Genomic DNA, 131,809 nt, shown 5'->3' with positions numbered 1-131,809 from the left:
TTTTTTATGGTGTCTTTGAGATATAGACCTAGTAGTAGTATTGCTGGGTTAAAGGGTGTGCAGTTTTCTAGCCCTTTGGGAATAGTCGCAAATTGCTCTCTAGAATGGTTAGATCAGTTCACAACTCCACCAACAGTGCAACAAGTAAGATTCTTGAAGTCCATGTAGATAAAATCATGCAATGTGGACAGAGAATTACATTTGCTGGAGAAGCAAACCACAAGTGGAACCAAAAGACATTGTTCTTCTGCTACAAGAGGAGTATGAAATATTCCAGAGATATGGAAACAATTTATATATGACACATGAGAAAGAACTTATTTAAGCACTGTGTGGATCTCTGCTCACATTTAAGCACCTGTCAGATTATGGTGAAATATCCACCTGACAAAGTAATTGAAACAGGCTGAGTCTGTGGAGTTTGAGGAGAAGGAATGCTGAAGAATCGTGATCCCTTTGAAAAAGTTTATCTTTACATTGTTTGATGAAGTTTCCTAAAAACTGAATTTGCCCAGAGAAACTTTCTGAACTTGCAGACCTTCTTCCAGCTGGAACAGAAGTTCCTAGTGGGACTTGTGACACAGAAGAGCTAGATAGATCTTCAGAAGTCTGATAGCAACCAAGGCTGTTCAGGTGGTCAGAGGAGGGAGGCTTATCATGACGGGTCAGATGAGGAAAGTAGCTATCATGAACCTGGAGTACAATGTGCCCACCAGTAAATGTTGCTTAAAAAAAAAGAGAAAAGAAAAGAAAAAGAAAAGTTGCATAAGAGGAAATACTTTCCAGTTTTGCCTGATTTGCTCTCAGCTATCCAGCTGGGTTGTCTAAGCAATCCAGATGAACTGATGATGGACATCTATTTTTATATGTGCAACTTTTAAATTGGTTATAGTGTCTACGTAGAGTGTATAATTTATACTAACCACAAAGCTTTACATCTTCATTTTGACTGTTATGTAGCAGAATAAAGCACTTCAAAGGAAAACAAGATTCTCTTTCACATGGATTTCTCTTTCAGATGGATTTTATTACTGTTATTCGTGTTTGATTTATATAGTTGCTAAATTTTTTTTCCTATTTTAAATTAAAATCCTACATTATAAAGTTTGTGTACAATTTGTCCTAAGGGTTTGTATTTAGCTGCACTTGCATAAACCACTACAAATAAAATAAAGAATTTCATAGCCTGTATCTACCATTTAGATGCCTGGTCAGTGGACTTTACACACCAAGGAGTTGGAACTGAGTAGGAACAATAGAAAACTACATTGGAGGTGGTTGTAAAGTTTGGGGGAGTTTTTGTTTTGTTTTGGTTTTTACCATCTTGTATAAGTTTCTGAATTAAGTAATAAAAGCAGTTGGTGGAAATTATTCCCATGTGTCACATATTTTAGACGGATACACACACATTGAGAGAAAATATGTTCTTGTTCAGCTTCTTAAGCAGCCCTTTAAAAACCCCATTGGTCTAAAGTTTTTTGTGCTCTGAGCACCTGCCCATTTCATAGTTATAAACGACAAAAGTTGTATGTTGGTAGAAACAGGCTTTATTGATATAAAAATGAGATTTTGTAGTGTTTCAGCCAAGGATATCTCAGTTATATAACCACTAAGTCTTGATCCTCCCAGAAATGCTGGCCAGGCTAATGCCTTTTTTTACTCCCTTTTTATAGGGCTTAACTAAGGTTACAGCAAATCAGTGGTAGACCCATGTCTACATAGAACTTGTCACGGTGCTATATTCGTAAATGTTAAGTAAGTGAATAATGTTCTGTCTTCCACTTTCAGTTGAGTATTTGAAACTGGGGGAGCAATGATTGTTACTGGTATTTTAGAAAAGTAAGAAGATTAAATTAATGTAAAAGAAATTGTAAAACTATATAACACGAAGGTGTAAAAAAAGTTTTAAAGTTTTTACACTTCTGTTCTTTCTGCCCTGTGATCTTTCCTCTATTCTCAAGTAGATGTTTACTGAAAACACTGATTTGAATGGGGGAAGGTAGAAGTCAAATTACCTATTACATCATTTAATAGTTTCTATAAATGGAACTTATAGGAAAGGGAGTGAAATAAAGCCAAATTATTGAATTATGTGTTATGTATTAGCCTGACTAACCAAGACTTTGGATTCATTAATTCTATGGTCTAATAAAATCCGAAGGAGTGAAAATTTCAGTGAAAAATTCCTGACAATAATCAGGGCCTGTGAGACTTAAGTTATTACCCAACAACCTCCACTGTACCAAAAAAAAAAAGTAACACCAGCCTTGGCTGGAAATCAACAAAATAGTTTTTGTATCCAAGGTTACTTCCCCACAAGTGCTGAACAAAAGAAATACAGTGACTTAATACTAAAGTTTGTGGCCTTTCCAATAAAGGTTTTAAAACAGGGGCAGAGGGGGTAGGGAAAGTAAGCGAAATTTAATTTGGAAGAACATTCACTTTACTACTGTATTTTCCTTTGTGAATGATGTAACAGAACTTAATTGTTTAGGCAAACTAGAAGTAACTCCATAAAAAGGTATTGCAACAGACCATGCCTCTATAAGTTTTTAAAACCCCAAAGGCAACAATATTGCAATTAATTGGTGTTGTGTAATAAAAATTAGTACTAAATTGTAACAAAATATTCGGTGTGGTGAATATTAGTTCTATAAGTATTCTGGGACATAATTGGGAAAGAGAAAGACTAGAAGAATTAAGGAAATAGAAGAAAATGGGAGAAGTCAGATCAGTATATAAAAGAAACAAAATAAGTATAGTTTTGAAGTGCTTTAATCAAAGTCCATTGGAAGAATATATAAAGAAAGGAAGAGAAAAAGTTTAAGCAAGTAGGGTTTGAAATTGTTCAATATTAAATTATAGCTTTTGTATCTGCCTGTCTCCTACAACCAATAAACAGATCAGAGAAATTATAATATCTTATAATATGTCCTACCAAAAAAATAAAAACAGATCAGAGACATGTCTCCTACAGAACAAAACCAGATCAGAGACAGACAGAAAAAAACACCATAATATCAATTTAATATTTTGTCCCAAGAAGAAAGACATAACAAATGATCAGGTGGAGACTTCCCTCCTAAGAGAGAAGCTCAAAGCTCCCCTTCTTTCTAAGGGTTTTTAAGGTTTCTTGCTCACTGGTTACAGGGTGATATCAGTTTTATTAACATGATATAAATTAACCTAAAGCAAATACTATAACAGGCAGCTTAAAAACACAGGAAGGCTTTGCCAAGGAGAAGGATGTCTAGATATTTGCTCTATTTACTCTTTGGGGGAAAGAAGGAGTGAATGGGGGACTCATTAGATGATGTTTAGTCAAAAGGGGCATTTTGATTTGTTTACTCTCTTAGGGAGAAAAGTTAGTAAATAAGGACTTATCTGCTAGCTATCTGGGTTCAGCCTGAAGTTTCAGCCAAAGGGCATTTTCCAGGGTCTCATAAAATGCATTTGGATAATAAGGCACCTCCATCAAATCCAGGTGATCCATATATTCATATTAACAAAAGTTAAGGGTTTTAGAGTTTGGGAGTGAGAAGTTTAAGGGTGGTTTTTATCTCATTTAGATAAGAAGGATAGGAGAAACTTTGTTAGGTTGTTCTTTATGATATGGAAAAGACAGGAATATATTTACAGCATTGAATTATGTGGGGATAAAATACCAAAACTCTATATTTTAGTTTTTATATAGTAAGTGCATATTCATAATTTCATTACAACACAATAGTTTATGTTTGCAATTTTCATGGTTTCAGAAAATCTTCATGGATCCTAAAAGAGGGATGACTGTCACTTTGGAGAAACTCATCTTTGGTAGTAGACTAAGCATCCTATAACTTCAAGTGCTAGGAGTAAAAAGCCCTTGAGAAATTGAGGTTTTAACATATTACCATTTGAGATTGTAAAACCCAAACTTGACTTGATTGAAGTTTTATCCTAAAACTAAATTATGTAACTTCTTTACAGTCTAAGAAAATAAAGGGCTTTGCCAACTCCCAAAGGCCCCAGCTGGGATTGATTTGGACTGATTAGATTAACTGAGAATTGTCTGACTTTGATGATTAAGGTATTTGAAGTTGACTTGATTGAAACCACACCTGCCTGACTCTGAAGACAATGTGTAGGGGCAGCTAGGTGGCGAAGTGGATAGAGCACCGGCCCTGGAGTCATGAGTACCTGAGTTCAAATCTGGCCTCAGACACTTAACACACACTTACTAGTTGTGTGACCCTGGGCAAGTCACTTTACCCCAATTGCCTCACTAAAAAAAAAAAAGATAATGTGTACACAGAGACTGTGGACTTTGACCTCAACACAGGACCACCCTCAAGTCCAGTGAATCAATGGACTTGAATGCTACCAGCCAATTAGCTTGGAGTGGTGTGTGGGCACCACCTCTGGACCTCAGGTAGCTTCCACTCTGACAGGCACAGGAAATTCCTCTTTTTGGCCTGAGACTTGTAGGTAAAGACAATTCTTTTTCTCTTTTCTTAGTTAATATTTATGGAGTACTGGAAGCAGCTGGGTGGTGCAGTGAATAAAGCACTGGCCCTGGATTCAGGAGGACCTCAGACACTTGACACTTACTAGCTGTGTGACCTTGGGCAAGTCACTTAACCCTCATTGCCCCACAAATATATATATATATGGAGTACTTGAATGTTTGTAATTATTAAAAATCTGCCTATTAAATTTTATTTTCCAGGGAAACACAATGCAAATCTTGTGGCCAGTTAAGATAGTCTCTTTGCTATTCTTCATACATGTTATGTTCATCTTCTCTACCTCCTACATTCTACCTTCTATTCACATGAAATCAGAATTTAAGAGGTAGAAGGAATTTTGAAAGTCATTTTGTCAAGCCCGTCAGAATACAGAATAATCAATGAAAACCAGAATTTATTAAAGCCTTACTATGTACTGTGTTAAGCTCTGGGCATACAAAAGCACAATAGTCTCAGTGCTCAAAGATCTTACACGGGACACATGGGAGTGGGGGGTCAGGGAGAGCCACTTTGGCCCAGAAAGTTACAGAGATGGTGAGTGGAACCATAAAGGAGAAGATTGACACATCAATTCAGGAAAAATTGCAGACTTCATTTGATCTTAGTTCATTATTTCAGAACTGGGGCATTTGGGGGAAGGCAGTAGTAAAAGAGCTGGCCACAAATTTGTAGAGGAAGCAGTCAGAGAGGAGGAAGCAAAGTGAAGCATGGTTGGGGTTTTCCTGTAAAAGTGTTTCCAGAAAGTCATCAATCAGGAGAGAAAGCTCCAGAGAAGTTTCTCCAGGATGTAGTCTCTGGTCTAAGTAACCAGGAGATTAACTAGGAAGTTGCAGAGTATGGAGGGGGTGGCCAATCAAGAAGCACTTATTAAGTACTTACTATGTTCCAGGGACAGTAACAAGTGGTGATGGTACAAAGAAAAAGCAAAAACATTCCTGTCCTCAAGGAGCTTACATTCTAATGAAGGAGACAAAATATAAATAATTAGGTACATGTAAAATATGTACAAAGGGGCAGTTAGGTGGCACAGCGGATAGAGCACCAGCCCTGGATTCAGGAGGACCTGAGTTCAAAACTGGCCTCAGACACTTAACACTTACTAGCTGTGTGACCCTGAGCAAGTCACTTAACCCCAATTGCTTCACACACACACACACACACACACACACACACACACACACACACAAAACATGTACAGAGAGGGTGGAAGAAAGGTCACCTTAAAAAAAGAATGTACAAGGGGCGGCTAGGTGGCGAAGTGGATAAGCACCGGCCCTGGATTCAGGAGTACCTGAGTTCAAATCCAACCTCAGACACTTGACACTTACTAGCTGTGTGACCCTGGGCAAGTCACTTAACCCCCATTGCCCTGCAAAAAAAAAATAAAAATTTAAAAATTTTTTTTTAAATTAAAAAAAAAGAATGTACAAGCAGCTGAGGGGACCAAGAAAGGCTTCCTAAAAACATGGTTTTTGAAGGAAATCAAGAATTCTAAGAGTCAGAACTGAAGAAGGAGGATAGTTAGTGGAAAGGCATGGTAAGAGGATTTAAAGAAGTGGGTGTGAAGGATGTCAAGAAAGCCAGTGTGGCTAGGGTATAGAGGGGAGTAAGGTTTAAGGAGACTAGAAAGATGGAAAGGACCTAGATTGTGAAAGACTTTAAATGCCAAAGAGAGGATAATTATCCTATAACATGTCATAAAACAGGCAGCTAGAATCAGGAAGACATGACTTTGTGATGATTGAAAAGTCTAAGAGACACAATTTCTGGGTAGTTAATCATTTTATTAATTATGACTAGTGAATAATTAATAAGAGGATGGTCATTTGACTTTCTCTCATAAACCTAAGACAAATAATGAAGGACTCTCAACACTCATATGCCCTTGGAAGAGTAGGTGTTCCCAACAGGCAGAAATCAACTCTGACTGGATAACAATTAATGAGAGAATGAATATCATAATGAGAGGTGGACCTATTCTAATGAGAGGCTGGAAGATGTGTCTTTGATTATGTCACTCTTATTCCTCTCTACCTAGAGCACCCCCAGCCTGGTCGATTCTAGACAAAGGGATCTACCCCTTACCCAAGCCTGTCTGAATAGAACATAATGGGTTGGAATTCACCAAATTAGATTTTCTTTGTAAGGTTTTCTAGTTAGGTTCGGTAAAAATCCTACCTAGATAAGATGGTCTAGGTGGGGTAAATTTTGAGGGCAAGGTCAGAAATCTCCTTGAGCGACTGGATTTTGAATGAAGAAATAGGAAGGGGAAAAACCTTAATCCCCCCCCATATTAATTGGTTATTAATATGAGAGAAATAATCATTTCAGGGGTAGCTAGGTGGCACCATCCCTGGATTCAGGAGGACCTGAGTTCACATCCTACCTCAGACTTGACACTTACTATCTGTGTGTCCCTGGGCAAGTCACCTAAACCTCATTTCGGAGAGGGGGCAGGGAAGTCTAGTCTATATCACTTAGAGGAGAAATAAAATTTTTCTCAAGTTCAAATCCAGCATCATACATGCTAATAGTGTGGCCCTGGGCAAATCATTTAACCTCTGCCTGCCTCAGTTTCCTCATCTGTAAAATAAAGATAATAATGGCAACTACCTCCCAAGGTTGTTGCAAGAATTAAATGAGATAATATTTGTAAAGTACTTTTAAACCATAAATCTCTATATAAACAATAGCTATCATTATTATTCTAAAATAATACAGTTCAATAAACTATAATATAAAATATTAAGAGTCCTGTCCTCCACTAGATTATATCTAGCCAAAAATATCCCTACTCTTTGACCACAGATTCCACTGCCAGGCATATGCCCCAAGCGGGTCGTTGACAAAAATACACCAAAATATTAATAGCAGTATTTTTTTTTTTGCAGTATCAAAGAACTAAAAACAAAGTAGTACCAAGACCCAAAGCAATGTCCTAGGGGACTAGCTGCTATTCCACTTTTAGAGATGAATTTGGTGGGAAGAACAAAATGGAGAACCTTTTTAAAATTTTCATCTTCTCTCTCTAGGGAGTGAGTGTGTCCTAGGTATTGGAGAGAAATGTTTGTAACATTTGTTTTTTCCTATCTTCACAGCAAATATCCCTTTAATTGATATTAATTGATTAAGTGAAACTAGAGCATTAATCACTGGTGGTTAACAGTGGGGAGAACACACAAAAATGGGGGTTCAAGCTAATGGCATTAGAGAAGAATCACCCCCAGGATATCAAATGTACTGTAGAATCTAAGAGGGAGATGTAGTTGGCCTCACTCTAGAAAAGGAAGGCCTAAGTGTTGGCATATTTTTATTGTTGCATCCCCAACAGTATATTGGTGTCTTGCATGATAGACTTAAATATGACTGATCAAAATGGTTCTTTAGTCTACAATCCTGAAAATGAATTGAATATAGTTTCTAATAATTTATGAGTCCTATTTAAAAGACACAAGATTGTATACTGAAAAACTCTCAGGTTTTCTGTGCATTATGAATAGGTTTTAAAATGCAAAAAAAAAAAGGTAAAGGGGAGAAAAAAGATTAATCAAAACCCCCTCAAAAATAATAATCTTTAGGTAAAGAAAAGAAAAAAAGAAATGAACAAACAGCAACCACAATAGAATGAATAAACACAGGTAAAAAAAAATCTCCAGAAAAAAGTCACCAGCTTACAAGAATTGATGCCGAGTAAAGTGAGCAGAATAAGGAGAATATTGTACACAGCAGCAGCAACATTGTGTGATCATCGAATGTGAAAGACTTAGCTCTTCTCAGCAATACAATGATTCTAGACAATTCCAGGGGGCAGCTAGGTGGCGCAGTGGATAGAGCCCTGGATTCAGGAGGACCTGAGTTCAAATACGGCCACAGACACTTAACACTTACTAGCTGTGTGACCCTGGGCAAGTCACTTAACTCCAATTGCCTCACCAAAAAAAAAGACAATTCCAAAAGACTCACAGTGGAAAATATTATCCACCTCCAGAGAAAGAACTGTGTGGTCTGAATGAAGATTGAAGCATACTATTTTTACTTTGTTGTTTTTTGGGGTTTTCTTCCTTGTGGTTTTTCCCTTTTGTTCTGATTCTTCTTTCACAACATGACTAATTTGGAAATATGTTAAACAGGATGGTACATATATAACCTATATCATATTGCTTGCAATGTTGGGGAAGGAAGAGGAATGGAGGGAGGATGAAAATTTTGGAACTCAAAATATTACCAAAATGTATGTTGAAAACTATCTTCATATGTAATTGGAAAAAAAATTCTATTAAGACCTCAAAAAAAAAAAGTCACCAGGGGTCAGATAGGTGGTGCAGTGGATAGAGCACTGGCCGTGGATTCAGGAGGACCTGAGTTCAAATCCAACCTCAGACACTTAACACTTACTAGCTGTGTGACCCTGGACAAGTCACTTAACCCCAATTGCCTCACCAAAAAAAAAAAAAGACACAAGAAAGGAAAAAACAAAACAAAACACAAGATTACCTTCAACAGTAATTCCACAAATTAAATTGGCTCTAGAATGAGAACTGAATTGGAAAATAATCTTATTAAAAGAATTGAAAGAAACTGATATTGATTAAAAAAAAAGTTCTGGTCATACTAATACACTGTTGGCAAAGCTGTGAATTGATCCAACCGTTATGGAAAATGATTTGTAACTATGCTTTTTTTAAAAAAGGGACTCAGGGGCAGCTAAGTGGTACAGTGGATAGAGCACTGGCCCTGGATTCAGGAGGACCTGAGTTCAAATCCGGTCTCAGACACTAGACACTTACTAGCTGTGTGACCCTGGGCAAGTCACTTAACCCCAATTGCCTCACCAAAAAAACAAAAAACAACAACAAAAAAGGGACTCAAATATCATTATCTTTTGACCCAGCAATCCTACTCTTGGGCATATAGGCAGGGAATATCAAAAGCAGAAAAATATTTGTATCAGGCTTTGTAGCAACAAAGAACTGAAAACAAAGCATATTTGATATCCTTTGATTGATAAATGGTTAAAACAAATGGTGATACACCAAAATAGTGAAATATTACTATGTTGTAAGAAATGATAAAATAGAAAGGATTCATAGAAGTAGGAGAAAACTGATGTGAACTGGTGTGAAATGAAGTAGAATGAGTATACATTATAAAAATCACCATACTGGAAATGGAAAGAAAAAAAATTGAAGGCTAGATGATTATGATCAATGCTTACCCTTGAAAAGTACATTTTGCTCCCTTTCTTTGCAGAGGAAAGGGACTATAGCTGTGGGATCTTTTATATACTGTCAGACTCTGTTGAGTCTGTTTTGCTTTTTTTTGCCTTTTTTCTTTTTCTTTTTTTTTGTGGGGCAATGAGGGTTAAGTGACTTGCCCAGGGTCACACAGCTAGTAAGTGTTAAGTGTCTGAGGTTGGATTTGAACTCAGGTCCTCCTGAATCCAGGGGCAGTGCTTTATCCACTGTGTCACCTAACTCCCCCCTTTTTTTGCCTTTTAAAAAATTTTTGGTTATGAGGGATGACTTGATAAATGAGGAAGAATAAATTTTAAAATGAAGGTGATATTTAAAATAAATTAACATTTAAACATTAAAAAAAGAAAGATCACCTATAGAAGGGGGTATGTTGTAATAGCAAAAGCAGGAGTTAGAGGCATGGATTCAGATGGCTTTGATGACTTACTAGCTGTATGACCTTTGAGAGGAAAGTCTGAGAGACAGTTTCTTGGTAGTTAATAATCAATTTATTAATTATGGTTAGTGAATAATCAATAAATTGAGGTCAGTGATTCAGCAACCAAAGATGAACCTTAGAGACAATCTAATGGTTAAATACCTTTGGAAAGGGGTTATCCTTGATAGAAATCAACTCTGATTGGTTAATAATTGATGAGAGAATGAATATTATAATGAGAGATGGGTTTATTTTAATGAGGCACTGGGGGAATGGACACTGTGTCACTCATATGACAAAGAGATTCATCTCCACTCAAACCACCCCTCCTTGGGCAATCCAGACAAAAGGACCTATTCTCTACCCAGTCCGCTTAGACAGAACACAATGAGCCAGAATTCACCTAGATTAGATTCTCTTTACCCTTTAATCAAATAAATTCTCCCATTTGGGTGTGATACTACCCAAGATTGAGGAGAATGTCTCATTGTCAACCCTGTCCTTCACAAGGAATGAAGAAATAGAAAGGGGGAAAACCCTGGATTTCTCCCCACCACACACATATTAATTGGTGTTTTTTTTTTTCAGGACAATGGGGGTTAAGTGATTTTCCCAGGGTCACACAGCTAGTAAGTATCAAATGTCTGAGCCCGGATTTGAACTCAGGTCCTCCTGAATCCAGGGCTGGTGCTTTATCTACCTACCTGCCCCCTTAATTGGTTATTAGCAATCATTTCTCTCATCTTGGACAAATCACTTAATTGATCAGTGCCTCAGTACCCTCATCTGTAAAATGAGGGGTTGTATTGGATATCCCTTGAAGATACTTCCCACATAAATTGCCAAAAGTGGTTTTTTTGGGACAACATAAAACTATTTTCCCTTGTATTTGCTATTGTTTTTTATTTGTCCTTTTTGCTTGATTTCTCTTCCCCCAAGCACCTTACAATTTCAAAATGATGTTTAAAAATCTGTGATGTCCAAAAATCTAATGTGTGGCTGCCTTAAATTAGAAACTTTAGCACCAGTCTTTGAGGATTAAGCATTTATTAAAGCATACTAGGTATTAGTAAAAAGGAAAACACACGGAGTTCAGAAAGTTAAGAAAAGGCTTATCTAGACTAGAGTTCCATCCTGGTCTGGTTCTTCCTCAAGTCCTCCACCATGAGCCTGCTTCAACCAGGAATTGATCAGCAAACAGAGTGTGGAAGCTTTTTATAGGTCCAGAGCAAAGGTGGTCCATTCACACTGCTTCAAGCTGATTGGTTAGCGTCACCCAAAACCATTGGTTCACTGGACTTGAAGGTGGTCTCATGTTGAGTTCAAAGTCCTTAGCTTCTGAGAACAATACCTTCCTAAGGGCTAGCCAGGTGTAGTTACAATCTAATTAACTTTAAGTAGGCTAATCAGCAAAGTAAATCACTCTTATTTAATTCAATCAGTTTAGATTAATCTCCAGGTGGGGCCTTTGAGTATCTGCCAAATCCCATTATTTTCTTTCTTTCTTTTTTTTGCAGGGCAATGAAGGTTAAGTGACTTGCCCAGGGTCACAAAGCTAGTGTCAAGTGTCTGAAGCCAGATTTGAACTCAGGTCTTCCTAAATTCAGGGCTGGTGCTTTATCCACTGTGACACCTATAGCTTCCCCCACCATTATTTTCTCACAATAAACAAAAAAGTTCATAGGACTTTGAATAGTTCCAGGAATTTACTCCCCTTCTCTTTTTTTCTTTTCCTTTTCTTTTTTTCATTCAATAAGGTAGATAGTAGGAGCTTAACAAATGTTGATTAACTAATTGATGAAAATTTATGGTTTCCAGGGGTGGCTAGGTGGTAAAGTAGATAAAGCACCCGCCCTGGATTCAGCAGTACCTGAGTTCAAATCCGGCCTCAGAGACTTGAAACTTACTGGCTGTGTGACCCTGGGCAAGTCACTTAACCCCCATTGCCCCTCAAAAAAAACCAAAACAAAACCAAAAAGATATGGTTTCCTTTGGTATAAGGTAAGTGGCTATGCTAAAGAATATGTTATTTCTTTACTAATAATTTAAATATCCTCTTTCTTAAAAAAATGTTTTTTCTAAGGAGGCCTCAGGAATCTGGGCCATTTTATGTGCCAAAAATTAAGTGAACATCAATAACACTAGTTTTAAAACTCTGAATCACAAAATTAGTAGAAGATTCCATGAAAATTAGATTTGATGGGATTTGAATCAGTTTATTAGAGAATTTACTATTTATTCAAATGTTCATGAGCTTAAAGAACATTAATTTCAAGATTGAGAACACTACTTTTAAAGAACATGAAATTAGAATAATAATCAATAAACGATGGGATCAAAAGATAGTGGCCTAAATGGAGACTAAAGATAATTAAATTAAGAATAATTTGGTCAAGAAACAATTAAAATTATATTAAATATCATTGAAATAATAAACAACATACCAGCATTTATAGCTTGCAACCTCAAGCATCTCTCAGAGACAAATTTATTTCCCTGAATGTTTATATTAACAAGAGCTGAATTTGCAATTTTTTTAAAAAAAGGAAAAATCAACAAATGGATATACCTAAAATAAGCATAAGAGGAAAAAGCATTAAGATTAAAGAAGTTAGCAGAATTAAGAAGAAAAAAATCAACTGGATAAACAAAACAAGGAGCTAGGCTTTTAAAAACTACTAGTTTAGGGGGCAGCTAGGTGTCGTAATAGATAAAGCACCGGCCCTGGATTCAGGAGTACCTGAGTTCAAATCTGGCCTCAGACACTTGACACTTACTAGCTGTGTGACCCTGGGCAAGTCACTTAACCCCCATTGCCCTGCAAAAATAAACAAAAAACAAACAAACAAAAAAAACCTATTAGTTTATGTTAACCAAAAAGAAGAGGAAAATTTTTTAAATGAATGAAGAGAAGTCACAATGAAGAATGACAAAGTAAGGATAATTATTGTTTGTTTTTTTTTTTAGTGAGGCAATTGGGGTTAAGTGACTTGCCCAGGGTCACACAGCTAGTAAGTGTTAAGTGTCTGAGGCCGGATTTGAACTCAGGTCCTCCTGACTCCAAGGTCGGTGCTCTATCCACTGCGCCATCTAGCTGCCCCAGTAAGGATAATTATTAAATAATTTTTTTATAAATAATAATAAACCAAAAAACAGAATTTTAAAATGCATGAATACTTAAGAAAAATATAAAATACTCAAATACAAAAAATAAAAAAGATACTCCAAATAAGCCAAAACCTGAAAAAAGAAATTGAACAAGCCATGAACAAATTGTCACTTAAGTAACCTGCCTTGATCAGATAGATTCACAAGTGAAGGAAGGTATAGTAAAGAGTGATGCTAGATTCAGAATCAGGAAAACATGAATTCAAATGCTGCCAGAAAGCTATTAACTGGATGACCTTTGATAGGTCACTTAATAAAGGGGTTGTCATCCAGAGAAAGAGATGTAGAGGGAATTGCTAGGTGGTGAAGTGGATAAAGCACCTGGCCTGGATTCAGGAGGACTTAAGTTCAAATCCAGCCTCAGACACTGGACACTTACTTAGCTATGTGACCCTGAGCAAGTCACTTAATTCTCATTGCCCCACAAAAAATAACATTTAAAAAAAACTGTTACTGTATAAAAAAACAAACAGACAAATAAATCAGTGTGTAACCAGGTGGTTAGATTTCCCCACCAGAGAAGGGCAAGGTCAGAATTGGATTTTGTACAATGAATAGAAAAGAACTCATGTCTTAAAGGGTCAGGTTGTTTTTTCTGTGTCCTTCAAGAGGCTGGAAAAAGTTATGAAAGCAAACTATGAATTCTGGGATTTGTAGTCCCAAAGAGACAATTTATATTTTTTCTGCCCTGGGGGAAAAACTAGCTTTCAAAGATAGAGCACTTGGGAAGGCAGTGAGCCAGAGCAGTTTAGGGGTTTCTGATTTCAGTTTGGAGAGAAACAGGAGAGGGTAGAATGTATGGTGAAGGAACAAGCCAACAAGTGAACTGTGAAAAATGCTTGTGTTTTGGATGGAGATTAAGATTATTATGTCTGCATGGGCATCCAAACTGCTTCCACCTAGTCACATCGCTACCTGGTAACTGAATTGTTCTTCAAAAGAAAAAAAGGGGGGACAGCTAGGTGGCACAGTGGATAGAGCACCACCGACCCTGGATTCAGGAGGACCTGAGTTCAGACACTTGACATTTACTAGCTGTGTGACCCTGGGCAAGTCACTTAACCCCAATTGCCTCACCAAAAAAACAAACAAATAAACAAAAGTCTATTACAACCACTGAAGTTCAATTCCAGCTGCCCTTATACTTCTTTACCTGACCTAGTAGGCAGCCAGGTAGAGCAATGGATAGAGGACCTGGAATCAGGAAGACCTGAGTTTAAAATGCCCCACTTAGAACTGATGCTGAGTGAAGTGAGAAGAACCAGAACATTGTACACAGTAACAGCAACATTGTGCTATGATCAATTGTGATAGACTTAGCTCTTCTCAGCAATACAATGATCTAAGACAATTCCATCGGACTCATGATAGAAAATGCTCTCTACATCCAGAAAAAAGAACTGTGCAATCTGAATGCAGATTGAACCATACTATTTACTTGGGGGGCGGGGAGTGTTGTTTTTTTGTTTGGTTTTGGTTTTCTCTTTTGTTCTGATTCTTCTTTCACAAGAAGACTAATGTGGAAATATGCTTAATGTGATTATTCATATATAACCTATATCAGATTGCTTTCTGTCTTGGGGAGGAGGGAGGGAAGGGAGGAAGGGGAAAAATTGGAATTCAAAATCTTATAAAAACAACTGTTGAAAACTACCTTTACATGTAAGTAGAAAAAAATACTATCAAGACTGGTGAAAAAAGGAGAGGAGAGGAGAGGAAATGCCTCATTTAGCAGAACCAGGAGAACTTGTCCACAGTAACAGCAAAATTGTGATGATCAATTGTGAAAGACAATTCCAAAGGACTCATGATGAAAAATGTTAGCACCCTCAGAGAAAAAACTGATGAACTCAGTGCAAGTTAAAGCATACTTTTAAAAAACTTTATTTTTCTTGGGAGGGGGGGGTTGTATGTGTGTATTTTCTTTCACATTATAGCCAATAGGGAAATATGCTTTGCATGACTTCACATGTATAATCAACATCATATTGTTTGCCTTCTCAAGGGGAAGTAGGGATGGGAAGGAGAAAATTTGAAACTAAAAATTTTTTAAATTGAATGTTAATGTATAACCTATATCAAATTGCTTGCTGTCTTGGGGAGGGGGAAGGGGACAGAGGGAGAGAGAAAAAGTTGGAACTCAAAATCTTTCAAAAAATGAATGTTGAAAATTTTCTTCACCTGTAATTGGGGAAAAATACTATTTTAAAAAATAAAAACAGGGGGCAGCTAGGTGGCACAGTGGATAGAGCACTGGCTCTGGAGTCAGGAGTACCTGAGTTCAAATCCGGCCTCAAACACTTAACACTTACTAGCTGTATGACCTTGGGCAAGTCACTTAACCCCAATTGCCTCACTAAAAAAATAAATAAATAAAAATAAAAACAAAAATGAATGCCAATTTTTTACATATAATTGGAAAATATTTAATGAAATAAGTAAAATTATATATCAAAAAATGCCTCACTTACTAGCTATGTGACCCCCAGGCAAGTCACTTGATCTCTGCCTTACTTTCCTCAAATGTAAAATGGGAGAAATGATAGCACCTATTTCATAGGGTTGTTATGGGGATCAAATGAGATAATATTTTCAAAGCTCTTAGGACAACGCCTAGAACCTAGTAGGTATTTAATAAAATCTTGTTCCCTTCCCCTTCCCAACTGTAGCCTATGAGCATTTACTGGTGATTTTCTGGATTTTATAATCTGTTTAATTTTTTACTGATCTAATTTTTCTTTGAAAATGTTTTCCTTGGACTTAAAACATATCATCAGTCATAACTGCTTTGTGATACGTGTCTATTTCTTACTCATATTTTAGCCTATTTCATGACATTTAAAGTTGAACTCTGTTCCTGGGGCACAAGGGGCACTATCCCAAGCTTCTTGTGCTGGGGCCAGGAGCCTGATCACTGGCTTTCTGCTCCAAGGGCTCAGGGGCTCTTGGTTTGCTCACTGAGCCATGGCCTAGTTGTGCCTGTTGTATAGGGAACACTCCAGCTGGCAAATTGCCTTCTGCATTGTGGCTGGAGGCATCACAGCTGGCCTGTTGTGCCACTAGCCTGCTGAGCCAGGACTAAGGAGCCTTAACTGCTGATCTGTGTGTGCTGTGGCTAAGAGCCTCACACTGGCTTGCCCAGACACCCTCTGCACTGAGCTCCCCTTTTACGCAAGTGAGAGAGACCTTTCCTGAAGACCTTCTAGGTTATCTTAAGCTGGAAGAGTGTTTCATTCTGTCGTTTTGTAGCTTCTGTAGCCTCAGAATCCATGTAGAGGCTTGATTTAATGTTGTTTCCTAGGGAGAGCTGAGGCAACTTCCTGGCTTTTCTCTGCCATCTTTCTGCCCCTGTGATGCAAGTCTAGGTGTTATTTACATGTAGGGGATGGGCACATGGAGGATGCCAATGACAAGCCTGGTTTAGACAGAATAAAATTAACTCAGAAAATTATACTTCTGTTCAGATTTATTAGGATCCCATCTTGGGGGGGTATACTAATGTTAAGAAACTCACATGAATTGGGGTTTTTATTACTCATCACCCTCCTAAAACAAGCTATCATTGCAATGTGAAGTGTGTCTCAGGGAAAAATTCAAGCCTTAAATGGAAAGGTATAAATCAAAGAACACAGTGGTAGGGCATAGACCAGAAGAAGGTGATGCCTCCAAGGCTGTCTAGTTGAAAGAGAAATGTGTGATATGGAAGAATTTCTCCTACCGCCAAATTTCTGCAGTGCCAGGGCAAAGCAGAAGAGCAAATGCCTGTTTTATTTTTTATTTCTTCCAAACTATTTCTGAGATCTTCAAATAATACAACATTTAATACCCCCCAAGAAATCAGCAATAGGACAAGCCTGGCCTGCTGAAGTGTTGCAGAGGTCAACCCTAACATCAAGTCAACAATCATTAGGGTAAGAACTTCTAGGTTATCTGAGCAACAAGATGGAGGACCAGACATTTTTTTCTGATCCCCGAAACCTCTGAAACATCTCCAAAACATAAATTATGCAGCAAAGATAAGGCAACTTCAGCTGTCTCCATGATCTGGGACACCCAGAATTCCAGATAAGTTAAAAAAAGCAACTTCCAAGAACTCATAAAATAAAGCTCATGGACCCTGAAATCATCATTCCTCCCCCACCAGCAAGAATGTACTAACCAAAATACAACACTTGATAAGACAGAGGACCCTGTTGAATTTGAGGAGATCATGCAATCATAACACACTGTCCTTGAGTGATTCAAAAAAGAAATGAGAATTATGAGAGCAGGATTTATAGCCTGAACAGCAAAAATAATGGGCAGAAGAGAAAAACCAGAATCTGCAATGGCAATCCTCAACAAAGACACAAAAGAGAGAATAATAGTTTGTAATACAAATACACAAAAGTGAAAAAAAAAGTCTAGAATAAGAGAAGCAAAAAACAATAACATTAAAGGAAAACATGATCAATATGCAAGCAATAGAGAAGAAAATAAAAGAGAATTACTTAGAACTTCTGAATAAAGAAAATAAAATTCCAACTGAAAGAATTCCAGAAAAAAAAAACAAGATTGCAAACTCTAAGAAATATACTGGTTAAATTTAACAATTTAATTCAGAAACAAGTTCTGTGAGCCATCAGGAGAAAGATCTTCTAGTACAAAGGAAAGGACATTTGAATAAAGCAAGACTATTATGTACCCACTCAAAAACATAGGGGGGAATGGAATAATGTGTGTTGAAGAGCAATGGAGCTCAGAATGTAGTTCAAGGTGACCTACCCTGCAAATATGAGCTTGACCATAAATGAAAAAAAGATAAATGTTCAATAACAAAAGAGTTTAAAACAGTTGTAAAGAGAAAGCCGGAATTGAAGAGATTATTTTCCTCAAGAAACGGTACGTTTCCTTGATGAAACAGTCAAAAATAACAGAATATAATAACCTATGCTAACTAACAATATGTTAATAACATTATAGAAAAGGAAGAGAGGACAGTTTTGTCCAGAGGGGCAATTCTTTGTCCTCATGAACCGATGCTTTGACATTAGTCTTGCAAAGGGAGGGCCTCTGCAGAGGGTACATGTTACAGATGGTGTATATCATAACAGAAAGAGATAGTAAAAACTAACAAAACAAAACAGTTCAGATAGAGTCTCTGATTTCTCTTGTCTTCTTGAAGTGGTAAGATGTCATCAGGAGGAAGCTGGATTCTGGTCTGGAAAACTGGATTCTGGACTCTGGTCTGGAAAGCTGGATTCTCTTTAACTGTTTGAATGGCTGGATTTTTACTAAACCTTAGCATAGCATTGTCAATGATTAAATTAATAAATTCCATTACATTCCCTCCTTTATATCCTTAGACTTCTAATAGAGGGTTGAGGTAGTTATGCAATCTGTAACACTTTTTACCACCATGTGTCTGGATCAAAGTCAAATTTAGTATGTGTTCATGACACCTGAAAAATGTTATGGAAAGGTTATCATACCATATCTTATGGTTCTGAGACAGCCAGTGATTATGCTAGGCCACAGGTGAGTTCGACTGAGTGAGATAAAAAGAAAAATAAGTTCAGTTAAGTTAGGTTAAATTAGGAGGGAGAGAGGATGAATACTGGACTGTGCCTAGTAATTGTGCTCTACATAGTCACCATCATAAGCAAACCATGGACTTACGTATACCTGTCTCTCCTTTTGTTGCACATATATTCTCTCCAGGGCCTGCATCAGAGTTCACAGCAAGTTAGTCTCTGAAATGATAAGTTTCCATACTTCCGAAATCTCATATCAATTTCACCAAAGACAGTATGATGGTAAAAATGCGTGCTATGCTGCATAACTGAGAATATATTAGTGATACATACAATAATTCCAAACCATACCCAGAGTATAATGGCATAAAATAATAAATGAATGTAAATAGTTGATTATATTAGACATTATTACATAATCTTCTTTTAGCAAGTAAACCACATCATCTTATACATGAATTCTCTAGTATAACAGTAGCAGATACTTAAAGTGGTGATCAATTTATCAAAAAGAAACAAGGCTTCAATTAGCAAGATTCAATATTCGATGTTTTCAGTGAGGTATCAAGCAATAGGGTTCAATAACCCTTTCTGGTCTTTTTTTTTAGTAGAACACCATAAAAGAGAAAAGAGAAGAAAAAATATAAACTCATTAGAACTCATGGTTCTCTCAAAAAGAAAGAGTAAAAAAAAGAATTCTGGTAGCTTCTGAGGCTCAACAGCCTCACCCACAGCATATACTTAAAATGTCTTTGAAAAGTCACTTAGTTTACAAAATTGAGTTTTAAAGAAAAGCAAAAGAAACAAAAGTCAAAAAACAAAGCAAAACCAAAAACCAAAAATAAAAAGCAAAAGATTCGCTAAGCACCCTTTTGTGCTCTTAAAGAACTTAAAGGTGTGGTGAATTCCAGGTCTTTTTAGTGCCTTTCAAAAGTCAAAACAAAGAAAACAAAAAGGATTTAAAAAAAATAGGTATAGGGTAGGGAAAAAGTGGGGGAAATTGAGGTGGGCCAGAAAACCAGGCCATGTGCTTCAGTGCTTTGCCTGTAGAAGGAAATACTTGTTAAATTTTAAGGTATTTAAGCTGCTAGAATTTGGGGTATGCCACATTGTTTTAACTGGTTCCCCAATTCTCTGCATGCCAAAGTGGCAGGGGTTTCTGAATTGTCATTGATTTTTCTAATGCTGTCATAATGTTCTTTATGGTAGTGGTAATGTGGAGTTCTCTAGCATCAGTTTTGTCTGTGCCACTGATTTTCAATAAGGGGCTGATTTAACTGATGAACTACCACATTCAGCTGATGCTGCTTAGCAAATGCTACAATTGTATCATTTCCTCCCCACTTTCCAAATTTCTTTAATTCGTCAACATATTCTTCAAAAGGGGAGTCATTTATTCTAAAAGACTCAAACTCTTGTCTATGGTTAATCATATAAGAAATAGCTTCTTGTCTGTGTCTGAGATGATTCCTACAGTGACCTTCTAGCTGGTCTGCTAAGGCCCTAAAAAGGCAATTTCCATCTCCTGATACTTTGCGAAGACTGAGTCCCAAAGCATTTAACTGATCAGTGGGACTATCAAATGGGAACTGCCAATTTCCTCTGGGCTCCCTTTGCTCTTTAACAGTTGCTATCGTTAGGGTTTTTTGCTCTTTAGTGTCTACTTCAGTTTTATCTGAAATCTCTTTACCTATGAATGGTGCAGGCTTTACATGAGAGCAATGAATCCATGAGTCTTTTTCACCAATTTTAATGGCAGTAGGAGTTGTCAATAACACCTGAAAAGGTCCCTCCCAGGCAGGCTGGGTTCCACTGGTTCTCTGAAAATTCTTTACATATATTTTATCTCCTGGGTTGAAATTATGCAATGAAAAGTCTAATGGTCCTGCCTGGACCACAGCTTCTGCCTCATGGAGTTCACGTAGCCTGGTTTGTAATTCCTATATATAGGAGGCAACAGAAGTATCACCTCCCACCAGTGATGTATAAACTGGGGAAAAAGTTTTAGCTTGGATAGGAGGGTGACCAAAAAGCATTTCATAAGGAGATATATGAAGTTCTCCTCTTGGTCTACTGCGTAGATAGAATAATGCCAATGGTAGAACATCAGGCCATTTCAGATGGGTTTCAGTACATAATTTGCCAATCATACTCTTAAGCTCATTATGCATACGTTCAACTTGGCCTGAACTTTGTGGATGGTAGGCCGTGTGGAATTTTGGAGTCACTCCCAAGAAAGAGTAGATTTGGGATAAAATCGAGTCAGTAAAGTGTGCGCCTTTGTCAGAATCAATACGGGCTGGTGGACCAAAACAAGGTACTATCTCTTTAAGAAGAATTTTGGCAACAAAGGCAGCTGTGGCTCGGGGGCTGGGAAATGCCTCCACTCACTGAGTGAGCTGATCAACTATAACAAGGCAAAATTTATAATGTCCTGCTTTTGGCATAGTAATATAATCAATTTGTAAGTGTTCAAAAGGTGTATATGCAGGTGCTGATAACAAGGCCCGTTTTAATTCTTTTATGGCTAGGAGATGCTGGGGATCCAACTGTAAAATGTCTGGGACAGAATTTTTTGTTAGAGCTATGAGAGGTTTGGCAATTTCACCAAAAGAGGGTATCCATTGCCTGCAGTACCCAGCTGCTCCCAGAATGGCTCTTAATTGCTTCTTAGTAGAGGGGGCAGAAAGTTGTTGAATGGCCTGGACTCGCTTAGAAGAGACAGAGCGAGTTCCAGCAGCCAGAATAAATCCTAAATATTACACCTGGGGCAAACACCATTGTACCTTTGACTTGGACAACTTGTGGCCTCTCTTGTGCAGCTCTAGTAGTAAGTGACAGCTATCTTCCTGACAAATTTCAGCATTAGGGGAGGCTAAAAGTAAGTCATCAACATATTGTACTAGTGTGGAGCCTTTAAAGGTAATGGAGGCCAGATCCTGCTGTAAAATTTGGGAAAATAATGTGGGACTGTCTACAAATCCCTGTGGGAGTCTAGTCCAGGTCCACTGTCTATTTTTCCAGGTAAAAGCAAATAAATATTGAAAGTCCTCATGTACTAGTATGGAGAAAAAGGCAGAGCAGAGGTCTACCACTGTGAAGCATGTAGATTCACAGGGAATGGAAGAAATTATGGTAGAAGGGGAAGCCACTATAGCATGTCTAGGGATAACATAATTATTAATTGCTCTAAGATCTTGCACAAAATGATAAATCTGGCCCAGGCTTGGGTTTTTTAACTGGCAAAATGGGAGTATTGCATGGAGAGTGATGACACGGAATAATAATACCCTGGCTTTTCAAAGCCTCAATTATAGGGGTGATCCCTTCTATGGCTTCTTTAGACAATGGATATTGTGGAATGGATGGTGCTGGGCCACCTTTGGTCTTAATGATAACAGGTACAGCAGATTTAAGGAAGCCTACGTCAGTAGAGGAGGAAGCCCATAGGGATTCAGGAATATCAGAAGGGATTTCAAATGTGTTCTCCACTGTTCTCTGACTGTCTGAAATCAAAACTGGCAGTAAGTAGACCGTGTCCTCTGGCACCTCCAGGGAAATGCTACCATCTGGAGAACAAGATATGGTTGCTCTGAGTTTACAAAGGAGGTCACGGCCTAATAGGTTTGCAGGAGAGTCAGGCATAAGTAAGAATGAATGTTCTACTGTTAATGGACCCAGATTCACCTTGCGAGGGGTTAATTTCGCAACCAACTGGGCTTTTCCTGAAACACCCACTACCATTTAGAGATCCAATAGGTGTACATTCAGGGTCTGGTTTTCACACTAGGACTGATCTTGAGGCTCCTGTATCTAATAAGCAATCATAATAAGTATTTCCAACCCTAAGGGTTATGTGGGGTTCATTATTTTGGGGAGGTGAATGGACTGGCACAAGAGGGCTAAAAAGTTCAGGGTCTGGGAACATAAAATCTTCTGTCCTTTCCCCTCCATACACCATCAATCTTCTATATCTCTCTGTTCTGCACCCCTTTGAGAGTGCCTGTAACTGTTTTCGTTCTGCCTACCTGTGTCTCTCTGAAAAGGTCTGTTTTGTCTTCGTCCTGCACCCCCATGAAAAGATCTATATCTGTTTTGGTTCTGCCCATCTGTATTACTCTGATAGGAATTATATCTATTTTTGTTCATGTCTCGTTTCAAAATTCTACAGAATCGTATAAAATGTCCTTGTTTATGGCAGTACTGACAAAATTTAGGGGTTTGATATTGATTCTGGGGTTGGTAATGATTCTGGGGTTGGCAGTGATTTGGGGGTTGGTAGTGGTTCTCAACTGCCCAGCTTCGCTGCTTCATTATTTCCTGTACTGGAGCTAAAAAGCCTTGTCTGTTCTTTTCCTCCCTCTCATTTCCTTCATAAATATATGTTGCTATTTCTTTAAGTCTGTCAGGACTCAACTTATTCCAATCTGGACACTGCCTTTTAAAGTATTTTCAAATTTCTGGTAAGGACTGGTATACAAAATAAGAGCAGATAATATGGGAATCTCTAGGATTCAATGGGTCTAGCCCAGCATGTTGCTTAGCATGCTTATACAACCTATCATAGAATCTATTAGGTCTCTCATCAGGACTCTGAACTGTATCTATAAATTTTTCCCAATTATCAGTCCTTCTAGCACAGGATTCCATTGCCTTCAGCAATGTGTCTCTCGCCTCTTTTTTGTTGTTGTTGTTTTGTTTTGTTTTTGCGGGGCAATGGGGGTTAAGTGACTTGCCCAGGGTCACACAGCTAGGAAGTGTGAAATGTCTAAGGCCAGATTTGAACTCAGGTACTCCTGAATCCAGGGCTGGTGCTTTATCCACTGCGCCATCTAGCTGCCCCTCTCTCGCCTCTTTTAACAGATCAAAATGCCTAGGGTCATTGGGGTTCCATTCAGGGTCTTCAATAGGCCACCCAATGTCAACCTTTCCTGTGGCTTCCAGGCCATTGGCTGCAGCTATTATGTCTGCTCTTTTCCCTGGGGATAATATTGCTTCCATAAGCTCATTAACATCATTCCAAGTGGGCTGATATCCTCTGAAGATTGTCCTAAAATGGCCAATAACCCCTGTGGGGTCCTCATCAAATTTAGGAATTTCTCATTTCCATATACCTAAATCTTTGGGGCTGAATGATATATATCTTCTAAGACTTACTACAACATCATCCTTACCATGGGAGGGGATCTCGTGAAGGGGGAGGATCTTTATTCTTTCTGTTTCCTCTAAACATGAATTTTCTCTTTTTTTCTTTTTTGTTTCCTTTGTTGATGTGTCAGCCTGAGAGGCAGATTTACATTCACGTTCAGGCCCAAAGCCGTCCTCCTTTTCTCCCTTTTCAGTCAATTCCTCACTTGCTACATTCCAGAGGTTCCAATAAGTTACATCTTTGGGGGACTCAAAATGAAGGATTATTTGTAGAGTTTTCAGTGTTAAGTGATCAAAAGATCCATTCTCTAATCATTTGTTTCCCAATAAGCTAGAATATTTCTTATGCCACATAAAACACAGTTTGATAAGCCTTGCTTTTGTCATGCCTGGCTGAATTGGTAGTTTGTAAGTGTCCCAAGCTGCAATTATTTTCCCAAGGGGGGAGTCATGAATGATATAAAATGTATTATCTTCCACCCCCTTTTTTTTTGTTTTTTTTTGTTTTGTTTTTGGGTTTTTTGTGGGGCAATGAGGGTTAAGTGACTTGCCCAGGGTCACACAGCTAGTAAGTGTCACGTGTCTGAGGCTGGATTTGAACTCAGGTACTCCTGAATCCAGGGCCAGTGCTTTATCCACTATGCTACCTAGCTGCCTCCTCTTCCACCCCCTTTTTGTAATTCAAAAATTTCCACACTATGACACAAAGAAAAGTAAAAATTAAAATTAAAATAGGAATAGAACATTCGAATTCATAAGGAACAAACTTAAACAGAAGGTCAATCCTGGTGAAAAGCCAGGGGAAGAGGCTTAGTCCTCTGTGGTTCCGCAATTCCCGGTCCATTTTGCAAACAGGAGCAAGGCTTGAAAATAGGAGGCTAAGAGTACTTAAGGGTTAAAATATATACTCAACCTAGGTACTTAGCCATTAAGGAGAAACCCAATTTAAAGAGACAGGCACATGTGCAAATAAGGAAGGAAAAGAAAAAAAAAATTCTTACCAAACTTGATCAGAAGATCAAGGATCTGCTTTTCCTCTTCGTGGTCAGACAAACTGTGTAATTTAAGATTCTAAATGTGGATTCTAATCTGTTCCCCCAGTTTTGGGGGAAACTGACTAAAATCACTGATAAAACAAGTTTAGGTTTTTAAGGATTTATTGAAAAATAGAAAGAAAAAGATTGAGAACAGAATTCCAACAGCCTGGCATTCCTATCTTTCCTCAAATTTCCTGTGAAGTCCTCTGCCGCCACCACCACCATCAAGTCAGGAACCCAAAAGAGTGAGAGCTCTCCTCGCAGGCTATCTTTCCTCCTTCCTGTCTCCTCCCAGAAAATAGGAGGCTCCTCAAGTTGATTGGCTGGTAGCCTTGATAGACAGCACCCATGAGCAAACGTCATTTCCTGACGCCAAGGAAAAGCCACATGGCCTTGCCCTCTGAGGCATTTTCCTTATGGTGGAGCTTTCCCACAGCAAGTCTCCAGTAGGTGGCGTCATTCCAATCATTACACTAAGGGTATACAAAAATAGCTATCCCTCTTTTCGAGGTAGCAAAAAAATAAGAATCTGAAGGTGTGCCCATTAACTGGAGAATGGCTGAACAAATTATGGCATTTAAATGTGATAGAATATTATTGTGTTGTAAGAAATGATGAAGGGAATGATTTCAGAAACCTGGGAAAACTTGTATGAACTGATACAGAGTGAAGTGAAAAAACCAGGAGAATAATTTATACAATTACACAAGAACAATAACATGGTAAAGACAAAAAAATTTGAAAGAATTAAGAACTTGGATCAGCATAATGACCATCTGGGATTCCAAAGGACCAATGAGGAAATATGTTACCCACCTTCTAACAGTGAAAGATTCAAAGAGTACCAAATGTGACATATATTTTTTGGACATTGTCAATGTGCCATTTCTTTTGTATAACTATACATGTTTATAACAGGGGTTTTGTTTTTCTTTCTATCTCAATGGTGGGGCAGCTACATGACACAATGGATAGAGCACTGGCCCTGAAGTCAAGAGGGCCTGAGTTCAAATCTCACCTCAGAACTTACTAGCTAAGTGACCCTGGGCAAGTCACTTAACCCCAATTGCCTTAAACATCTGGGGCCATTTCCAGTTGTCCTGATATATATCTTGCCACTGGGCCCAAATGCCCTGGAGGAGAGAGTGAGGTTGGTGACTTTGCACAGCCCTCCCTCATTTCAATCCAATTCACTGCAAGTGGGGCGGCTAGGTGGTGCAGTGGATAAGCACTGGCCCTGGATTCAGGAGGACCTGAGTTCAAATCCGGCCTCAGACACTTGACACTTACTAGCTGTGTGACCATAGACAAGTCACTTAACCCTCATTGCCCTGCCAAAAACAAAAAAACAACAAAAACCAAAACCAATTCACTGCAAGTCATGACATCACCTCCCAATGTCACGATCCTTTTCAAGAACAAAGGACAAACAACAACAACAATCTCAATGGTGGGGGGATTGGATGGGAGAGAGAGAAGGAAGATTTCTGCTGATTAAAATATATATAATTCTTTTTTTTTTTTTTTAGGCAATGGGGGTTAAGTGACTTGCCCACGGTCACACAGCTAGTAAGTGTCAAGTGTCTGAGGCCAGATTTGAACTCAGGTACTCCTGAATCCAAGGCTGGTGGTTTAACCACTGCGCCATCTAGCTGCCCTAAAATATATATAATTAAAAATATTTTTTTGTTAAAATAAAGGCACAGATGGCATACTTGTCAAATTTGCAGATGATACAAAATTAGTAGGTATAACTAACACATTGGATTTCAGTTGGGAAGCACAAAAGGTTCTGACAAGTTAAAATGGTAGGCTGAATTTAATAAGATGAAATTTAATTTAGATAAATGTAAAGTTTATTCTTGAATATTAGGAAAAAAACAACTCCACAGCTATAATGATAGGGAAATGGTGCCAAATTATAGTTCATCCAAAAAAACAAGCACCAAACCTTGATGTATTTCAATGAACTACAAATTCAGTATGAGTTAACATTGGAATAAGGCAGTATGATATGGTATCATGGTTCCTAAACTTGTCTGAGACCTAGGGTACAAACTCATGGGAACACCTTGGGATATCTTAAGTATTTGAGGGAAACACAGTGATAGGATATTCTCAGGTGTTTTCGATGTGGTTTTTTTTTTCAAACTTGCACTTTTGTCTACTCCAATAACTTCTCTAACCTTCTTATTGCAATGCCATGATTTCACATCTGGGTTTTTGCAGTTAATGTGATTTAAAAAAAAAATACATGAAAAATCATTGTAGAACAGGAAATATGGGTGGTAGCCTCCAATCTGATTCCAAGGTTTGAGAAGTTGTACAAGGCCTATTTGCATGCATGACCTATTAGTAAGTAATTGTGATTATCTAAAAATGAAATTAAAATATTACTTTCTCTTTCAATTTTTGTGCATTTTTTTACAAGTAGCTACTCAGTTATTAGGATATATATATTAAGTTGTTTGGACCTAACTACTGATAAATGGAACAGTTAGGTATTTCTTTTGGCCTAGGGGTGTCATAAAAAAATTTACTGAGACACTAAGGATACCATGAACCAAGAAAGTTTGGGAACCTCTAGTGTAGTAGAATGAGCACTGAATATGTGGTCAAAGGACTTTGGTTTAGGGGCAGCTAGGTGGCGCAGTGGATAAAGCACCAGCTCTGGATTCAGGAGGACCTGAGTTCAAATCTAACCTCAGATACTTGACACTTACTATGTGACCCTGGGCAAGTCACTTAACCCTCATTGCCCCCTCCAAAAAAGAAAAAAAAAGGACTTTGGTTTGACTTCAGACTCGGACTTATATTACATGAGTGACCTTGGGCAAATCACTTAAACTCTATAGGCCTCATTTATACAATGATTTACTTATGAGAGGGTGATCTTTTAAACTCTAAATATACTCCATGTTACTAATAAACTAATAGGATTTCTGGCTACATTAAAAGGGACATAGTGCAAAGTGAAGTGAGTGAAACCAGGAGAATATTGGATGAAGTAATAGCAATATTGTATAATGATCAACCGTGAATGATTTAACTGTTCTGAGCAACACAATTACAAAAGACTCATGATGAAAAATGCTATCCAACTCCAGAGAAATAACTAAGTTTGAATATACATCAAAGCAAACTTTTTAAAACCTATTTTTCTTGAGTTTTTTTTTGTTCTGTTGTGGGTGTTGTTTTTTTTACAACAAGACTAATATGGAAATATATTTTGCATGACTGCATATGTATAACATATCAAATTGCTTGCCTTCTTAATGAGGGGGAGGGGATGAAGGGAGGGAGAGGATTTGGGACTCAATATTTTTTTAAATGAATATAAAATCTTTTTACATGTAATTGGAAAAAAATTAAAATATTTAGGGGAAAAAAGAGGAGCATAGTGTCCCCAAAAAGGGAAGTGACAATGTTCCTGTACTTCATCCTATTCAGACCACATATGAGGTACTCTGTTGTGAGAATTGATTATTTCTCTCTTCTATTTAGTAATTATTGTATTAGAACCAAGATTTCTCTCCTTTTATACTTCCTCATCCAGAAATTAACCAGTGTGAGAAATCTCTTTCAAAGATATACCCAGGCCAAGATCTAATCAGAAACAGTAAAAGAAATTCCAAGTTTGAGCTAATGGATTCATTCCTGCTCGTTGTGTTTGCTCAAAAAGGTCTGGAAAGTGTTGCTTCTTCCTTTTGTCAGACAGGTATTATGGAAATTGATAAGTCTCTTTGACCAAGATTCAGGTAACAAATATATTAGAAACCCCAGCTAATTTTCCCCAAACTTGGGACAGAAATAAGGCAACCATACATTTAGTTTTACTCATCACAACCTTATATAAGGTCATTAATTCAAAGAACGTAGAACCCACCCAAGCTGAGCAAAGCACAATAGCTTCCACCTGAATGTGTTAGTCCAACCCAGAAGGATTTAGAAAGAAGGGAGGGAGGAGCTCTGAATCTCCCCAAGATATCAGTTATTAACAAGTATTTCTCACATTACACTGAGATTTTATGATTCTATGAAGGGACAAAGAAGAACCAAAGGGATAAATAAGGCAGAACCCAAAGAACAACATGCACAACAGTTAACAGTTAGGGGCAGCTAGGTGGCGCAGTGGATAAAGCACCAGCTCTGGATTCAGGAGGACCTGACAATGACAATAATAATCTGCTTACATATGTAGCACCCTTTCTGGGGTCACTCACTCAGCTCATATGACACTGGCAGGTTAGGTTCTCAGAGAAGGAAATATTTCTTCTCCTTTAGGGGTTAACCCTGAGGGATCACAGCCAGAAGTGTAAGGTCAAAAAGGATAAGGAAAACAAGAAAGATTTGGGTTCTAGTATGTAAATAGCAGTATATAATCAAAAAAGCAAACAAGCATTTATGTGTAATTTAAGATTCTAAATGTGGATTCTAATGTGTTCCCCCAGTTTGGGGGAAACTGACTAAAAATCACTGATAAAACGAGTTTAGGTTTTTAAGGGTTTATTGGAAAATAGAAAGAAAAAGATTGAGAACAGAATTCTAACAGCCTGGCATTCCTATCTTTCCTCAAATCTCCTGTGAAGTCCTCTGCCGCCACCACCATCAAGTCCGGAAGCCAAAAAGGGCCCGCGCTCCCTGCGCAGGCTCCCTTTCCTCCTTCCTGTCTCCTCCCAGACCATAGGAGGCTCCTCCAGTTGATTGGCTGGTAGACTTGATAGACAGCACCCATGAGCAAGCGTCATTTCCTGACGCCAAGGAAAAGCCACAATGCCTCTGAGGCATTTTCCTCATGGTGGAGCTCTCCACAGCAAGTCTCCAGTAGGTGGCGTCATTCCAATCATTACAGTTATTAAGCACCTACTAGTTCCTAAGCATATTACTAGGCTATAGGGATACCAAGACAAAAACAAAACAATGTCTACCCTCAAGGAGTGTGCATTCTACCCAGGGAGACCACATGTACTTATGTAGTTTTATATATATAGCATACAAGGCAACCTCACAGTCACTTTGGAGGGGGAGGCACTAGCCACCGAAGGGACCTGAAAAAGCTCCTTACAAAAGGTGGCACTTGAACCAAGTCTTAAAGGAAGCCAGGGAATCCAAGAGCCAGAGTTAAGGAGAGAACGTATTCCTGACTTCTATAACAGCCAATATAAAGACATGCAATGACTAAAATCTAATGTGTGGTCACTTTACCTGCCCCCCCCCCCCAGTGTGGAGTTGGGGGGGCACTAGCTAAGATTTACTGATAAATTCATCAACAGTTTAAGCTTTAAGTATTTATTAAAGTATATTAGGGGCAGCTAGGTGGCACAGTAGATAGAGCACTGGCCCTGGATTCAGGAGGAACTGAGTTCAAATCCAGCCTCAGACACTTGACACATACTAGCTGTGTGACTCTGGGCAAGTCACTTAACCCCAATTGCCTCACCAAAAAAAATAAAAGAAAAAGAAGAAGCTTTACTACAGTATATTAGAAATTAGTGAAGAGAGAGAGTGAGCACAGGTCTCTGAAAGAATAGAAAAACCTAGCTCAGATCTATGTGGGATAGATAGAGAGAAAAACTGGCCTTCACCTAGTAGCCCATGCTTCCAAAGAGACAGAGTCCCAGCCAGTTCTCTTGGAAGTCCTCTGTGGAACCAGAAGCAGGGCAGTCCACACACATACATATACACACACACACACACACATACACACACACACACACAGCTCCAAGCTAATTGGATGGTCCATTGATTGACATGACTTATAGGAAGTTCTATGAATAAAGGCAACTTCCGGGACGCTAGTCTGAGCTTAGAAACCGAAGGAACATCACATGCTTTCTCATCAGGGGGCAGCACCCTGGTTCTCACAATGTCTTTCTCAGCAGGGGGTGGTACCCTGGTTCTCACAGGCCCCCCTCCAACCTCCCCAACCCCCATGCTTCATGAAGAAACATTGTTTCCTTACATGAAGCAATAACATTACAGATACATATGACTAACAAAGTAAAGGGAATGAAAAGAGAGAAAAGAAATTGAGCAACGAATTGACAGAAGCTAAAGGGGGCACTCCCCTTTAGCAGGTGGACATTACAAACAAAGAAAAACTAAAGGTGGCACTCCCCTTTAGTAAGTGGACATTATAAATAGTGTATGCAATGGGGGAAAAGAAAAACAGGAAAAAGTCCATTTAAGTCTTTTGAAAGTCTTATCTCAGATGATTCTTGGGATGTCCTCTGGGTGTAGTTGTGGAATGAAAGTCTTTCAGGCGTGGATGCTGATGATAAACTAACAAGTCTCAGCTGTAGAGTTTTGGGTGTGATTGTAAAGTCTCTCAGGTGTTTCAGTTACTGATAATCAGCTGGAAAGTTTCCTACAAAATTGATCTTAAAAGAACTTTAAATAGCTTTGCCAATAACCAAATCAAACAATGAGACTTCTCAAAAACATGTCTAAGGAAATCCAGAATCTTTTAGAGATTTTACAATTATTGTCCAGTTGTTACACATGAAACATATAATAAAAACAAAAATGGAAACATTCTCTAAAATTTAATATTACTATACTCGCCCCTGTGGAGGATAAATTGAGAAGACAATTGTGATATTAATTTAGAAAATAATTTTTATATTTGTTTCATCACTTTTTGCATCATGTGCCTAATTATCCTTATGCCATTATGAGAAATTAAAGGAACATAAAGGAACAGAGAAATGACTGAGTCAGGCTTAATCGGATGCATAGGATTGAGATGTTCATGATATCAGGCATATAGAAGGAGGAATTGAAGTCAGGTGTCAAATGAGATGGCATAGCCCAGCCACCCAGTGCCATGTGGAAGAAAATTAAACAAAGAAAATCCAACCTCAACACTTGTCAATAACCGTTTTCTCAGCCTTTCCCAAAATAGTGCAGTACCTGGACTTCATGCATGTCTCCCCTCATGTTCAATGTCTGCTCTTGTATGTATTCCTCTTGTGATTGGATGGCATCCTGGCCAACTGGCATCTGATAACTCATAATGAAGGCAATTAATGTCTTAAATGATAAATTCCCATAATCTAAGTCTGGTATGGATTTAACAATTGAGGATAATGATGACAGCAAAAAATGTAAATTTGTCTTGACTCAGAATATAATATAAACTTGTATAATAATTACAAGTAATAACTTTTTTTACTAAGTATACAATTATCTTTGTGAAAAAATCAGAACATATTTTAATACAAGTTAAAACACAATCCTAGGGGGCAGCTAGGTGGTGCAGTGGATAAAGCACTGGCCCTGGATTCAGGAAGACCTGAGTTCAAATCCAGCCTCAGACACCTGACACTTACTAGCTGTGTGACCCTGGGCAAGTCACTTAACCCTCACTGCCCCACAAAAACAAACAAACAACAACAACAAAAAAAACCCACAATCCTAAAAGAATAAAAATCTCTATGAAAATAGGCCCATACTATTAATTTCAAAATGCAGATACAATAGCATAAAAAAGAAACCCTTATGTAACATTTTAACTGACTTTTATTTTAGTAAATCTAGAACATTTTTTATTTCAATATCTAAAATCCCCAAATCACATATTATTATTTTGCAAAATATGTCCCTGTTTTTGGCAATAATAAATTTGATTACATGAATATTAAAAACTATTGCAAATATTCCTTTTTTTAGGCTTAGCAAAAATAATACTTCTAGAATTAATTTACACTTGCCATGGCAACCAATTTGCCAGGGAAATACATTATAGAATTTGATCAAATAATCAGTTGGAAAAATAAACAATTTAGAATATGGGAGAACAATACTTACAGAATTAATATTGTATTATGAAATCAAAACCATCTTTTTTCTCTCCCGTAGATCCTAGCTAGGCTTTCCTATTTTTCTGACCCAGGTATTATCTTTTTACTAATACCTGTTATGCTTTAATAAATGCTTAATGCCCAAAACTGGTGCTAAAGCTTCTAATTTATAAGTAAACTCTAGCTAATTTTCCCTATACTTGGGACAGGAGTAAGGCAACCACACATTAGATTTTGAATGTCACAACAGCAAGTTATGAACTGCTGAGAAATGCATGAATCAGGAAAACCTGAAACAAACTCTGGTCTCAGAAATGTATTAGCTGTGTGATTTCCCTTCTGTTTGCCTCAGTTTCCTCGTCTTTAAGGAGGAAAATAATAATAGCACCCACATTCTAGGGTTGTTGTGAGGATCACATAATGGTAAAGGGTTTAACACTGTGCCTGGCACATGGCAAGCACTATATAAATAATTAACTATTGTTATTATTTCTTTAATTAAATGTAATCACTCCATATTGCATAACTCTACACTGGGGATTAGATGTGATTAGTGTAACATTCCAAAAGTGATCAAATGAGTGATTTCTATGTAAGATAATTTGGAAATACATTCAACAGAATTGATGTCACATGGCTTGCCCTCAGATGCCTTCTCCTCATGGCAAAGCTTTCCTACAGTAACTCTCCAGCAGGTGGCATCACTCCAATTGTTACACTGGTCCATTGATTGACATGACTTACAGGCAGTTCTATGAGTAGAGGCAACTTCCAGGATGCCAGGCAACTTCAGGGTGCTAGTCTGACTTTAGAAACCTAAGGAAGGTCACATGCTTTCTCATCACGGGGCAGCACCCTAGTTCTCACAATGTCTTTCTCAGCAGGGGTTGGCACCCTGGTTCTCACAGACACAGAGATGAGAGATGGAATGTTGAGTCTGTGGAACATAGGGAAGGCCATTTTGGTCGAGGTAAATGGTAACTACTGAAGTTGACTGAGTAAGGGGATGGTGACACAGTCAGACCTATGCTTTAGGAAAATATTTTTACTAGTTTTGTGGAAGATGGATTGGAGAAGGGAAGGACTTGATGAAAAGAGACTAATTAGAAGACTATTGAAATAGTTCAGGTAACAGGTAATGAGGGCTTGAAATGGGGTGATATTTGTGAATGCAGAGAATGGGGCTTTTGGAAGAGGCATGAATGTATTGAGTGAGAGTAAATGAATCAAATATGACACCAAGATTGTGAAAACCTGGAAGGATTATGGTGCTCTTGACAATAATGGGGAAGTTCAGAAGAGAGGAAGTTTAGGATTGGGGGTGGGGTAAAGATAAGGAATTCCGTTTCTGATATGTTGAGTTTAAGATGTCTATGGAACTTAGAATTCTAAATGTCCAATTAGCAATTATTGATGTGGACCCAGAGCTAAAGAGAAAGAGATAGAGTAGGATTAGATATATAGATCTGGGAGTCAATTAGATTGAAAATAATAGTTACCAATTATATTAGCATCATCATTGAACCCATGGGAGCTGATGAAATCACAAAATAGGAGTGCAGAGGGAGAAGAAAATAGGATCCAGGACAAAGTCTTTTGGCATATTAATGGCATCACATGGATGATGATCCAGCACAGGAGACTGAGAAGGAATGGTCAGAAACTAGGAGGAGAACCCAGAGAGAGTAATGTCATGAAAACACAGAGAGAAGAGATTATTCAGAAAAAGTAGTTTATAGTGTCAAATGCCACAGAGAGTTTGAGGATTTAGTAATTAAAATAGTTTTGGTAACTTTGGAAAGAGCAGTTTTGGTTGAATGATGAGATCAGAAGGCCAGATTAGAGAGGATTTAGAAGATAAAGAGAAAAAGAGGAATTGAGACCAACAAGTATAGAGAGTTTTTCTAGGTGTGTTGGGGCTGGGTTAACAATTAGTAAATCTCAGACGTTAATAGGTACATATACAGTCATTTAAAATGCTGGGGAGGAGTAGTTTCATATCATATACTTCTTTTCCTCACTGTCATTTCCTAGACTCTCATTTACCTATTTGAATACTTGTCAATAAAATTTAAAATATAATGTATATAAGGAAACAAAACCATAATCAGTTCTTAAAATAAAACTCATGTTCTAGGATCTACTTCCTGACCCAAATTATATAACAAGTATCTGTGACTTAAAGTACTTATAGTATGATTCTATGTATTTTTTAAGTTTGAAATTAACACTTGCAATGTACAAAATCTGCATTGCATATTACATCTCTAACTCTGCTTCAGAATCTGACCCTGCCTGGGTATAAGCTTGGAAATAGAGACACTATCCTAGGAGCTCATCAGTCACTGATGTAGTAAACTGGCAAGGTATTTGGGACAATTTACAAAGAAGTTGGGGTAAAAGAAGGAGGAATCCAGGTCTCAGGGGTGGAAGGTCCAATCAATCCATCTTGAAATAATGTCAGGGGCAGCTTGGTGGCGCAGTGGATAAAGCACCGGCCCTGGAGTCAGGAGTATCTGAGTTCAAATCCGACCTCAGACATTTAACACTTACTAGCTGTGTGACCCTGGGCAAGTCACTTAACCCCAATTGCCTCACTAAAAAGAAATGATGTCAGCTTCTGTAGAGTTAACCTCTTAACATCAAATTTGCCCTTTCATACTTTCAAAGACTCTGAAAGAAGTGGCTCTTGCTAACAGGGCAGCAGCCTTAACCAGGGTGTCCAAGAATGTGAGAGCTGAGCCCAGAGAACTAGGTTGAGTGACATGACCCCTTATAGACAAATGCTGAGAAGAAGGCAGCAGCTGTTAATTTACCCCCACTCAGCTGTGTTGTGTGTAGAAGGAGTTAATGCAAGAAAGTGAAGCACCTGGGGTATCTGTACAGTAGTTCACTTTTTCCCTGCTATTTTTTCTCATTCTTTCACCACTGTTTATTCTAGTGTTACATAACATATATTAGCAGTGCTAAATTTTATTTGTGTGTTGCTATTTGGACGATAGAAATTGAGAATCAGTGCAGTCTGGAATAATCCAGTAAACTCATCCACAGCCCCTTGAAGAAGCAGACACTTGGTAGGAAATCATGGTAAAACAGGGGAAATAAAGGCAGTGAGAAATGTATCATCTGAAGGCATCATTCCCCTAGATTAGTATTGCTAGTGACTTTTATTTGAGAGAGATAGGAGTGTCCTTTTGGTCCTCTCCTGGATTCATCACTGAAGCCATAAATTTCCCTTACACTATTGTTATTATGAGCCAGAAGGTCAGGAGGAAGAGGGAAAGGAGAGAGGTTTGTAGTTGTGGACTCTCTTGAGTTCCTTTATCCCCTCCTCCCTACTCCCAGGGGCTCACCATCTTGGTGTCAGTCTTTTTTTTTTTTTTTTTAAGTGAGGCAATTGGGGTTAAGTGACTTGCCCAGGGTCACACAGCTAGTAAGTGTTAAGTGTCTGAAGCCAGATTTGAACTCAGGTCCTCCTGAGTCCGGGGCCAGTGCTCTCTCTATTCACTGCGCCACCTAGCTGCCCCTTGGTGTCAGTCGTAGTGCCTTCACCTCATTGGCTTTAGCCCAGTAAACTTCTGAGCTCAAGGAATCCACCCTGCCTCAGCCTCCTCTGGAGCAGGGATTACAACCATGTGTTACCGCATTCCACCATGTTAACTTTGATACCTGCCCCAACTTCCCTACCTGTTAAAAACGTATATAAAACTGAATAACCCATCATCCCTGCCCTCAAAGAACTTCTATTTTAAGAAGTTTATACTCGCACCTTAGAACCTTTGGTTTACATTTGGCAGTATAAAAACACTCCCTTTGTTATTGAGTCAGAAAATCTTCCTAACTCGGTATTAATATACTGTGATAACTTGTGCCCAGATAACAATTGATTGTATGTCAGGAACCAAGAGTATTTATTTACAATCGCTAATCCTTTGTGGGTTTATTTTATGGGCTTTGTGTAAGAAGCGGATTTTGGACCAGGAAGCTGTCAAAGCAAACTAAAGAAATGCAAATCTATTGTTTGAGCTCTCTTAGAATAGTGCAAAGAGAAGGGATTCTAAGAGGGAAGCCTGTCCCATTCATACACACCTCCCAAGTTCTCAGTTTCTTTGGAACTCCTTTCCTGTTCCAAAAAAACAATGAGTTCTCCTTAAATTCATTCATACGCTTTGCAATATATCATGGCTCCTGGCAAATTAGTCTCTGTCCATACTCCAGAGAAGGGAGAAGGTCAACTTTTAGACATAGGCTTAAGTGACTACAAGACAAGGGATAAAAAACAGAGTAGACAACAAACTGGAAAACAATTGTTAACCAAATGTACTGTAACTTTTTTCTTCAACTAAACCCACCATCACTCCAATTAATCAACTAAAGCTGAGATATTTTTACACTGGGCTTCAGTGAGCTGATGCCAGGGCTAGTGCTGATGTTGCCTCTGACCTTGGAGTTGGGTTGGTAGGAGCCACTCTAGGACTACCCACAAAGGAGACTCCCAGCTCTCAGATCAATCAGCCCAGAACCACCCTGGCCTTTTGGGTGTTCTTTGGCCTAAGAACATCCTAGTATAGTTCTGGAGTAAATTCTCTGAAAATGTCCTGTTGAGTTTTAAAATCCTTGGAGCATAATCAAAACTGAATCAATCAACCCCAAGAAAGAGAGGAATAACTGTCTAAGCAAATATCCATTCATAAAAATTCATCTGTTCCATTGTGGCTATTTGAGTTCTCCTGGGCTCACTTAGAGGATCTGCTATTCTTTTAGACCTTTTTCCCCCCAGGGAAACAGGTACAGCAATACCTGGGAACAGCTGTCAAATATGGCAGGTCGGGAATCACATAGGAACGTTTTTACTCAAAGGGATTTAGTGAAATGCCACTCAGAGGGGGAAAATTATATCTTTATAAGAAGAACATCAAATTTTCTTTTGACTATGTTTTGTCCACTAGATTCAGCTAGGATCCTTAGTTAAATTCTTTTATCTGTCTTTGACAGATAAGAAATTAAGCCCAAAATTGCACAATGGTCACTCGCCACCATCCAACTTTATTTAGATAAGCAAAGGAAATTGGGCAAAAGGAAAATTGCTAACAGGGCCATGTCAAGGGCAGCTAATAGCCAGGGACCATGAGGTAAGTGGGGAGGAAAAGTGGGAAAGGAAAGGAAAGAGGCTGAAAATGTTTTATTTGCCATGATTTTTTTAATACTGATTTTTACACTGTACATTACCCCAACCTATGGGATAGAGGACAAAGTATAGGCAACAGCAACAAAGCCCCTGTAATTAGGGAAGAAGTCGAAGGAATTAAATAAAGAGAACTTGGGGGGAACTTAATTTTGCTGTAGTTTTAAGACTACTTCCTGACAGACCTCTACCCCAGTTTATGTTTTTTAGTTTTATTAACTTTTTGCTAACTTTGAGTAATGGACATGAGACCCCCAGGAAAGTTCAGGTTTGTGACTCTGGGATATTTTCTTTTATCTCCAATCACTGGATCAAGGTCCATAACTCAAGTGGTCAAGACACAAAACACAAACAGGACTGTAATTTGTTTCTTCCTGCTCTGTTGTTGTTCTTGGCAATGAGAAAACTAAAGCTTTTCCTGACTAGGGATGGATAATGACATTGGGAGGTGATTCATTGAAAATGGCCTGAGCAACTGGCCTTTTTATTTCTCCTCATTATTGTCCCATCTTGTGTTAGGAAACACATTGGATAAAATAATTCTCATACTGACAAAGCACTTCCCTCTTACTGTGGGCTAGCACATGTGCACTGTTGAAGGGTGGGGCATAAGTCCATAAAGGCCCTTAGAAAAGTGCAGTCTATTTTTTTATGATTAAATAGCCCTACAAAAAGAGTGCCCATCTACATACTGTACTTCTCTGACTTTCCTGATCCTCAGTCCTTGGGGTTAAGTAGAAAAAACACTGGGTTTGAAAGCAACAGGAACAGGGTCCCAATCCTCATTCTACTACCTCTTGGCTATCTGTGAGTTATTTCTGTGCCTCAGGTTCCTCATCAGTAAAATGCAGAGTTCAGAATAGATGACCCCTGAAGTCCTTTCTACCTCTAAGTTGTATAATACTTAAGTCTATTCAGAAATCATCTCGTGATCTATGGACTTTATCTACACATATGTGAATAAATTGTTTTAAGTATTTTAGGTAGAGGAATATAACACGTATTTCACCAAGATGGAACAAAAGTTTCTTTTCTAGCTAACAATAGCCGTGGAATCTAGGACAGTTGTAATATATACGATTGTGGTAAGCTGTGCTGGTAGTACTTATTAACTTTTGTCATAGGAGCTTAAGGCAATTGTAGTGTCAATTTCCAATCTGAAAACTACAATCAAAAACACCACCTCTCACAGACACAGGTCAAGTTGTCGTTTTTCACATCATTTTTCACAAGAAAGGATCCTGCTAGAACATAAATAAGGAAAAACTCTTTAAATTTCAAATTCAGAACATTTTTGGGTGAACCTGGAGAAAAGAAACTGGGTAATTCAACTCATTTGAATTCCAAGAAAAAGAACCTAATCCACTTAAAAACACACACACATTTTTTGGTCTTCTTGGGAAGTTCTCAATTATAACCAATACTAACCACCATGGAATTATAATCACTGAGATAGCACGATACGATGACCTTAGATATGTTATGTTTAAAATCTAATGTGTTGGGGGGCGGCTAGGTGGTGCAGTGGATAAAGCACCGGCCCTGGATTCAGGAGTACCTGAGTTCAAATCCGACCTCAGACACTTGACACTTACTACCTGTGTAACCCTGGGCAAGTCACTTAACCCCCATTGCCCTGAAAAAAAAAAATCTAATGTGTGTGTGTGTCCTTACCTGCCCCCCCCCCACTGTGGGGGGAGAGCTAGCTAAGGTTTACTTATAAATTCAGCAACAGTTTAGGCTTTTAAGCATTTATTAAAGTATATTAGGAGTTAGCAAAGAGAGAGTACATGTCTCTAAAAGTATAGAAAAGCCTAGCTCAGATATAAGTTGGAGAGAGAAAGCACTCCTTCACCTAACCCTCATGCTTTCCAAGAGCCCAAAAGTCCCTGTGGCTTCCCCCAGAAGCCCCCTGTCCAACAGGAAGAGGGGTAGTCCCCACACACAGCTCCAAGCTAATTGGCTGGTAGCATTCAAGTCCATTGATTGACATGACTTAAAGGTGGTCCATGGATAGAGGCAACTTCCAGGACTCCAGGCAGCTTCCAATGGCCAGTCTGACCTTAGAAAAGGTCATCTCATGTCTATGGTGGGCCCTGGTTCTCATAGATAAGTCACTCTTGTACCCTCTGAGGCTTCAGCTTCTCATCTATAAGGTAAAGCAGGTAGACTTGATGCTCTCAAATTTTTCTTCCCAAACCAAATGCTAAGAGTGATTCATTTTTGATACTGTGAGAACAAGTTTCTAGTTACTGAGGTTCAGTTTCTGAAATTTCAGAAACCTGTCCATTCTCAGTTCCTAATGTTCAATAAAAATCCATTTATTTGATTTTAATTCACTGCTTGTCATGATTCATAACTATAGTACTTTTAAATTATTTTAAGATAATTTAATAATATTACACATAATTATATACTATTTACTCTAACTGTATATGTAGACAGCTAGGTATTGCAGTAGATAATGCATGAGCCTTGGAATCAGGAAGACCTTAGTTACTAGCTGTATGAGCCTGGGCAGGTCATTTAACCTCTATTTGACTCAGTTTCCTCATCAGAAAAAAATAAATAAAAATAACACCTACCTGATAGGGTTATTATGAGAATCAAATAAGTTAACAAAGGCATTGGACTTTGCAAATCTTTAAGGACTACATAAATGCTTATTATTATTATTGGTTTTGTGGTTGTTGTTATTATTATTATTACTTGAAGACCAGATCAATATCAATAACATTTTTTTACTTATGAAAGGCCAGTGTTTCTCAGATCCCTATTTTCCTTCTTATGGAAGGAATGCCCATGAAAAGATATGGGCAGAAGACAGCTGTTAGGCATCGTGGTTTATATGATAATAGATTCAGAGTTGGATGAAAACTGAAAGGGCATTGAGTTCAACCCTCTTGTTTTACAGAAGAGAAAACTGAAGCACAAAAGTTAAATGATTTGCTGAGTGTCGCACAGCTAATAATTCGAGTGTACCCCTCCCCATAATTGTAATGCTTTCTCTATGGATTCTCTCCAATTTATATTTACATATAATTTATATCCATGTGTTATAGTATATATATTTATATATTTTTCTGTTTGTACATAGTTGTTTGCATACTGTCTCCCCCATTGGAATGTGAAGTCCTTGAAAGCCGGGACTGTCTTTGCCCGTCTTTGTATTCCTAGTACTTAGCACAGTGCTTGGCACTTAATAAATGTTTATTGACTGACTAATAAATATTTGAGGCAGGATTTGAGCTTAAGCCCTTTTTCCTGATTCCAAACCCAATATTCTATCTCTTGTTACCACCACCACCCCCGCCTAGGACACCAGCAGTCCCACCTGCTTGTTTTTCAGGGCCTGAAATCAGAAAGACTCCTTTTCCTGAATTCAAATCTGGCTACATACGCTTAATAGCTGTGTGACCATGGACAAGTCACTTCACCCTATTTACCCCAGTTTCCTCATTTGTAAAATAAGCTAGAGAAGGAAATGGCAAAGCACTCCAGTAGCTTTACCAAGAAAACCTCAAATGGGGTCATGACTGAAAAATGACTAAATAACAAACCAAGGGAACAGAGGGGAAGGTTACCAAAAACTGGCCGTATTAAGTTTAATAGGGTGATAGAACCTCTTTCACTGCTCCAGGAAAATGGGTCAACTTTTTTTCTAATTCTAATCTAGAGCTTGAATGTTTACAAAGTGCTTTTCCTGAGACTATCTGGCAAATACAGGTCAGTGCAAAAGGAAATGGTGGAGGAGCTAATCAATGAATCAATCAATAAGCATTTATTGAGTGTCTACTATATATGTGCTAAGCACTGTGGTAGACCATGGCAATACAAAGACAAAAATGAAATAGTCCTTGCCCTGAAGCAGTTGTATTATATGGATGTATAAAATTACATACAAGATACACACAAAATAAATACAATTTACCAATAGGAAGGGGGGAGAGTTGGGAGCATATAGGAAGATTACAAAGAGTCCCATGTAGAAATTGGCACTTGAGTTGACTTTCAAGGTAACTGGGGATTCTGATCAGGAAAGGGAATGTATTCCAAGCATGGGGGACAGCCTGAACAAAAGGCAGGAGACAGGAAATGGAGTGCTGTATGAGGAAAGGTGAGAGCTAGTTGGACTGAACTAGAGAGGAGCAGTATGTGGACTATTTATCTCCAACCTGTGGCAGAACATTCTGCGCTCCTATTGGTCTCATCAGCCACATCGGGACACACTACACCCTGACCCTGACATAGTGATGTCATTTTGGTCCTCTTCAAGAATAAAAGACAACAGGATAGCTAGATGGTGCAGTGGATAGAGCACCGGCCCTGGAGTCAGGAATACCTGAGTTCAAATCCGGCCTCAGACACTTAACACTTACTAGCTGTGTGACCCTGGGCAAGTCACTTAACCCCAATTGCCTCACTTAAAAAAAAAAAAAAGAAAAAGAATGAAAGACAAGAAACAACCAAATTAGAGGAACAGTGAGTAAAGTGTAGCAATGGATGACATGGTTGGCAGAGTAGGGTGGAAATAGGTTGTCAGAAGCTTTAAACAGCAGAGGAGTTTGCATTTGACCCTAAAGGTATCTCAGTGAAGAAAAGCCTTTGGATCATACTAAGGTTACCATGCTGCTCAGCATGGTTCTGTTAATGGCCATTATTAAACTCTTTTTTTTCTAGGTGAAATAATCCAGATAGATAGATAGATAGATAGATAGATCTACCATGTAGATGCAATTTTCTAGTCTTACTTTTATCTTCATTTTTAATGACTTTCCCCTTGTCCCTCTCCAAAATCATGTTCCTATCCTTCTAGAAACTATACAGAGATCTTTAGTAATAATAACAATAGCAATAACAATAACAATCATAATAGCAACAACAATAATAGTAACCAGTAGTAATAACAATACCATTCAGATAATACTTTATGGTTTATAAAACACTTTACAAATATTATTTCACTTGCTCCTCACAACCACCCTGGTTGAGAGGTGCTATTATTATCCCCATTTTACAGAAGTTTTGACCTGCCTTGGATCACATGTGAGAAAATAATGGGGTTTTGGGACTCCCAGAGGCCTCCCCACTGAAAGAGCCTGGCCTGACCTTTCTTAAGGTCAGCCCAGAGTCAGGAAGTTACCTTACTCAAAACCACACCCACCTGAAAGCCTTGTTCCCACCAGAGGATCTATTCTCTGGGCTCTGACCTCAGCACAACCGCTCTGAACCACCCTCAAATCCAGTGAACCAATAGATTTGAATGATGCTAGCCAATTAGCTTTGAACAATGTGTATGGGTGGGTTCTGCTCCTGCCTGCAGCAAGCTTACAGAGACACTTACACTCTTGACGGAAACTTAATGAGAGCAGATGTAGCCCACTAGGGTTCCCCATTTTCTCTCTTCTCTCTCTTCTACTTCCTAGCTAGGCTTTCTGATCTTTCAGAGCCATGTGCACTATCTTTACTAATATTTAATTACTTAAATAAATGTTTAATGAAGGGGGCAGCTAGGTGGCGCAGTGGATAGAGCACCAGCCCTGGATTAAGGAGTTCCTGAGTTCAAATCCGGCCTCAGACACTTGACACTTGCTAGCTGTGTGACCCTGGGCAAGTCACAACCCCCATTGCCCCACAAAAAAAATAAATTAAAAATAAATAAAATAAATGTTTAATGCCCCCAAAGTGGTGCAGTAGCCTCCAATTTCTAAGTAACAAATATATAATAAACCCCAGCTAATTTTCCCTACACTTGGGACAGTAATAGGGCGACTACACATAGTTTTACTTGCCACACACAGCTACCTAGAGGCCAGATTTTAAATCAGGTCTTCCTGACTGTAGGAAAGCATTCTCCCTAATACACCACCTAGCTGCCTTGACGTAGGGCAAAAAGGAGGGAATTCATTTGTAAGACTTACGTGCTGTAATGTGGTTTCTCTCAAGAGTGTAAAAGAGACTCCACATCCTTGCCCCTTCTTAACATCTGGGTCAAGTTGGTACTGTCCTCTTTCCTTTGTATTTTTTTTTTGCAGGGCAATGAGGGTTAAGTGACCTGCCCAGGGTCACACAGCTAATAAATGTCAAGTGTCTGAGGTCAAATTTGAACTCAGGTCCTATTGAATCCAGGGCTGGTGCTTTATCCACTGTGTCACCTAGCTGCCCCCACTTTCCTTTCTATAAACAGACCTGGATAAATTGAATAATGCAACCCAACGGGCATGAGATAAAATGGGGGCTAGAGAAACAATCTGGTAGAAAACCTAGGTGGGTTTGAAGAGGAAAGACTTGCCTGAATAGAATGAATCAAGTCAACAAGTAATTCTTTGACCTATGTGCCAGGCACTGCAGGGACCCAAAACTGTGTTCTGTCCCTGAGAGGAAACTAACCATTTGAGATTTGGAGCAGTGTACAAAAGAATAAGGAAAATGTGGTATTTGGGGGAGAGGGGTGGCTAGAAAATTATTCTCAGAAGTTTGTCCTATATGGTTCAATTTAAAGAGATGGTCCCCTGGGAAAAGGGATGAGTACCATCTGGTGGAAGAAAACCAAACTGCATAGAGAACTGGCTCAGGAAGATCTGAGTGTGGCAGAAAACAAATGAGAAAGGAACAATTATTCCCCACCTCCATATTCTCTCAACACCCAAAGAAGAGTTGAATTGTGGAAAGCAGTGAATCTGTTATAGCAAGCAAGAGGAAAGCAACAAGCTGATGGTGAAATGACTCCTTGTGGGAAGTGGGAAAGGAAACCCACAGATAGGATACCTGATGGGGAAAAGCAATTGCTAATATCCATGGAGAGCAGCAGGGTCACTGGACTGGATCATAGATCAGGAGACAAAGAGGATCTAGTCCAACCAACCTCTTCATCTTTTTTTTTTTTTAGTGAGGCAATTGGGGTTAAGTGACTTGCCCAGGGTCACACAGCTGGTAAGTGTCAAGTGTCTGAAGCCGCATTTGAACTCAGGTCCTCCTGACTCCAGGGCCAGTACTCTATCCACTGCACCACCTAGCTGCCCCCAACCTCTTCATCTTAAAGATGAGGGAACTGAGGCCCAGAAAAACTAATTGACTCACAGAACATCACAGTCAGTAAGCCTCGGAGACCGGATTTCAACATAGGTCCTCTGACTGCTAGTGTTCTTTCCATTGTGTGATAATGCCTCAAAGTGGCTGGCTTCAAGAAACCCAGCACTGACAGAGCAGCCCGGAAAGGAACAAACCCAATCATTCCCCAACCGGAGTTCTACTCAATCCCATGCTTTAAGTCACTGGGATTCTGTAGTTTTCTGGGAGAGTCAAGTGAAATCAAGAAATTTTTAATTTTTTTTGTTTTCCTTTTTTTGTTTCTTTTTTTATATTTTATTTTTGTGGGGCAATGAGGATTAAGTGACTTGCCCAGGGTCACACAGCTAGTGTCAAGTGTCTGAGGCCACATTTGAACTCAGGTCCTTCTGAATCTAGGGCTGATGCTTTAATCCATTGCGCCACCTAGCTGCCCCCTCAAGAAATGTTTAGTAAAAACCTACTATGTGGGGCAGCTAGGTGGCACAGTGGATAAAGCACCGGCCTTGGATTCAGGAGTACCTGAGTTCAAATCCGACCTCAGACACTTGACACTTACTAGCTGTGTGACCCTGGGCAAGTCACTTAACCCCCAGTGCCCCGCAAAAACAAAAAAACAAAACCTATTATGTGCCCAGTGATGTGCAAGCTTTGAAAATGCAAAAAAAGGCAAAAAAACAAAAACAGAACTCCCTGCCTTCAAGGAACTTACAATCTAATGAAGGAAACAACAAGCAAACAACTATGTACAAAGAAGATATAGGCACAAGACAAATCAGAGATAATCTCAGAGGAAAAGCACTAACATTAAGGGAGAGTGGGACAGTCTTCTTGCATAAAGAGGAACTTTAGCAGAGACTTACTTCAGAGAAGCCAAGAGGTAAAGAGTGGGAGAGAGAGAGAATTCCAGGCTTGTGGGACAGCCAGTGATGGTAATAATAGTAGCTAGAATTTATATTGGTCTTGAAGTTTTGCAAAGTACTTTACAAATATTATTTTATTTAACCTCACAACAACCCTGGGAGGTAGATGCTATTACTGTTGCCACTTTGCAGATGAGAAAAATGAGGCAGGAAGAGAGTGATTTGCTCAGTATCACACAATGACTAAGTATCCAAGATTGGATTTGATCTGAGATCTTCTTGACACCAGACCCAATGCTTTATCCATTGTGACACTGTTTTGGGGAGACTTGCAACCTGGATGGGGGGGCTAGCTCACCCAAAGAATTGGAGGCTCATCACAAATCTTGTAAAATAAAAAGGGCTTTACTAGAAGAGAAAAATATGACCAAGGGAACAGATCACCTTGGTGACTGTCCCACTGGAGTAAGAGAAGACTGGTCTTTTGTATCTTTGCAAAACAAAGAAAGGGAAGGGAATTACAAGTGTGATGTTTAAAATCTAATGAGGGTCAGGGGCGGCTAGGTGGTACAGTGGATAGAGCACTGGCCCTGGAGTCAGGAGTACCTGAGTTCAAATCCGGCCTCAGACACTTAACACTAGCTGTGTGACCCTGGGCAAGTCACTTAACCCCAATTGCCTCACTTTAAAAACAAAAAATTTTTTTTAAATCTAATGAGGGTCCTTATCTGCCCGTCCCCCATTTGGGGGGGGGGGAATTAGATAAGATTTACTGATAAATTCAGCAAGAGTTTAAACTTTTAAGTATTTATTAAAGTATATTAGAAGTTAGTGAAGAGAGAGTGAGATCAGATCTCTTATAGAATGGAAAACCCTAGCTTAGATCTATGCGAAATAGAGAGAAAACCTACCTTTTGTCTGTCTACCACCAAACCTAAGTCCTGAATGAAAAGAGCTAGGTCTTGGGGAGTTGGGATCTTTAGGTTTCTTGGGGTCCCACTCCATTTCCATAACAACACCTTGCTGTCTACAGTGAAAATACACAGTGGGGAAATGAAAGGTCATGTGTGAGGAACAAGAAAGCTGGTGTCCCTCTAATATAGAATACAAATACATGGAAGTCAGTAAGGCACAAGAAGACTTGGAAAGGTAAGAGGGGACCAGGATATGGAGGCCTCTAAAAACCAAGCAGGGTTGCTAGAGCTCACATTTCAGATGCACGATCTATCTGTATCCATTACCTTTTCAAGAAAACTCAGTCTTTTGAGCCTAGTTAGTCCGTGTGCTCATAAGGAGAGCTTGGTGACTACCCTTAGGGAATACCAAACACTGAATTTCCCAGATGTGAGGGAAAAATCCATCCTCTTCTCAATAATTCTCAGGAACTCAGCAGCGAAGTGACAAAGGCTTTATTTTCTTCTCATAAGAAGGAGGCACCCTAGTGTGCAGCTAGTGGGTGCCCAGAAAGGGGACTCGCAGGCCTTGTTTTATACCCTAGTCCCTAACGCGAATGGACCTTCCCCTTTTTTCATCACTGGTCGGGGTTACAATCTATGCGCAAAAACTAGCTAATCAGAACGCAGTATTCCCACCCCTCTTCCTTGTATGGGCATGGCTCAGGAGTGGACCTTATACTTCCTTATATGGACAGAACTCTGGAGAGGACCTAATTGAAACCAGGGCTCCTTGAACCATGTGACCTTGCTAACCTGAGGGGGAGGAGGGGATCTGAGACCTTTGTCCTACCAACAGGTCAGGAGGAGTATGACTGACTTGTTATATCCACATTGAGAGGAGACAACTAGCCATTTCTCACACCAGATAACCTGAGAAGAACTCTAAGAGTGACCACTTGGGGAGAGAGCACTTGGGTTTGAAAATTGTTAATATACTTTCCAATACTTTGACTGTGGCAAATTGGATTACAATACATTTTTTTGGTCCTTGGTGTTTCTGCTTGTCAACATCAATTCAATTCAATTCAGCAAATTGAACATCTGCATGAAAACAACATCGAAGAGGCAGATATATGGATATGTATATACGTTAAAGTACAGACGTGTGGAGGTTGTGAGAAAAACATGTAAAATGGGTGCTTAAGTCATCAGGCCATGGGGGAAAAAAGTCTCCATCATCTGAGGAATGAAGTTATCTTACAGTGATTGATTGGAGTCTATCATTTTCAGTTCTAAAGTACTCCTTTTCTTTTTATGTTTTATTGTATTTTAAATTATTTTGTTAAACATTTCCCAGTAACTTTTTTTTGCAACAAGCTTTTATTTTATTTTTTTCCAGTTATCCTTTTCTTTTTAAATATTAAAGCAATTAATTTAAGAAGGCCCTTTGGGCAATTTAAATGCTAAGAATTCCAAAAATGACTCCCTCCTCAGATAAGTCTATTGTTGCCCTGAATCTTGCCTTCCTGATACTTCCATGGCTTCCCAAAGGTACCTGCCATTGGGGTTAAAGCTGCTGCTTGGGTTTTGCATGGATTAGGATCAAAGGATTTCCTGGGGTTCTGGATTCATTTGAAATGGATTAAAGTGGATAATTAAAAAAAAAAAGAGGAGGGAAGAATTTGTAATCCATCCTCCCTGGTGCATGAATCAGAGGGATCCCAACCCTAGGTAACAAGTCCTGACCTGCTCCCTGGTCCAGTAATCTTGTGGTCAGAACTCTGAATTCAAAGCAAGATTTCATTCCCAGAGCCCCTTTTTCTGATATGTGTTTCTGATAAAGTACCCCAGGCAGACTCTGCGTTCTTTCCTCTCTCCTGGCAAACACAAGCCCAAGGGTGTGCTGCAAATGGAGATTTCTACGTGCTCTTTCCCCAGATGTTTTCAGCTCCCACTCTGCCAACAATCCTTTACTGCTGCATTCCAACAAATTAGCCATGTGACAGATTATTTTTAACTTCAATAGAATCGCTCCCTCTCTTTTAATATATTGTGCTTGTCCCACATTCTCTCGGTGAAAAGGGCACCATCGGCTACTTCTGAGAACTTTTAATTACTCCCAATTGTTTGTAAAACCTCTTAGAAGCTTGAAAATAGCATTTCTTCCCCCCTTCCCCCTCCTGCCTGACCTTTCCTCCATTTTTTTTTTTAATGCAAACCCAGTCTTCTGCTGGGTTCCATACTTTCCTAGGTTGAGCAAGGAAATGCTTTGTACCCCCACTGGAGATCACTGTGCTCCCCATTTCCTTCTCCCCCTTCCTCTTGTAGCACTTGTTCTCAGTTTAGTTCAGGTTTTAAGTGACTTGTCCAGGGTCACACAGTTAGTGTCAAATGTCTGAGGCCAGATTTGAACTCAGGTCCTCCTGAATCCAGGGCTGGTGCTTTATCCACTGCACCACCTAGCTGCCCCCCAAAAAGTATTTTGGTCGCTCTTCCCTGTAATTTATAAAAGATTTTCCAGTAAGTCTGTTCCCCAAAAGTGCCTACTATGTGCCAGACGTGGTGACTATGCTAAGTGTTGGTTATACAAAGAGAGACAAAAGAAAGTCCCTGCCCTTGAGAAGCTCATAATCTAATAGGGAAGAAACAAGCAAACAGATATGGTTAATAATACAAATATATTATTATACACACACATTTTTACCACCCCAGTTTCCCCCACAGGGGCAAAAACAGCATGTTTTAAAAGTAGTAAAATGCCTAGTGTGGTGGTACATACTTGTACTCCTTTCTGCAAAGGAGGCTGTTTTACACATTAGTGGACTCAGTCGAGCAGGTGTCTGCATGAAGCTCTGCAACAAGGTAAGTCTCTAGGATCCAAGGAACCTTCCAGGTTGGTTAACAGAGGAGGCAAACTTTCCCAAGTCAGAAACAGAGCAGATCAAAGCTCTCATTCCAATTGGTAGTAGGATTGGTCTATGAGGGGCCCCTGCCCTTCTAGTCTGGGTAGAGAGATAGGGAGACATAGCCTCAAAAAAAAAGTATGAGGGTGAGGTTGTTGCATGCCTAGACCATCAAAAATGGTGTTGTCTACATGGGACACAAGAGAATTGGAGCATGAGTGAACATTTTGCATTAGTCTCTCATGAGTTGAGAGCAGCCTTTTTTTCCATTGGTCGCATAGCTGTCACCGTCCACACCTTAAAAATTATCTGATTAAAGCAAAGTCTAGTCCTTTGTCTAGGGATGGACTCATTTACTGAAAGCAGGTGACACCATGTGGTGAGGTGGGAGATGGCCTAAAGTCTACCTCCCCTACCCTTTTAGGTCATGTGACCCTAAGGCTTAAGGATTTGGTCTGTTTCATTTACCCTTCTCAGTTCTATGTTCAAGAAGTGGAGTCCCCCATCTGGGAACTTGAGTCATGGGTATTACAGCCAGCCCAGCTGGGAAGTCCTGAGAAACCAGGGTCCTGGGATGTTAGTCCAGGGAGTTTTATACTTGAACTTGGTGGGACTAATGCTTTTGTTGTCTTTTTTTTCAGTTATGTCTTATTCTTCATGACCCCTGTTAGGGTTTTCTTGGCAAAGATACAGGAGTGGTTTTCCATTTTCTTCTCCAACTAATTTTACAGATGAGGAAACTGAGGCAAACAGGGTTAAGTGATAAAGAATTTTCATAAGGGATAAAATAAATTTTAAATACCTTAAAATTTAGTATATATATAGTTGTTTTTTTTAAGTAAGGCAATTGGGGTTAAGTGACTTGCCCAGGGTCACACAGCTAGTAAGTGTTAAGTGTCTGAAGCCAGATTTGAACTCAGGCACTCCTGACTTCAGGGCTGGTACTCTATCCACTGCACCACCTAGCTACCCCCAAAATTTAGTATATTTATAAACACAATATAAATAAAAGGGAAAGATACTTCTACAAAACAGAATTGGAGTTTGATAGAATGAGAAATTGGCCTTAAACAAAATAAATCTGATAGAATCTCCAAACATCTTCATTTGAAAAATCAACTAATCAAAAAAAAAATTCTTAGGGTCTCAATATAAATTCATCAATATGTTTCAAATATACTCAAAAGAAGCAAGAAATATAGCCACACAGTTGCCGCACAGCTATGTACAGAAACATATCTTTGTCATCTCTGCTCATATATTCAGAACTCAAGCAGACTGGAAAAACAGAGTTGATGGTTTCTCAGAATATATTCATTGCATACAGGAATCAGATAGCTTTCTACATGTATTTCAGAACCCTATCTGTGTGACAAGATCCTATCAGACTCCCAAACCAATCAAAACCTGCACATGAGAACTTGGTTTTGAGCACAATGTCATGGGAATTCTACCCAGCTCCTGGTAGGGTGCCCTCCAACCCCACTAAAATTAAATAAAACTGTAATTGCCTCTAGGACAAGACTTCTTAACCTGGGGTGGGTCCACGGTCCCTTAGGATCCATATATAAATTTCAGGGGGTCTATGAACTTGGATGGAGAAAAAACTGCATCATTATTTTCACTTTCAATTTGTTTCCTTTTGTAGTCCTCTGTAATTTATTTTGTACATTTAAAAACCTTATTTTGAGAAAGAGGCTCTAGGTTTCACCAAACTGCCAATGCAGTCCCCAATAAAAAGAGGCCAAAAACCTCGGATGTGTGATAAAATGCATACAGTCTAGATTGACAGGCTAAATTTAATAAGGACATTTAAATGTCGGGTCCAATGTTTGGGTTCAAAGAAATGAACAAGAACAAGAAGGGGGCAGGTTTGGCTAAACAATACCATAGGAATTAAGAGTTAGAAGAGACCTTAGATCATCTAACTTAGGAGTTATTAACCTGGGATCCATGTAGAGATTTCAAGGGTTCTGTGCACTTGGGTGAGAAAAAAAAAATTCTATTTTTACTAACCATTGGTTTCCTCTCTAATCCTATGCATTGAAAAACATGGTTCTGAGAAGTGGTTCATAGGTTTCACCAAACTGTTGCCCAAAGGTTCCATGACACAAAAAGGATTAAGAATCTCCAGTCTTGTATAAAATATAAACCCTTCACCCCTACATTTAAAGTCCTTCATTTGGTGACAGCTGCCTACTTTTCCAGGCTTATGTCACATTATTTCCCTTCTAGCCCAACTGGCCTTTACAGAAAAGGCTACTCCATCTCATGCCTGTAGGTACTCCCTCTTGTTCCCCATGCCTTTTAGAATCCTAAGCTTTATTCAAGGTTTGTGTTCTATTGCTACGGGAAGTCTTTCCTGATTCCTCTTAGTTGTTAGGGCTCCCTTCTCAATTTGTCATTTTTAAAATTGTCTGTTTATATGCTGTACCCTCCACCACCCCTAGGAGAATGTCAGCTTTTGGGGGGCAGAAAGTGTTTTTCCTTTGGCTGTATCCTCAACACCTTAACAAAGACTTCTTGGATTAGATTAATAATGGCTAAAAAAAATACTGCCTAGCTCCCCAAGAGATCCCCTCTTCTGACTTGTTTTGAAATGCAAAAATTTTGTATTTATTCATTCAACAGAGAGTAATATTGAGTGTAAATATTTGCTTAGTCCAGTCCTCCGTGCAAAAGCACTGTATTGTGATAATATAAAGATGAACTGGACACGGTCCCTGCCCTTGAGGATTGAAGGCATAACATTTGTTACAGTGCAGACTGAACTCGTGATAGCTGACTTAAGCTTGAGGCTACATGATATAGTAATTTACATGTCTACTATAGTTTCCCAGAGTCATTTATGGGGAATGAGTGGTTTTCTTAATCTTCTTTGGGGTCAGAAACATTCTTTTAATTCCTTTTGGTTAATTAAGAAGACAGTCTATTTCTATCTTTTTTTAAAAAGATAAACATTTTTATTTAAAGTCTATTTCTGTCTATAAATCTGTAGGTCCTGTCTACCCTCAACTTCCTCTATCACTTGCAAACCAGTTACGAGTTAGGAAAACATCTCAAAAGCCACTTCTAAATTTTGAATTTTGCCAATTGTATATGCCAAGGTGAGGATGGAAAAGTTTAGTGTGGTTCTCTATAATAAAAGGAGAGCAAAGGAAGTCATTGTGGCTTTTATATCTTCTTTTGCCCAATTAGCAGGAGAAGGGAGTAGTGGTAAACTCAGATATTAATCCAAAATAGTTTCATTAACAATATATTACTTTTGTGGGGGTTTTTTTGTTTGGTTGGTTTTTTGTGAGGCAATGAAGGTCAAGCAACTTGCCCAGGGTAATACAGCCAGTAAGTGTCTAAGCCTGGATTTGAACCCAGGTCCCTCTGAATCCAGGGCTGATGCTCCATCCACTGCACCACCTAGCTGTCCCAACAATATATTACTTTTAGAGCTACAGACTGGAGGCTGCACCATAGATACTGGGAAGATTTTTTTGGACAAATCAAAATGACCTTTAAATAGACATAAATATATTGATATATGTGCACACATGTACATACATGCATACATATGTGTATATTTTCGTGTGTGTGGATGCATACAGATGTGTGCGCATGCATGAACATATAAATAAAAAAGTATATAACATACAAATATATAGGATCAAATTTAAAAAGAAAATATTAAATTAAAAAAAAATTTTTTTAGTGAGGCAATTGGGGTTAAGTGACTTGCCCAGGGTCACACAGCTAGTAAGTGTTAAGTGTCTGAGGCTGGATTTGAACTTGGGTCCTCCTGACTCCGGGGCCGGTGCTCTATCCACTGCGCCACCTAGCTGCCCCTAAATTTTTAAAAAATGAAATTAAAGATGTTTTTGGAAAATAGGGGCAACTTTCCAGAGAACCTGGGGCCTTGATAGTCATGGGAAACTCCAGGCCTCTTTAATCAGAACAGTGGGAAAGGGCTAGATTCCAGATGTCACCATCTTCACATTAATTAAAAGAATAATTTGTATCATTTATGTAAGATAAAAGAGGCAGTTAGAGCAAGGAAGGAAATCAGATCAATCTTCATGCACATAAACTTTATTGTTGTTTGTAAGAGACTTGGGCAGCTCCTTCCTAAATCTGCATCAGTGTCATGGGTAGACAAGAGAAAAGTGTTTTGGGAAGTTGGAGTTCCTTTCTTGAATTATTTGACCATCACATTCTGGCTAAATAGGACAGACCTGAACTGAATTCATTATAAAGGACCCTTAAAACATAATTTAGAAGCATCTCTTCTCTCTCCTTTGAATGTGTTGTGATAAAGAAAGTTCATGAAATTGCATGCTGGTTTATTGTTCTGTTTATTTATAAAAATAATTGAACAGTCAGGGGCATAGGAGGAAGACAGAAATTGGTCCTCCCTAATGAAGTGAGACAATGTCACTTCTTCCCTGAAGGTTTTGTAGGATTCTGGATCTAAAGCTAAAAGGGACCTGAGAGGCCAACCCCCTCATTTTACAGAAGAGTAAACTGAGGCCCAGAGGAGTTACGTGATTGGCTCAGGGTCACACTGGCAGTAGGAAGTGACAGAACCAGGATTTAAAACTCAGGTTTAATGACTCCCAGTTCACCACCCTCTCCACTGTACACATCACGAAGTGCTAAGTAATGCTTATACACTTACATTCTTCCTGTCCCTTTCACCAGGTTAAAAATGCAACTAGCTTATAATCAATCTCTTTTACATCCTGACATATCATGCTTCATGATTATGAAATTTTTGTTCTAGAAAAATGCCTCAAACTCTCTATAGCTGACTTGTCAGGGTAAAAGGTGCCAAATATTTTATACGAGAAAGGTGTGGGAAGCCATAAAAAAAGGTATAAATGACTAAGCTTCATGTTACATTTGATGTCACAATTTATGACATATGTGTTTCTCATTGAGCAAAATAACACTTGAAATCCTGTAATCATTCAAGATAAATGTATTTCATTTTGGTGTATTCCCTTTGGCAATCTACCTAGGGTAAAGGGAGACAGTACAAGCACACACTAGAATTTTTGTCATAATGTCTCACAATAAAACTGGTTTTAAAACCTGCTTCTGACCTTATTAGAGCCAGAAGAACTTTTTTTTTTTAAAAAAAGGATTCTTAATATTTTAAATAAATCTTGCTATTTAAAAAAAATCTTTCCCCTTTTGAGTTTTTGGTAACAGAGATAAAAAAAAACACAAAGAGTTTTCTTGCCATATCTTTCCTTGAATTTGCAAACCTGTTATTTTTTAAGCTCCTTAGGAGTCACTGGGCTACAGAGGACTTGGTTAATTTACTGTTTGTTATGGTATGCTTTATTTTATGCTCTATGAAAATGCAAATGTACAAAATAGATGCATCAGAGAATGATTATTTATATTATAGGATTCCTTTAGACAATTCAGGGCAAAAAGCATTTGCTGAATACTTACTACATGCAAGGTGCTGTAGTACTGGGGATACAAATAGAAGCAAACCTCTGGTAGCTTACGTTTTGTTTTGTTTTGTTATTGTTTGTTTGTGTTTGTTTTGCAGGGCAATGAGGGTTAAGTGACTTGCCCAGAGTCACACAGCTAGTAAATGTCAAGTGTCTGAGGTTGGATTTGAACTCAAGTCCTCCTGAATCCAGGGCTGGTGCTTTATCCACTGCAGCGCCACCTAGTTGTCACCTGATGCTTACGTTTTAATGGAAGAAGACAACTTATAAAAGGAAGCAGAAAATGGGGGCAGCAGAGGTACCTACCAGGGTGTGGTGTTGAAGCAGATCCAAGAGGGGAGTGAAGGTTAGATGGGCCTGGGCCCCTTTCAAAAAAGGAGACCCCTAGAAGGAACTCGCCAATGGGAGAAGGGGACTGGCATGGAGGAGGAAGTCGAGGAAGATGAATGTTTCAGGATGAGGTCACAGCTGAGGCATGGTGCTGAAGTCTAAAAGTCAGAAATGGAGCCATGAGGTGGGTCCTCCATACTTTTAAAGGATTAAAAATAGTAATGATAAGGGGCGGCTAGGTGGTGTAGTGGTGCCAGACCTGGAGTCAGGAAGACTCATCTTCCTGAGTTCAAATCTGGCCTCAGACACTTTTAGCTATGTGACCCTAGTCGCCTAACCCTGTTTGCCTCAATTTCCTCATCTGTCAAATGAACCAAGATAGGAAATGACAAACCACTCCAGTAACTTTGGCAAGAAAACTCCAATGGGGTCACAAAGAATAAGACACCACTGAATGACTAAACAACCGCACCATGATAATCATCATTGGCAAAATTCTAGAATGTATTTAAAAGCAAAGGTTAGTGGATATCTAATCACTCAACAAACATTGATTAAGCACCTACTATGTGCCAGGCATTTCTAAGTGCTAGTGATTCAAAGACAAAAATGAAACTGTCCCTAATCTCAAGGAATTTGCTTCCTTTCTGGGGGTAACATCATGTGCATATATTTGTAGTATATACAAGACTTATTAAAAATAAATACAAGGGGAAGCTAGGTGGCGCAGTGGATAGAGCACCAGCCCTGGATTCAGGAGGACCTGACTTCAAATCCGGCCTCAGACACTTATTAGCTGTGTGACCCTGGGCAAGTCGCTTAACCCTCATTGCCCACCAAGAAACAAAAACAAAAAATAAATACAAGGTCGTTTGTGGAAGGAAGAGGCATTAATGGTTGGGAGGATCAGAAAAGGCTTCATGTACAAAGTAATTGGGTTGACCTAAGTTTTGAGGAAACTAGGGATTCTAAGAAACAGAGGTGAGGAAGTTCTTTCTAGGAATAGGGAAACAGTCAACATAAAGTTACAGAGATAGAATGTGGAGTGTGTCGTGTGTGAGGAACAAGTTGGTAATATTGTAGAGTGCTTGAAGGATGGTAGTATAGGGTCAGGTTGTAAAGAGGGTTTTGGATGCCAAGCATAGGAATTGACATTTGATGCAATAGGAGCTTCCAGTGTTTCTTGAGTAGGAAAGCAATGGGGTCAGACTTGTGTTTTAGGCAAATCTTTTCAGCAGTTATGTGGAGGATGGATTGGGAAGACAGGGAGACCAATTAGTAGGCTATTTTAATAATCCAGGCAAGAAGTGATCAAGGCCTTAACAATGACACTGTGTGAGTGGAGAAAAGTGGACTAATATTGTGTCAGTAGAAACAAAAAGATTCAGCAACTACCTGGCTATACCAGATGAGGAAAAGTGACAAGTTGATGTTGCAAACCTGGGTGAATAGGGAAATTGAGATTAGGAATGGTTGAACCAAGATAATTTGTTTTGTTTTGGACATGGAAAGTTTGAGGTGCCTTACAAATATTTGAAATGCCAGTGATCTGGGACTGGATGTCAAGAGAAAGCTAAATATATAGATCTGAGTTATCTGTAGACAGATAAGAAGCAATGATCACAAAGAACTAATATGGCTTCTTTAAGAACAGGCTGAGCCAGACTAACCTCCTTTCAATTCATCCCTAATCTTAAAGAGTTGCCACTGATCCTTAAAGTCTGAGTGCTTCACAAAGCCTTGTAAGATTATATGCATTATATATAAATATATATATATATGTTCTCAGCAATACTATGAACCAAAACAATTCCAAAGGACTCATGATGGAAAATGTTCTCCACATCCAGAAAAAAGAACTGTGGATACTGATTACAGATTGAACCATACTGTTTCTACTTTTTGTGTATGTGTTTTTTTCTTTTTTGAGGTTTTTCCCTTTTGTTCTGATTCTTCTTTCACAACATGACTAATGCAGAAATATGTTTAATGTAATTGTACATATATAACCTATATCAGATTGCTTTCTGTCTTGGGGAGGGGGGAGGGAACAGAGGGAAAGAGAAAAATTTGGAACTAAAAATATTATGAAAACAAATGTTGAAACTATCTTTACATGTAACTGGAAAGTAATAAAAAGATTATATGCATTATAAAAGTGGCCAACAAATTCACTGAGAGAGAATGTCCATATTGGAAATTTCCCACAACTGATAAAATCACCAATCTGAATCAAAACCCAAAAACAATACAATAATATGTTCTTTTAGTATTATTAGAGTTTGTTTAAATTTTTGTTATGTTTTCAAGTATGAATTGACTTTACCCACCATTTTAAGTAAGTCCTGGGTTTACAAAAAACAGTTTCTGTTGCATATCTATTGCATAAAATTTCACAGGATTTAGATCTCCTGGCAACTTTGAAGATCATGTAAGCCAGGTGTTCTTAACATTTTTTGTGTCCTGGACCCTTTTCACAGTCTATGAAAGCTATGAACTTCGTCTCAAAATAATGTTTCTAAGTATATAAAATAATACAGGATTATAAAGGAAACCAATTATATTGAACATGATAAAATATATTAATTATATTACATTCAGGGTATCCCAAAAACTTAGCTTAAAGCTTCATTAAGACTTCTGGAGTGGGGGCAGCTAGGTGGCACAGTGGATAAAGCACCGGCCCTGGATTCAGGAGTATCTGAGTTCAAATCCAGCCTCAGACACTTGACACTTACTAGCTGTGTGACCCTGGGCAAGTCACTTAACCCCCATTGCCCCGCAAAAACAAACAAACAAACAAACAGACTTCTGGGATGCCCTTGGAGAGGAAAGTGTGGGTGTCAGCAAAGTAGATTCCATCCTATGACCAGAGGCAACAAGAAACATCATTTATGACTACTTGGGCATTCTTGCTTTGCAGAGTTCATCATAAACATTAATAAAAAGACCCCCTGGAAGATAATTACAGCTTATGTGCAATATCCATTGAAGAAGATGGCCCTGAGTTGAGAGGACAGGAAAAAATTGCAAGTAGGTAGAAGGCTAGTAGTACCAACCTCAAAGGATTATGATGAGAACTAAATAATATCAGGTAAGCTTAATGCTTTGCAAACTTTATAGCACCATGTAAATGACAGCTATAATTATTACTAAGTAGAAAAATTCTATGAAGAGCTTGGTAAGATTTTACAGATCAAGTCAACATATAAACATTCAAAAGTATATTGGAACATATGGCTTATCCTCCACAGTCCAGGTGCCTCTGGGAAGAAGAAATGGGCAGAAGGACTGTCTCTGGTCTCCCAATAAAATATTTAAAAAACAAAAAAACAAAACCCAAGCACTGAGTGAGACAGTGTTTCCTTTGGGGAAACCTCTTTATTAATGGACAGAATAGTCTGGAATCCTTCCACCAGTCTGGGAGGTGAATGATGGCCCAACACAAACCTGGCCCTGGAGGCATGCATGAAAGGAAGGCTGTGGCCTTCAGAGAGTGAAAAGAAGCCAAAGGCTCATAGATTATTCAGAAGCCTCGTACACAAATATAATTAAACATTTATTTCTTTGAGAAACTAAAGCAAGTACTCATAGAGAGATTTAAATACATATTTGCATATACACATTTATGCAACAATTTCTGTTGTGGAGATATTTATAATCTAATGATAGGCTGCATGAGGAAGTTTAAAACACCCAATAATATAGAATAATGATAAACAATATCAGCTGACAGTAGGAAATGAGGTGCTGATAAAGGAATGACCAGATTGGGGTGTGGTTAATCAGGGAAGAGATTTCGGCAGGGTTTTGAACAAGGGGGAAGAATAGGGGCTATCTGGACAATGCCAGGTGAGAGGAATTGCATTTTTATAGGTAAAGGCATTGAGCAGTCATGTGTGGGGCATGTCAAATTTCCCTAACTAGAAGAAAGAATTTGTGTAGAGGAATAATAATAAACACGGTTAGTGGCAAGGGAAATTGTGGCAAGGCAAGAAAACATGAAGTTTAAAACTGCAGCTAGAGGGGGTGGCTAGGTGGCACAGTGGATAAAGCACCAGCCCTGGAGTTCAAATCTGGCCTCAGACACTTGACACTTACTGGCTGTGTGACCCTGGGCAAGTCACTTAAACCCCATTGCCCCACCCATCCCCCAAAAAGAAAATGATAATATTAAGAACTATAAAATCTCATGGGAAAATCAGAATAGGATAAGAAAGAATGCTCTTATTGCTGGAATGGCTAAGTTTTTACTCTGTGTGTGTGTGTGTTGTGTGTGTGTGTGTGAGAGAGAGAGAGAGAGAGAGAGAGAGAGAGAGAGATGCTTATAGTTTTTATAGCACCTTACTTCCTTACTTCAATGTTTATTTCCAATTGCCTGAATTCTTCTCTTTCATAGAACTCATAAAATGTTAGAGCTGAAAAGAATCTTAAAGATCATCTATGTTATTTATTTTTATGTACTCCATCATTTATTTATTTACTCGCTGTCTTGTTTTTGTTTATTGATTTATTATTTATTTTCTATTTTATTTTGTTTCATTTCATTTTTTCAGGTTAAAACAGGCTCCCAGAGGATCAAGGTCAGGCCCCAAACTGACTAGAATGATAGATCATTCTCTTCTAACTATTCAATAGCCAGCATGATAGTTCTTTAGGATGAAAAGTGAGATGAACTCAAACACCTTTATATGGATACCTGAAATTAACAAATTTTTAATGATTAGTAATGAAATGTGCTGAACAATATTGGCACTGAAAGTCAATGGAAAACTTTATATCCTTAAAGAATTCCTGGTTCAATATTAAAAAAAAATTAGGAAGAGGTCAGAAGACCAAGAATCCCACATACTCCTGTATGAATCAAAAGCTTGCTGATCTACTCCAATCTTTCCTACCCAGGAAGAACTGGGCAAACAAGAACCCAGAGAATGTCTGGTTAAAGATTAACTTGTGCTTATTTCTCCATAACTGCATCTTGTTTAATTTGGCTTGAGCGTGGAGAGATTCTTTCATAAGCCTGTGTGTAATGACTAAACAGCAGACAGTATGACCTTTACACACACGCTAATAAAGTTTTTAAACTTGGATGCTTCTTCTTTTCTCCATCCGTGAAATGAATAAATGATGAAATGTGTTCTTTTGTTCTACGTGGAGGGACCAACTGGCAATAGCTGCCTTTCCAACAAAAATTCCTTTACCCACTGAAGTCTGCAAAGGTAGTGAAGGCTTTTGGGTAGCTGGTCTACTATAACCCCGACTGGGATTTGTTTCTACTTGTGGAAGCTTAGTAATGTTTATCCACAAAAAAAAAAAAAAAAAAAAAAAAAGACAGGCAGAGGAAATGCTTTGTTTAAAAAAAAAAAACGATCCCACTTAAAACTATGCAGTCACGGCTTTTTCTTTCATCTCTGATCTGGGAATCTTGGTATTTTGGACAGGAAGTAGAAGTAATAATATTGTTTGGTCTTGCCCTAGAGAATCCATAACTGAGTTTCAACTGCCCTCTGCTGGATATTTTAATCTTTCGTGCTAATTTTTAAAAATCAAGGGCAGTGCATATTCTACTTGTTTTGATTGAAATCTGGATGTCAGAATCATAAAGTCACAGGAGTCAGAAGAGACCTCAGATGTCTGTCTATGCTTCTGTTTCAAAGTAGAATCTACGTTAAACCACATTAGAAAGGTTAAGTGTAACTGTATCCTCATCTAAAAGCCATCAGTCAGCAATAAGTGGTGGAGCAGCTACTATGTATATTGAGGAAGCTAGGCAAAGGCATTGTGGGAGTGCTACTGTATTTAGGACAGTGCATAGGGTGTGGAAAGTGGGTGTAGACTTTCCCCACTCTCGTGGGTAGGTAGACATAGTATTATTGATTTGAGAGTAAATGAGGCAAGGGCTGGGAAAGAAGTCAGATAGGGTGTGGATGAAACTAAAGAATCAAGCCTGTCCTAGGGTCAGGAATACCTAGGCCCAGTTCTAAACTCAGCAGAACATACATTCCAGAGCTTAATGAACTTTGTAGCCCTGTTATCTTCTTATCACATACTACTCTTAGTGCCTATGAAAGCCCTAAACCTTTATGACCTTGAATCTAATTAAAGAGAATATTTGTTGTTATGTTTGTTGTTGTTGTTGTTCAATCTTGACCCTTCATGACCCCCCTTTGAGGTTTTCTTGGAAGAATTACTGGAGTGGTTTGTCATTTTAAACTGAGGCAAAATGGGTTAAACAGCTACTAAAGTGGCTGAGGTGAGATCTGAACTCAGGAAGAGGAGTCTGACTTCAGGGGCAGCACTCTGTGCACTGTGGTGCCCCCTAGCTTCCCAATTGACAATAGTCAATACTTAGCTACTCCCAAAAGGGGCAGGTTTTGCTGATATTTCCTTAAAAAAATAAAAGTTGGTTGTTACAAATCTGAGTTGAATAAGACATTCCCATACTGTAAGGAATTCTCTCGTTATTGTTGTTGGGGTGTGTGCATGGTGCTGTGTTGTTTGGTTTTTACTTCTGGCTTTATAGCAAGTAAGGCTTTCTGATTTATTCCAAAATGAACATCTAATGACTTGTTTGGGGCTGTGGGACTGAGTCAAGGAAGCCCTTGCTGTTTGGTGAGGCACACAACTGGATGTACCATGGTGTATTAGTATCAAAACTCTTTGGGTCTCAGTTTCCTTTTCTGCAAAATGGAGTTTGATGAGATGATCTCTTAGATGCCTTTCAGTTCTAAAATCAATTATCCTATTATCTTGATAAAATTTAAGTTAGAACTATTATTATTTTTGCCATCCACTAGAAGGCAAACTTTGAGACCAAATGGGACACTGAAATTCCAAGCTGGTCCTTCTAAGATGTAGGAAGTGCTAAAGATATGACATGTGGGGCAGCTAGGTGGCGGAGTGGATAGAGCACAGGCCTTGGAGTCAGGAGTACCTGAGTTCAAATCTGGTCTCAGACACTTAACACTTACTAGCTGTGTGACCCTGGGCAAGTCACTTAAACCCAATTGCCTCACTAAAAAAAAAAAAAAAGATATGAGATGTACACTAATTTGAGAAATACATGTGGAATGGGAGGAGATGAAGGTAAGAGGAGGACTATAGCAAGCACACACTACCCAGGGCACTGTGCTACAGACACAAGCCTGGCTGACTAGTCCTTCATTTCTCAAGTGTCTGGAGTCTTAGTGCAGGGGATATTTTAACTTAGAGAAGAAATGGAAAGAGTAATGGATGCTGCTAAAGTGAGGTAGTGGTGGTGGGGATGAGGAAAGAATTAAGAGAAAGAAGAGGGTGGGGTAAGAAAAGAGAAGGAAAGTATCATTAGATCCCTAGGTGATACACTGAATAAGAGAGCTTCACTGAAAGTCTGAGTTTAAATCCTGCCTCACCCATTTACTAGCTATATGACTGAGCAAATTGATTTATCTTTATCAGCCTTAGTTTCCTTTTTTGTAAAATGAGAATAAAAATAGCACCTACCTCCCACAGTTGTTGTGAGGATCAAATAGATAAAATTTGTAAGTACTTTGCAAAGCGCTTAAAGTGTCATATAAATTATCAATCAATGAGTTTACCAATTTAACCTATATATGTCTTGTTTTTAGACAGCAGTGAGGTGGCTCTGTGGATAGAGCACTGGTTTTGCAGTCAGGAAGACATAAGTTCAAATCTGGTCTCAGACACTAACTATCTGTGTGACCCTGGGCAAGTCACTTAATCCTTTTGCCTCAATTTTGGCATCTGTAAAATGAGAAGGAAATGGCAAACCACTATCTTTGCCAAGTATCCTTTGCTAAGAAAACTCCAAACATGAAGAGTTGGCAACGACTGAAATAACTGAACAACAACAAAAATACAAAAAAAAAAACCAAAGCAAACATCCATGCAATGAGTCCTAAGACATTAACTGAAACAGCTAAGGTAGCAGAAGCAACATGGATGGGAAAAGAAATACTTGTAAGCAAAGTGAGAGATGTTCTCCTGTTAGCAAATGACACATTTAAAGAAATTAAAGGGTTTAAAGAATGAACACTTGTTAGAAAAATCACAAGACCAGAGAGAGAGAGAGAGGAAGAAGACTGAAAAAATCATCAGAGGAACTCAAAATAACAGGAGAAAGAGGTGTTCTGAAAATCTAGAAAGAAGTATTAAGGAGGAAAAGGTGATCAAATATAAACCCAGTAATGAGAGCAGACACACCAGCGCAAATGAAAAATCAGTGAATCACGGAATAGAAGCTCCCACAATATAAGGTCTGACCATTCCATCCAAAGGTGGAAAAGGGTGAGGGAGAGGAGCCTGGCACAAAGTCCCAGATCAAGAGTTGAGGTGGTACACATGAGCCAGATTTCATGGATCTCTGAAGACAATCTCAGCAGAAGAGAGTAATTCTACAACTTACAAGCACAGCCTCAGAGAAAACCTAAAGAGAGTATCTTACATCTCATACCAGAGACAATAGGGAGACACTGGAGTTTATTGAATAGGGGGAGCGACATGGTTAGATCTAGGCTTAAGGAAGAAGTCTTTGGCCAGTTTAGAGACAAGGAGACAAGAGTCTGTTGCATAGTTAGCTCAAATAGATTTGGCAACTTGTAGATATGGGGGAGGGGGACGAGTCAGGAACAGACACGGGGCAGTGAGCAATCGCTGCTCCCAAAGTGATTTTTGTTGAAGCCCACTGTGACTTTTCCTAGTCAACGAACTCCAGTGATTTCATTTGTTGCATCTAGGATTAAATATAGACTCCTCTGTTGAAGTTTTCAAACTTTCCAAAGTTTTCCAAGAGCTAAGGCTCCCATTTTTGAATGGCCAAACAGGCTCTGGGGACACCTGAGCATGAATGAATGGGCTCGTCATGTAGGCACTAGCCCTAGTTCCCTCATCATACGATGCACACCATTGAAGCTTCGACGCAGATCCACTACCACAACTTCTGGGTGTTTGTTGTTGGAGGTGGCTGTGCTCGTACCCGCCTGGGGAATATGTGTTACAGCACGGCTTTGGGCCGCCATTTTTCCACGGGCGGACGGAGTCGCCTCGTACCCGGGCAAGGTTACGAGCTTTAAGGCTGGGGCTAAATTGGAGATCGTCCATCTAATCGCAACGCCCTTCCTTCACAGGGGAGAAAAAGGAGACTTTGGGGAATAGGCACGCCCGGGATTAGGGAGGCCGCCTCGGGCTTCTACCCTATAACATGATAGTTTATTAGGCACACCCTCCCTTCGAGCGCGCGTTCTGAGGGAGCGCTAGGCCTCAGGAGGCGAGAGGACGGTGGGGACTTCAAGTCCCAGGAAGCTCTGCGGCCCGGGCTGCCTGGAATTGTGACGAAAGCCAGAGGAGCACCCTAGGACTCGTAGTTCTCTCTTCCCGGGCCAGCCGCTAGTGGTTTGTGAGACTTCCCCTGGTCCCGGCGGTGGGGGCGGGCCCCGAGGGCGCCACTTCCGACAGTCGGGGCGGGCGGTTTTGACGTCACTGCCGGCGGAGGGACTGTCCGTCTGGCGGGCGGCGCGCGGGCGCGGGGCCTGGCCGGGCTAGTTCGCGTTCGCTCGCCTCGCCTAGCCGCGCCGCGATGCCTGGGGGGAGCAGCGGGAGCCAAGATGGGCACGGGAGGGCCGCGAGTCGCAGGCCGTCGCGGAGGATTGGGCGGACCCGACGCGGGCGCCACGAGTCGGGCCTGGGGGGAGAGGGGGAGCGCGGGGTGGGCGAGGCGCGGCTGGAGGAGGCGGTGAACCGCTGGGTGCTGAAGTTCTACTTCCACGAGGCGCTGCGGGCCTTTCGGAGCGGCCGGTACGGGGACTTCCGGCAGATCCGGGACATCATGCAGGGTGAGGACGGCGCGGCCGGGACGGGGGTGGGGGGAGGGGGCGTGCTGCGGGGGGGGGGGGGGGCGCGCCGCGCTGGGGGGTGGGGGGGGGGGGGAAGGATCTTGGGGGCGGGGCGCAGCAGGTGTGGATCCCCTCGAGCGGCGTCCCAGGGTGGATGGGGGCGCTGCAGCATCGGGGGAAGGGAATGGGGGGGGCGGTGCAGCAGGTGTGCATTACCCCGAGCTGCATCCCGAGGTAGACTGGGGAGGGGGTGCCGCGCGCGCGGTATAGCTGGGTCAGAGTCGGGGCGCAGCAAGTGTAGATTATCCCACACAACATCCCGGGGTGGATGGGGAGCGGTGCGCAGTATAGGGGGACTCTGAGGGGGAGACGGACGCAGCAGGTGTGGATAAGCCCCCGAAACATCCCTGGTGTGGACAGCTCCGGGCAGCATTTTGGCAAGGAGGGCGGGGAAGACGCAGCAGGTGTGGCATCATCCCGGGGTGGGCAAGGAGGGTGGGGGCGCAGCAGCAGCAGCAGGAGGTCTATATAGACCAGCACAGCAGTGGGGGTAGGGTGCTGCGAAAGCGGGTGTGGATAGCCCCACGCGGCATTGGGGGTGGGGGTCGCCCCAGCAGGTGTGGACGCCCTGCCCCGCACCCCAGGGGTGGGGAGGACACCGGGGGGCCATCCTCGGACACTCCAGTTAGCCCGGTGCGGTCTTGTTTTCCAGCTCTGCTTGTGCGGCCCTTGGGAAAGGAACACACCATCTCCCGGCTGCTGCGGATTATGCAGTGTCTGTCGCGTATAGAAGAGGGGGAGAATTTGGGTATGGAGAGCTGCTTACTTCTTGGGTTGTTGTCTTTTCTGTGGAGTAATTTATGTTCGCCTTTCAATTTCACTCATGAGTTGTCATCTGAGATGCTAGTGTGCTGTATGGGGGTGTTTTGTATCTTTGCCTCTCATATGGTTCCAGTTTTTAAAATTAGATTTTAATCCTCTCCTCTGATCTGTTTGTTAAAAGTCCTGACTGGTGATGGTGATAAAGAGAAACAAACCAAGTTTGGGTTTTTTAAAAAAACGTTTATTTTCAGATTCACATTTTCTTCCTCCCACCTCTCCGTGCCCACGCCCCACCTGAGAAAGCAAGAAAAACAAAACCTATGTTAACCCTGTTAGATAGTGTCTTCAAAACAAATTCTTCAAAGTGACTAAGTCTTGGGGGGGGGTGCTCAATCTGCACCTGTCATGTAATGGTGGAAATTAAAATTGAGGCACAGTGTTTGAAGCACCATTATTTTTTTGAAAAAACACGAATTTGCCAATAAATAGGGTCTAGCCTCCTCAGATGAGCTAAGACCTCCACTGAAGAAGACAACCTTCTTTTAAAGACAGGAGGAGCCTCCAAAAAACATAGTAGACAGCATCATAGGCAGGGGAAACAATGTGATTGGGTATAAAGCCTGCAGCATCATAGGTGACAAAAACAATGTGATTGGTAGGACATTTGGAGCTAGCAACAAGGCCTCCTTCCATGCTGATGTCAGGAAAGGTTGATTGGTAGAGTCCCTCTGCTTGTTAGTGAAACAGGAGGTAAGATTTCCTTGATAGGGAGTAATTCACAGGAAAGCTAAACTTCTGACCCTAAGAAATAACCCATTTCCACTCATTGTCCAAGAATAGCCAGCAGTATAGAGATAACAGGTTTTCTTCCATTAAAGATGATTTATAGGGAAACCGAACTCTTAGACTTAAGGTAGCTGACTTCTTTTAAAGTGTTTGAACAGGGAAACAACTTTTCAATTTAATTTAGGGAAGAAGACTGAACTTTTCACCTTGTGAATTTCGGAACTGAATTTAAAGACAAAGTCAGTTACATAGAATAGTGATTCAGAATAGAATCAATCAGAATAAAATCAATTAATGAAAAGTCAGTTTAATTTTTCTCAGCAGGATGTTTCCTCTTGAGTCCTTTGAAATTATGGTTGGTTATTGTGTTGGTCATATAGTTCCTAAGTCTTTTAAAGCTGAACAGACCAAGTTTTTAAGTGTGATCTTAGTTTGCTGTTTTTGAGCACTGGCAAGTGTATGTTCTAAAATGAAATTCAGAATTGTTCTCATCACAAACTGACTCTGGCCTCTCCCTGGGGGCTGGGGTGAGGTGTACAGCTTTGTATTAAGAAAGTCAATGTGGATTCTGGGATTACCTAGAATCCTTGAGGCATGAGTTTTCAATATTTCTTTGGTATTAATGGACTGTCACTTCATAGTATGGCTGTATTTTACAAACAATATGGTATTTCTTCTTCCAAATTGCTGATTTCCAGCAGTTGAATTCCATGTTTGTTTCCCATATGTGTTTGTTCTGGTTTTTGCACAAACCAGCAATAAATATAACCAGCAAATATGGTTTCTTTTAGATATTTTTTTCCTACCTAGCTTTTAGGTCCATAGAAAATAGCCGTAAGTGAAAAATCTTTCTCTTTATCCTAGACTGTTCCTTTGATATGGAGGCTGAACTCACACCTCTGGAATCCGCTATCAATGTGCTGGAGACCATTAAAACGGAGTTTACTCTGACAGAGGCAGTGGTAGAATCCAGTAGAAAACTGGTCAAGGAGGCTGTAAGGATCAATTTCTCCTTTCATTTCTTTTTTTAAATAATTTTTTTTTTGCAAATGTATCGAGTTTTCATAGAGTAGGTGCATTCAGTCTTTTGGAATGGGGTGGAAGAGACTTGGGTTATTGTTGGTGTGGAAATGATACACAGCTTCCCCTTTCCCCCCAGTAGTCACAGGCAGCCCCCTCTGGGCCTCATCCCCTGACCAGGAGAGGCCCTGGACATACCAGAGGTGGTTTGGCTGTCGAGATGCTGACATTACAGAGCATAGATAGGGTTTAGCTCATCAGAGAGGCTAAGATCTTGACCGAGGGGGACAGAAGCTGTTCACTTCTGTGCTCAGAATATTGAAGGAGAAGGCAGGCAAACAAAAGGGACCAAAGATCTCTGGGACTTGGTTTTTTGTGGCCAGGACTTGTGATTTCCTCAGTGAAGGGAGCTCCTTCTCCCATTGCAGTTTGGCAGCTTGTTCTGCAGCTTTAGGAAAGCAGCCTGGGGCCTGCCCAGGACCATCCAGCTACTGTGTGTCAGATGGTATAGTTGAAGCCAGCTCTTTCTCTGCTATGCCTCTCCGAATCTTATTAACCTCCCCCAAGTCTACCAATTGATTTGGGGATGTTGTAATTTTGGCACCGGTTGTGATAGAAGGGGGCTTTTCTTTTATGACAGTCTTATCTGAAATGAAATAGTGCCCTGGAGATGATGGCATAACAATCGAGAGTGAGCAGCCGCTGAGATTGGAATTGGAGAGACTTGGAGTGATCTGCCATTGGAATAAGAATGACACTTATTTATCATTTATATAAGGCTTTTGAGTTTGCAGAGCACTTTACATAGATTAACTCATTTGATCTTTACTGTAACTCTGGAAGTGAGGATCATTATCCCTTTCTTATATGTGACAAAAATGAAGCTTGAGGAGGTTGGGTGACTTGCCTATAGCCTCATATTTAGTTGGAGTCCAGGGTGGGATTTGGATCCAGGTCTTCCTTATTTCCAAGAGCAGGATACCATCTATTATGCCACACTACTATAAAAACTAGTTAATGGCAGAACAGATGAGGATAAGTTGAAGGAATACAGCAGTCCAAGGTTAGAAACGACTCTTTCCAGAACTTGAAGAAATCTCTTTAGGCAGAGGTCAGGGATTTATTAGAGTGAACTAGACATGGAGGATTAGGAATCCATGAGGATGGTTGGTTCAATGACAGGTGAGATTCCCAGAGGAGGGAACAGCAGTGAACCAGAACCAACATTCAGACCCTCTTCTAATTTAAGCAAGGTTAAGAGTGAATGGGAGGGGGGCGGCTAGATGGTGCAGTGGTTAAAGCACCGGCCCTGGATTCAGGAGTACCTGAGTTCAAATCCGGCCTCAGACACTTGACACTTACGAGCTGTGTGACCCTGGGCAAGTCACTTAACCCCCTATTGCCTGCAAAAAAAAAGAAGGAAAAAAAAAAAGAGTGAATGGGAAATAACTAACTAAGACTTTGACCTGGTCCTCACCAGTCAAGTGAACTGTTCACTCCTCAGGTGGTTAAGAACTCTTTGAACTCACTCTCCCCTATCCATCCTTTCTCCTGCCCCATTACAACTTTAAAGGGCCCCTGGATCTGATGAATTTTAACATTCTTCAAAAACCCTAAAGAGTCCATCAGAGTGCTCATAAATACAAATCAGACCAGCCCGTGTTACTGGTTGTTTGATGGTGTTAGCCCTAGACATGTCGTGAGTGGAGAGCAGGGGCTCAGCAGCAGTCTCCCCACATCCCCCCATCCCTGACTCTGAACTTGTTTTTCTATTCAGTTGGTACAGAAAGGCTCTCCCCCTATGACTGGGCCACAGTAGCCGCCCAAGTAGCCGCCTGCTTTGTCCCCTCAGAATGTTTCTGAGGCTCTGCTAAAGGCCTCCTTTTGCCCTCCTCTGTTCCCCTGGGAGTACGATGGGAAGGAGGAGAGACCAGTACACAGTTTTGATTTATCTCCAGGGAACTTTGTTCCTTCTGGCAGTTGGACCAGATGGGCCTCCTCGTACAGCTGCTGACACCAGGACTGAACATAACAAGAGCAGACCCTTGAAAGAACTTTGTGTTCAAGCCCACCCAGGCCCTTGGTGCCCTCAGGAAACGGACGTGGCTGTGTTTATCAGCCTTACACTGGGTGATACCTGCAGAGTCAGGAGAGACCCAAGAGGCCAGAAGCCTAACCCATCCTGACCGAGAGTCCTTTACAGCATGGCCACAAGTGGTCATCTGGCCTCTGACTTTAGAACGGGAATCCACCGGCCCTTGAGATAGGCCCAATTCTGTGTTGTGATAGTTTTTCCCTGCATTAAGCCCATATTTGCTTTTTTGCCCTTCCATTCCATTGTTTCTAGCTTTGTCCTTGAAGGCCAGCTGAATAAGTCTTATTCTTTTTTCTCACGTGGCTCAGATTTAAGGAGAACATTTTAGTTTGAAACAGGGTAAAGGTGAAATAACATTGTTTGCGAGTTACTAGGAATGTTGCAATAATTTAGCCTTGATCCTAGGTGGAAAGTAAGGATGGACTAGCAAGGAAAGAGAGTGACCTAAAGGAATAAGTGGAAGAATGGGGGAGATCTAGAAGAGCCTCATTAAGCTTAATCAGCTGTGAAATTGCATATAATTGTAATAATTTATCCCATTCTGAGATAGTTTATTGCCCTAAGATTCCCTGTAGTTCCTCTTGCCATCTGTATGTGCTGTCTGCAGTGGGCATTGTTGGGAGTAAAAGGGTATTTGCTCTCTTTTGGGTGATGAGGAAGAGTCACCTAAACCAAGAGCTTTGGAACCCAGCTGGGGGAGGTTTCTGTTTAGGGATTTTAATACCTGTTATAGGGATCCAGATTTAACATTACTTAGAAGTATTGCACATTGACTGCTTTCCATTTTCCCACTTCATTTTGGGAAAATGTCTTCCATCAGGGACTGTAATTTCCCAGTATGTTTACTTTGCTCTTCTCTCTGTTCTTGAATGCTTTGTCCCCCACTCCTTCTGAAGTTGTCCGTGTAGAGTGCTTTGAGCCAGGGGTGACATTGCCTCGTGTCTCCTGTATTGCAGGAATCCCCTCTACAGTGCACCAGGTCAAAATTGTGCCATCCTTTGGAAAGTATCTCAGTAACCTTAGGTCCGGGAGGCTTTTAAATGTCCCACAAAGCATCCCGAAGGCTTAACAGGTACTATACCACAATAAAACGGGGGGGGGGGGGCGGCTAGATAGCGCACAGTGGATAGAGCACTGGCCCTGGATTCAGGAGTACCTGAGTTCAAATCTGGCCTCGGACACTTGACACTTACTAGCTGTGTGACCTTGGGCAAGTCACTCAACCCCCATTGCCCTGCAAAAAAAAAAAAAAAAGGTACTATAAATGAATGGTGCTACAAGCTACTAATCACTTTGCTGTCTAAATTGGCTTTCTCTCTATAATTGTAAGGGTTTTCTTTGGAGAAGGGGGATATGAAGAAGAATGTCTTCTTTGAAAGTATAAAATGTATATTCCTGGGGGTGGAGGGGAAAAAAAGGAAAAATGTAAATATTTCTGAAAAAATGCCAAATGAGAAGCAGTGACTATTTAAGAAATTCTGTTGTGGGAATTCTGATGGGGAAGTGTTAACAGTTAAGTTCCTAGTACACATTTTTGAGACAAGTCTCTTTCCAAAAAAATCTGTTCTCACAAGCAACATTACTGCTTGAATACTTAAGAAGAAAACAATCCGTTTATGCTCTGCAAGAACCTGCTTCTCAGTGTTGGGACCTGATATACCTGAGATTTCTTTGTGCCTGATCTGATCAGTGATTCGCCCTGCTCCCATCTGCCTTTTCACCACTTTTGGTTGGTATCTACTTTCCATTTCCATTCTCTTACTAAACTACATCTAAAACCTGAGTCATATCTTCCTTGTTATGCCTTTTTGGATAACCTTTTGGTAACAACAGGTGGCATTTTGATTTTTCAGTGTATTTTAGAGTTGTGCTTTTAAGTATATGGCATTAGGGTACTTTTCTGAGAATGGCAAATCTCTAAGATGACAGACCTCCTCAGTACCACTTATGAAGATCATCAACAGCACACTGAAGGCGATTTTCAAAGCTGCTGGATTCTGTGTTCCTCTAGCGGGTGGGCCCAGCCATCTTAAACTGGTGGCTTGCTATGTTAGCCAACTGAAGCTTGTACTAGAGCATCTACATACAGGCCTTTTTAGATATATTGAGTGAAGTGGAGGGGAGGAAGATTTTGTGTTTTAGAAAATTGTAACTTCCTTAACGAGTCTTCATTTCAGAGCCTATTCTGTAGTGAACATGCATCCCTCAATGATACTTTGGCAAAGTTGTGGAGTTGTAAGAATTGAAAAAGCAGAAGTTTGAGGCAGCTAGGTGGTGCATTGGTTAGAGCACTGGCGCTAGATTCAGGAGGACATAAGTTTAAAATTGGGCCTCAGATGCTTACTGCTGTGTGACCCTGAGAGTAAGTTCATTTAACCCCTATTGCCTCCCCTGTTCCACCCCTACTTCCCCTCCCCCCCCAAAAAAAAAGGCAGCAGCTTTCTTGAATAAATAATAAGTCAGTAGTGGTATTGCTATTCCTCAGTCCTCAGTAACTGTGCTTCAACAGATGGGCAAAAGTGCCAATGTTTTAGATAACTTTTTGAAAATTATTTTTTTCTTTTTATTTTCACACATAATGTAAATTCCTTTCTTATGTGTACTGTATATGATGGATACTATGGTATTGTAAATTTAAAACAAAATAAAGGAGTTATTAAATATTGAAACTCCTTCATTACTTTTGCCCACCTTGGTATAACCTCCTGTTCTTGGTATTTGACAATATTATTTCATTTTTCCCAATTATATGTAGTAATAGTTTTCATTTTGGTAAGATCTTGAGTTCCAAAATTTTTCCCTTCCACTCGAAGACAGCAAGCAATCTGATATAGATTATACAGTATTATGATGTTAAATATATTTTCACCTTATCATGTTGTGAAGAAAAATCGAACAAAAGGGAAAAACAAGAAGAAAGAAAAAACAACAAAAGTGAAAATAGTCTGCTTCCGTCTGCACCCAGACCCCAATTTCTTCTGTGGCTGTGGAGAGCATTTTCCATCATGGAGTCTTTTGCCATTGTCTTGGATCCTGTATTGCAGAGAGGAGCTGGGTGCGTTGTGGTTGGTCATCATACAGGTGTTGCTGTTACTATGTACAGTGTTCCCCTGGTTTCTGCTCACTTCACTCAGCAGCAGTTCATGTTTCCAAGTTTTTCTGAAATCCGCCTGCTCTTCACATTCTTGGTATTTGAGAGGCAACAGATTCCTTCTTACTGAACTTTGCGTTTGTAGAGTGTGACTGTTATTAGTAGCCTTGCTTTATTGACAGCAAATATTTGCAATGTTCAAAGAGACCAACAAAAAAGCTTGCTGTTGGTGTCTTTCCAGAAGCAGATTTGACACTAATTTTCCTTTTGCCCCTGTAGCTGAGCCTAGAGAAGGTGAATGGCTTGGGTCTTCATAAGTGACATTTCATAAAACTCCTATTGCTAGAGTTGGCGTGTTAGAGGGAAGTTTGTTTGTTCTTGGTAGTAACTGATTTTTTTCTTGTTCTTGTCGCTTCTCAGGATTCGAGGTTCACAAAAATATTCCATATTAATTTTGTGCTAATGCAAAGTCACATTTTTTGTAGTTCTATTTCTTTCCTTCGTTTTACTGGATTATTCTAAATGCTCTTAATTTTCCATCTTTTTTTTTCTAATTTGTTTTATATGTTTGTGGTATTTTGTAAAGAACTCAGCCCACAGTAACCCTTCATTTTGTAATATCTTCCTTTCCTATAGTTAATAAATGAACCACCAAATATCCTTTTTTAGTTTTCATCTACAGAATCCTTTTCTGTGTACTTAGGATCTATTCTTTGAAAATACCTTTAGAATACCTAATTAGAACCCCTTTGTTCCTCTTAGCTTTGATGCATAATGGAAAGACCATGTATCTATCATGTTGGTAAACTGCATTTGTTCGTTTTGTTAGTTCTCTGCACCATCTAAAACTGAGGGTTGTTCTTTTGGGGTTAGTGTGTTCATAGGGTGGGTTAATTTTAAATGAAACTGGTGGCCACAGGTCTTTCCTGAGCCTAACTTGAAGGAAGTCCGTGGTCAGTAAACAGCTTTTCAAAAGTGAGAAAGGAACATCTGCAATCACTGCATCAAATTACCACCAAAGGACAGTAAAACTTGGGGGCCTTTAAAGGGAACTAAGAGAATTTCTTAAAATTGGGAGTGAGCTACCTTGAAACAACCTCCCTCAGTGGGGAGGGTGGGTGACTCATTGGCCTTGCTGATGATAATCTCACGGATTAGCTTTCTCCTTTCATCTCATTAAGAAAATTCTCAGCATATTGGGAAGATCCTAACGGTCAAAAGTTAGGACAGAAGGGTCTTTGCTTGTGGATTGGATTAAGTTGTTTGCTGTTCTCTACAATAATCATTAACCGTTAAGTTAAGATTTCATTTTATAAAAATTTAGTGTAATGTAAAAAAGGCTTTTGAGTGAGAGCTTTAATTCACTTTATTAAAGTGAGTTCACTTGATATGCTGATTAAATTGTTGCCCCGTTATTATTAAAGCAATTAAAAGAGTGAGAATCATGTTTTCCCTTTCTAGGCTGTCATCATTTGTATCAAAACAAAGAATTTGAAAAGGCTTCAAAATTTTGAAAAACATATGTCCAAGGATCCGACAACTCAGTAAATTCATTTTCATTTGATCAAGTCTCGAGTTCATCCTATTGGTTGATTTTGGTTTGTTTTTGTGTTTGGTTCTTGGTTTGTGAAAACAGATCAAGGACCAGAAAGTTACTAGAAATTTAAATGAAGGTTTAGTAGTTCCTTGTAAAAGCCTTTTACTGTGTGCACTAGAGACAGGGGGATTAGTGAGTGGAGAGAGAGCTGTCCTTAGAGCCAGGAAGGCCTTGGGTTCCAACCTGGCCTCTGATGTGCTGCTGTGCTGTGTGGCCCTGGACAGATGCCTGCTGCTCTGTGCTCTGGGCACCTCTTCAGGGGGAAAGGAGGCAGCCCTAGCATTGGTTGAAGGACTTTCCTTACTCAGGAATTACTTAAACAAGTGAGATCCCAGGTCTTTCTTATTTAGGGACTAGTGTGTAAAACATGGTGTCAAAGTCGAGGGAAGATAAAAAGATAATTGCTTTCCAGAGGTGACACTGTCATGTGGGTTTGCTTTGGACTGACTTTATCCTATAGTAGACTTGCATTGATCCCCTGCTTTCCCATCTTTGTCCTTTTTGTACCTAATGCCTGTATATGGGGGGAAGCTAGTAGGGGTTAGCAGTTTGCTCTATTTCTGATGTTGTTAAGAAGTTGACCACAGTATTTGGGGGCGGGGGGTGGGGGGGGGGCAATGAGGGTTCCGTGATTTGCCCAGGGTCACACAGCTAGTAAGTACTAAGTGTCTGAGGTTGGATTATGAAACTCAGGTCCTCCTTAGTCCAGGGGCTGGTGCTTTATCTACTGTGCCAACTAGCTTCCCAGGACCACAGTCTTAAGAAGACTTGAGGAGAGGGAGGCTTGGTTGAAGGGATGTCATTTTACTATTCTTTTACCAAAAATCCAGTTGGCATCATGCTTTTTTTTCTTTTTGTCCATAGGATTTTCATTTGCCACATTGTAAATGTTATTGTAATGTTATTTCTTCAAGTCTATAACTTGGTTTTTCACTAGATGTCCATTTTTCATGCTGTGAATAATGGTCTTTTATTCAGAAATTGAGAAATGACCTGCTGGGCATTATCCGAGAAAGGAATGTCACACACCCAGTGATTCAGAACTTTTCCTATGAGGTCTTCCAGCAGAAGATGTTGCGATTCCTGGAGAGCCACATGGATGATGCTGAGCCTTACCTCCTCACGGTATGGAAGTCCCCGTACACAGTGGATTTAGACGTTGGGGTTCTAAAGTGATTGGGTGCTTTTTTTCTGTTGTGTATGTTTTCCTGGCTTATGTGGGTAATGATTTGGAGGCATAGGCGGTTTCTCTACGTGCCCTAGAGGTATTCTATCTGGTCTGACTTTGATCATTTCGTTGCATGGAGTGTATTTTTTGTATTTTTTAAGTCAGGTGTGGACCCCAGTTAACCCCAGCTGTGAAAGAGGTGAAATTTGGGAGAGGCTTTGGAAGAAGGAAAATAAGAACTTGATAGATGTGAAATGAGGGGGTTTAAAAGCTTGTGAACTATGGACTTTTTGAAAGTGTTCAGACATAAGTAGAAAGCAGCCAAGGAAGGTTTACTTTGTATGGGACAAAGTAAACAGGGTTGGGCACACAGAGAGAAGTAAACTGCAAAGTGGGAAATTGGAAGACCTTGGAACTCGAATAAGGTGGCTGTACTTGATAAGGTGATTGTTTTGAGTACAGATGGAAGTTGAAACTTTGGGGGTTATAGTTTTTATTAGCCTTTTGAAATAGTATTTTTTAAAATCTTCCATTTGCTGTTACAGTGGGCCGATGTGGTTGGTTAATTTGTAGATCACTCGCCAGGTTTTTTGTTTGTTTGTTTGTTTTGAGGGGTGGGGCAGTGTGGGTTAAGTGACTTGCCTAGGGTCACACAGCTAGTAAGTGTCAAGTGTCTGAAGCCAGATTTGAATTTGGGTCCTCCTGAAAACAGGGCCAATGCTTTATCTAGTTGCCCCTGGCCAGGATTTTTTTTTTTTTAATCTCTTTTAACTAGTTTGAAATGATCGGGCATCAACACATTTCCATGATACCCCCTCCCCTCCTGCTACCACCACCACTCCTGTTTATCCTCTGTATACTAGACAGCTAGAATTTTTAAAAAAACAAGATTCATAATTATTTTTACAGTATTGTTGAAGTGTTGGTAGAATGTTACCAATATAGGTAGGTTTTTCTTTTCTTGTAAAAAAATACACTTTATACATAAATGGACCTGAAATTTTAAGGCCAAGTTATTTTGTACTAATGGGAAATGATTATGGATAGATGGAGATAGAGGAGGCCATAGGTTGGAGTTAAAGCAGGGGTAGCCAACCCAAGGTTTGTCATTACCTTCATAGGTAATGCAAGTGCAAAGAAAAATTTCCAACAAAAAATAACAAATTATAGTAAAGCTAAAATTCCCTACATACGTCCAAACATAAACACAATAGTTCCCCTTCCTCAGTAAAATACATTCCAGGTTTCATATACCAGTGATTAAATGGATGAATGATTTAATATTTGTCAGCTCCATTCAAACCCTCCCCAGGAAACATTGTGGCTCTTTGACCCTTGTGAATTCTGACTCCTATCTTGGGTTAGGTTGACTACCCCTGAGTTAGAGACTCTTCATTAGGGACATGGTTGGAAATATGGAGAGGAGAGGAGAGGCAGATCCAACAGACGTGGAGGAGGAGCCTGTAGGATTTGGCAACCAAGAGTGAAGAACATTTGAAATATAAACCTGAAGTGTAAAGGTAATTAACATTACTGAAATTAGATCCCCTTTTCTAGTACCAGAACAGCTACACATAGTTCTGTAAATGGCGAGCTCTTTTTCTTTTTCATCGTTACTTTGTTTTGGGAGATGTCTTGGAACAGCTCTTCCCTTTTTTCCCACTACTGATTTTAAGTTTTTCAAGTGAACTCTTTCCATGAGAGTGATTGTTAGCAAACAGAGAAGTAATGGAACCCTGTAGCATCCCTGTTGATTGTACTCTCTTTCCTTCCAAGATTGCAAAGAGGGCTTTGAAATGTGAGTCATCTTCCTCCTCCTCCTCCTCCTCCTCTTCCGCTGCCACCACTGCTAACGTGCCTGTTGCTGCCACCATGAATTCGGCTCCTGCTGCCAGTGCCACAGTTAATGCTGCTGCTGGTGCTGCTGTGGGTGAAGGTCCTGGGAATATGAAGAAAGACAAACAGCCGGCCCTGGAGCCTGTGGAGAAGCCACTCAAAGAACCCATGAGGTGGGAAACATTTCCCTTGGAATAAAACGTCTGTGAGACAGTGGTGATTGGAAGTGCAAGGTTCTTGACTAGCAAGTGATTGTTCTTTCTTGAGTAGCTTAATTAACAAATTCTTTATGGGAAGGAACATCTTCTGTTCTTAAATGAGGTAGGGTGAGACCCCTTGAAGTGAAATGGCTTGCTCAAAGTCAATGACTAGTCATTGATTAGTTGGGAAAGGGCCGTCTAAAACCCAGACCTTCTGATCCCTTCTCCCTACTTTTTCTCCCTCCCACGCTACTTCTTCAATATTCAGAGAGGGCAGAAGTTGAGTGTATAAATTCCCCAATGAAATCAGTTGAACCGATTTAAGCATATGTTACTTTAGGTTAACATATTCAAATAGTATTTAGTGCTTTTAAGATGAATCTCATTGGAGTTAAATACAAATTCAAGTGGTCTCCTTTATATAAGGGAAGGAGCAGGAGGGGGAATTCTAGAAAGAAAATCCACATTCTCTGGATTTTTCACCTGCCCTCCAAATGTTATAGTTGCTCTGTCTTCTCTATCAGTGTGAAAAAAGCCTCTCTTTTATGATTAGGTATGGAGGCGTGCAGAATCATTTTTGACAATCTTTAGATCTCCAGTAAGTGACTTTGTCCACTTTGGGGAGGACATTGATGTTTGGGTTGAGAGAAAAGCAAGAATCAATGACACTGACCTTTGGCTGTCAAAGTATTTTTTTTCTTTTATTTTTAGACAGCTGCCTGAAAGTCCTTCTACATTTGGAATTTCGACTCTGAAAAGAGCCTTTAACAGCCTTTCGGATTCACAAGATCCTGAAGCAGCTTTCACTAAATTGGACCAGAAGGATGTTGTAGTTCCCCGTCCAGTGTCCCCTTCAGCAGCCCTCAAAAACAAGAGACAGAGACAAGATGAGAGCTGTCCCCCAGAGTCTGCAGATAACTCTGAACTGCAGCCCAAGAACAAGCGCATGACAATAAGCAGATTGGTTCTGGAGCAGGACAGCCAGGGCAGTGAGCCGAGCGACAGCCCAGACTCCTCCCAGGAGACCGTTGTGTCTTCAGCCTCCAACCCACGGTTGCTGAAGCTGCACAATCAGCCTCTGGCTGGGGAGAAGAGTCATAAGTACGAAGATGGTCTTTGCTGTTGTAGATTGGTTGGTTGTCCCAGTGTGGTTATTGCTTTAATAGATAAAGCAGCTGAGCCAAATTAAGTCATGAAAAACTTGGTGTGGAGCTGCTCCTGGAGCAAAACTCAGAAATGGGGTCCCTTGCCCATAGAGATGGGCCCAGGAGGCATCTGAGGGCAGGAAGGAGGAAGGGAAAACATTCCCCAACTTTGGTTTCATTTTAGTGAGTCTAGCTGGAGCTGTTCATTTCAGACTGTTTAATTTTACAGCAACTTGCTTGGGACATCTAGGTGGCGCAGTGGATAGACCACCAGCCCTGGATTCAGGAGGACCTGAATTCAAATCCAGCCTCAGACACCTAACACTTACTAGCTGTGTGACCCTGGGCAAGTCACTTAACTCCAATTGCCTCACCAAAAAAAAACCCGAAACAACAACAACAACAAAAAAGCAATTTGCTTGAAGGAGACTGTTACATTTCATTTTTTTTCCCCAAAAAGAGAACCCTTGTAGTCCCTTGCCCATTGCATGTATTTAAGGCTCTTAATCTTTAAACAAATACTGAATACTGAGCAGTGTCTTTTACAGTTTGTCCCCAATGCCTTTCTGGCTTGAGTACCTTCCACTTCTCTGTACTCCCCTGGGAACATCTCCCTCCTTTTAGGTGTCTTTGTTTTTGCTCATCCTCTTCCGTCTGTCTGCACTTGCCACTCCATCTTTGGATTCCTAAACTATGCACATGGGCACAAAAAAAAAAAGAAAAAAACTGCCTAGCCTTCAAAGCCCTGTTCACATCCCACCTTTTCTTTGAAAGTTTCCTTATAGATAACTCCTGCTAAAAGTTAATTTCCTGAACTTCATTCACTGAATACCATTTTCCCCCTGAATCTGGTCTACATAAAACCTAAATCATAAAAATTGGTGCTGTTGTACAGTGTATACTTTTCTTGTCAGGAAGAGCTCATTTTTAGGGTGTGACTTATATTTGGTGTTCATCTTGTAGCTACTGGTGTATGTGGTCTATTTACTTGGTTAGACTAGAAATTCCTATGTGTCAGGATTTTTCAGGATTTCTTAAAGTTTCTTATTCTTTTTTTTTTTTTTAGTGAGGCAATTGGGGTTAAGTGACTTGCCCGGGGTCACACAGCTAGTAAGTGTTAAGTGTCTAAGGCCGAATTTGAACTCAGGTCCTCCTGACTCCAGGGCTGGTGCTCTATCCACTGCACCACCTAGCTGCCCCAAGTTTCTTATGATTCTTGGTACCCTCTACAGCAGTAGTCAAACTCAAATAGAAACAAATCCTTGCCCCCGTGTATTGACTTAGAAAACCACTAATTCGTATCAGCTGCGCTGCTGTCTTGTGTTTTAACTTGTTTTGTTAAACATTTCCCGATTCACATTTTCATTGGATTTAGGTCCCACTTGGGATGATGAGAGGTGGAGGCGAGTTTGACCCTCTCTGCTCTGCTTTGCAGCACCCATATTGCAGAGATTTGCCTGTGTTAGGACCTTAGAATGTGTTTGCTAAATGAATGGAAACAAGTGTGATATGATTCCTGTCTCCAAGTTCATTGTCTGTTAGAGGCACCAGGCGTAGGTGAGAAGTGGATGGCAACAGGAGTAAAATAAGAGCAGTATTCACGTGCCAGAAGACTGGTCTAGCCAAGCAGTTCATGAGAGGGAGCAGGAACTGGAGGTGAGATTGACCCTGAGAAAGGGGCCTCAGCAGCCACCTGCTTCTGCTTGAAGACCTCCATGGAGAGAGAGGGACCCACCCCCCTAAGTCAATCCATTGCATAGCTCCCGTTCTCTGAAGAGCTTTCCTGACTTCCAGCCCATTGTCCCTGGTTCTAGCCTCTAGGGTCAAACAGAACAGGACACATCTTTCCTTGAGTACTTGAGCGCAGCAATCCTGTCCCTCTAAGTGTCTCTTCTTATGCAAGAGTCACGGGCCTCATTCTTCAACCGGTCCTCCTGGGACATGGGCTCAAGGCTCTTAATCACCTAGCTCGCCCTCCTCTGGATATTCCTTGACCTGAAGGGAACACAACTCCAGATGAGGGCTGATAATGGCAGAGAATACTGTGACTCAATCTTTCCCTTCTTCAAAAGGCAGCCCAAGATAGCATTGCCTTTATTGGCTGAGGAAATAATCACACTCTTCACACAGATTGAGCTTGGAGCCCACTAATACCCTCAAGTTTTTTTTTCCCAGACTGCCTTCTGATCATGCCTCTCTCATTAGAATTGGTGGATTCTTTTTTGTTATCCAAATACAAGACTGCATTTATCCTTTATGAATTTTATCCTTTAAGATTCAGTCAAAGCACCGGCTCCTGGATTCAGGAGGACCTGAGTTCAAATCCGGCCTCAGACACTTAACACTTACTAGCTGTATGACCCTGGGCAAGTCACTTAACCCCAGTTGCCTCACCAAAAAAACCAACCAAACAAAAAAAGATTCAGTCCGGTCCTGTAGCCTGTCGAGATCTGTTTGTATCTACCATCCAGTGTGTTATTACTCTCAACTTGGTGTTATCTCCAGAGGTAAAGAGCATACCATCAGTGCCTTTTTCTACATCATTGATAGAAAGGTTTAGAGCAAAGGTCCAAGCACAGATCCCTGGAGTACTGCACTGGACACCTGCCATGTTAACACTGAACCATTAACCCCTACTCTGAGTCTGGCTGAATCCACCTAATTGTGTTATTGTCCAATCCACAAGATTAGTATGAGATAATTATCCAAAACTTTGCTGGAATCTACATTTCACTAGACCTGTAGCATTCCCCTCTCAGTAATCTTGTCAGAGAAGGAAATGAGGTTAGCTTGGCATGCATGACCTGTTCTTGATGAAGATATTTCAATTGAAATGGAAGAGCCTTACTGTAGCTATGGGAGATGATATAAGTGAGTATATTCAGGCAGGAATCAGCATGGTGTGTTCTAGAAGTGATGATATGACCATCTTAAATACTAGGAGTAGGTTAAACTGCATTAAAATAACAAGTCCCAGGGGCAACTAGGTGGCACCGTAGCTAAAGCACCAGCCCTGGATTCAGGAGGACCTGAGATCAAATCCAGCCTCAAACACTTGGCACTTACTAGCTGTGTGACCCTGGGCAAGTCACTTAACCCTCACTGCCCTGAAAAAATAATAATAATAAGTCCTGGTCCAGCAGCGCTCAAAGCCCAAGTGGTCCCCGCAATGTCTGATCAGAAGTGCCCTTTGTGACACCAAAGAAGTGGTCATCCAGCCTTTGTGGAAGACCTGAGGGAGGGGGATCCCACTCCACACATCAGGCCTAACCCTTCCTCTTTGCAGCTTCCACCTAGTGTTCTAGTTCTGCCCTTGTGGAGTTAACCAGAACTAGTCTGATCCCCCTTTGTGACAACCCTTCAAAGACTTCAAGGCAGCTACCATGTCATCCTAAGGCTTCTTCCACAAGAATAGCAGGAGAAAACTTGTCAGTCTTGGCATGTTCTAGATATGCTCTAGATAGGGTCTCCGGCATCTTGTGCTTTACACGTTCCAGTTTGACTTTAGCATTCTCTTGAGCTACCAATCTAGTAACCTTCAAAACCTATTCATAGGTGAAATATTATCCCCGACCCAGATGTTCACCGAGCACCCTTTCAGTTATAAATTGTAGAATTCTACTGAGAAATTAAATCAAGTTTGCTGATTTAGTTGCTGAGAAAACTTTTTTGAACTTAGGAAAGTTTTTGAGCTTGCATTCTTTTAGAGAAAGCAAATAGCCAACAACTTAAAAGTCTAATTTTTGAGGGTTTAAGCCACGTTTTGAAGGATGAAAGACATCCTAGGCAGAGGGGAACAGTATGAGCAAAAATTCCCAATAATTTTTGTACAAAGCATCAACATTTATTTCCACCATCTTGCAATTTTGTTATGGACCACTGACCTATATAACTTCCTCAGATGATTGTCACATTTGCTTTGTAAAAAAGCACTAAATGGTTGTGTTAAGGCAAAATCGTTTGCTCTTTTGTTTGCTGTTTTTTATTTTCAGAGTATATGGTTAATTTAAATAATAATTACTGACTACTTAGCCAAATACATACAGGTTCTTAGAGGTTATAAATACTTTTTTTAAATTGTCCTCACGGGGCAGCTAGGTGGCACAGTGGGTAAAGCACCAGCCCTGGATTTAGGAGGACCTGAGTTCAAATCCAGCCTCAGACACTTGACACTAGCTGTGTGATCCTGGGCAAGTCACTTAACCCTCATTGCCTTGCAAAAGAAAAAAAAAATTGTACTCAGGAAAACACCAAATGTTATTTTTTTTCAAGCATCCCTTCTTAAGTTGAATCATCTTAAACAGGATTTTCAGGTCTAGGTAATAGGTCTAGTGTCTGGAACACTGGCTTTCAGATTATATTTTCAGTCTCTGTGATGTAAGTGTGAATGCTACATGATCTTAACAGATATTAGGTATGGGACACTACTACAGAGCTGAACTCCAGACCAGGGAGAAGCCTTAACCTTTGAATTGGTGGTAGCACCAGCATACTCAGTGCTTTCTTTGGTAACATTGTGGAAGAGTATAGTCTCTTAGGAGCTTCGAAGGATGTATGTTGTGGAGATTTGTCTTTGCTTTTTTTTTCCAATGGAGTTTTGGTGTCCTTCATATACTCCCTTTCAAGTCCATTAATGTTTGTGCAACTTGCATAGTGGGTAGCTTTCTCTTTATGTAAGCTTGTTCACACCCACGTGTGTTTTTGGTCTTTCCCTCAGAGGACACAAAGACAAATGGAACAGTTCTAATGGGCTTGAAGAAAAGGATTCCTGGTTGGAGGAGGAAGAACTCTTCCACGTCCAGGGTGAGTTTGCAGAATCTTTTCAGTCCTTGTTTCAATTCTGGTCATTATTCACATGCACATATACCACGGCGTGTGTATGTATACACATGATTTGTTCATGCCTGAAGGATACAAGCTTAGATACAAAAGATAGATTGGCATAGATGAACATTCCAGCACATGCTTTTCCAAATAATTTTTCAAGTGTTTTAAGAAATTACTGACCCCTCTCACTTTGATCTTCACCTCTGACTTCCATCCTCTCTTTTATTCTGTGAGCTTATCTTAGAGTCAAGTCTTTGTGATTTACTGTAAAATTCCAAGTGAAGGCTATTCAAGCAGCACTTCCTTAGCAATTATATTTTTTATAACTGCTAAATTAAAATCTGCTACTTTAATTTCCTCTTGGTATTCTGTTAATTGATGGTTTTTGAATATGCATTTGTTTGATTGATTGAAATGGTTAGCTTGGCATGGGGGGGGGGGCCAATGAGGGTTAAGTGACTTGGCCAGGGTCACAGAGCTAGTAAGTGTCAAGTGTCTGAGGCTGGAGTTGAACTCAGGTCCTCCTGAATCCAGGGCGGGTGCTTTATCCACTGCACCACTTAGCTGCCCCCTAGCCTGGCATTTTAAAAGAGGGTAGATGGATGGGATTATCCATCTCTGATGGCCTCCTTCACCATTCTAACAGGCTTTGTAAAAGAGAGATTCCTGGGGCGGCTAGGTGGCGCAGTGGATAGAGTACCGGCCCTGGAGTCAGGAGTACCTGAGTTCAAATCCGGCCTCAGACACTTAACACTTACTAGCTGTGTGACCCTGGGCAAGTCACTTAACCCCAATTGCCTCACTTAAAAAAAAAAAAAAAAAAAGAGAGAGATTCCTTCTTTCTGACTCCCAGGATAAACAGCAGTGCCTCTCACATAATCAATATAAAATATTATAGCCTTTGTACCAGAGTTTCTCCTTTAGGTTCAAAAAATGGGACTTTCCTTCCTATACCCTGCCTTGTGTAGGGGAGCCACAGCATGTAATTCTGAGATCTTTATATTCATTCAGTCATTTGTTCATTTGGCCAGTAAGGCTTTGTTACATGCCTACCATGTGCCAAGAGCACTGTGCTCTCTGATGGACCAAAGAGAAACAGTCCCTGCCCTCAAGGGGTGGGGGGCTGGTACACAGATATAAGTAAATTAAAATGAATATGCAAAGCAAGAACAGAATATTATTTTAGGTTGTAAGCACTTAGTTGTTGTTGTTTTTTGTTTGTTTTTTTAATTTTCAGTTAAGCATTTACTTGCTCGAAGAGCACTTCTACCATTGAAAATAAAGCCAAAGCTCTTGCAGTATAGACATACGGCTGAGCAGAATAAACCCCCAGTTTCCACACCCTGGAGAGCAGGTGCCTGTGTCTTTCCACACCCTGGGTGCTTCCCTTCTTTGTCAGGAGGTGGACAGTGTGCTTCCCTGGTCACCACTGCTGGCCATAGCATTGACTGGCCAGAGTTCTGAAGTCTTTCTGTCCTTAGAGTAGTTTTGTTCTATACATACCTTCTCCTGGTTCTGCACACATCACTCTGCATCAGTTCATAGGAGCCTTCTCTGACACCATCCCCTTGGTCATTTCTAACAGCCCAGCCATTCTCCAGCTGACAGGAACCACTCTAGCTTCCAGTTCCACCACAAGAAGAACCACTCTAAAAATGTTTGCGTTTGACTTCTTTGGGATACAGACACAGGAGTGGCATCGTTGGGTCAAAGGATAGCACAGTAGAGTAGCTTTGAGGGCTTGGTTCCAAGTTGCTTGCCAGAATGACTAGATTCCTCAGTAGTGTGTCAGTGTGCCTGTTAAAACAATAATTCCTAAAAGCACTAACAAGTGGAGAGATGGTCACATGCCTCATGAAGGGCTGACACTTGAATGGAGACTTGTGTGCCAGCTATTCTCTGACCTGTGGGTGGGGAGGGAGAGCTTTCCAGGAATGCAGGATCAGGGGGAGGGGGATTAAACAGAGTTGGTTCCTACATCAGGGTGGTCAGTATCCACCGTGAATCCATTAAAGCCAGGCTTTAAATAGCCTGAAATTGTTTGGCAAAAAAGTAAATGACCTCTTCAAAAAATTGTGACAAGCACTAACTTTGTGATACCCATTTTCCTCTAATATTTACAAGCAATGATTTGGGCAGAGAACCTCTTTTTGTTTCCTTTGGACTCTTTATTCTGTCGCTTGGCTTTGGTTGATGGTGTGTTTGTGCAATGAAAACTAGGTATAAATGAGTTTCCTTTTTGTCTTTAGCAGGATCAGATGGAAACTCTTCAGTCCCTGGAACAAAAAAGCAGGTAATTTAGACTATAGATTCTTCCCTTTCAAATAGAACTGGAAGAGTTCGCCCCAGAGGTTCTTCTCTGGTTAGGGTATAAGGAAAGTAAAGTGAAAAGGAAAGTATCTGCAAATTTTAGTGCTTGATAAATGGAAACTTCTTTTTGAGAAGACTGAATGACCTGACCTCAGATGAGTATAACCAAAGGAGCAGGTGTTCTTCAGAAGGAAAATCAAAAGTAAGAACCTGGCTTCTTCCTTGGATTTTCTGAGGCCCAGTGTTTTACACAGTTCCTAACACAGAACAGGCACTTCATAAATGGTTATTGGCTGACTAAAGGACTACGTATACTTCACTGGTCACAGAAGGGTCAGCATGGGGTGTTTTTTTATTTTGACTTTTAAAATGACAGGAAGAACTATTTAAATTGGGGCAGGGGATTATGGCAGTGTTTAGTTTTATACTGACAGCTTATTTATTACTTAAATGGAGAAAGCATGTTTAGCAGGTGGATGTGTCATTGGGAAGTGATTTTTAAATAAATAATAACTGAAGATTATTATGCCAACAATAATTTAAACTGTGCCTTGAAATTGCCATAGTACTGAACACTCTTAAATGATTGTACCCTTAGACCTTCCTCAGGAATTTCAGTATCAACAATAAAATGTAATCATATCCTTCTCTCCAGGCTTGGGGTACTTTCTTCTGTGTGCTTTGGGCATGCTGTTCTTGGGATTTCTCAGAGGACAGGTTATAATAAGTCTCTGTTTTTTTTTTCCTTACAGAAATGGACTCTGCAAGAGAGTGAGTGGGTCAAGGCTGGAGTGAAAAAATATGGGGAAGGAAACTGGGTTGCTATTTCCAAAAATTTCCCCTTTGTTAACCGAACAGCTGTGATGATCAAGGACCGTTGGCGGACCATGAAAAAACTGGGAATGAACTGAAAACTTCTTTTATTTTCTTGGAATTATATGGGGCACATCTTCAAAAAATAGCCCTCTATTTCATGCTTTATTTCAGAAGTTGGGCTGGGGTGACAAGAGTTCTGGGCAGCCTGCTTCTTTGGTTGGGGAGGTCCATGTCCTGCTTTTGTGCTGTCAGAAAGCCATCGGAGTTAAAAAGGTAGAAGGAGAGCCCCCACCTAGCCTTCCTGCAGTTTGGGGAGGAGCAGGACGCAGTCAAATTCCAAGTTCTCTCGTGGTTTAAATCAGAACTGAAACCCGCCGCGGGTCAGGAGGAAGAGTGGAGTTTGTCAAGATGTCTCTCCCCCACCCCCGTGAGAGCATCCTGAAGTCCCAAGTGTGAGTGAGTATTCTTTTGAGTCCATTGGCCCCAGGCAAAATGTCAGCTGCAACAGACAAAGAGCAGCCTCCATCGGGAGCCTGGGCGGAGAAGAGCTGCATCTGTGTCATGGAAGAAGAGAGTTTTCACCAGTTGTGATCCACCCGGCCCCTACACTGCTGCGGCATTGCTGCTTGTCTTTCCTGGGCCAGACAGGCAGCTTGGAGCCTTGATTCCCGTGTGGCTGAAGTGGTGGGGTTTTTTTTCTTTTTGTAAAATTGGTGTTGTAGGTGAGCTTAGTCCTTCCTCTTCTACTCTGGACTCTGGAAGCTTTAAAGAAGCCTGAATATAGCCCATAGTTCTGTTCTTAGTTTGTGAAATGTTTGCAGCTGCTTGATTCCCCTCGTTGTGCTTTTAAAGGTTGGTGTGTTGTCACGCTGGAGCTCACCACTCCTTCTGGCTCCTTCCGTAATGTTTTGTGCTTACCATCTTCTTGGACACCCTTGGGGAAAGGCCTGAAGGTCTCTTTTTAGCCACAACTCTCGGTAAAATGTTTTCTGTAATTTTTTTTTTAAGGTGAATACTAATTATTGTCCATTACTTGTGGCATTCTTCATTAAAATACTGTTTCCCTCGCAGATCTATGTAGATGTTCAATAACAGCATTTGATGTGGTTAAGTGTTAACAAGGGGTGGTACAAAATGATCAACCTTTAAATTATGCTCTCTGCAGTTTCTTCATTCATTCATTCATTCATGCCTCTCAGGGACCCAGGAACAGACCTTTTCTCACCTCCAAGTTTATGCAGGACAGGACTCATACATAAGTTAACTTCGTTTTAGTGGAGTCAAGAGCCTTCCACACTCTAGGGCCTTCCCAACAAGCTAAAAGTGGAGGGGACCCTCCCTAGCCTCCCCTCTACTGTGAGTAGATAAGATTCTTTTCTCAGAATGCATTGTTTGAATCCTGTCTGATTGCTTGGTTTTTTAATCAGCTAACTCAAATACATTAAAATGGAAGGGACAGGGGCAGCTAGGTGGCGCATGGATGGAGCACCGGCCCTGGATTCAGGAGGACCTGAGTTCAAATCTGGCCTCAGACACTTAACATGTACTAACTGTGTAACCCTGGGCAAGTCACTTAACCCCAATTGCCTCACCAAAAAAAAAATTATATTTGCTTGATTTTAGATATGTACTTTGAATCATATTAATAAAATGGAAGGGACAAGCAGCTCTCATTCTCCCACTCCCCATGGCAATATATCTTCTACGTGTAGGCAGGGCAGGTCTTGCTTTTGGCCAAAATATATTTGCCATCTAACAACAACACTTAAAAAGATTTTTATTAGGTACTTACTGTATCAGCAAGCATTTATTGAGCACCTACTGTGTGCCAGTCACTGTGCTAAGTAACAAGAATGCAGAGGAAGTCAAGGTGCTCACAATCAGATGAGAGAATTAACACAGAAAATAGTTCTTTAGATAAACTTGAAGGAAGCCAATGGTAGAGGTGAGGAGAAAGACAACCAGGGGAAATTCACACATGCAAGGACCAGCAAAGAGGCCAGGAGTCACTGAATCACAGAGTCCATAGAGAGGAATAATGTGTAAGAAGACTGGAAAGGTAGGAGGATGCTGGGTTATGAACGGCTTAAGACAATGAGGTTGCCAGGTTTTTATTGTTGTTGTTTTGGGGTTTTTTGTGGGGCATTGAGGGTTAAGTGACTTGTCCAGAGTCACACAGCTAGTGTCAAGTGTCTGAGGCTGGGTTTGAATTCAGGTCCTCCTGAATCCAGGGCCGGTGCTTTATCCACTGCAGTTCCACCTAGCTGCCTCCAGGTTGCCAAGTTTTTAAGAGTCCCTGTCCTCTGGGACCTTATAACCCACAAATGAGTAAATACAAAGTCATTCTAGGAGAGAGCACTAACCAGGGGAATCAGGAAAGGTGTCACTGGGGACATGGTACCTGAGTGGAGTCTCCGAGGAAGCCAGAGACTAAAAGGTGGCAGTAAGAAGGTTCGTGTTCTAGCCGGGCTTGCCGTTGGCACAAAGACCCACTTACTGCCCAAAGCCCATAGTGTTTACCTTCTTTTGAACAACAGATCAAGGCTGTAAACTGGTATGGGGTATCAGAATGTGCAGATGTGGTCATTGAGCTTCAAGCTTCATACATGGAAGCCTTTGGTAAGTAATAGAGGCTTGTTATCTCTTAGATGCCCACCCTAGCCAATAATGCTCTCGATACATCATGGATCGTCATGGATGTCAAGCAATTTGCCCATAAAGCCAGTCCAGTTGGTAATCCCTACAAGAGTTCTCGTTTCTTCTCTAGCAGTGGGATAGAAGAGTGTCACAACTCTCTCCTCTGCCCTTGGGGTGACATGGGCAGATTGCATATTCACAATCAGACATCTAGTTGGGACCTCAAATCATCTTCAGGGGTCTAACCCCTTTCTTTAACAGGTGAGCAAACTGTAGGAGTAATTGGGATAAGAACTGAGGCAAGAACTCGTCTTCAAGCTGGCAGTTTTAAACAGCTTGTAATAGAAAAATATACACCGGAAATGTATTTGCTCATTTACTTAGAGATTACACTCTAAACTTACTCACAGTCCTCCAAGTAAGTTGAAATAAAAAGTTACAGTTTGCTAAAGATGGATGGGAGTTTGCCCTATTTGTGGCTAGTGGCTAGTATTTAAAACCATTTGTTTTTTCTAAAACCAGAAAGATCTGTAAGCTAGTCACTACCGTGTCCCATACTTAAGAAGCAATATGCATAACTCATGGTCCCTCAGTGTGTGGGGAGCTACTATTGGCAGGGAAGGGCTGAGTACAGTTAATTATTACCCCAACAGTAGCCAAAACTGATTGTTGCCACTGTGCTCCAAGCCAAGCACCTGGATTCTGGAGGGAGCAGCATGTCTCCTTCACTCTGCGTGGCTGTGGTGGCGTTCCTATGCCTGGGGCTGCTGGCCAGAGGACAGAAGACAGAGCTTTTAAGTGGCCTCAGTGACCAAGCACTTTTCCATGGAGCAGATCGCTATGATTTTGCCATCATGGTCCCACCAGGGGGAACAGAGTGCTTCTGGCAGTTTGCCCACCAGGGCGGATACTTTTACTTCAGTTTTGAGGTAGGTCCCCAAGGAGCTTCCCTTGTCAGTCAAGGAGGGGCTTTGATTATTGCTTCTAGAGGGAGGCTGCTACTTATTAGCCTGGCCCCTCATTCTGATTGGAGTCCCTGCTAAGAGGATTGTTCATCCTACCAAGGAGTCTTGAACATATGGCATCAAGGAGAAGGCATAGCTCTTTCTTCATCCATAGAAAAGAATCCAGATGGCCTTACTCACTAATTTCCTTTACCTTAAGGGATTTTAAAATTTATATTCAGATATCACTGGTGGATATATTCAACCATAATCAATTGGTTCATGGTATGTGTCATACAGATCCCCAGTTTTGTGTTATTTGAAATCATTTTGGGGATTTGATGGTTTGTGAATGGTGCTGGCATACAAATGGTTAGAAAGAGGAATGGGGTTTAAGATGGTGCGGTCAAGGCAGCTGAGTTACTAAAGTAACAACAATAATAGCTGAGATTTACACAGTGCTTAGAGTTTCACAAGCACTTTGCATATGTTCTCTCATTTGATTCTACCCTGTGAGGTCCCTGCTAGCCAGGATCTCCATTTAATCCATGGGGAAACTGACCCTCAGAGAATAGTGACTTACCTAGAAAGTGTTATGAGTCATCAGAAGGACCAGACCACTCCTTCACCTTTTTTTTTTTTTTGGCAGGGCAGTGAGGGTTAAGTGACTTGCCTGGGGTCACACAGCTAGTAAGTGTCAAGTGTCTGAGGTCGGATTTGAACTCAGGTCCTCCTGAATCCAGGGTCGGTGCTTTATCCACTGCAGCGCCACCCAGCTGCCCCTCCACTCCTTCACCTTTGAGTGGACTTAGAAGGCCCCATATGCAAGGGACTGAATAAATTTATAATTGTCTGATCCTCGGATCAACAAGCCACCTGTTTGTACAACTGTGGAGCTAAGAATAGATTTAGATCTTTAAATACAACTCTTAGTTTGTCAACCCCTGGTTCTAATTCCATAGCATTGCTGTTAGGTTTCCTTTGTTATGTCATTTGTTCTCATAACTGTCAGTTTCCTTATCTTTGAAACCTGCTACTTCCCACCTCCTGTGTGCACAATCACAGGTTGTGTAAATCTTGGACCATGCTCACCTACCTTGAGATTTATCCCACAAGAGTATGCTATTTTGCCTGCGGGCTCACTTTGTACCTCACTTGAGGTTGAGTTGTCCATGGTGTGCTTTCTACAGGCATGGGCTGTCAAGCAGCAAAGGTGAGCCAAATAGTGGCTGTCTCACATTTGAACTCAATAAGGTAATTTAATTCTAGGACATTCTAGCAAGGAGAAAACAAAAAGTTGTACAGATAGCCTTATAGGTAGCTGCAGTTTTAAGGGAGGGTCTGCTTAATTTCAGGCCACCCCCTACCCTGTTTTATTCAAGGGTAACTCAATTCTATATCCTCTTAAGACAGCTGAGGATGGTGTCATTGATTGAGCATTGGACCTGGAATCAGATGATCTGGATTCAAATTCCACCTCAGATATTTACAAGCTGTGTGATAAGAGGGGAATCACTTAACCTAAGTTTTCTCATTTGTAAAATGGGTCCAATAATTCCTGTTTTATATTAATGCAGAATTGGGAAGGTTCTGAAAAATTTTATCTAGCTAGCTGGCTAGCTGCCTGTGGGGCTATAGGCTATTAGCTGCCTAAGCCAGTCTGTAAGGGCCATTTTAAAAATCCCCCAACTTCTCCCAGACTGATAAGAAAACGCCTCTTTTCAATTAAAGCAAATACCAGGGTTTATTGAGGTGAATAAGCTTAGAAATAAATGTAGCTACACAATGGGATGGTCAGGACCTTGACCTACAAGCATTCAATTTCAAAGATGAAAAATTCAGACATTCCCTCTGGCAGATTGTAACCTCTTATAATTCCATCTCACCCTCTGCCTTACCCCTCCTAAACTCACATAGGGTAGGACAAAAGTCACGGTTTTAGTAACTTTTTGAAAAATTTTTTTTGTTATTTTTTGCCATTTACTAGATTTGATTTTTCACACATAATGTAAATTCATTTCCTACACATACTGTATATGATGCTACGGTATTGTAAATTAATAACAAAGGAGTTATTAAATATTGAAACCCCTTCGTGACTTTACTTTTTTTTGGCTCTTACCCTGTATATCCTAATAAAATCTCTAGTCCTTCTTTCTCTCAGTGCTCTTTCTGGACATGATACATGCTCTAATCTCATTCTCCCGCCTTCCCAATCTTAACCCTGTAATTCAAAGACAATCAGTACTTCTATTCAGTCCCCATAGAGGCTGTTGTAAACCTCTCCTTAAGGTTCCCAAGCTATCTCCTCTCCATTACCCCTTAGTTGTGAAGAAAAGAGGAAATCTAGGCATGATATGACATGCATCCTAGATCTGGAGAAGGCAGATTTCAAAGGTTTTGAGGAAAGATAAATAGAATCTCACAGACTAAAATATGCTATAGGAGAAATTAACCTAGTAGGAAAGGAAGATGCTCATCAATTAAATTCTGAAGACATAAAGGGAAAATCCCAATGAGGAGAGAAAATGGGTTTTGTCAGAAGAAAATAATGTGATTTTTAAAAAGAAATGTATAAAAAATGGAATCAAGGCCAGATCAACTAGATGAAAATAAAATCATGGCACAGTTTTAAAAGTAGTGTCAGGGCAGCTAGATGGTGCAGTGGATAAAACACCAGCCCTAGATTCAGGAGGACCTGAGTTCAAATCCAGCCTCAAACACTTGACACTAGCTGTATGACCCTGGGCAAGTCACTTAACCCTCATTGCCCCACCAAAACAAAGTGTCGAGGAAAGTCAAGAAACATTTATTAAATGCCTACTATGTGCCAGACTCTGTACTAGGTGATGGAGTGTCAACTAAGCAGTCCAGACAACTTCCTAAGTTCCTTTGCAGAGGTCTAGGGATTAGTGGTGGAAGGGAAAGTATATGCCCCACGGGTATGAACACTAAACCCAAGATTTTTTCCATTTATTGACCAGTTTTACTAATTTTTTATCTTCCTTTTTTTTTTTAAATTCTTATAAGAGATGCCTCCCTTGGAGGAGGTGGGGAAGGCATACAGAAGGGAAATCGAGGCAATGTAAAAAAAAGAAAAAAATCTATTATGAAAACATCAGAATACTGAAGCTCAGAATGAGCTGATACTGGCCAGGGAAGCTAAAGACAAGTCTTATTTATTTGTTTGTTTTTAGTTCTATTGGGAGAAAAAGAATGACCAAAGAAAAGATGGGACTTTTGCTTGGGGTAGATGATGATAACTAACAATACAAGGAAACAGAAACATCCCCAAAAAAGAGAAAAAAAGACCTATTTGTACAAAAATATTTATAGCAGCTCTTTTTATGGCTAAGAATTGGAAATCAAAGGAATACCCACCAACTGGGGAATGGCTAAATAAGCTGTGGTACATGATAGTGATGGAATGTTATTGTGCTATAAGAAATGACAGGATGATTTCAGAAAGGCCTGGAAAGACTTGTATGAACTGATCTATGGTGAAATGAGCAGAACCAAGAGAACATTCCATACAGTGACAGCAATATTGTTTGATGAGGAACTGTGAATGACAACTATTCTCAACAATTAAATGATCCAAGACAATCCCAAAGGACTATTGATGGAACATAGACTGAAGCATGCTATTTTTCACTTTTTTCATTTTTTACTCAAGTTTTATTGTACAAAATTACTAATATGGTAGTGTTTTACATAATCATGCATGTATAACCCATATCTGATTGCTTACTGCTTCAGGGAGGGGGAGGAGAGGAAGAGAAGAAGGGATAAAAATTGGAACTCAAAACTATAAAAATGTTTATTACTTTAATAATACAGGGAGGTAATGCTGCTGAACTCTTAACTGTTTTCTCCGCAAAGGAGAATTTTACACTGGAAATGATAGAATAAAAGTCTCTAACAGTTGATAGCCAAGAAAAGTAAGGAGATAATAAGAGAACACTGAGCTGCCCCCTATGAATTCAACTTAACCTGGCTCAGCTGAACCACCATTTTGGTTCCTGAAAGAAGTGGCAGACATGATGGCCAAGCCACCATCAGTGATACCTGAAAAATCATGAAAAACAGGAGAGGAACCACAAGATTGGAGAAGGGCAAATGTCCCACTTTCCAAAGAAGGAAGAGAATAGAATCTCCAAACTACAGGCCAGTAAGTTTAACTTTGATTCCTAGGGAAATTCTAAAAGGATCTCTAATGGGATGAGTGGTGAATACCTAGAAAAGAAATTGGTGATTACAGAGAGCCAGCCTGGCTTTATCAACAGGTCATGGCAGAGTAACTTCATTTCAGTTTAAAAAACTTTTTTAAAAATAAATTTGTTGTTTTTAATTCAATTTTTGACAAAGTTACTAAAATAGTAGATTAAGAAAATGTAGACATTGTTTACCTAGATTTTATTTTTTAATAGTATTTTATTTTTTCCAATTACATGTAAAGACAGTTTTCAACATTCATTTTTGTAAGATTTTGAGTTTCAAATTTTTCTCTCTCCTTCCCTTCTTTCTCCCCACCTGAAGCCAGCAATCTGATATAGGTAATACTTTACAATCATGCTAAACATATTTCCACATTTGTCATGTTGTGAGCAAAGAATCAGAACAAAAGGAAAAAAATCACAAGAATAAACGACGGGGCAGCTAGATGGTGCAGTGGATAGAGCACCAGCCCTGGAGTCAGGAGTACCTGAGTTCAAATCCGGCTTTAGACACTTAACACTTACTAGCTGTGTGACCCTGCGCAAGTCACTTAACCCCAATTGCCTCACTAAAAAAAAATCAACCAAACAAAAAAAGAATAAATGACAGGGGAAAAAAAAGCAACAAAAGTGAAAATAGTATGTTTCAAGTATGTTTCAATCCGCATTCAGACTACATAGTTCTTTTTCTGGATGTGGAGAGCATTTCCATCATGAGTCTTTTGGCATTGTCTTGGATCATCGTATTGCTGAGAAGAGTTAAGTCTATCACAGTTGATCATCACACAATATTGTTAATACTGTGTACAATGTTCTCTTGTTTCTGCTCATTTCACTCAGAGTTGATTCATGCCTTTCCAGGTTTTTCTGAAATCTGTCTGCTCATCATTTTTTGCAGCACAAGAGTATTTCATTACATTCATATACCACAACTTGTTTAGCCATTCTCTAATTGATGGGCCCCCCCCTCAATTTTCAATTTGTTGACACCACAAAAAGAGCAGCTATAAATATTTTTGTACGTGTGGGTCCTTTTCCCTTTTTTATGTCTTTGGGATATAGACCTATTAATGGTATCTCTGGATCAAAGGGTATGCACAGTTTTATAGTCTTTTGGGCATGTTTACCTAGATTTTAGAAAAGCTTTTTGACAAGTTATCTCATACTATACTTTTTTGTTTGTTTGTTTGGGGTTTTTTTGGTTAGGCAATTGGGGTTAAGTGACTTGCCCAGGGTCACACAGCTAGTTAGTGTCTGTCTGAGGCTGGATTTGAACTCAGGTCCTCCTGACTCCAGGGCCGGTGCTCTATCCACTGCACCACCTAGCTGCCCTCATACTATACTTTTGATGAAGATGAAGCAATGTGGACCATGTGGATGGATGCTGAATTGATGGAAAAGTAGAATTCAAAGAATAGAAGTTAAATAGCCATTAAAGCTCCAATCAGTAAACTTATTAAGCTACCTAATATGTGCCAGGCACTTTGCTAAGCACTAGGGATACAAAAAGAGGCAGAAGACAGTCCTTACTCTCAAGAAGCCATATCAAAGTGGCAGGGGGTCTCTAGTGGAGTATTCCAGGGGTCTGTCCTTTGTCCTGTGCTATTTAACTTTTTTTTTCCATAGAAATATTTTATTTTCCAGTTACATTTAGAGATAGTTTTCAACATTTGTTTTTATAAGATTTCTAGTTTCAAATTTTTCTCCCTCCCCCCTCCCCAAGACAGCAAGTAATCTGATATAGGTTATATTTATATATATATATATATATATATATATACATATGTATATATATGCAATAACATTAAACATATTTCTGTATTAGTCATGTTTTGAGAGAAGAATCAGAGCAAAAAGGAAAAACCTCAAAAAAGAAAAATAATAGAAATAGTATGGTTTGATCTGCATCTAGATTCCACAGTTGTTGGTTTTTTTCTGGATTTGAAGAACATTTTCCATCATAAGTCCTTTGGAACTATCTTGGACCATTGTATTGCCGAGGAGAATCAAGTCTATCACAGTTGATCAACACATAATGTTGTTGGTACTGTGTACAATGTTCTCCTGGTTCTGCTCATCTCACTCATCATCCGTTCATGCAAGTCCTTCCAGGTTTCTCTGAAATCTGCCTGCTCATCATTTCTTACATACATTCATATACCACAACTTGTTCAGCCATTCCCCAATTGATGGGCAACTGCTCTTGCCACCACAAAAAGAGCAGTTACAAATATTTTTGGATATGTGGGTCCTTTTCCCTTTTTTATGATCTCTCTGGGAAAAAGACCTAATAGTGGTATTGCTGAGTCAAAGGGTATGCACAGCTTTATAGCCCTTTGGGCATAGTTCCAAACTGCTCTCCAGAATGGTTCGATCAGCTCCACCAACAATGCATTAGTGTTCCAATTTTTCCACAGCTTCTCCAACATTTATTATTTTCCTTTTCTGTCCTAATAGCCAATCTGATAGGTGTCAGGTGGTACCTCAGAGTTGTTTTAATTTGCATTTCTCTAATCAATAGTGATTTAGAGCATTTTTTCATATGGCAATATATAACTTTGATTTCTTCATCAGAAAACTGCCTGTTCATATCCTTTGACCATTTCTCAACTGGGGAATAACTCAGATTCTCATAAATTTGATTTATTTCCCTATATATTTTAGAAATGAGGCCTTTATCAGAAGTACTGGCTATAAAAATTGTTTCCCAGCTTTCTGTCTCCCTTCTAATTTTGGATGCATTGCTTCTGTTTGTGCAAAAACTGTTTAATCTAATGTAGTCAAAATCATCCATTTTGCATTTTGTAATATTCTCTATCTCTTGTTTGGTCATAAACTGTTCTCCTTTCCAAAGATCTGAGAGGTAACTCACATTTTTATCAGTGACTTGGATAAAGGCATAGATGGCATGCTTTTCAAATTTGCCAATGACATTGAGCTGGGTGGGATAGCTAAGACATTGGATGACAGTTGGTATCTAAAAGGATCTTGACAGGTGAAAGCAGTGGGCACTTTTTGAAGGAAGGGACCGTGCTTTTGCCTTTTTATCTCCAGTACCTGATACATAGTATATACACTTAATAAAGGCTTGTTGATTTGATGATGACCTGGAAATGAGATTGAATGGCCTTGTTCTATTTGGACCCAGAGGACAGAACCATCAGCAATGGGTGGAAGTTGGAAAAAGGCAACAAGAGAAAGCTTCCTAACAGTCGGAACTGCCCCAAAGGGGGATGGCTTGCCTCTAGAGGGAGGGAATTCCCCCTCTTTGGAGGTCTTCAAACAGAGGCAGGGCAACCACCTATCAGATATGCTATAGTGGGATGGGTTGGCTTACATGGCCGCTGAGGTACTTTCTAACCTCCAAATTCTGTGAGGTCTACACCACCTCTCACCTGGATTACTACAATATCCTCCTAATAATCTCCCTGCCTCAGGTCTCTACCCTGTCCAGTTCACCTTTCACCTGCCTAAGTGATTTCCCCAAAGTGCAGGTCTGACCATGTTACTATTCAACTCGATGAATGAATGAAAAGGGCATTTTTGAAAGCCTTTACATCAGGAACAGGGCTAAGAGCTTGAGATACAGATTTTAAGACAGTCCCTTAAGGAGTTTATATTACTATAGGGGAATGAAGACAAGGGATTGGTGGCCAGGGAGGGGCACTTTTGTCCAAAAGTTATTGGGATAGTGAGTGTGACCATTGAGGAAGATATTGACAGCCTCAAACAGGAACAACTGCAGAGTTGACTTGGCCATGGTTCTTGAGTCTAGAACTGAACAGGGTGGGAAAATATAAGCTCTTCCATTTATAAAGTCCATCATAACCTGGTCCAACTTACTTTTTTTTTTTTCTTTTCGGTGAGGCAATTGGGGTTAAGTGACTTGCCCAGGGTCACACGGCTAGTAAGTGTCAAGTGTCTGAGGTTGGATTTGAACTCAGGTCCTCCTGAATCCAGGGCCGGTGCTCTATCCACTGCGCCACCTAGCTGCCCCCCAACTTACTTTTACAGCCACCTTTTCAATGTGCTGAAAGAACCTTACAGTTCCATGTGTACGTCACACATGATACTGCAGCTCCTGCCTCAGTGCCTTTTCATAGACGGTCCCTCATGATGCATGGAACAAATTCTCTTCCTTACCTCCACTTCATAGAATCCATTATTCTTTCAAAATTCTATTGGTGACACCTTCATGAAACCTCTCCTGATCCCTTCAACTATTGGTGCCCTCTCCAAAAAAAATTTACCTGGGTTCCCTGACTGAAAGCATACAACATACTTTTTATTTATTTATTTATTTATTTATTTTTTGCAGGGCAATGAGGGTTCAGTGACTTGCCCAGAGTCACACAGCTAGTAAGTGTCAAGTATCTGAGGCCGGATTTGAATTCAGGTCCTCTTGAATTCAGGGCCGGTGCTTTATCCACTGAGCCACCTAACTGCATTTAAGTTTAACCCACATTATTAATATTTTCTCCCTTGCTTTTTTTTTTTTTTTGGTAGGGCAATGAGGATTAAGTGACTTGCCCAGGGTCACACAGCTAGTGAGTCTTAAGTGTCTGAGGTCAGATTTGAACTCTGTTCCTCCTGAATCCAGGGCCAGTGCTTTATCCACTGTGCCACCTAGCTGCCCCACCCCCTTGCTTTTTTAAAAGTCTAGAAATCAAAACAACTAATCAAGACCTCATTTGCTGCATTTTCTGATTTTTGAGCCGTAAATACTGGAGCTGAAAATTTAATAATTGACTCTCATGTACTAGTATATGCCAGCTCTGGCACACCCTTTGTTTACCAAGATACTTTCAAGGGGGTCCTCAGGGTCAAAACTATTCTTATACTAGTAAATTGGGGCAGCTAGGTGGCACAGTAGATAGAGCACTGGCCCTGGATTCAGGAGGACCTGAGTTCAAATCCGACCTCAGACACTTGACACTTACTAGCTGTGTGACCCTGGGCAAGTCACTTAACCCTCATTGCCTGGCCAAACCCCACCACCAAAAAAAAAGTACTAGTAAATTTAAATTTCTAATATGATAAATGTCAATAGTTATAACCCACATAAACAAACAAATTTTTTTTGGCTGGGGCAGGGGGAGTCCTAAATAATTTTTAAGAGTATAAAGGAGAGGGGGCAGCTAAGTGGCACAGTGGATAGAACACCGGCCCTGGATTCAGGAGGACCTGAGTTCAAATACGACCTCAGACACTTGACACTTACTAGCTGTGTGACCCTGGGCAAGTCACTTAACCCCCATTGCCTCTCACAAAAAAAAAAAAAAAATCCTAGCTCTGGCCAATTGACCTGAGGTCATGCAATCCTCTTCTTAATTGAAGATATTACCTAATACTGATATTAGAGGAGGAGCCAAGATGGTGGAGTAACAGGAAAAAATACAGCCAAGCTCTCTCCCACAACTCCTCCAAACAGATCTAGAAAATACCACAAGTCCATGTGGAAATCCGAGGGGGGAGGGGAGAGAGGGAAATCACGAGTCACTTTTTTGAGCTCAGGTTAGCATTACAGAGAGAGAGAGATCTGTGGACACTAGGATGGGGTCTATCCAGGAATGGCCAAGTAGAACATTTCAGCATAGGGAGAGCCATCCACCAGGGCAAAAAGAGGTCCTTGTCCAGAGACAGGTATATTCTTGTGCAGGATTCAAGAATAGGTATCAACTGGCAGTTATTTTGCTCACTACCCAGGTCAAGGCTGACTGAGGGTCACCTAGGGGTGGTGTCCAAGAATGAGGAACAGTTGCTGTCCCTAGGCTGTGTACTGAGCAAAGAGCAAGTTCAGAAGGATGTAGCAGCTTTGTGGCCCCAAAAGTAAAGCAGAGTCCACTCTTTAGTTTGAATCCCATGGAAGAGTATCCAAGACACCTGACCAAAGGTGAGCCTGTAGTTCTGTTACACTGAAACAGAAGAGCTTTCCAGCTGGCTGATAGTGGCTGAGTCCAGCAATAGTCTCCTGGAAATCTTATCAGGGCAAGTCTATAGACATATTGCTCAGACCCAAATCCAGACCAGGAACTTGCAGAGGTTAGACCAGGAGGATAACAATCAGACTTTGTCTGGAACACCACTTTAGGAACACAGAAAACTTGCAGGTTCCCCAAACTCAGCTGTGCCTGAAGGCCTGGACTAACAACACTTACTATCCCCAATAAAGCAGCAGCAAGATTAGTCAAGATGTTCCCTCCAGCAGTACATAGAACTTGACCCTAACAGAAAGTCTAAAGTCAGGAAGTTAGCTGGAAGAAAAAGAAAAAGAATCCCACCATAAAAAGCTTTAAAGTGACAGAGATGGGCAGTTAGGTGGCACAGTGGATAGAGCACCGGCCCTGGAGTCAGGAGTACCTGAGTTCAAGTCCAGCCTCAGACACTTGACACTTACTAGCTGTGTGACCCTGGGCAAGTCACTTAACCCCAATTGCCTCACTAAAAAAAAAAAAAAAAGTGACAGAGATGCTCAAGATATAAACCCAGAGGAGAATGACATCAATATCTACAAGAAAAGCTTCAAAAATGAGGTCTGGGCACAAATGCAAATTAGAATTCCTGTAAAAGATGAAATGAGTTGTTTTTCTAAGTTTTAAAAAAGTTTTTTTTTTTAATAAATGAAATGAAAGTACTAGAGGTGAAAAATGGAAAATAAATGAGTTATGGAAAAAAGAATTGAAAAGGGAATTAATAGCTTTATAAGAGATGTAAAACCTTACCCAAAAATTACTGCCTGAAAAATTAGGATGGGCTAAATAAAGATGACTAATAACAAAAATATTTTTCAATTTTGTAATTTAATATTTTCCCTCAATTACATGTAAAAATAATTTTTAACATTCCTTTAAAAAAATTTTTGAATTCCAAATTTTCTTACTCCCTTCTCCCCCCCCCCCCATTGAGAGGGCAAGTGATTTGATAGAGATTATACATTTGCAGTCATGCAAAACATTTTCCATATTAGTCATGTTGAGAAAGAAAAAACAAAAAAAAAACAAGAAAAATAAAGTTTAAAAATATATATGCTGTGGATCTTCATTCAGACCATCAGTTCTTTCTCTGGAGGTGGATAGCATTTTTATTCATAAGACCTTTAGAATTATCTTGGATCATTGACACAAAAGAAATATTAAAGTCAAAAGGCTGAAAAAATATAAGAAAATGTAAGGCATCTTACTACAACAACAACTGACCTGGAAAGCAGTTTGAGGAGAGAAAATTTAAGAAAGCTATGATAAAAAAATAACTTGGACATTATATATCATGAATTCATAAAAGAAAACTGTCCAGATCTCTTACAACACAAGGCAAAGTGTAAATAGAAAGAATCCACTGATTACTTTCTGAAAGAAATCTCCAAATAAAAACTCCCTGAAACACTACATCCCAAATCCAGAGCTTCCAGGTCAAAGGAAAAAAAATGCTTCCAGTAGCCAGAAATAAAGAATTCAAGTACTAAGGAACTATAGCTAGAATCACATATGATTTAGTACTCACCAGTAAAAAGGATTGAAGAGCTTGGAATTTTATATATGCTTAAGATATATATATATATATATATATATATATATATATATATATATATATATATATATATATATATATATATATATATAAAAGATATATGCTTACAACCAAAAATAACTTAGCCAGAAAAACAGTATAATCTTACACAGAGAAGGAAAAAGGACCTTTAATGAAATAGAGGTCAAATCTGGCTTGCTGCCTGTTTTTGTATGGCTGTGAACTAAATGGTCTGTATAAAAAACAGTTGGTGGGATGCATTTGGCCCATGGGCCATGGTTTGCTGAACACTGAAATCAAGAATTTCTAAGCATTCCTTTCAAAAAGACCAGAACTTCATAGAAACTAGGAAATTCTAATTCTAGCAGGAGTCAAGAGAAACAAAAAGGTAAACAAGAAAACAATCTTTAAGGGACTAAGCAGGGATAAACTGTTTGTTTACATGCTTATTTGGGGAGATAAAACACGTATACATTGAAAACTCATCATTAGGGGTCATAGGAATTTTATTAGACACAGGGCTTGGGAGTGGTTGGTTCTGATATATATATATATATATATATATATATATATATATATATATATATATATTTTTTTTTTTTGGTGAGGCAATTGGGGTTAAGTGACTTGCCCAGGGTCACACAGCTAGTAAGTGTCAAGTGTCTGAGGCAAGATTTGAACTCGGGTCCTATGACTCCAGGGGCTGTGCTCTATCCACTGCACCACATATCTTCCCCAGTTCTGTTATATTTTGATGATTTTAAAGGAAAATTGGAAAGGAAGGGGAAGAGGAATGAGCCAGTATGGAGGAAATAAGTGGTGAAGGGAAAGGAAAGATGTGGAAAATTATCTCATAATTGGAATGTGCAAGTAGAAGTCTATACAAACAAGAGGAAAGGAGTGAGGGGAACAAGCAACACTTGAATCTCACTCTCATCTGAATTGGTCAAAGGAGGGAAGAATATATATGCATACACGTGGTAAAGAAATACATTTCACTGAATAAGGAAACAGGTGGGTTAGGGGAAAAGAGAAAAAGGAACAAGAGCAAGAGCAAACTCTAAGGAAGGTGAAAGAGTGATCTAAACAAATTAGAGAAGCATGGAAGAAATTATCTATCAGATCCATGGATGGGGAAGAGTTCATGATCAAATAAGAGAGAGTATCATAAAAGTTAAAATAGACAATTTTGATTATGTAAAGTTAAAAAGGTTTTGCACAAATAAAACTGACAACTAAAATTAGAAGAAAAGCAGGTAAATGAGGGAAAAACTCTTTATAGCAAGTTTCTCTGATACAGGTCTCGTTTTGAAGATATATAAAAAACTGACTCAAATTTATAAGAATAAGAGCCATTCTGCAATTGATAAATGGTCAAAGGCTTCTTGTTCAGGCTGTGTTATGGGAGAAATATCTCCTCTTTGAATTCATGTGGTTAGTTACTGCTGCTGAAATAAATCTATGCAGAAATAATAGAGGTGGGGTGCTAAGTGGCGCAGTGGATAGAGCACTGGCCCTGGATTCAGGAGGACCTGAGTTCAAATCCAGCCTCAGACACTTGACACTTACCAGCTGTGTGACCCTGGGCAAGTCACAACCCTCACTGCCCTGTAAAAAAAAAAAAGAAAAAGAAAAGAAAAGAAAAAAGAAATAATAGAGGTAAAAACCTAGATTTTATGTTTCTTGTGCACAGATTCAGGGTTGAAAAACTAATATTGAACAAAGATTAGGATTTGAAAGTGGCTTTTATAGACAAAATGTCAGGGCGACAGAGAAAATCTTTTACATATTGCAATCTCATACAACCTTTCAGACTGTAAAAGTTGGGGTTTTTTTTAAAGACAGATTCATGATCCTGTGCTTCCTTCAATATCATAAAAGTTGAACAAACTTAGTTAAATAGAGTTTAACCAACTCTCATACATCCCCTAAGGAAATAAACCTAGTTAAATAAACTCTATAGGGAAACTAAGACAGATTACTTATTAAACTACATTTAGAAGATTCACAATGGACTGATTGAGAGGAAGGGAGGTACATGCCAGGAAGACAGCATCAGGAAAATTCTTCCGCAAGAAATTTGTGTGTGTGTGTGGGGGGGGGAGGGGTTAAAAGATATTTTAAAACAGTTAACCAGTTTCAATTGGCTAATTTGCTATCATTTTTTAAAATTATAAAAGTATTTTATTATTTTCCAGTTACATGTAGAGGTAGTTTTCAACATTTGTTTTTATACGATTTCTAGTTTCAAATTTTTTCTCCCTCCCTTCCCCCTCCCCAAGACAGCTAATCTGATATAGGTTATATATGTACAATCACATTAAACAAATTTCTGCATTAGTCTTCGCAAGTAAAATTTTTGTGGGGAGGTTTTAAAGATGTTATATTCCCTTATTCCTCCCATTTGATTTCTTATCTTAGGAATGTCAAAAGTCTCCCTTTAACACCATTATACCATGAGTCAGGTTTTAGTCAGGTGATATCATTAATATTAACAAAAGACAGGCTCTTTCAGTAAACCAAAAGTTGTAGGAGGAATGATCCCAAAATAAAAAATTGATAAAAGGACATTTAAAATTCCCATCACAACTATAAATAATTTCAGAGGAAGAAATCCAAGCTATCAATAGTAACATGAAAAATGCTCGAAATTATTATTAGAGAAATGTGAATTAAAAAAACTCTGAGGTTGCACCTCATCCTCCCCTCCAATTAGCAAAGTTTTCCAAAAATGAAAATTACAAATGCTGGAAAGGCCATAGGAAAATAGGTACATGAAGGCATTGTTGAAGTTGTGAACTGGTTCAGCCATTCTGGAAAGCAACTTGAAATTACACCCCAATGAGATCAAGGAAAGAGGAAAAGGACCTACACGTACAATCATCATCAATTCAGGAGGCACTCACCAATTGGGGAAAGGCTGAATGAATCATGTTATAGGAATATGATGGAATATTACTGTGCTGTGAGAAAGGATGAAGAGGGTGCTTCCAGAGAAACCTGGGAAGGCTTGTATTGAACTGATAGAGAGTGAAGTAAGCAGACCCTAAGAATATTGTAAAGACATTTGTCTTTGAAAGACTTAGGAACTCTGATCAACGTAAAGACCAAACACAATCCCATTAAGACTTATGATAAAACATGCTACTCCTTAATATAAAGGAGATGGACTCATAGTGCAAACTGAGACTTTGGGGAGGCGGGTGTGGCATGGATAATAGTTGTATGTAATATGAGTTTGGGGTTTTTTTATGGGAGAAAGGTAGATTTTTGATGATTGAAATATATATGCATGTATATATACGTACATATACATGTATACACACACACACACATACACCCATATATAAACACACACACATAGACATTTTGGACATCATGTCCAAAGCACAGTATAACTATAATTATATATATAGTTATATAGTTATACTTATTTCTTTGGACATGATGTTCAAAATGTATACATACACACACACACACACACACATATGATGAAGGGTATAGAAGCTGCTTTCATTGCTAATTCAGTTCAATAAGGTAGGCCCTATTTTGAAGATATCTAATGAAATTGCAGGTTTATCATCACTTAACTTTTCTTAAAGTGGCAAAAGAGCATAAATAGGACCTAAGAGCATAGTTTTGTAAATTAAGACCTGTTGACCTCTTCAGGTGTGCCTTGCATTTGGTCACTCAGGATCTCTACATCTCCTCATTGCTGTTTATTTATATATATATGTATGTATGTATATACATGTATATGTATATATATGTGTGTGTGTGTGTGTGTGTATATATATATATATATATATATATATATATATATATATATATATATATATATATATCAGTCCAATTCAACAAACCTTTTATCTTCATGCTTGCTTTGCTCCAAGGCACTGTGCTGGGTTCTGGTGACAGAATGAGAAAAATGACAACTCCCAGCTTTTAAGGAGTCTACAGCTAGATATTCTTCTCCCTGTTCTCCATATCTTGGCAGGTTCAGCGGACGGTAGGACTTTCACATGGTCGTCATGTTACTGCCACTGCACACACTCCCAAAGGTTTTCTCATTGATAAATCCCAAGATATCCGAGGCCAGATCAACTTTTCTACCAAAGAGACAGGTCTGTGTTCATCAGTATAGTAGCTTCCTATTCAGTTCTCCAATTTATCACCTTGGTTTGTGTTTCTTTTTGTTTGGTTGGTTGGGTTTTTTTGCGGGGCAATGGGGGTTAAGTGATTTGCCCAGGGTTACACAGCTAGTGTCAAGTGTCTGAGGCTGGATTTGAACTCAGGTCCTCCTGAATCCAGGGCCGGTGCTTTATCCATTGCAGCACCTAGCTGCCCCCGGTTCTATAGAATTAAGTAATGTATCTAGGAAGGTATTGGGGTTGAGGTTTGTTCCCCCTACAGTGATAGGGAAATGGCAAATTCATTTAAACATTTATTAAGTGCAAGGCACTGGGGATACTTGATAATGTTGAAAGTATTAGATATTTGGAAGGATACTGGTGAACTTCTATCCATGTCTTTGCATCAATCTGTGAGCCCTCCATGGACTAAGTTAGGCTTTCTTCATCTCTGTGATACCACTGTGACATGTGGGATGTCCATTGGTTATGTCTAGGTGTTGTTGATACAAAAGCAAAGAATGAGACATCCTATTCCTTACCCTCAAGGAGCTTACATTCTAATGGGGAGAGATTCATTGTCATGGAGAAATAAATACAAAGTAATACAAGGAAATTTCAGGTTGATTTGTTGTAGTTTTATTCATGTGCAACTCTTCATGACCCCACTTGGGTTGTTTTTTTTGCCATTTCCTTCTCCAGTTTACTTAACAGATGAGGGAGCTGAGGGAAACAGGGTTAAGGGTTAAGTGATTTGTCCAAGGTGACAGAGCTTGTATAAATATCTGAGGCTGAATCTGAACTTGGGTCTTCCTGACTCCAGGCCCAACACCATATCCACTCAGTCACCTAGCTGTCCCTTCAGGTAGATAGCACTCATAAAGGAGGTGGCTCTTGAATTGTGCTTTGTTTTTGTTTTTTGTGGGGCAATGAGGGTAAAGTGACTTGCCCAGGGTCACAAAGCTAATGTCAAGTGTCTGAGCCTAGATTTGAACTCAGGTCCTCCTAAATCCAGGGCCGTACTTTATCCACTGAGCCACCTAGCTGCCCTCTGAATTGTGCTTTGAAGGAAGATAGGAATTCTAAAAAGCTGAAGTGGGGAAGAAATGTTTTCCATGGGAAAGGGAGCATAGACCATTTATGGAGGGGTATGGAAAGTGGAGAAAGCCCACTCTGAAATATAGGTGAGGAGCAAAATGTCGGCACTATGCTTAGCCCTAGGCTAGATACCAGGAAAGCCGAAAAGGAATCTCCACTCTCTAGTAACTCATAAGATAAATGGGAGAGAATGATGTATAAATACTATGTACTCACAAGATAGACAGGATGAATTGGAGTTAATCTTAGAGAGGTGAACTAGCATTGAGAGGGAGTCTTTCAAAAAGGAAGAGAAGGAAGCTTAATTAAATAAATGGTAATTATACATTATTGAAAAAGAAGAGGTAGAAAGAAATTCTTGGTGGGATGTAATTATACCTAGTATAAACTGCAGGGAGAGGGTTTAACATACAGAATTAAACCAGAATGTGAATTATATTTTTGTCTTTCCCAGATAGCTTTAAAGAGCTTTGTATAAAGTTTAGCAGGTTAAAAGCCAGGGAATTGGGGGCATAGGAGAACCATACTTAAGTAGTGGTATTGGGAGACTAAATGCTCAATATTCTTCTGGGAATTCCTACAGGTTTTTACCAGCTTTGTCTAAGTAATCAACACAACCATTTTGGCTCTGTCCAAGTATATCTCAATTTTGGAGTCTTTTATGAGGGGACAGACACGGAGAACAATCAGAAGAATGAGGAACGACAGAAACTGAATGATACTTTGGATGCCATTGAGGTAATGAATTCACCAAAGGCAGAAACATTTATGGACTGAGAAGGAAGCTGTTTATGAACACGTTTTTTCATAAGGGAAAATGGGATTGGAAATGAAGCCTGGAGAAAGGATGGTAGGAAATGATGGTTAACAAGGCCTTGTAGGCAAGGTCTAGAATAGGATGGCAACTCAATTTTATTTTCTCCAAGTCACTCACTTTGTTGTACAAAGAACACCTCAATGCTAATAGTAAATGTGCAACAGTAAGATAGTTGTTTGAAAGAGAATGTCTTAGAGCTTTAGGTTACATTATTGTTAAGGGGAATGCATTTATCTCCAACCATGAAAGAATTCAGAGGTAGCATACAAAGTGGATGCATTGTGCTAAGAGTGACAAGGGGTGGGGGTGGGGCAACGATGACACAGTTTAAAATTTCAGGGCAGCAAGGGGCAGCTAGGTGGCTCAGTGAATAGAGCACCAGCCCTGGAGTCAGGAGTACCTGAGTTCAAATCCAGCCTCAGACACTTAACACTTACTAGCTGTGTGACCCTGGGCAAGTCACTTAACCCCAAAAAACAAAAAAACAAAAACAAACAAACAAACAAAATTTCAGGGCAGCTAGGTGGTACAGTGGATAAAGCACCAGCCCTGGATTCAGGAAGACCTGAGTTCAAATCCAGCCTCAGATACTTGACACTAGCTGTGTGACCCTGGGCAAGTCACTTAACCCTCATTGCCCCACCAAAAAAAAGAGTGAAAAGCTGGTCAGCAGACATAGATTGTGGCCCTGTTGGGCAAATCAGCTGATCCCTCTGGTCTTTGGTTTCTTCATCTGTAAAATAAGATGACCTGGGTCTTCCCTAGCTTTATAATTATTAAGTCTAGAAGGAGACAGTATAAATATATATTTCTGAAGAACCTATGGAAGATCTAGGCTTCTGATGCTGGTTTAACTCATTATATAATCAGCCTAAGCATTACATGAAAAAAAGTCCCAAATACCTAAAAACATTTTAACACACGCAACAATGTGGGTTGTTCACTTCACAATGGTAAAAAACATCTGCCAAGTGTGTAAGCTACATGAGATAGCTTGGATTAATACAGGGGTCCACCTATAAGAATTCTCCTTTACCTTCTTTTTCTTTCTCTGTAGGAGAGTACACGAAAGGTCCAGATAAATATCTTTCACATGTGGAGGTACTACAATTTTGCCCGCATGAGAAAAGGGTCTGACTTTTTCATTCTCCAATCAAACTATAACTATGTGAACTGGTGGTCAACAGCCCAGAGTATAGTTATTGTCCTTTCTGGGATCCTGCAGCTGTATTTCCTGAAGCGTCTCTTCAATACCCCGCAAGTCACAGACACAAGGAAGCCAAGATGCTAAAGGCAAGACTTAGAAACCATGTCCCAGTTCTGGTTCCCTCCCACCACTCCCCCTTTTCCCCCCAGGGCTCATCAAATCAGTTTTATGAAATGGTTACAAAAATTGACCATCCACACACTAAATTTTAAAAAATCATTGTGTCATCACTCACAAAGGACCATCAGCAGTAGTAGAAATAACTAAATTCAGAATTATTATTTGGCTTTAGGTGAGTCTATGATAAGTCCTTTAAAAGGTTCCTCTAAACAGTGCTAATAACTATTCCCCTAAGTTCTACTGAGCATATAACCAAAGGATTTTTATCTAGAGCCTGAAGGAGTTGGGGGAAGGTGAGAGTTGATGGAAGACAAAAAAATCTTAAACAGGAAAGAGAGCTAATAATGTATGAGAGAACAAGAGCTGGTAGGAGATGGATCACAGCAAATATTAAGTAAAAATAAACAAAAACCATATCAGCGTTGGAAAACATTTTGTACTTCTGTAAATGACATCTTCTGAATTAAAGATAAGTAGATTTGCAAAACAATAATCTGTCTAAAATGTGAGCCTGTCCTACTGTGGCTTTCTACAAATTAAGTGCGCTAAAAAAAAAATCACCAAATCCTTTGGATGAAGGGGAGAGATGAGTGGATATGAATTATTAATTTCAGAGCCTATGTTCAACTTAGTAAAGGATTGGCAAAGAGGTTTTTTTTTAACGTAGCTATTGTCCTAGGCATTCTAAAAGAAAAAAACAACAAACCAAACCAAACCAGAAGTTAGGATTCCTCAACAGGTTGGCCCTTTGTTTCAAAGAAGTCCGCTGGACAAGTATCTTTCTCAGCCTATTTCCCTTGTCAATAACACATCGATTTGAAAGTGAAATCACATCCAGTTTCAACAACCTCAGAAAACTTATTAGTAGGGGTTACCATTTCCATATTAAAAAAGGATCAGTCAGATACTGTAGGAACAACATCAGAAAACAAACAAAAAGTGAATTCTGCAAGCTCACCTTTCTCAGTATGATGCCCTTACTTCACCTGTGTAGTGCACATAAAACTTAGGTTAACACAAAGCACCTGTTTTATCCTATGCCATTGAATTTAAATAAGAATAGTTACGTATTCAAGAACCATAGGCTTAGATAAGAGCTATAAGAACAGCTATAATTGTCCTCAGTTCTAAACAATATCAGGACCAATACCAAGGAGCAAAAAGTGACTTCATTACTTATAACATGGTATTAAATTTAATCAATATTATTAAACCAAAAAGGTTCAAACTGCATAACTTTTTTGCGAAAAAAGCCTTCCCCCTGCAGTTGTGTACAATGATAGTTCGTATTTCTAGCCCACTTTTGCTTTAAGTACATTATCTCACTGGATCCTCACAACAACCCTGGGAAGTAGGTGAATCCATGAAGTAATCTGCCCAGCATCACCCAGTGTCTGAGATGAGCTTAACCACTCAAGGTTTATTAAGCACCTACTATGTGCCAGGCACTATGCTGTGTGCTAGATCCAAACGCCAGTCTTCCAATTTCCAAGTCCGGTGTTTGACTCACTATGCCCAGGTGCCCCTGCAGTAGTGATGATGGCGAACAGAAGACCAAGTATATCCACAGTCAAAAGTCAGTAAAAGGGTGGATTTGTACTTCAGCTGCTCCCACAACAAAAAAATCTTGGTCACAAGTCAGTAAGATGAATTAAATCAGTGTGTCTTCATGGCGCACATATTCCCCAATGTCAGCTTGGTGAAACACAACAATTGCCATTGGGTCCACCTTCCTGCAGTCCTGTGTGGACTTGGCTGCCACGCCAAAACCCTGGAGATTCAACAGAAAGGACAATGATTCACGAAGTTCTGACCATAGCCGTTCATCTTCCACGTTTCTTGTACTAGTGATTTTATTAATGTGGGGTATACTCTCTAAAAAGTATACTCCCCAACACAACCCTCTACCTTTAGTGGTTTTACGAATTATTCTGACCAAAAAGCCCCCAATCCCACCCCAACTGGTTGCCCAGTTGTTAATGAGCCCTCTGAACTTAAAACATAGCGAGTCCTCAGAGAGTTTGTGGGTGGGGCCATATCTGGAGTCATTCTAAGCAAAATCTGCCAAAAATGATGCTTCTGGCATAGTTTTTGAGAACTCAGGTCACCTCTATGTCACAAGGAAGCATTACAGGAATACTTGGGTAGAAATTAGTTCCCAAATGTTGGTGTTTCCTTTGTCTTACATGAAAACTTTATCTAGTGCCATAAAACAAAACTCCTAAATTATTTTTGGATGCATAAAGGCTATGTATTTTTTTCCTTTAAAAAGAATGAATGTTGGGGCAGCTAGGTGGTGCAGTGGATAAAGCACCAGCCCTGGATTCAGAAGGTCCTGAGTTCAAATCCAGCCTAAGACACCTGACACTTACTAGCTGTGTGGCCCTGGGCAAGTCACTTAACCCTATTGCCCCACAAAAAAAAAAAAAAAAAGAATGAATGCATCTACTACTTCTACTCACCAAAGGGACATCTGCCATGGAGTACACCACCAGTCCCTGATACTGATTAGTATTTTCTGTGATTCGACCCAGGCCAGACTTTAACACATGGTTCCCATATAAGAATGACTGCTCTGCTCCAGGTTTCACCCAGACTTTATGCTACAAGAAAGAATATTCATCTAAATGAGATATAAAAATCAGTACTTATGCTTACATCCCAATAGTTGAACCAATTGGTAGCTCTCAAGTTATTTTTCTCTTGATGGAATTTTAAAATGAAAGATGAGTAGAGTACAATGAAGGAGGAAATGAAAGTCCCTACAAATTGTTAATTTCTTCCTGTTTCACAGGGATTAGTAATGAGAATTAGTTATGAGGCCCCAAAAGGTAACAACTTCTCAAAACCTTGTAATATGTCCACTAAACAATGCTCACTCCATTTGAATACCCAAGGAGTAAAATTCTTCTGATCCCATTAAGACAATGGAAGTAAGTATGAAGAGCCTTTGAGGAACAAAGGTTTGAGCATAATCTATTTACTAGCAAGTCTAGCCCAACAGAGGTCAGTGACCTCCCAGTGACCAAAGAGGCACCTTACAATCAGAACAGCTTTTTATACAGTTTAGTGGTTACATAAGGTCCAGTGCAGCAAACTAAATTAAGACTGTGGTTGGTCTATATCAAAGGTGAAGGGTGGGCTGACAACATACTGACTGGCAAGAAGGATCTCTGGAGCTGGACAACAGGCAAAATACAGTCAACATCCTCTGGAAAGTCCCATGACAGACAGCGCCCCCCCCCCCCATACCAGAGGGACCCCCAGTGAGAGGAAAAACATCTCCTGACTAGTCTGAATCTGAATCTCCCTCTATCTTCCTCATCTCCCCCAGAAGACATGACCAGCTTATAGCCTTAAGATTTGGGTTCAGGGCTGCTAGGTGGTGCAGTGGATAGAGCCCCAGCCCTGGAGTCAGGAGGACCCGAGTTCAAATCCAAAGGACACTTAACCCTTACTAGCTGTGTGACCCTGGGCAAGTCACTTAACCCCAAATGCCTCAAACCCTCCCCGCCAAAGATTTGGGTTCATAAGCTCTTTTTTTTTTTAAAGTGAGACAATTGGGGTTAAGTGACTTGCCCAAGGTCACACAGCTAGTAAGTGTGTGTGTTAAGTGTCGAGGCGGATTTGAACTCAGGTACTCCTGACTCCAGGGCCGGTGCTCTATCCACTGCACCACCTAGCTGCCCACCCCCCCCCCTTCATAAGCTCTTACAAACTCTAATGCTTAAGGCCTACAATATTTAATTCAAATCTGATCCAAAGATATTAGTTTCAGTGATTAACTAAAAAACTCTTTTAATAATTAATCAAGCGCTAATCAACTACCAGTTCTGCACCAAAAGCTATCTTTTCCCGTCCTCCAATATAATTTGAATTTTACAATTACAACAAAGATCACCAACTCCAACCCTGGCATTTTATAGCTTAAAGAGGACTGAGATTCATATCCAGGTCTGGAGATCAAAGCACTTCCCAGTACAATGGGAATGGCCGGGTCCACTCATGTGGTTTAATCCTCAACATTTAAGACCTCTTGCGTACAGCTGAAAACAATCCCCTCAACACTGAAACAGTTGCCTACCTTTGCATAGGGTGCCAGGTAATCCAGGGCAGTGATGTGCAATCTGAACTTCTGGGTCTTGGTGAATTTCCCAAAGCAGGTCCCCAGAGACACCAGATTCTCCCGGGAGATATTGACGGCCAGCTTAAGAATCTTCTCACTGACGGGAAATGGAGGCAAGTATAGGCGGCGTACCCCGGTGCTGTCAGGTCCTCAATCTCCCAAATGCCCACCCACCAGCTCCAGCCCAAATCTTCTTCCAGGAACACTCACCTGACATAGTAGACTCTGTCTTTATGGAGCCGGAAACAGTAGGTGCCATCGGGTCGGTCCACAAGCAACTGAATATTTTCTCCAATACTGTAAACACCAAAGGAAGCTCAATTCATAGGCCCATAGGCTTAGGACCAGAAGGGACCATTGGGTCAGGCTCCCCTTGAGGCCCATAAATGGCCTGCGTTTGCAAACACTTGCTTGCACAGTCAACGCTTGAGTTAGGGTTCCAAGCCAGATCTCCCTGTTTCCCAGCTCAACGGTGCACCCCGGTGTCTCCCCCACCTGAACTCCCTCACATTTTACTGTCAATCTACCAATCAAGCAACATTAATTAAGAGCCTACTTTTTAAAAAGCCTACTGTGTGCGCCAGGCACCGTGTCGTCACTGAGGATACAAAGGACAAAAGGCCGCCCCTGTCCTCTCCGGGCTTACAATTTAATCTGCAGATGCGGAAACTGAGGCCCAGCGCCTGCCCGGGGGAGGGGGGGGGCAGCCGGCTGAGGAGGGGGCCGAGGCAGGCCTGGCTCTCGGGGCTTCCCGACTCCACGCGCTCCGAGCCCACGTGTCCCCTCCGCCAATCCTCGGCCCGGTCCCGACCTGCCCTCCCAGGTCCCCCCAAAGCCCTGCCCCGCTCCCCCTTTTTCCCCCAGTCCTTACTATTTAGAGAGCTTCTGGAACAAGGTGCGGGTCTCCTCTTCCGTCAGGGGCCGCATTTTGCAATAAACCAACTGCGGACACGCACGCTCTGGCCCACCGGAAACGGAAGTAACTTCTCTTCCCCGCCCACATTTTCATTAGCCGCTCACCTAGCTCCTCCCTCCTTTTCCGAGATTCCCAGGGACGACTTTTCGCACGTATCATAGAGTCTGGGAGGACTTCCCTAGATGCGCCCCAAACTCTACGAAGGAACCATAGAGCCTTCCGGAAGGAACGCTCGTCCCTAAGCGACGGAAAACTCCTCAGCATTTCCACAGGGGTTGGGCGGAGAACCTGGAAGCGCCAACATGGCCGCTGCGGTGGCTGGCGGGGCGACCGCGGGGGCGGCCGCGGCGCTGGGCGAGGTGGAGGATGAGGGGCTCCTGGCCTCGCTGTTCCGAGACCGGTTCCCGGAGGGTCAGTGGCGCGAGCGGCCCGACGTGGGGCGCTACCTGCGCGAGCTGAGCGGCTCGGGCCTGGAGCGGCTGCGGCGGGAGCCCGAGCGGCTGGCGGAAGAGCGGGCGCAGTTGCTGCAGCAGACGCGAGACTTGGCCTTCGCCAACTACAAGACCTTCATCCGCGGCGCCGAGTGCACCGAGCGCATCCACCGCCTCTTCGGGGACGTGGAGGCCTCCCTGAGCCGCCTGCTGGGCCGTCTGCCCAGCTTCCAGCAGAGCTGCCGGTGCGGGCCCCGCGGAGGGGGCCCGCGGGGTTGGGGGGGAGGGGGGAACCCTGGGTCTGCGCCTCCCAGGGTGGTTGTGAGCATCGAATGAAATCATGCTTGTAAAGCGCAGCGTAAATGCCGGCATTCCTTACTTATAAAAGTCCGTACTAAATGGTTATAAATCCCCCTGCACGAACAAGACCCTAAACAGCTCTGAGCCTCCTGTTTCCTCATCTGTAAAATGTGGGGATTGGGACTAGATGATCCCTGGCCACCTTCCAGTCCTAAACTCTATCAATAGGAGGAAATGAATGCGTGAATGGGTTGAGCTTTGTTTCAGCTGGATTTGAGAAACATTGTTTATTGCAGTGACTCAGACCGAAGCTGTGATGAAGGTTGTGATAATGGCTGGAGTTTCTATATCCCTTTAAGGCTGAATTAGCATTGTCTTTGCCGCCGGTCTTTGAGGGAGGTAGTACTAGGATGCTTAGCTGTTTTACAGACAAGGAGGCTTAGGCTGGTTGTCGGTGGTGATTTGTATTTTAGTCGGCCAGATTCCAACAGGCAGGCCTTTTTCTTCGGCTTGTTGCTAGCTCTTCTGTTGGTTGTGAATAGAAAATTTCTGGCTCTTTGTCCTGAAAATTGGAAACCCACTTGATTAACTAGTTGAAATTCTGCATTCATGTGTTCTTCCCTTGATTTGCAATAGGAACTTTGTGAAGGATGCGGAAGAGATTGGTTCCAACCGCCACATGAATACCCTGACCCTGAACCGGCACACAGAGATCTTGGAAATCTTGGAGATCCCTCAGTTAATGGATACCTGTGTCCGAAATAGCTACTATGAGGAGGCTCTTGAGCTGGCAGCCTATGTGCGCCGACTGGAAAGAAAATATTCTACTATCCCTGTTATCCAGGTATCACTGTTGTCTTAAACTTGATGGAGTGGGAGCCAATTCTCTGATATTCTTTCCTTACTACCTAATTATGCATAGAAATATTAGATGCAAACCTCTCAGTGTGTTTACCGTATTATATATTGTACTTATGTGTTATTGTAAGGAATAATTTGGAGCATGAAACAGCGTTGCTGGCAGTCTGCAAAATAGCTCTTCAGAAAACTTAGCTTCATAATTCTGTGAAGCATAGGAATAAATGAATAAACATACAAGTGTTGGCAGCTTGCAAAGTACTATTAGGTCCTGGGTCAGATACAAAGTTTAATTAAGACAAACTCTACCCTCGAGGTGCTCAGGTAAAACACCAGTAAGGCTGCTCTAATAGACAATGTTACAAGATACATCATTAGGGAATTATAAAACAAGGGGCTTTATCAGGTCTGAGGGACAAGATTGTAATCAACCTGGGAGATCGGAAGGCTTTGTGAAGGAAGTGGCATTGGACTTGAGTTTCAAAGTTTCAAAGCATCCAAGTGCAGGTGTAACTACATTTTAGGCATAGAAAGCCACCTGAACTAAGGCTCAGGTGAATGAGTATACCTCTTTTGTTCAGGTAGCAAAGCATTTTCTGATTTGGCTGGAACAAAGACCTTGTGAATGATCAAAAGATGGGGTGGTGCCAGGTTGTGGAAACCTTTGAATGCCAGGTAAAGAAGTCTGATAAAATAGATTCGAAAACCTCTTCCCTCCTTTGGCATAATCATGCTTTGTATGTGAGAGGCAGTGTAATGGATAGAGAGCCAGCCTTGTTACCCCTAAGCAACTCACTTAACATCTCTGTGCTCCTAGGCCATCCTCTAACACTATAATTTGCAGAGTAGGTCCCAATCTTTGTTGTTAGAAAAAGGTTTTTAATTGGAGTTCCCCATAAGAATGAAATCACAGATGTCCAATCTTTTAAAATATAACTCTCGTCATTCTTCCACTAACCACTCCTGCTACAACTTGCAGGGTATTGTTAATGAAGTCCGTCAATCTATGCAATTGATGCTCAGCCAGTTGATCCAACAGCTTCGAACCAATATCCAGCTCCCTGCCTGTCTCCGAGTTATTGGCTATCTTCGTCGAATGGACATTTTCACAGAGGCTGAGTTGCGAATTAAGTTCTTACAGGCCCGAGATGCATGGCTCCGTTCCATCCTGACCTCCATTCCTACTGAGGATCCTTACATTCATATCACTAAGACCATTGAGGCGTGTCGTATCCACCTTTTTGATATCATTACACAGTACCGTGCCATATTCTCCGACGAGGACCCGTTGCTGCCACCAGCTTCTGGTGAGCCCTCAGTGAATGAGAGTGCCATCTTTCATGGCTGGGTGTTGCAGAAGGTCTCACAGTTCTTGCAGGTGTTGGAGAGTGACCTTCAGCGTGGGACTGGTGGCCGCCTGGACTCCCTACTAGGCCAGTGCATGTACTTTGGGCTTTCCTTCAGCCGGGTAGGGGCTGATTTTCGGGGCCAGCTTGCATCTGTGTTCCAGCAAGTTGCTTTGAATACTTTCAAGAAAGCAGTTCAAGAAGGTGTGGAGAAGTTTCAGGATGAAATGAATTCCTATACGCTTATCTCTGCTCCTGCTGCCCTGCGGAGTGCAATTCCTACTGCCATTCCTGTGACTCAGCCTGGAACCTTGCAGCCTCCCATGGGACTTCTGGACTTTCCACCCCTGGCTTGTTTCCTCAACAACATTCTGGTTGCATTCAATGATTTGCGTCTCTGTTGTCCTGTGGCTCTGGCTCAAGATGTGACTGCTTCTTTAGAGGATGCCCTTGGCAAGGTGGGGAAATGCCAAGAATCATAGTAGACCGCTTCTTTTTAGGGATGAGTTAGAATGTTTAGCAAGTCTCTCCCTCCCTCTCCCCCCTTGACATCCTCTTTCTGCCATATTTTATTTGTAGGTATGGCTTTATAGAGTAATCATGGGCGAGATCCTAGTTGAGAAGCTCTAGCTACTGGCCAGATGTGCGGACTAAGGAAGGTTTCTAAACTGTCATACTGATTCCTGGTTGAATACTAATTTTGTTATTATGGTGGTACTGTTTCCCAGCATTCTTTTCTTTTTCATACATACTTTTCTGGGACTGTACTTACCTTCTTGCTTCAGTGTTGGTTGGTTTTTCCCTTTGTTCTCAGAGTGTGAGTAACCATTTCAGAGAATAGAGCCAGACCTGGGGTAGTGAATTATGGCCAAAAATAAGCTTTTCTCTAGGCTACAGTGTATAAGACTTAGAGCTTGGCTGGTGTTTGTCTCAGATAGGTGGAAACTTGACCATGGTTGTCAAGGGGAGAGGAGATGGGATGTCTCTTCTCCCCTGAGACTTCCAGACTTGCTGTTACCTCAAAGAACAAAACTCAGAAGGAAACAGGTTTCCTTCTTTGCTTCCTTTTTTTGTGTCCATTAGAGTTTGGGCTTATTCTCATGTTGGAAATGAGACATTTGCCATGTTATCTGCATTGGTATTGATTTCATTGACATTTAATATTATCTAAAAGCTTGGCTGTTGTGTTGCATGTAGCAAGCAGCTTGGGGCTTGGGAGTATTTGGAGAATGTACCTCATGTGACTAAAGACAGCTTTGGGTTGTTTTGTTGTTGTTTTTTTTTTTAGGTAACAAAAATAATATTGGCCTTTCACCGGGCAGAAGAGGCAGCCTTCAGTAGCCGGGAACAAGAGCTCTTTGTCCAGTTCTGCACTGTTTTCCTGGAAGATTTGGTCCCTTACCTAAATCGTTGTCTCCAAGTCCTCTTCCCACCAACCCAGATAGCACAGATTCTGGGTAGGACACTGAGAACAGTCCTTTTCGATACTTGACCTGTTTGTTTTTGTTTATTCCATGTGTTCTTATCTGAAAAATAGGATCTATCTGTGCTGAGAGTGACAGGAAAGCAAGCATCCACCAGCATTTGAAAGACCAGCATCTCACGGCTCACTTTTCCCTCATAATCACTTCAGTTGTTCCATGGGAATGCTCATTGACTAGTGATTTACCTTAGCTGGATAGTTCTGCCAGAGTTGTCCCTCATTTGTAGCCCAGTGGTCATTCTTGAATTCTCATTGCAGTGTTTTCTATGATAACCATATAGGCTGATAGAATGAGTGAGCATTTATTAAACTCCTACCACATGCTAGCTATTGTGCTAAGACTATAAATATAACTACAAAGACAGTCCCTGTCCTTGAAAAGTTTACATTTTAATGGAGAAACAGTGGTGTGGTAGGGATCAGGAGAAGGTGGGAAAATCATCTGATGAATCGTGGGCTGGTCCAGGTTTGACAAGAGCATGACTGACATGGGCACTTCCTCCAGTGCAGATTCCGAGAGGGAACCTTCCGGTTGGAAGAGGGAAATACTGGGGCTGGAGCATTGTCAGTGTCAGAGGATGTTGGGGTTGAAAAGTCATCCAGGCAGTCAGGGCTGGTGTGTCTCTAAAGATGTTAATCCTATATCTTACTGCTTCTCTGTTGACAGATATCCTTTTTGTTACTCTTTGTAATTTGCCTCTTCTCTTTTTTTTTCCCTTGCTTTTTTCACCTCCCTCACCTTTTGAACCAGGTGTTCCACCCACTCAGCTCTCTAAATTTGGAAACCTTGGACATGTCAATATCCAAGTCATCCAGGAGTCCTTGGCTTGTATCTTGCCAAAGAGAGAAGCAGTCTTCCTATTGGATGAGAAAGAAATGGAACAAGAGATCATAGCTCCAGATGTAGAATTTACAGAACAGGAACCGAGTCACGCATCTGCTCCTGAAGCTTCCCTAGTAAATACAGAAGAAGAAAGTGCCCTGGAGGACCCTTTGATATCTGAACCTCCTGCAACTGGAACCTAATGCAAGGGGGTAGCTAGTGCCTGCTCCTCAAACATCTGTACAGTTTCAGACCTGTGCCCTGTGCCTGCTGGAGTCCATAGTTTCTTGACTGGATACACATCTACAAGACCCAGTACTGTCTCCAAGCCCTGTCTGACCCCATCCTACAACTTGAACCCTTTTATCTAAAATCTGGATGGGCCTGTTACATGCAGGGATTCTGTAGGAAGAAGGTGTGTTAACAGTGACATGGCCTAACTACATTGGCTCCTTAGGATTTAATTTATCCCTAAGAAGCATGTGGCCTTTCTTCTGAGACAGTCTCTGAGGAGGAATACATGTGTGTTTGAAATGTCATGGAGTGACAGTTTGGATTTGAAAACAGACCTGGCCCACTCTGAGGTTATGTATGCTACTGAGGTCAGAAGGAGAACTCTCCATAGGCAGTTTTTGAAGGACCTCCTCTTTTGGGGGGAGAAAAGATTGAATGCTCCCTGAAGGGAGGCGGAGAGGACTTCCAGAACGCTAGTGGTCTGGTGGTCTCTTCTTTTTCTCCCCTTGCAGTGGTGGTGCATGTTTGCTCTGTCTTGGGCAGCAGCTTTTCCAGGTAGCATGAGCAACTGTAGATTTCTAGGTATTGGTGAGTTAATTAAGGAAAACCCTAAATTCCTTTGAACTAGCTTAATTAGAAACAGTCTGGGGAGTGCATAGGTTAAGTTTAGAGTTAAGAGTATTTCTCTGTGTTTCTATTTTCCTATTTCCTTATCTTTGATTTTTATTAGTTTCACCTTTGTTGTTTAATTAATTCCCAAGTAATAAAATCTAATCCTTTTGTGAACTAAAGCTTAGAGGCTCCTTTCTTATTGGCCTGGGAGAAATATCTAAAAAGGGCAGTTTAGAGGGGAGGGTGAACCTAAAAGGTCCCTCATATTTTTGGGATCTCAATATTAAGGCGAGTCACCCAAATAATGCTCCGTATATCAAATTTTGGCCCTCACATAGTTAACATCAATATAGTGCTTAAAGGTTTGCAAAGTGCTTTACATATGTCATTTAAAATACTATTTAATCTTCACAATAACCCTATAAGATAGGTGGTGTTACTTTTCTCATTTTACACCTGAGGAAAGGTTCCTGACTTACACTGGGGCACTTCAGCTAGTAAATGTCTTGAGGCCAGATTCTGACTTGGGCCTTTTTGACTGTAAGCTCTGCCCCCTGTCCACTAGGACTCCTAGCTACTCTTCTCTTACATGAATAACCTTGTAAAAGCAGGAGGAAGTGCTGGATCAAGGATTGTTAACTTTCTTAATGAGTGTCCTGGCTCTGTTTGGCAGGCAGAATATTTTATTTTTTTTAATTTATTGAACAGAATTTTATTTTTCAAAATATATGTAAAAACAAATTTTAACATCAATTTTTAAAAAATTTGTGTTCTGGGGCAGCTAGGTGGAGTAGTGGATAAAGCACTGGCCCTGGATTCAGGAGTACCTGAGTTCAAATCCAGCCTCAGACACTTGACACTTAACTAGCTGGGTGACCCTGGGCAAGTCACTTAACCCTCATTGCCCTGCAAAAAAACCAACCCCCCCCCCACCAAATTTGTGTTCAAACTTCTCTTCCTCCTCCATTCCACTAGAACTCAAGCATTTCAAAAGATGTTATACATGAGTAGTCATGGAAAACATTCTCACATTATGTAGGTTGTGAGAGAAAACAGTCCAAAAAAACCCCAATACTTCAGATTGAGGAATTGTCAAAGAGGAAAAAAAATTTTTTTAAATGTGTTTCCATCTATTTTCAGATCCTATCAGTTCTTTCTCTGTAGATGGGTTGCCATTTTCATAAGTCCTTCAGGGTTATATTGGATCATTGCCTTGCTGAAAATAACCACATGCTTCCCAGCAGATCATCTTACACTATTGCTGTTATTTTGTATACACTACATTTCACTCTGCTTCAGTTCATGTAGGTCTTTCCAGGTTTTTCTGATAGTATCCTGTTCATCATAACCTGAATAAAGTACCTTAAACTTGACAAAGAATTTTCTTCATATTAGCCCAGCCAAGTAGGTACCATACGTTTTGCCATTATAATCAATCATCATAATTATTTCCCTCCATCCTATTCCCTTCCCATGCTATTTACTCTGTTTTCTATCTTTTAACCTATTCCTCCTCAAAAGTGTTTTACTTCTGACTGTCTCCTCCCCTACTCTGCACTCCGTTTTTTTCACCCTTCCTTTTCCTCTTCCCCCCATACGTTCCTGTAGGGTTAAATAGATTACTCCTCCCAACTGGGTGTGAATGTTATTCCCTCCATGAGCCCACTCTCATGAGTTTAGGGTCTTTGAGCTAATTCTGTGTTCCAAATTTTCTTCCTCCCTCCCTCCTCAACCCTCCCAATGAAATCAAGCAATTCAGTATGTCATACTTGTGCAGTTATGCAGAACATCTTTACCTTCCTTGAAAGTATTTTGCTTTTTACTGCTCTCTCCCCCAATTGCAATTCCCTCCTTCCCCTTCCCCCTTTATCTCCCTCCCCTCCCTCAGGGCAAAAATATATTACTATACCTCCTTGAGTATGTATGTTAGTCCTTCTTTGAGCCAATTCTGATGATATTAAGGTTCACTCGCTCCCCAATTCCTTCCCCCTCTTCCCCTCTCCTCCATAAACTTTTTTCTTGTTTCCTTCATGTGAACAACCTCTCCCCAGACCATCTCTCCCCTTCCCCCTCCCCCAGTCTATTTTTCCTACACTTCAACCCTATTTTAAAGATGTCATCATGAGTTAGTTAGGTGGAACAGTAGACAATGCACCAGCCCCGGACCCAGGAGGCCCCAAGCCCAATTCTGGCCCCAGACATAAGACACCCCATCCTGTCAGGCAGAATATTTTAAATGAATAAAAAAAAGATGCATAGGAGGGGCAGCTAGGTGGCGCAGTGGATAGAGCACTGGCCCAGGATTCAGGAGGACCTGAGTTCAAATGTTACCTCAAACACTTGACACTTACTAGCTGTGTGGCCCTGGGCAAGTCACTTAACCCCCACTGCCCCCGCCACCCCCCCCAAAAGATGCATAGGACTATAAAAGAAACCAATTATATTTAAATGTTGTTATTAAATACCTTTAAAAAACAAAACATAAACAATCACCAATGCAGCCAAAATTAGAAGGAAAGCAGAAAAGTGGGAAAAAATTCACAGCTAGTTTCTCTGATAAAGGTCTCATTTCTCAAATATACAGATAACTGAGCCAAATTGAGAAAAACAAAAGCCATTTCCCAATAGATAAATGGTTAAGGGATATGAACAGGCAATTTTCAGAAGAAATCAAAGCTATCAATAGTCATGAAAAATTGCTCTAAATCATGAATAATTAGAGAAACAAAACAGGTACCATCTCACACCCATCAGACTGGGTAACCTGACAGGAAAGGAAAATGACATGCTAGAGGGCATATGGAAAAACAGGTACATCATAGTGGATAGAGCACTGAACTTGGATTAAGAAGATCTGAGTTAAGACATCCCAAAAAGAGAAAAAGACCTATTTATACAAACATTTATAGTAGCTCTTTTTGTGGTGACAATGAATTGGAAGTTGAGATGTCCTTCCACTGGGGAATGGCTGAACAAATTGTCATATACACTGTGACGAATTACTATTGTTGTATAAGAAACTGAGCAGGATGGTTTCAGAAAAATCTAGTAAGATATATGACCTAATGCAAAGGGAAGTGAACAGAAGCAGGAGAATCTTGTACAAATATCTGCTCTGGGGGCAGCTAGGTGGTGCAGTGGATAGAGCACTTGCCCTGGAGTCAGGAGGACCTGAGTTCAAATCTGACATGAAGTCTCTAAACCAATCAAACCAGCCTCCTAGTCCTTCAATGTGGCATTTTGTCTCTAATCTTGGGGCTTTGAAGAGACTGCCTGCCATTACTGGAATGAGGTCCCCCTCCCCACTTCCTCCATTACACTGTATTTACTCTGCACAGACATTTGCATCTAACTACTGGTACCTGTCTATATGTTGCTTCCCCACTTAGGAAGTGAGACATGTAGGAGGAAGGACAGTCTCAAATTTAACTCTGTCTCTCTGGACCACGGCTGAGCACAGAGCCAAGCGAGGAGGCTTCTTAAACAGGTGTCCCCAAAGTCTTAACAAAAGGCTGCACCAAGTATAATTTTGGTCCCCTGCTTGTCCACAACTGGCCACCTAGGGCTTTTCACTTTCTTTTCATACTTTTTTCTTTTGGGGGGGGGTGAGGAGGGCACATGGCTAATATAGAATTGTTTTGCCTGACTTAACATGTATAATTGATACCATGTTGCTTACCTTCTCGAAAGGTGGGAGCGACAGGAGGGGTTTGTAACTTAAAATTTAAAATAACAAGAATGTTGAAAATAACTAAGGTAAAAAATAAAATGCAAGTACACAAATGCCAGGTTTCAGAATCCTAACTCAGGACTCCAAATTCTCCCAACAGCCAACCCGCACCTAGGTCTTCCAAGCCAAGAAGCCCGGAAGGCGGTTGAGAACTACACTTCCCAGCATCCCTGGCGGCGGAAGCGGAAGTGACTTGCCCGGCTAGCCGGCGTTTCGATGGCTATGGGTCGGCCGTGGGAGAAGCTGCTAGCTCTGGCGCGGGGCTGTGGCGGCACGGGGCCGTGGGTGGCGGGCTCGCCTGCACTTCGCCGGCCATGGGCCCGTGCCGTGCGGCGCTGGCTGCTGCGGCCTCCCGAGCCACCGTACAAACACGTATGCCAGGTGGGCGAGCCGGCGCTCCGCGCCGTGGCGGCGCCCGTGGACCCCGCACGGCTGGCGGAGCCCGAGGCGCAGGCGCTGATAGCGCGCCTGGTGCGCGTGATGCGCGCGCAGGGCGCCGTGGGGCTGAGTGCGCCGCAGCTCGGGGTTCCGCTCCAGGTGCTCGCCGTGGAGTTCCCTGAGCGCCTGCTCGACAGCTACCCCCTGGCCGTGCGCCAGGCCCGCCGCATGGCCCCCTGCCCGCTACGCGTGTTCGTCAACCCGCGCATGCGCGTGCTCGACGCCGGTCTCGACTCCTTCCCGGAGGGCTGCCTCAGCGTGGCGGGCTTCGTGGCCTGCGTCCCTCGCTGCCGGGCCGTGCAGATCGAAGGTGCGGGCTGGGCTGCGGGGTGCAGGGGTCGTACCAAGGGTAGTGTGGAGGAGGAAAGGAAGGGAGCATCCATTAGGCGCCTACTGGGTGTTGGGCGCCGAGGTTGCAGAGAAAAGGGGGAAGAAAGGAGAGGAGCATCCATTAAACGCCTACTGGGTGCGGGGTAATGAGGCATAAGAGAAAAGTGGAAAGAAGAAAGGAGAGGAGCATCCATTAGGCGCCTACTGTGTGCTGGGCAATGAGGATACTGAGAGGTATGGAGGAAGAAAGGAGAGGAGCAACTATTAAGTATCTACTGAGTGCTAGGCACTGTCCTAGGTTCTGAGAAAGACAAAAAAAGAGTGTCACCGAAGAGTTCCCAGTCTAATGGAAACAACTATGTACAGACAAGATACAGACTGAACGATTTGGGGGTTGGTCTTGAAGGGAAGGCACACTTATCAAGGGGACTGGGAAAAGCTTCTGGCAGGGGGTGAGACTTTAGCTCATGCTTGGAGGAAGCCCGGAGTTAGAGGTGAGCAGGGAGAGTGATCCAGGCATGAAGGACAGCCAGTGAACACCCACAATCCTAGAAAAGCCCAAGGCCAGTTGTGGACAAGCAGGGGACCAAAATTATACTTGGTGCAGCCTTTTGTTAAGACTTTTGGGGGGCAGCTAGGTGGCGCAGTGGATAAAGCACCAGCCCTGGAGTCAGGAGGACCTGAGTTCAAATTCGGCTTCAGACACTTAACACTAGCTGTGTGACCCTGAGCAAGTCACTTAACCCCAATTGCCTCACAAAAAAAAAAAAAAAAGACTTTTGGGACATCTGTTTAAGAAACCTCCTCACTTGGCTCTGTGCTCAGCCGTGGTCCAGAGAGACAAAGTTAAATTAGACAGGTACCAGTAGTTAGATGCAAATGTCTGTGCAGAGTAAATAATTGGAGGAAGTGGGGAGGGGGACCTCATTCCAGTAATGGCGGGCAGTCTCTTCAAAGCCCCAAGATTAGAGACAAAATGCCACATTGAAGGACTAGGAGGCTGGTTTCATTGGTTTAGAGACTTCCTTACTATCTGCATGGCATTCCCTTAACTTCCAGTCCTTTGCTGCTACAAAAAGAGCAGCTATAAATATTCTTGTACATATAGGTCCTTTTCCTCCCCCCCCCCTTTTTTTTAAAGTGAGGCAGTTGGGGTTAAGTGACTTGTCCAGGGTCACATAGCTAGTAAGTGTCAAGTGTCTGAGGCCGGATTTGAACTCAGGTACTCCTGAATCCAGGGCTGGTGCTTTATTCACTGCACCACCTAGCTGCCCCCCTCCTTTCCCCTTTTTTAAAAGATTTCTTTGGGATACAGACCTGGTAGTGGTATTGCTGGGTCAAAAGGTATGCACAGTTTTATAGCCCTTTGGGCATCGTTCCAGATTGCTCACCAGAATGGTTGGATCAATTCACAACTCCACCAATAATGCATCTTTTTTTCTGTCATATCAGCCAATCTGATATGTGTGGGGTTGCATTTTTCTAATCAATAGTGTTTTTGTTTTTTTGGGTTTTTTTGGTGAGGCAATTGGGTTAAGTGACTTGCCCAAGGTCACACAGCTGGTAATTTTTAAGTGTCTGAGGCCAAATTTGAACTCAGGTCCTCCTGAATCCAGGGCCGGTGCTCTATCCACTGCGCCACCTAGCTGTCCCCAATAGTGTTTTAGAACATTTTTCCATATGACTCTTTGCTTTGATTTCTTTGTCTGAAAACTGCTTGTTCATGCCTTTGACCCTTTGTCAATTGGGCAGTGACTTGTATTTTTTTTTAAGTGAGGCAATTGGGGTCAAGTGACTTGCCCAGGGTCACACAGCTAGTAAGTGTTAAGTGTCCAAGGCCGGATCTGAACTCAGGTACTCCTGACTCCAGGGCCGGTGCTCTATCCTAGCTGCCCGGTGACTTGTATTTTTATAAATTTGATTCAGTTCTCTATATATTTGAGAAACGAAGAACTTATTAGAGAAACTTGCTGTAAAATTTTTGTCCTAATTTTCTACTTTAAATGTTGGCTGTATTGATTTTGTTTTTAATTTAATGTAATCAAAATGATTCATTTTACATCCTGTAATGGTCTCTATTTCTTGTTTGATCACAAAATTTTCCCTGAACTGTAGCTCTAACAGGTAAACTATTCTAACAGGTAAAACTTTGGTGGGGGGGAGGCAGTTGGGGTTAAGTGACTTGCCCAGGGTCACACAGCTAGTAAGTGTCAAGTGTCTGAGGCCGGATTTAAACTCAGGTCCTCCTGACTCCAGGGCCAGTGCTCTATCCACTTCACCACCTAGCTGCCTCAAGTCACTTAAATTCTACTTCAGTTTCCTCATCTGTAAAATAGTGGCTGGAAAGGTCAAATGGGACCTTTCCTGTCCCAGATTAAAAAGGAGGTTGGTGGAATCCTTGCCTGAGTCAGGAGATGCCCTGTGGGTTAGGGGGTTAAACCAGAATTTCCCCCAGGGCATTGTGCAGCTCAACTGGCTCCCTTTTGTGTGTCCTTAATGACCCATCATCTGTATGTGCTGTCTTCCCAACTGAATACAATCTTTGTGTTCTTGGATTAATGGGGTACAGCTCACACATGGAAAAAAAATCTCAGGTCAGACAAAAGGACATTGGATAGGATGAAGTCTTGGACTTATCTTGAATAAACTATTCAGTGGGTCAGAAGCATTTCCCTTCATTATATATATATATATATATATATATATATATATATATATATATAGTGTGTGTGTGTATATATATTCTCTCTCTCTCTCTCTATATATATATATATTCTATAGCATTTATACGGTTCTAAGCTGGCTAATACCCTTGCCATAAGTTCAAAATGTTGGGGTGTTGGTAGCTAAGTAGACATAGGTAAGCTGAAGGAGGAGGAAGAGTGAAAGGAAAGAGTTGCTTTGGCAGTGACAGGCAGGTAGCTTTTCCATCCCCCCACTCTGCTGTGAGTCCAAGAACCTGAGCTATCAGAGATGGAAATAGGACTGAATACTAGGTGAGGAGAATTGCAGCAGCTCCTCTAGGGGGACTGGGAACTCCTTTTTCTGCATTCCTTTCTTTAAATTGCCACTTATTTAGTCAGCAAGGAGAATGTGGGAGAACCTTAAGGATGGGCAGGAGCATGGGAGATGCAGAATGACATTGGTTTTTTACCAGTACAATCAATTCCATTGCAGGGTTGAATGAAAATGGAGAATCTGTGGTATGGCAGGCCAGTGGGTGGCTTGCCCGAATTATACAGCATGAGATGGACCACTTGCAAGGCTGTCTCTTCATTGATAAAATGGACAGCAAGACTTTTACAAATGTACGGTGGATGGAAGTAAATGATTGAAGTCTCTTCGTCTCCAGAGTGAATTCTGAAAAGGCATCTTCCAGTAGCCATAACTTTAGGCCAGCCACATTTGAAGTAAATGATGTGCTTGGCCTACATTCTGTTGATCATAACAGTTCAGTAATTTATGTACTGGTTCAGGAAATATCTCTAATGAAATTAGTGCTATGGGCAAAATATTTGACCTCTACTTTGAAAAGGAATAATCATTGCTTGGAGGGATCTAATAAAAGAGGCAATGTGGAGTGTATATAAGACTCACCTTGGGTCAGGAAACCTGGGTGTGAGTCTTGGCTCTGAGAATATAGTGGGTGTTTGACCAGGGACAAGACACAAATGCTTAAATATTCTAATGCTGAAAAACAGACACATTGCTCATAGGCTCTGTGGAAGGACTTTCCACACTGGGAGCTCCCCACATACAATTATCATTCCAAACAAGAAAATAGAAATAAATTTATTGAGTGGTCAGTACTTTTCCTGAAAATTTTCTGGAAATGAACATAAACACACATATACAGACAGTGCAATTAGAACTGCTTACTGCATGATTTTTTAATCATAAAAGTATTTTATTATTTTCCAGTTACATGTAAAGATAGTTTTCAACATTTGTTTTCTTTTTTTTTTTAATTTAATTTAATTTATTTATTTTTTTAGTTCTCAACTTTTGTTTATACATGCTTTACAATTTCAGATTTTTCTCCCTCCCACCCCTCCCTCCCCCCCTCCCCTAGACAGCAGGTAATCTGATATAGGTTATATCTATATATCTCTATACATATACATATAGATATATATATATATACACACACACATATATACACATAATAACATTAATCCTATTTCTGCATTAATCCTGTTACAAGAGAAAGAATCAGAGCAGTGATGCAAAACCTCAAAATAGAAAGAAAAAAAAAAACCAACAGCACCCAAAACAAAAGAAATAATATGGTTCAATCAGCATCTATACTCCACAGTTCTTTCTTTCTTTTTTTTTTCTTGGATTTGGAGATCCTCTTCTATCATGTTCCCTGGAACTCTTCTGTACCATTGCATTGGTGAGAAGAATATAGTCCATCACAGTAGGTCAACACTCAATGTTGATGATACTGTGTACAATGTTCTTCTGGTTCTGCTCATCTCACTCATCATCAGCTCACGTAAGACCCTCCAGGTTTCTCTGAACTCTTCCTGCTCATCATTTCTTACAGCACAATAGTATTCCATTGTATTCATATACCACAACTTGTCCAGCCATTCCCCAATTGATGGGCACCCCCTCAACTTCCAATTCCTTGCTACCACGTAAAGAGCAGCTATAAATATTTTTGTACATGTGGGTCCCTTTCCCCCTTCCATGATTTCTTTGGGCAAAAGACCTAAAAGTGGGATTGCTGGGTCAAAGGGTATGCACAGCTTTATCGCCCTTTGGGCATAATTCCAAATTGCTCTCCAGAATGGTTGGATCAGCTCACAGCTCCACCAACAATACATTAGTGTTCCAATTTTCCCACAGCCTCTCCAACATTTATTATCTTCCTTTTTTGTCATTTTAGCCAATCTGATAGGTGTCAGGTGGTACCTCAGAGTTGTTTTAATTTGCATCTCTCTAATCATTAGAGATTTAGAGCATTTTTTCATATGGGAATAGATAGCTTTGGTTTCTTCATCAGAAAACTGCCTGTTCATATCCTTTGACCATTTCTCAATTGGGGAATGACTTGGATTCTTATAAATTTGATATAATTCCCTATATATTTTAGAGATGAGGCCTTTATCAGAAGCACTGGTCTCAAAAATTGTTTCCCAGCTTTCTGCCTCCCTTCCAATTTTGGATGCATTGCTTCTGTTAACATTTGTTTTCTTAAGATTTTTAGTTCCAAATTTTTTCTCCTTCCTCCCCCCCTCCCCAAGATGGAAAACAATCCAATATAAGTTCTATATGTACAATAACATTAAAAATATTTCTGCATTAGTCATGTTGTGAGAGAAGAATCAGAACACAAGGGGAAAATGTCAATAAAGAAAAAAAACAACCAAAAAGTAGAAACAGTATGGTTCAATCTGCCTTCATAATCCACAGTTCTTTTTTTTCAGATGTGAAGAATATTTTCCATCATGAGTCCTTTGGAATTGTCTTAGGTCATTGCACTGCTGAGAAAAGCCAAGTCTGTTACAGTTGATCATCATACAATGTTGCTGTTACTATGCACAATGTTCTCCTGGTTCTGCTTACTTCTCTCAGCATCAGTCCACTTAAGTCTTTCCAGGTTTTTCTAAAGTCTACCTGCTTATTATTTCTTACAGCACAATAGTATTCCATTTCATTCATATACCACAACTCATTCAGCCATTCCCCAACTGATGGGTATTCCCTTGATTTCCAGTTCTTTGCCACCACAAAGAGAGCTGCTATGAACATTTTTGTACATGTGGGTCCTTTTCCCTTTTCTATGATCTCTTTGGGATACAGACCTAATAGTGGTATTACTGGGTCAAAGGGTATGCACAGTCCCGTAGCCCTTTGGGCATAGTTCCAAATTGCTCTCCATAATGGTTGAATCAGCTCACAACCCCACCAATTAGTGTTCTAATTTTTCCACAGCTTCACAACTTCTCCAACATTTATTTTCCTTTTTTGTCGTATTAGCCAATCTGATAGGTGTCAGGTGGTACCTCAGAGTTGTTTTAATTTGCATTTCTCTAATCAGTAGTGATTTACAGCATTTTTTCATATGGCAATAGATAGCTTTGATTTCTTCATCTGAAAACTGCCTGTTCATATCCTTTGTCCATTTCTCAATAGGGGAATGACTTGTTACTGCATTATTTTTACAAGACCCATAAAACCAAAGCGCCAAACTGGTCATGACTAAACAACTGTAGTGCATTTTACAAATAGCCTGATTTAAATGCCTATAATTGGCCATTTTAGCTCTTAAGTGGTCCTGTTGGTGACCCACTCTCAGTCTTGGGATTTTAAACTCTTTTTACACCTGGGATGGAAAGAGGAGCATAGAATCTCACCAAAGCCTAGCTACTGTGAAATCTCAG

General features: G+C 40.6%; 4 protein-coding genes across 9 annotated transcripts; 3 read left to right on the top strand and 1 right to left on the bottom strand.

Moving 5' to 3' along the window:
- The first annotated feature begins 65,039 nt into the window (after window positions 1–65,039).
- On the top strand, window positions 65,040–88,163 carry TERF2 (telomeric repeat binding factor 2). Of its 4 annotated transcripts, none has more exons than XM_043986927.1 (11): window positions 65,040–65,380; window positions 66,093–66,188; window positions 67,853–67,983; window positions 74,656–74,735; window positions 75,766–75,916; window positions 77,736–77,968; window positions 78,707–79,096; window positions 83,858–83,943; window positions 85,205–85,321; window positions 86,220–86,260; window positions 87,030–88,163. In XM_043986927.1, exons 1-11 carry the CDS (start codon window positions 65,125–65,127, stop codon window positions 87,186–87,188), a joined length of 1,740 nt encoding a protein of 579 aa, XP_043842862.1. In that variant the 5' UTR covers window positions 65,040–65,124; the 3' UTR covers window positions 87,189–88,163. The 4 variants fall into 4 exon arrangements, with proteins under 4 accessions (XP_043842862.1, XP_043842863.1, XP_043842865.1 ...); XM_043986928.1 differs by having other exon boundaries at window positions 74,656–74,739; window positions 75,770–75,916; XM_043986930.1 differs by lacking the exon at window positions 85,205–85,321.
- A 466-nt stretch (window positions 88,164–88,629) lies between these two features.
- On the top strand, window positions 88,630–110,274 carry TMED6 (transmembrane p24 trafficking protein 6). Its single transcript, XM_043981691.1, has 4 exons — window positions 88,630–90,659; window positions 106,416–106,542; window positions 108,230–108,384; window positions 109,521–110,274. The coding sequence occupies exons 1-4, from the start codon at window positions 90,447–90,449 to the stop codon at window positions 109,752–109,754; spliced, it is 729 nt and encodes a 242-aa protein (XP_043837626.1). The 5' UTR covers window positions 88,630–90,446; the 3' UTR covers window positions 109,755–110,274.
- A 695-nt stretch (window positions 110,275–110,969) lies between these two features.
- Window positions 110,970–114,999, bottom strand: NIP7 (nucleolar pre-rRNA processing protein NIP7). Its single transcript, XM_043981693.1, has 5 exons — window positions 114,788–114,999; window positions 114,127–114,213; window positions 113,875–114,013; window positions 112,253–112,393; window positions 110,970–111,561 (listed from the first exon to the last, which is right to left on the bottom strand). The coding sequence occupies exons 1-5, from the start codon at window positions 114,841–114,843 to the stop codon at window positions 111,442–111,444; spliced, it is 543 nt and encodes a 180-aa protein (XP_043837628.1). The 5' UTR covers window positions 114,844–114,999; the 3' UTR covers window positions 110,970–111,441.
- Window positions 115,000–115,029: 30 nt separating this feature from the next.
- COG8 (component of oligomeric golgi complex 8) lies at window positions 115,030–129,002 on the top strand. Of its 3 annotated transcripts, XM_043981690.1 has the most exons (6): window positions 115,030–115,508; window positions 116,200–116,407; window positions 117,401–118,225; window positions 119,056–119,224; window positions 120,002–120,178; window positions 128,595–129,002. In XM_043981690.1, the coding sequence occupies exons 1-6, from the start codon at window positions 115,135–115,137 to the stop codon at window positions 128,750–128,752; spliced, it is 1,911 nt and encodes a 636-aa protein (XP_043837625.1). In that variant the 5' UTR covers window positions 115,030–115,134; the 3' UTR covers window positions 128,753–129,002. The 3 variants fall into 3 exon arrangements, with proteins under 3 accessions (XP_043837625.1, XP_043837623.1, XP_043837624.1); XM_043981688.1 differs by lacking the exon at window positions 128,595–129,002 and having other exon boundaries at window positions 115,047–115,508; window positions 120,002–121,028; XM_043981689.1 differs by lacking the exons at window positions 115,030–115,508; window positions 116,200–116,407; window positions 117,401–118,225; window positions 119,056–119,224; window positions 120,002–120,178 and adding an exon at window positions 124,865–125,397.
- Window positions 129,003–131,809: the final 2,807 nt, after the last annotated feature.

This window comes from Dromiciops gliroides, chromosome 2 (genome assembly GCF_019393635.1).
Source record: "Dromiciops gliroides isolate mDroGli1 chromosome 2, mDroGli1.pri, whole genome shotgun sequence".
Classification (NCBI taxonomy): domain Eukaryota; kingdom Metazoa; phylum Chordata; class Mammalia; order Microbiotheria; family Microbiotheriidae; genus Dromiciops; species Dromiciops gliroides.
The sequence above is the reverse complement of the archived record's forward strand: the minus strand, read 5'-3'. Positions and strand labels throughout refer to the sequence as shown.

Coding starts and splice junctions, on each gene's coding strand:
- TERF2 (XM_043986927.1), top strand. CDS start 65,125: ATGCCTGGGGGGAGCAGCGGGAGCCAAGATGGGCACGGGAGGGCCGCG. Junction 74,736..75,765: donor ATGTCCAAGGATCCGACAAC/TCAGTAAATTCA, acceptor ATGGTCTTTTAT/TCAGAAATTGAGAAATGACC. Junction 79,097..83,857: donor GCTGGGGAGAAGAGTCATAA/GTACGAAGATGG, acceptor TCTTTCCCTCAG/AGGACACAAAGACAAATGGA.
- NIP7 (XM_043981693.1), bottom strand. CDS start 114,843: ATGCGGCCCCTGACGGAAGAGGAGACCCGCACCTTGTTCCAGAAGCTC. Junction 114,214..114,787: donor TTCCAGAAGCTCTCTAAATA/GTAAGGACTGGG, acceptor TGGTGTTTACAG/TATTGGAGAAAATATTCAGT. Junction 112,394..113,874: donor ACCTGGCACCCTATGCAAAG/GTAGGCAACTGT, acceptor TCTTTCTTGTAG/CATAAAGTCTGGGTGAAACC.
- TMED6 (XM_043981691.1), top strand. CDS start 90,447: ATGTCTCCTTCACTCTGCGTGGCTGTGGTGGCGTTCCTATGCCTGGGG. Junction 90,660..106,415: donor ACTTTTACTTCAGTTTTGAG/GTAGGTCCCCAA, acceptor ATATCTTGGCAG/GTTCAGCGGACGGTAGGACT. Junction 106,543..108,229: donor CTTTTCTACCAAAGAGACAG/GTCTGTGTTCAT, acceptor GAATTCCTACAG/GTTTTTACCAGCTTTGTCTA.
- COG8 (XM_043981690.1), top strand. CDS start 115,135: ATGGCCGCTGCGGTGGCTGGCGGGGCGACCGCGGGGGCGGCCGCGGCG. Junction 116,408..117,400: donor CTACTATCCCTGTTATCCAG/GTATCACTGTTG, acceptor TACAACTTGCAG/GGTATTGTTAATGAAGTCCG. Junction 119,225..120,001: donor CCAGATAGCACAGATTCTGG/GTAGGACACTGA, acceptor CTTTTGAACCAG/GTGTTCCACCCACTCAGCTC.